Genomic DNA, 144,179 nt, shown 5'->3' with positions numbered 1-144,179 from the left:
TGATGTTGTCCACCAAGGTCAGCTCCCTGCAGAGGATAGGTTCTGCTGATATGGCAGATTACATGATCTGAATCTAGCTCTCACCAGGTTTCCAGTTCGTCTGGCCTATGGGAACATCTGTCCGTTTCACTGAACTGAACCCAAAGTCTCAGTAAGGCCTTATTAAGAGGAGTACTGTATGGGTCTCTCTTTTGGTCAGGCTCATCACTTAGGAAGATGGATGTGAAACTAAAATCTTCTATAATTTTAAGTGCAAAATAAAACCTACACTTTTAGACTAGGGCATTAAATAGCAAACTGTAGACTGAGCCCATAGGTTCCTTCACTGGTTGCATTAAATCTGTTCCCATTGTTAATCTTTTTTTCTTCCAACATTCCAGCCTGCAGTGCACCATTTGTCCTGTCAGCCTCTTTATTCACAACCCACAGATTTTTCAGGCTTTAACAACCTAAAGCCACGGTGACTGGAGGATAAAGGACTGGCACGGCCCCTGCAAAGTCCTCTTAACACACTCATACCTGATGCTGCACACAAACAAAGAGCAGTGGATTCTTCAGGCCCCCAGCCAGGAAGACTGTGAGCGCACAGTGAGGACATCCTTTGTAGGGATTTGGACAACATTAATCAGAAAAGACACATTTTAGTGACATGTTGTTTTTTCCCCCCATTTTACAATTGTTTTGTGTGGTTTAAAAACCACCCAGGGTCTCCTATTTAAGTTAATGAATAATCCAGTCTTATAAAACTGAGCCGGTGACTCTGTAATAGACAGTTTACATTAATAATAATAAAGTTACTAATCAAAATATTTGTGCACAGAATTAAGTTCCTTTACATTTACATAACATCAGGAGAAAAATCTGTGAATGAACTAATGAACAGATCATCAAACCAACTTGTAACTTTTTTTTTTTTTTTTTTTGAATGAAGTTGTCATATCTTTGAATGGGGTATAATCCACAACAGGTTGACTCTACATCAAAGTTAAAAATGAAATCATTTTTATGGCTGTTAAAAATAACCCTACAGCCAGATATACACTGTTAATTACAGTGGCTAACCTGTTCCACCTTGTTTTTACAGTAAATATAAAACTTAAGGATTGATATTTTGTATTTGTAATGACAAGACAGCAGTGGTACAAGACTTAATAGGCAATTAAAAAAAAACAAAAACTGAAAAATGACTAAACCACACCGACATTTAAAGACTAACAATTTCAGAGCCTCTTAGAGCCCCTGCATTACTATTCACCTCACATTCCAAGTATACTCCCTTGTTCAAAGAATTACACTCCCTACATCAACTTTTCATTAAATATACACAAATCCAACATGGTTTAATAAAGTGGACTACAGTGAATCTGCCTTAAAATGCAGACTGATAAATACTCAATCTATATGTAAATACGGGAAGCATTGGAAAAAAAAATCAAATTGCAGGAAAAATGCATTAGCCTCTCTATTTGATCAGAGCCTCAGGAGCTGAAGTTTTGATTTTTAATGGAATCTGAGGAGGGGAGAGTATCAGAGCTGAAGCAGGAAGGTGAGAGTATGAAAGCGTTCACTGGGGAGCTGGCTATCTGAGAGTACACCGGATAACAGAATGGACCTGAAAGATTATTCTCAAGGAGTGGAAATGGAGTTATGGCATTTGGAGGTCTCAGCAGCTTTTCTGCACTCTCACAATCAGGGAAAAGAAGAGAAAGTCACGGTTTACATCAAATAAAAAATAACTTTCTTGTTCGCCACTTGAACGACAGTTCTCAGTTGTGGCTGTCTGCCATCGAAACTAAAGAAATGCAAACTGAAGACCCCAGTGTTCTGAGTTGAAAAACAAGATTTAGTTAGGAAGGCAAGACATTTAACTCAAAAAGAAAAAATAAAAAAAAATATTGAAAATTAGAGGCTCATTTTAAGATTCATAATCTGGGGACCGTGAATGTCTGCACAAATTTTCTGGGAGACACATCCAATGATTTTTTTTTGTTTGTTTTTTTTGAGGTGGTGGACCAACCAACAGACCATCAATGACATGCCACTGGTAAATAATGACCAGTTGACCTTTGAAGCAAGCTGTCAAAAGAAATATATTTATTTTCACATCAAAATATTAAAAAATAAATGGTCAAACGATTGCTGAATTGAAAATCACATAGGTCACAGGTTAGTCACTGAAGCAGCTAAATATCAAAAACTGTTAAGCGTAACACAGCTACACTGAGGAACGTGTGTTTGTAAGTCAGCATCTGTCTTTTACACTGTGTGGAGTAGTAAACCATGTGTGATATGTGCCATGCACCTCTGTATGAATCATGTGACATTCCACACCAGGGATTTGTGCCAAATTATGGTCCACACAGGGACATGAACGTTTGCAGAGGGATGTTGATGCCAGGACTCCAAATCTCTCATCCCCAAACTATGGCTGAACAACTTTGGAGCAACGTATGTACGTCTTATAAAACAGAGACTTTAAGTTCCTGGGACAAATTTCCCCACAGTATAGTTCAGCTAATAACAATGATGCTCTGAAAATGAAATGAAATCAACTCTGTCAGATGAACAAAGAACAACCTACTGGCAAACAGTGTGAATTAAAAGACTGCCTGGGCCAATTTGAAATCATGTTTTAAATATGAATGACTGTTTATAGGATGGTCCAATAAAGGAGGAGGGAGTTCTTTCACAGACTTACTCAACCTGTCAACCATTTGACTTTAGCCTGATTTATTTTGTTATTTGTATGGTACACACATATTCAACACAACACAGCAGAAAACACACTGTAGAAAGAGTAAGTTTCAACTGAGGCTTCGCTAAGCCAAGTTGAATCAGGTTTATTACCCTTTTCTGAAGTTAAGATTTAATATCCTGCTGTTTAAAACTCATACTAATATAAGTGCTGTAAGTCAGACACAAATAGACCTTCACCCTTAGAGCCACATGTCTGCAGCTCAGGGATTTAGTGGGATGCTCCGTGGGTGCACTAACTAAACATTATGACCTCAAAGTCTAAATGCTTGAAGTGAAATTGGCCAAAATATTATTACAGGCCTGTCTGGAAGATAGGAAAACAGTTTATAATGACACAGGGAATTAGACGGGCGGAAACAGGGATGCTTCAGCCTTGATAGGACAGTTGCTTATGCTTCTAATGTGCAATCCCAAATGCACACACCCACACATGCATGACAGACCATTTTGTCAGCAGAAAGAAAAAAAACTCCAGACAATGTCACAAAAAGTCTTCTGTGACTCCTGTGATGCTGCCATCAATGTGGCCTTCCATTTTTAGATACTTGCACGCTGTGTAAATGAGTGCACATAAACTAGGTGTGATGTGTTCACTGTCAGACAACTGAGTGAAAGTAAAGCAAGCGCTTCCTACACAGAGTGTTGAGCGAGACTGTCCAGGCCTGCTTGCTGCTAAGATAGAAATGAACCAGTGTGTTTAGGTGACAGCAGTTTCAATCTGGAACCGCTTTTGTGCATTAGAAATTTTTACAGAGGCTGAAGAGATGCTTACTGTTGCTATTATTCATTGAGTGTAAATGCAGGGTTGGACATAATTTGTATCACAAAGAATTATAATACAACAGACTATGCACAGAGCTATATATTGTTAGATGTGACTTTGACTATATCATTATGTGCAACCTTGTTGAAAGTTGAGTACATCATTTTAAAAATCCATCATCAAGAGAAATTATTTAACTTAGGATTGCAGCAGTGAGGACAGTTAATGCCTTGAAGTAATAAGTCAATTTATAGCAGCGCTTTTTGATCATTCTGGTGATGAATGGTCATTCACATGATTGACTAACAAATTTGGGCACTTAAATCCCAATAGTCCACTTGTGACAGGTGGTAGGTGCAAAACGTTTTGTATTACATAATGAGTTCCTTGGTAATGCAGTGTAACAACTATTATAGCGTGTGACGCCTTCAGGTCGTCTCTGTGACCTGCTCCCTACATAAATCCATGAGGCAGGTTTGTAACCACCACTTAATCTCCTTGTGATCCGCAGAGCTGTAAACCACACATACTCAAGGACCCACACACATATACATTTACTGTAGCTCCCATGCAGACACGGGCACACATGCAGACGGAGACGCAGACGCAGACACACACATTACATTCTCCACCAACCCATGGAACTCATCGGATAACACCTGGATCTGTCCACACATTCTAACTGCTGCCCTGGTGTACAACAAATGGCAGCAGCTGTTCATTAAACACTACGTTTAAGAAATGAGATTAATTAAGGTGGTCCTGCTTTAACAGCACAGGTCTGCTCTCTGACAGCCCTCTGCAGCTCCAGCTGTACATGGATTGCTTTATTGCACCCTAGTTTGTGACATATTTCCTGTGGCTGTTTTAACGTTCTGTTTAGCAGTGTTGTATACTGGCCCTTTTTTGCCAAGAAACACTAGAAGAGGTGTTAATCATCTACTATGGGATCCTTAAATAACAATACCAGAACCATATTACCCACAAAGGTAGAAATGAGTTAAGTCTGTATGGGTCAAGTTCTGAGAACCAAGTGCATTATGGGATCAAGTAAGCCGTCTGTGCGAACCCTCAGTGTGAGAAAGGCATAAAAAGAACCTGAGCCAGAACTAATTGTCATATATATTGCATGCAACTCAAAAGCTCAAGATTGGATTCTACAGACCTGCACAGAGTCCATAACATGTACTTATAAACAAAATGTAGGGCACTGTTATGACGCACAAGCAAAAACCACTTCAGGCAGGTTCAGAGTCTGTAAAGACTTTAAGGCTTTTCTGTTATCCCACCAAAGTCCTCTGCTTCCACCTAGTGGTGAAAATGACACTGACAACTTTCCAAGTACTTTTGATGCCAGACCTGAAATCCTTAAAAATAAAAACAAATTTATTAGCAATCACAGGGAAAGAATGCATGACATCTATAGGAGCATTTGTTGGAATAAAAATGCTAACTTCTTATTTACAAAGTCTGCAATTGAATGTGAATAAGTTTAGCACATGCACATACAAATTGCAAATCAGCTATATTATTACACAGGTAACAAAGCTTTCCCCAAATTACCCACACAGTCACCCAAATTATACAGCCCCTCACTGCTGCTGTGGTCCCAACAATCAGCATCTAGGATTACAACATTCACCAAGAGACACAGAACACGTGTATAACAAAGTGTGTGCTATGGATGTGTAGTCAACATTACAGTGAAATGCAGAAACCAGGTACCGCAGGCCTACATATAGTATTGTAGCAGGAACAACTCAGTGTGATTCAGGGGCAGTCATGCACACAAAGATTTAATAAAAAAAAAACAAAACAAAACAAAACAAAAATACAAAAACATGATGGATCAAGATGCAGTGAGAAAGCAGGGGCAGATGAATATTCAGCATTGAAAGATGAGAAATCATTGTCTTTTCACTGAGAGGACACATCAATCAATATGTCGTGTTTAGAAGAGATAATGTCGCCATCGGACTGCTAAGGCTCTTTTATGTAAAGACATCATGATACAGACGGGTGTGGCGAGGTACGGATGTCATCAAGCATCCAGCGCTTTGAATTAATGCACTGTCTGTTCTCCATAAGCACAGTCATCATGACTAACACTGGTTTTCTGTTGACCAACCCAAACAGATACTTAGGCGCACCCATACTGCGTTTAGACAACCTGAGAAATGCATGCCAACATTAACCCACATTTCAAGCTCCGTAAGTGTCACAAGCTGAAAGTGAAACAGCATTCCCATTAATAACCAACCAAACAAAATATAACATTTTCTCATTCACCTCTCTTTCCTGTCATTCATTCCCCACTTTTCTTCATCAGTACAGTACTGTCTTTTCACAGACATCATTACCAGGCGCTTACATGATAATAACACATAAAACAAGATTGTCAAGAGGTGGTATTAAGTGTAATCAAGGGGTTTATGCTGCATCAGTGCCAAGTGTTCATTGGCATTACTTATAATAGAGGATTAGAAGTTGCATTGGGAAATAACTGTCTGATTAACTTCACTTATCCAAAGGCACTTAAAACACAGCTGACCTATCTTAGGATATTTGCCTCAGACACAACCACTCAGTTTCTACTCATGTTTACGTAAGTTGCTTATTAAAATAGATACCTTCCGTACGCCAGGAAAATAAAACGCAGGCTTCATTGCTCAGAGTTGATCAAGAAGTGAAGGCATTAGCATAAGCAACCATCATCGTTTGGCAAACAACTATTAAAAGCTGCAATCACACGATGTCACATAAATACCAAATGATGACAAGATGGAACACAATGGATGTTTGATTGTGGGATTAGAGGAGCTCCTTCCTAGAGTAGCTGGAGAACAGTACACTGCAATATCATTAGATTTCTGTGTTGAAGGAACCAGAAAACATAAATTAAAAAAAAAAAAAAAAAAAAAAAAAAAAAAAAGACTCCATGATGTATACAGACACAGAGCATGCCCATAGTGACAGGCAATAAGGCATGATAGGCATGGACAATCCACCTTCTACACACACAACTTTTCAAGACTCCAGATAGTTTGGGTGGCGGTAGTGCTGTACAGGGTCTACACAGCTATGGTAGTGTACTGGGTGGTGCAGCCGGTGACAGTAGTGAGCAGAGAGAGCTGGATTACTTCACAGAGGCAGTGAAAGGGATGACTGTCGAGGACCCATGACCATTAGGGGGCTGAGGCCAGAGTTGCGACTGGGTAGGGCGTCACTTTCAACTTCTCCGTGACTTTGAATGCTGAATGAGCCACTGCAGTGTGATATCTGCAGGGACACAAGAGATTTTCACCTCAGGTGGTCCATTCAAGACGTTGGATATAAAATCATTCAAACTTTGTTTGAAAGAAGTGTTTTATTCTGCCCTGCTGGGTCTTTCTTAGCTTATTTGCTCTGCTGTTGTTTTGACTCTGCAAGTTCAAGTCCCATCTGATTGTGAATTTCACTTGTATCATAAGTGTTTTATGGCCATTACTTATTTTATTGTAATGCTGATTTGTGTTTAGTGATGATTTGCTCCTGTGTTAATCTCTTTTATTTTTTTTTATCATTTAGATTACCAATGTGCTTTAGTCTCAGAGTTTCATTGTCATTCGTACTGTTTAACTGTCAGCTTGTCAGTTACCTGTATAGCACTTTGACTTGCACTACTCTGTTCAAAAGGAAACAGTCTGCGCTTCATGTATTGTCACAGATTTCTTGGTATCTGTTTATTTATGAGATTATTTTAGTTTCCTATTGCTTCTGGTGCATAAAGCATATACACTGACTAGAATATAGTGCAATCTCTTTATATTGGCATATATTGTGAATGAATCTGATACTTCTGGAAAACAATTTTCAAATGTCCCACAAAACTCACTCATTTTCATACTGTAGCAAATTCAAAAACTCTGGTTAAGCCTGAGATGAAGCTTGAACACAAGCCAGGCTGGTCTAGTGACTTACCCCCCACAGATACTTACCTATATTGTCCTTCTCTTTGCAGGAGACAGAGTAGCAGCAGATCTCTCGGTCCTGAATGGCAGACAGGTTCCTACAAAAACAAAATAGGAAGCAGTGTCACCACAATAACAAAATTCTAACTTTGATACCAATATCTGACTAAGTATCTCGGTACTGAAATGATACCATGGAAAAAAACTAAACCATCAGGTAAAAGTAATGAAACTACAGAAAACAGAAGAACTTAAACACGAAGAAAATAATGTTTTGTCAGTGGCTGTGAAGAAAAAAAAAAAGTCATAAAACAGGATTGATTGTTATCTGTGACACTGATAAGTTAACAGCTAAAAAAAGATAAATTAGACAGTTGCCCTTAATTTCCTTATCAAATTCTGATGGTGAAAAGGTGCAGTTGCCACAGAATAAATTAAAACTCCTTTGACTTAGCAAATGTTATTTATCACATCTCCAACCTGTCGCGCTTTACGTTATTTAAAGGTCTGTTGGCGAGGTGTTTTGCCAAGTTGGATGTGTTGGCTCAGTTGTTTTGTGTAGGTTTGAAGCATCTTTTGCAGCTGGGCTTTGCAGTGGCCATACGTTTGCTCTGACTGTCGACCTCATAAGCAAAACAATGCCATATTTCACTTTGTGCGCCTACTTTGTTTACAAGCCATAGAGAGCCAGCAACAGAATTTGTAGTTGCTGCCATTCCCCATTTTTTTACGATGAAGGCTGCCTGCAGCTTAGACAAGGAAGCAGGAGAGAAAAAAAAAAACAAAAAAAAAAAACAGTTAACTTGCCCACTGTGTCAGGAGTGAGTGGAAGCAGAGCATGGCACACTGTTTCACAGCTTTGGATATATGGCTCTTATTAAAACTGCTCTTCAAATACTGACACTTTTAAAACAAGGCATAGTACTGTTTTTAAAGGCAGAGTACCTTGGTGTATGGTGCATTTTTATTAATACAAAACTCATGAGATTGTCGAACAGTTCATGCCAAGACCATGGGTCATTTAATGATAGACTAGCTATACCTATACATATCTATAATCAAAGAACTGAATGTTAATTAAAATGTTTTGCATACAGTGGCTTATTGCCACCACCACCACAGGAGTGTTAATGTTTTGTTTCTCAACAATATTCTGAGTGTCTTACATTTTTTCAATGAGCTGCTTCTCATCGAGTGCGTTGGGTAGATCTCGTTTGTTGCCCAGTACTAGTACCTAAATACAACAAGAGAGAAAGAGCTGATCAATATCCAGCACAACAGTGTTATCAGCATCATGGCAGTGTGCTCAGACAATCTAAAGGATTTCTATCAGCCACTTGTGTCACCCATCCCAGACTTCTTGCTTATTAGAGGACAAAATTAACTGGCTGTGTGTGCTTTCAAGTCACAGCGGGCGGAAGCCTGATGATTTCCTGCGTCAAACACCGTCAAGTCGATCACCCTGTCAGCTTAGTTAGAAAATTCATTAAATATCCTGGCTCGGGTTCAAATGACGGTATAATGTAATCACACCTGCGTCACTGTGTAGCAGTGATTGCTAATTTTGAGTTTAATAACAGTCACTAGACCAAGAAGTTCCTGTCAATGAAGTCAATGAATCAAGGTGAGGTTGAAGCATGGGTTTTCGGTCTAAAGACTACAAGCAGCCTCTTACAGGTATCCCCTGTAGCTGTGGTTTGTCTAAAAGGTTGTGCAATTCATTTCTGGAAGCTTCTATCTTCTCTCTGTCTGCTGCATCCACCATGTAACTGCAAAAGAAATACAATACTAATGAAAATCTGGTAGCAGAATAGAATTTGTGTTTAATTTCAGTTTTTTTCAGATTTCCAGTCACAAGGGGAATATGCTGTACTCTAGAGTATGCACAAAACTTACACAATCGCATTGACTCCTCTACAGTAACGCTCCCACATGCTTCTGAAGCGGGGTTGTCCACCTATGTCCCATATCTGCAGTGAGAAAAGACTAAATCAACAATCCGGATAAGCAAAAAAAAAAAAAAAGTGCCTCAAACATTTCATAGACAAATTATTGCACCATTACTGCTCTCCAGTAGAGAATATACTGCTCTGGGCAGGCACTTGTGCAAGTATAAAATTGATTTCAGTTGAAAACAACAGTGAAGGCATCCAGCCGGACACTTTTAGCCTACCTTTATTGTCACGTTGCCTTTAGTGACCTTTCGCATGTTGAAACCAACCGTGGGAATCATGTCTTCACTGAAGTGGCCTGACTGTATGAGACAAATGCAATGACAAAAGGAAGATATTAGCAGATGTCACTGCATGTTATATTGTTAGAAGACACACCAAGTAAGCAAGAAAAAGAATCACAAATATTGACATGTAGCTAATCTCTCTCTTTTCTACCTTGAACTGTAAGCAGGGTCCTTTTTAATTCTGAACATCTGTGCACTAATCAATCTGCACATTTTCTTGCTCAATATTTAAATTATTGTCTGAAAATAGTGAAATATACCTGCCACGATTTTCCAAAAGCCGAAGACCTCACATTAAAAAGTCTTGTTTTGTATGAATAACAGTCCACCAATCCCACCAGTGACTTTACAAAGACATAAAAGCACAAAGTCTGAAAACCCTCACAACTGAGTAGTTGAAACCAAAAAATATCTGGGATTTTTGTTAGAAAGTAAAACCTAAATGATGAATGGATGATCTGTATCAGTATAACAAAATAAAAACCTGTCTACGTGTTTAATTGTCAGCATGTTTCACCAGAAAGAAGTCACATGAAAAGCCTAGAGGATGTGAATCAATGCTGTGCAGGGGGTCAAAATCAATTAGGAAATGATTTAATAACAAGGGTCATTTTTAGCTGCTCTTTCACTCCGTGAATCATTTTAGATGATGCCATCTATGCATCAGCACACATTAGCTTCTGATCAAGCTTTCAACAAAGAGCCACACATCTGTTATCAAACAGAAGCCTGAATACAATACAGGTCACCTTCTTTTTTAGAAATGTAGACTGCTCTGATGGGCAGTGCCACCCTTTAAGAGACTATTAGGCATAATAAAATATTAAAAAAGCTACCAAACATGTCATATCATGAAGTGAGCTGAAAACACTTTGGCCTATAACTTGACTTCTTCCCCAGAGGACAGTGCAGCTTATCACCTAGAAACTCGGATATAAACAAAGCTGGACTAATATAACCCTAACCCCCGACCACCATAAATCCAGACCGAGGGCACTAGCCTTAAACATGTTGCTGATGGTGTTGACACACCGGCAGCTCCTACAAAGCGTTGTCAGGCCCGTTCACATGACTGAGCGCACAGTCACACCAACAACTTCGTCATTCTAGTTAGCCAAAAAACAGCTGGGCCAAATCCTTACCGGTGTCGGCTCCGCGGAGATTTGGGCTGTTTTATTTAAGGCACCACAACTACCCAGTCATACAGACGCGTCCTTAGGTTTCTGGGACAATAAACCCATAAATGCTGCGGCGATGCGCAAAGAAACCTTCGCCCACCACCTCTCCCAGGTAGTAGCCTGGGCCCACACTGATACTTGTTTACTAACGTTAGCTACTTACTGCAATCACGTTGACAAACGTTGTTTTTCCGGAGTACTGAAGTCCCACTAACGTGAGCTCCATCTCCTCCTTCCAGAAAAGGGACCTGAACCAGTCCAGAAGCCTGTTTATGAGCGCCAGCATCTTGGTGGACACAGTAATCGCTGTAGCTGCGGCCGTCTGGGTGTGAATTGGCTAGTAATCTGCACAGGAAGTGGCTAGCTGCTGTGTCATATCATGTGATCAAGTGTTGCTGGCTCCGCTCGCGTCAGCGTCACGAGAGCGCGCACGAGGAAATTGTCTCTGGGTAGCCTCCAACATTTTCTACATTGCGAAATCCCACATTTCAATTTGCAAAAACGGATTCGCACCATCTTGTAGAGGCGACGTGTTATCGATTATAGATTCTTCCCTTCTGTCTCAGTTTTACCCAGTGACCATCAGATTCTCAGGTTAAAATAAGTTTCAGTTACCCTGCTTGTCTTTAGTGTTTTTAGTGTTTAATAAGCACCGCACATTTCAGACAATGAAGACTTACTTGTCACATGTTGAAATATCTAGCAGGCCCAAGTCTTGATAATGCTCTCCCTGTGGATCACTTTACCGTTGAAGTATTTTTAATTTAATTTTATTATTTTTCTTAGTGTATTCTGAAGACTGTGTAAAAAAGTAGAAAGTCATTTAAGAAAGCAAAGCATCATTTATGATGTACACAGATATGCCCATATTATTATTACTGTTATTCTCATTACATTGTGTACAATTACATATAATAATTATAAATAAAATCATTATTATTATTATCTGTAACAGTAATAGTACTAAGCATTAGTAGTAGGTGGTAGATTTACAAAGGTGACAGCCACCTTATTCTCTCCTCACACCTGAAAATGTGTGTCTGTCAGAATTTCTCAGGGCCTTTTGGTTAATACCTCAATATCCTAAATTCTTATGTCACAGGTTGATGAAATCATATAGTTACTGAATCTAAAGATAATCTTTTAGGAAGAAACACTGATTTAAACATTTCTGCAGGATTATTTAGACTAGAGGAAGACAGGAGCATCTGCTTCAACAGACAGGAGGAAGAGAAAAGTCAAAATCACATGCAAGGTGTTCAGCTTCAGCAGTTCATTTCATGAAATGTGTTTTCAGATCATACTGCATGTTTTTTAAATGGCATGATATATAATCACACGTGTTCTCGTGCCTAAAGTAGTCAATAGGGTTGGCATCCTGGGCTTCTGGCTTCTGGACAGGTGTGATGCAAGTGGATCACATTGTCAGTCAGCCATAACACGGGAAATGACAGTCATCTCAAATACAAGAGTTTTGTCTCTAAAATTTTAAAAAATGCTATCAAGGTTCTAAAGTGGTGCCAAATGCAAAATTTTTAGGGTTGGTGCATTCTATAATCTGATGTCACAGGTTGGTGACATCACACACTTTGAGAGCAATCTAAGAGCAGAAGATGAAGGAACAGTTGGAATGGGCAGGCCGTGCTTTTCTTACAGTAAAAAACACTGATTCAAACATTTCTGCAGGATTATTTACAAGGAAGAGAAGAAAATCTGCTGTATAAACAGACAGGAGGGAACGAGAGAAAACCAGACAATTTCATGGTATGTGTTTTAATTGAAACTGTGTGTTTCTTTTAATACCATTAAATATAAACCACATGTAGCCTACTCATGTCTAAGGTTTTAAGTGCATATTTGGTAATTATTTAATTATTATGAATCGTTATCATTAATCATTAATCATCATTAATCGTTATCACACCCAGGTGTACTACCTAGACTAGGTGTATGTTTAATTTATTGCATCCACTACAAGGACTAAACCAGCATTCAACCATGGTATCCACCTTAGGAAGAACAGCTGTCAAACATCCATGGTGCCTGACAAGGATTAGTCAGGACATAGATGCCCATTGAGGCAGAATAACCCTCGGCATCTATGTGGGTGACTGGTAGTCTACCCAGGAACCCTAGACTAGGTGTATGTTTAATTTATTGCAAATAAAAAAGCAAATCAAAGGTTCCCTTCCACTATGAGGACTAAACCAGCCTTCAACCATGGTATCTACATCATGAGAAACAGCTGTAAAACATCCCAGCCTTCAACCATGGTATCCACCTTAAGAGGAACAGCTGTCAAGCACCCATGGTGCCTGACAAGGATTAGTCAGGACATAGATGGCAATTGAGGCAGAATAACCCTCGGCATCTATGTGGGTGACTGGTAGTCCACCCAGGAACCCTAGACTAGGTGTATGTTTAATTTATTGCAAATAACAAAGCAAATCAAAGGTTCCCTTCCACTATGAAGACTAAACCAGCCTTCAACCATGGCATCTACATCATGAGGAACAGCTGTAAAACATCCCAGCCTTCAACCATGGAATCCACCTTAAGAAGAACAGCTGTCAAACATCCATGGTGCCTGACAAGGATTAGTCAGGACATAGATGCCCATTGAGGCAGAATAACCCTCGGCATCTATGTGGGTGACTGGTAGTCCACCCAGGAACCCTAGACTAGGTGTATGTTTAATATTTTGCAAATAATAAAGCAAATCAAAGGTTCCCTTCCACTATGAGGAGTAAATCAGCCTTCAACCACTTTATCTACATCATGAGGAACAGCTGTAAAACATCCCAGCTTTCAACCATGGAATCCACCTTAGGAAGAACAGCTGTCAAGCACCCATGGTGCCTGACAAGGAGTAGTCAGGACATAGATGGCCATTGAGGCAGAATAACCCTCAGCATCTATGTGGGTAACTGGTAGTCCACCCAGGAACCCTAGACTAGGTTTATGTTTAATTTTTTGCAAATAATAAAGCAAATCAAAGGTTCCCTTCCACTATGAGGACTAAACCAGCCTTCAACCATGGTATCTACATCATGAGGAACAGCTGTAAAACATCCCAGCCTTCAACCATGGTATCCACCTTAGGAAGAACAGCTGTCGCTGCCCAGCGACAGTGAAACCTGGAGGGGCGTGATCGGGAGGAACGGCCTCCCCGATACGAACCCGAGTGGTGTTCTGTTGTTGGACTTCTGTGCTAGTCACAGTTTGTCCATAACGAACACCATGTTCAAGCATAAGGGTGTCCATCAGTGCACATGGCACCAGGACACCCTAGGCCGGAGGTCAGTGATCGACTTTGTAGTCGTGTCATCTGACATTCGGCAGTATGTCTTGGACACTCGGGTGAAAAGAGGGGCAGAGCTGTCAACTGATCACCACCTGGTGGTGAGTTGGATTCGCTGACGGAGGAGGAAGCGGGACAGACTTGGCAGGCCCAAACGTACTGTGAGGGTCTGTTGGGAATGTTTGGCCGAACCCACTGTCAGAGGGGTCTTTAACTCACACCTCTGAGAGAGCTTCTACCAGATCCCGGGGGAGGCTGGGGACATTGAGTCCGAATGGACCATGTTTTCCACCTCCATTGTCAACGCGGCGGCTAGGAGCTGTGGCCGTAAGGTTTCGGGTGCCTGTCGTGGCGGCAATCCCCGAACCCGGTGGTGGACACCGGAGGTAAGGGATGCCGTCAAGCTGAAGAAGGAGTCCTACCGAGCTTGGTTGGCTTGTGGGACTTCCGAAGCAGCTGACAGGTACCGCAGGGCCAAGCGTGCTGCAGCCCAGGCGGTGATGGAGGCAAAAACTCGGGTATGGGAGGAGTTCGGTGAGGCCATGGAGAAGGACTACCTGTCGGCCCCGAAGAAATTCTGGCAAACCGTCCGGCGCCTCAGGAGGGGGAAGCAGTGCTCTACCAACGCTGTTTACAGTGGAAGTGGTGAGCTGCTGACCTCGACTGGAGATATTGTCGGACGGTGGAAGGAATACTTCGAGGATCTCCTCAATCCTGTCAACACGTCTTCCATAAGGGAAGCAGGGGCTGGGGATTCGGAGGCTGATCCATCCATCACCCAAGCCGAAGTCACTGAGGTAGTTCGGCAGCTCCTCGGTGGCAAAGCACCGGGGGTGGATGAGATCCGTCCCGAGTACCTCAAGTCTCTGGATGTTGTTGGGCTGTCATGGCTGACACGCCTGTGCAACATCGCGTGGCGTTCGGGGACAGTACCCCTGGATTGGCAGACCGGGGTGGTGGTTCCTCTTTTTAAGAAGGGGGACCGGAGGGTGTGTTCCAACTACAGAGGGATCACACTCCTCAGCCTCCCGGGGAAGGTCTATGCCAGGGTGCTGGAGAGGAGGATCCGGCCGGTGGTCGAACCTCGGATTCAGGAGGAACAATGCGGTTTCCGTCCTGGGCGTGGAACACTGGACCAGCTCTACACACTCTCGAGGGTGCTCGAGGGTTCATGGGAGTTTGCCCAACCAGTCCACATGTGTTTTGTGGACTTGGAGAAGGCATTCGACCGGGTCCCTCGTGACATCCTGTGGGAGGTGCTCCAGGAGTATGGGGTCCGGGGCTCTTTGCTGGGGGCTATCCGGTCTCTGTACAAATGGAGCAGGAGCTTGGTTCGCATTGCCGGCAGTAAGTCAGACCTGTTCCCAGTACACGTTGGACTCCGGCAGGGCTGCCCTTTGTCACCGGTTCTGTTCATTACTTTTATGGACAGAATTTCTAGGCGCAGCCAGAGGGAGTGCCCATTGAGGCAAAATAACCCTCGGCATCTATGTGGGTGACTGGTAGTCCACCCAGGAACCCTAGACTAGGTGTATGTTTAATATTTTGCAAATAATAAAGCAAATCAAAGGTTCCCTTCCACTATGAGGACTAAACCAGCCTTCAACCATGGTATCTACATCATGAGGAACAGCTGTAAAACATCCCAGCCTTCAACCATGGTATCCACCTTAGGAAGAACAGCTGTCAAACATCCATGGTGCCTGACAAGGATTAGTCAGGACATAGATGGCAATTGAGGCAGAATAACCCTCGGCATCTATGTGGGTGACTGGTAGTCCACCCAGGAACCCTAGACTAGATGTATGTTTAATTTTTTGCAAATAACAAAGCAAATCGAAGGTTCCCTTCCACTATGAGGACTAAACCAGCCTTCAACCATGGTATCTACATCATGAGGAACAGCTGTAAAACATCCCAGCCTTCAACCATGGTATCTACCTTAAGAAGAACAACTGTCAAGCACCCATGGTGCCTGACAAGGATTAGTCAGGACATAGATGCCCATTGAGGCAGAATAACCCTCGGCATCTATGTGGGTGACTGGTAGTCCACCCAGGAACCCTAGACTAGGTGTATGTTTAATTTATTGCAAATAACAAAGCAAATCAAAGGTTCCCTTCCACTATGAAGACTAAACCAGCCTTCAACCATGGCATCTACATCATGAGGAACAGCTGTAAAACATCCCAGCCTTCAACCATGGAATCCACCTTAAGAAGAACAGCTGTCAAACATCCATGGTGCCTGACAAGGATTAGTCAGGACATAGATGGCAATTGAGGCAGAATAACCCTCGGCATCTATGTGGGTGACTGGTAGTCCACCCAGGAACCCTAGACTAGGTTTATGTTTAATTTATTGCAAATAACAAAGCAAATCGAAGGTTCCCTTCCACTATGAGGAGTAAACCAGCCTTCAACCATGGTATCTACATCATGAGGAACAGCTGTAAAACATCCCAGCCTTCAACCATGGTATCTACCTTAAGAAGAACAGCTGTCAAGCACCCATGGTGCCTGACAAGGATTAGTCAGGACATAGATGCCCATTGAGGCAAAATAACCCTCGGCATCTATGTGGGTGACTGGTAGTCCACCCAGGAACCCTAGACTAGGTGTATGTTTAATATTTTGCAAATAATAAAGCAAATCAAAGGTTCCCTTCCACTATGAGGACTAAACCAGCCTTCAACCATGGTATCTACATCATGAGGAACAGCTGTAAAACATCCCAGCCTTCAACCATGGAATCCACCTTAAGAAGAACAGCTGTCAAACATCCATGGTGCCTGACAAGGATTAGTCAGGACATAGATGCCCATTGAGGCAGAATAACCCTTGGCATCTATGTGGGTGACTGGTAGTCCACCCAGGAACCCTAGACTAGGTGTATGTTTAATATTTTGCAAATAACAAAGCAAATCAAACGTTCCCTTCCACTATGAGGAATAAATCAGCCTTCAACCACTTTATCTACATCATGAGGAACAGCTGTAAAACATCCCAGCCTTCAACCATGGTATCCACCTTAGGAAGAACAGCTGTCAAACATCCATGGTGCCTGACAAGGATTAGTCAGGACATAGATGGCAATTGAGGCAGAATAACCCTCGGCATCTATGTGGGTGACTGGTAGTCCACCCAGGAACCCTAGATAGGTTTATGTTTAATTTATTGCAAATAACAAAGCAAATCGAATGTTCCCTTCCACTATGAGGACTAAACCAGCCTTCAACCATGGTATCTACATCATGAGGAACAGCTGTAAAACATCCCAGCCTTCAACCATGGTATCTACCTTAAGAAGAACAGCTGTCAAGCACCCATGGTGCCTGACAAGGATTAGTCAGGACATAGATGCCCTTTGAGGCAGAATAACCCTCGGCATCTATGTGGGTGACTGGTAGTCCACCCAGGAACCCTAGACTAGGTGTATGTTTAATTTATTGCAAATAACAAAGCAAATCAAAGGTTCCCTTCCACTATGAAGACTAAACCAGCCTTCAACCATGGCATCTACATCATGAGGAACAGCTGTAAAACATCCCAGCCTTCAAACATGGAATCCACCTTTAGAAGAACAGCTGTCAAACATCCATGGTGCCTGACAAGGATTAGTCAGGACATAGATGGCAATTGAGGCAGAATAACCCTCGGCATCTATGTGGGTGACTGGTGGTCCACCCAGGAACCCTAGACTAGGTTTATGTTTAATTTATTGCAAATAACAAAGCAAATCGAAGGTTCCCTTCCACTATGAGGAGTAAACCAGCCTTCAACCATGGTATCTACATCATGAGGAACAGCTGTAAAACATCCCAGCCTTCAACCATGGTATCCACCTTAGGAAGAACAGCTGTCAAGCACCCATGGTGCCTGACAAGGATTAGTCAGGACATAGATGCCCATTGAGGCAGAATAACCCTCGGCATCTATGTGGGTGACTGGTAGTCCACCCAGGAACCCTAGACTAGGTTTATGTTTAATTTTTTGCAAATAACAAAGCAAATCAAAGGTTCCGTTCCACTATGAGGAGTAAACCAGCCTTCAACCGTGGTATCTACATCATGAGGAACAGCTGTAAAACATCCCAGCCTTCAACCATGGTATCCACCTTAGGAAGAACAGCTGTCAAGCACCCATGGTGCCTGACAAGGATTAGTCAGGACATAGATGGCAATTGAGGCAGAATAACCCTCGGCATCTATGTGGGTGACTGGTAGTCCACCCAGGAACCCTAGACTAGATGTATGTTTAATTTTTTGCAAATAATAAAGCAAATCAAATGTTCGCTTGCACTATGAGGAGTAAACCAGCCTTCAACCACTTTATCTACATCATGAGGAACAGCTGTAAAACATCCCAGCCTTCAACCATGGTATCCACCTTAGGAAGAACAGCTGTCAAGCACCCATGGTGCCTGACAAGGATTAGTCAGGACATAGATGGCCATTGAGGCAGAATAACCCTCGGCATCTATGTGGGTGACTGGTAGTCCACCCAGGAACCCTAGACTAGGTTTATGTTTAATTTATTGCAAATAACAAAGCAAATCGAAGGTTCCCTTCCACTATGAGGACTAAACCAGCCTTCAACCATGGTATCTACATCATGAGGAACAGCTGTAAAACATCCCAGCCTTCAACCATGGTATCTACCTTAAGAAGAACAGCTGTCAAGCACCCATGGTGCCTGACAAGGATTAGTCAGGACATAGATGCCCATTGAGGCAGAATAACCCTCGGCATCTATGTGGGTGACTGGTAGTCCACCCAGGAACCCTAGACTAGGTGTATGTTTAATTTTTTGCAAATAACAAAGCAAATCAAAGGTTCCCTTCCACTATGAGGACTAAACCAGCCTTCAACCATGGTATCTACATCATGAGGAACAGCTGTAAAACATCCCAGCCTTCAACCATGGTATCCACCTTAAGAAAAACAGCTGTCAAACACCCATGGTGCCTGACAAGGATTAGTCAGGACATAGATGCCCATTGAGGCAGAATAACCCTCGGCATCTATGTGGGTGACTGGTAGTCCACCAAGGAACCCTAGACTAGGTTTATGTTTAATTTATTGCAAATAACAAAGCAAATCGAAGGTTCCCTTCCACTATGAGGAGTAAACCAGCCTTCAACCATGGTATCTACATCATGAGGAACAGCTGTAAAACATCCCAGCCTTCAACCATAGTATCTACCTTAAGAAGAACAGCTGTCAAGCACCCATGGTGCCTGACAAGGTTTAGTCAGGACATAGATGGCCATTGAGGCAGAATAACCCTCGGCATCTATGTGGGTGACTGGTAGTCCACCCAGGAACCCTAGACTAGGTTTATGTTTAATTTAATGCAAATAACATCGCAAATCAAAGGTTCCCTTCCACTATGAGGAGTAAACCAGCCTTCAACCATGGTATCTACATCATGAGGAACAGCTGTAAAACATCCCAGCCTTCAATCATGGTATCTACCTTAAGAAGAACAGCTGTCAAGCACCCATGGTGCCTGACAAGGATTAGTCAGGACATAGATGCCCATTGAGGCAGAATAACCCTCGGCATCTATGTGGGTGACTGGTAGTCCACCCAGGAACCCTAGACTAGGTTTATGTTTAATTTATTGCAAATAACAAAGAAAATCAAAGGTTCCCTTCCACTATGAGGAGTAAACCAGCCTTCAACCATGGTATCTACATCATGAGGAACAGCTGTAAAACATCCCAGCCTTCAACCATAGTATCTACCTTAAGAAGAACAGCTGTCAAGCACCCATGGTGCCTGACAAGGTTTAGTCAGGACATAGATGGCCATTGAGGCAGAATAACCCTCGGCATCTATGTGGGTGACTGGTAGTCCACCCAGGAACCCTAGGCTAGGTTTATGTTTAATTTATTACAAATAACAAAGCAAATCAAAGGTTCCCTTCCACTATGAGGACTAAACCAGCCTTCAACCATGGTATCTACATCATGAGGAACAGCTGTAAAACATCCCAGCCTTCAACCATGGTATCTACCTTAAGAAGAACAGCTGTCAAGCACCCATGGTGCCTGACAAGGATTAGTCAGGACATAGATGCCCATTGAGGCAGAATAACCCTCGGCATCTATGTGGGTGACTGGTAGTCCACCCAGGAACCCTAGACTAGGTGTATGTTTAATTTTTTGCAAATAACAAAGCAAATCAAAGGTTCCCTTCCACTATGAGGACTAAACCAGCCTTCAACCATGGTATCTACATCATGAGGAACAGCTGTAAAACATCCCAGCCTTCAACCATGGTATCCACCTTAAGAAGAACAGCTGTCAAACACCCATGGTGCCTGACAAGGATTAGTCAGGACATAGATGGCCATTGAGGCAGAATAACCCTCGGCATCTATGTGGATGACTGGTAGTCCACCCAGGAACCCTAGAATAGGTGTATGTTTAATTTTTTGCAAATAACAAAGCAAATCAAAGGTTCCCTTCCACTATGAGGACTAAACCAGCCTTCAACCATGGTATCTACATCATGAGGAACAGCTGTAAAACATCCCAGCCTTCAACCATGGTATCCACCTTAAGAAGAACAGCTGTCAAGCACCCATGGTGCCTGACAAGGTTTAGTCAGGACATAGATGGCCACTGAGGCAGAATAACCCTCGGCATCTATGTGGGTGACTGGTAGTCCACCCAGGAACCCTAGACTAGGTTTATGTTTAATTTATTGCAAATAACAACGCAAATCAAAGGTTCCCTTCCACTATGAGGAGTAAACCAGCCTTCAACCATGGTATCTACATCATGAGGAACAGCTGTAAAACATCCCAGCCTTCAATCATGGTATCTACCTTAAGAAGAACAGCTGTCAAGCACCCATGGTGCCTGACAAGGATTAGTCAGGACATAGATGCCCATTGAGGCAGAATAACCCTCGGCATCTATGTGGGTGACTGGTAGTCCACCCAGGAACCCTAGACTAGGTGTATGTTTAATTTATTGCAAATAACAAAGCAAATCGAAGGTTCCCTTCCACTATGAGGACTAAACCAGCCTTCAACCATGGTATCTACATCATGAGGAACAGCTGTAAAACATCCCAGCCTTCAACCATGGTATCTACCTTAAGAAGAACAGCTGTCAAGCACCCATGGTGGCTGACAAGGTTTAGTCAGGACATAGATGGCCATTGAGGCAGAATAACCCTCGGCATCTATGTGGGTGACTGGTAGTCCACCCAGGAACCCTAGACTAGGTTTATGTTTAATTTATTGCAAATAACAAAGCAAATCAAAGGTTCCCTTCCACTATGAGGAGTAAACCAGCCTTCAACCATGGTATCTACATCATGAGGAACAGCTGTAAAACATCCCAGCCTTCAACCATAGTATCTACCTTAAGAAGAACAGCTGTCAAGCACCCATGGTGCCTGACAAGGTTTAGTCAGGACATAGATGGCCATTGAGGCAGAATAACCCTCGGCATCTATGTGGGTGACTGGTAGTCCACCCAGGAACCCTAGACTAGGTTTATGTTTAATTTATTGCAAATAACAAAGCAAATCGCAGGTTCCCTTCCACTATGAGGACTAAACCAGCCTTCAACCATGGTATCTACATCATGAGGAACAGCTGTAAAACATCCCAGCCTTCAACCATGGTATCTACCTTAAGAAGAACAGCTGTCAAGCACCCATGGTGCCTGACAAGGTTTAGTCAGGACATAGATGGCCATTGAGGCAGAATAACCCTCGGCATCTATGTGGGTGACTGGTAGTCCACCCAGGAACCCTAGACTAGGTTTATGTTTAATTTATTGCAAATAACAAAGCAAATCGAAGGTTCCCTTCCACTATGAGGACTAAACCAGCCTTCAACCATGGTATCTACATCATGAGGAACAGCTGTAAAACATCCCAGCCTTCAACCATGGTATCTACCTTAAGAAGAACAGCTGTCAAGCACCCATGGTGCCTGACAAGGATTAGTCAGGACATAGATGCCCATTGAGGCAGAATAACCCTCGGCATCTATGTGGGTGACTGGTAGTCCACCCAGGAACCCTAGAATAGGTGTATGTTTAATTTTTTGCAAATAACAAAGCAAATCAAAGGTTCCCTTCCACTATGAGGAGTAAACCAGCCTTCAACCATGGTATCTACATCATGAGGAACAGCTGTAAAACATCCCAGCCTTCAACCATGGTATCCACCTTAAGAAGAACAGCTGTCAAACACCCATGGTGCCTGACAAGGATTAGTCAGGACATAGATGGCCATTGAGGCAGAATAACCCTCGGCATCTATGTGGGTGACTGGTAGTCCACCCAGGAACCCTAGACTAGGTTTATGTTTAATTTATTGCAAATAACAACGCAAATCAAAGGTTCCCTTCCACTATGAGGAGTAAACCAGCCTTCAACCATGGTATCTACATCATGAGGAACAGCTGTAAAACATCCCAGCCTTCAATCATGGTATCTACCTTAAGAAGAACAGCTGTCAAGCACCCATGGTGCCTGACAAGGATTAGTCAGGACATAGATGCCCATTGAGGCAGAATAACCCTCAACATCTATGTGGGTGACTGGTAGTCCACCCAGGAACCCTAGACTAGGTTTATGTTTAATTTATTGCAAATAACAAAGCAAATCGAAGGTTCCCTTCCACTATGAGGAGTAAACCAGCCTTCAACCATGGTATCTACATCATGAGGAACAGCTGTAAAACATCCCAGCCTTCAACCATAGTATCTACCTTAAGAAGAACAGCTGTCAAGCACCCATGGTGCCTGACAAGGTTTAGTCAGGACATAGATGGCCATTGAGGCAGAATAACCCTCGGCATCTATGTGGGTGACTGGTAGTCCACCCAGGAACCCTAGACTAGGTGTATGTTTAATTTATTGCAAATAACAAAGCAAATCGAAGGTTCCCTTCCACTATGAGGACTAAACCAGCCTTCAACCATGGTATCTACATCATGAGGAACAGCTGTAAAACATCCCAGCCTTCAACCATGGTATCTACCTTAAGAAGAACAGCTGTCAAGCACCCATGGTGCCTGACAAGGATTAGTCAGGACATAGATGCCCATTGAGGCAGAATAACCCTCGGCATCTATGTGGGTGACTGGTAGTCCACCCAGGAACCCTAGAATAGGTGTATGTTTAATTTTTTGCAAATAACAAAGCAAATCGAAGGTTCCCTTCCACTATGAGGACTAAACCAGCCTTCAACCATGGTATCTACATCATGAGGAACAGCTGTAAAACATCCCAGCCTTCAACCATGGTATCCACCTTAAGAAGAACAGCTGTCAAACACCCATGGTGCCTGACAAGGATTAGTCAGGACATAGATGCCCATTGAGGCAGAATAACCCTCGGCATCTATGTGGGTGACTGGTAGTCCACCCAGGAACCCTAGACTAGGTTTATGTTTAATTTATTGCAAATAACAACGCAAATCAAAGGTTCCCTTCCACTATGAGGAGTAAACCAGCCTTCAACCATGGTACCTACATCATGAGGAATAGCTGTAAAACATCCCAGCCTTCAACCATAGTATCTACCTTAAGAAGAACAGCTGTCAAGCACCCATGGTGCCTGACAAGGTTTAGTCAGGACATAGATGGCCATTGAGGCAGAATAACCCTCGGCATCTATGTGGGTGACTGGTAGTCCACCCAGGAACCCTAGACTAGGTGTATGTTTAATTTATTGCAAATAACAAAGCAAATCGAAGGTTCCCTTCCACTATGAGGAGTAAACCAGCCTTCAACCATGGTATCTACATCATGAGGAACAGCTGTAAAACATCCCAGCCTTCAACCATGGTATCCACCTTAAGAAGAACAGCTGTCAAACATCCATGGTGCCTGACAAGGATTAGTCAGGACATAGATGGCAATTGAGGCAGAATAACCCTCGGCATCTATGTGGGTGACTGGTAGTCCACCCAGGAACCCTAGATTAGGTGTATGTTTAATTTTTTGCAAATAATAAAGCAAATCAAAGGTTCGCTTGCACTATGAGGAGTAAACCAGCCTTCAACCACTTTATCTACATCATGAGGAACAGCTGTAAAACATCCCAGCCTTCAACCATGGTATCCACCTTAGGAAGAACAGCTGTCAAGCACCCATGGTGCCTGACAAGGATTAGTCAGGACATAGATGCCCATTGAGGCAGAATAACCCTCGGCATCTATGTGGGTGACTGGTAGTCCACCCAGGAACCCTAGACTAGGTTTATGTTTAATTTATATCAAATAACAAAGCAAATCGAAGGTTCCCTTCCACTATGAGGACTAAACCAGCCTTCAACCATGGTATCTACATCATGAGGAACAGCTGTAAAACATCCCAGCCTTCAACCATGGTATCTACCTTAAGAAGAACAGCTGTCAAGCACCCATGGTGCCTGACAAGGATTAGTCAGGACATAGATGCCCATTGAGGCAGAATAACCCTCGGCATCTATGTGGGTGACTGGTAGTCCACCCAGGAACCCTAGACTAGGTGTATGTTTAATTTTTTGCAAATAACAAAGCAAATCAAAGGTTCCCTTCCACTATGAGGAGTAAACCAGCCTTCAACCGTGGTATCTACATCATGAGGAACAGCTGTAAAACATCCCAGCCTTCAACTATGGTATCCACCTTAAGAAGAACAGCTGTCAAGCACCCATGGTGCCTGACAAGGTTTAGTCAGGACATAGATGGCAATTGAGGCAGACTAACCCTCGGCATCTATGTGGGTGACTGGTAGTCCACCCAGGAACCCTAGACCTTGCTTTTGTGTTCAACTAGGTTTATGTTAAAGAAAAAACAAAGCAATTGAGAAGCTCCGTCCCACTGTGAAGATTAACCCTTCTTTACACCTTAATAGAAATGGCTGTTAAGAGACTAAACTGTTTCGGGACCTCGTTCGATGCAGCACAGTACATTTATTCACACTTCTCAAATGTATGTTATTGGCTTTGTGACCTCTCTGTCTGTCTCTGGAGATATCCCTGGTCCCAGAGCTGTGTATTTCTGATCATTTACTGAAATCACCAGTCTGCAGTGTTTCTGTCTTGTTTGTTTTTTGCTGTTACTTTCTCGCTCTGCTATCCACTCATTCCAATCAGTCAAATCAGATGGCCGTCCAACCTGAGCCTGTTTTTTTCATAGTTTTATTCTGTAAAACGAAGTTTTTCATTGTCACTAAGTGGCTTCTGGTTTGTACTTTGGACATTACGCTTTCTTATATTTAGGTAAACCTACTCAAATTAAAGCTGATACCTCGCACTTGAGTGTAGTGTTTTTTTTTTATTTCAAAATGCAAATATTTTGATGATGTTATAGACTATAAATATAAAACACAGCACAAATCACCTAAAGTAGGTAAGAACAGACCAACCCCCCCCCCCCCACACACACATACTTGATATAAAAAAATGGGTAAAATCTACTCTTATTGCTAACATGAGCACTCAAATAATACCTAACATGACTTTAAAATGACTTGCATTTGACAGAAAAACTACCTCTTGTCCATGTGACATTTTCTTGCTCTATACTCAGTGTGCTTTTGTCAAACTCTTGGATGGTAGATTTGATCATTCATATTTAAAAATGAAGGGATGTATAAATTGGTCAGAGTAGTGTCATTTCAATACTCCAGTGATGTTCTCATAATGATACAAGCACCCATAAATTTTATTAAGCATGAAGTACAGTATATATTACAGATACATAAATTGATTTATTTTGTTAGAGAAAATCAGAAAATCACTTTTATCCTAAAATGTGCTCAGTTAAATTCTCTCAGTTTTCATTAATTATAAAATCTAGTTCAGACAGTCGAGGACACTGCATCAGAAACCTGTATTTTTCACTGCTGGATGCCAGTCAGTGGTATGGCAGCCCTTGAAAAAGATTAGAAAAGATATGTGAGTAAGTGTCTGTGACAAAAGTAGTACAAACAAATAGTACAAACACATTTAGGATGTAATTTTATTACCTGTGGTCTGACAGCTGTATTGTACTTTGCAGGAGCTGCTGCACTCATCATTGTTGTGTAAACAGTGATTCTGTGAGATTACCAAGACAATGGATTATATAAAATATAATATAAAAACTTTATTTTTAACAAGCATAAAATATTCTATTAAAATATTGATTAAGTCTGTAGAACTGCATTTATAACATAATTTTAACACCTTGGCTAAATCTTAGCTGTTGCTGTCCTATATGTTACTTTCCATGCGCTGAAGTATGAAGCCAAACAATGGCCTACTGACATTATTGCTGAGGTGGGGCAAAAGGAACTGAAACTGGTATGCACACATCTCAGCAAAATGAACAGTCATGTGATTCCTTAAGCCAAAGATTTGTACATAATGAACAGATAACTTCTTTCTTACCCGTTACACACTGGATACAGCGATAAAACCTGAAAGTCAACACTCTAAGTTACACATCCATACAGTGTCTCTGACTTTCTAAATGTGCAGTGTAGAAATTCTGTTATCACGTATATATTTTGGTCTATACTTGCCTGAAAAAGTGTATCCATGTTTATGTGCTCTTGGCCAGTAGCATTTAGTGCCTTGTTGGCTGCTTCTCTAAGAAATGATCACATAACAGTGTAATAATAGTCAGAACAATAACACTGTGGGTGCATTCATGTAAAATGACTGACCTTCGATGATCCCAGGCTGGGGGGGGGGAGCCAGTGGTCAAAGTTTGTCTCCACTCTGTACCATCTGAAACAGCAACACACCAGTGTTTTGATTCAATTCTGTAATCACGCTTACCAAATTCTGTTCAGATCCTTTATTTTGCCTGCCCTCCATTCACGGGATCCAGTGGCCAGATATCAGCAGGGCCTGTTCGGTCTCTGGTGATGACGGCACCTTCCCCTGCTCGCACCCCACCCACAACGTAATACACTCCAGTGATGATGGGGATTTTGGAGAGACTCATCACTGCATCCTTAAAGTCCTGCGCCTCCTCCAGTGTCTGCATAGGTTACATATCATTAGCTTCATTCACTTATACGGTAAGTTCACATATCTTTATTTCCCCAAAATACTCACCTTCCTTACCAGCCAGCTGACAGGGGATCTCTTAAAGAGGAAGGCAGAAACCACATTCTTCCACCAGTTCCACCAGTGTTCACTGCCTGATGACCACAAACAAAAAATATTGTAAACAAGAGAATCTGACTACAAACATTACTGCTGATCAGAAGTCTATCTTACCTCTCTGGTCACCAGAGACTGTAAATTTATTAGGACTCTGCCCTGTCCACAAGCCAACATAGCCAGCAAAAGAAGTTCCGCGGTATGCCACCTGAAGGATGGTGTCACCAGAAAACAATCATATTGTATCCTCAATGAGCTACCATCATGCAAGAACTTTAACAACGTGACTGATTTGCTTTATGTATTTTTATCTATTTTTCTGTGTATTGTTTTTAAATGATCTGAATACATACTGTACCTCTCCGTTCTTGAGAAAAACTACATTCACAGTCAGATTCCTCAGAACAGGATGTGGATAATCAAGATTCCTGCCATGGTACACGTGCCCATTTTTGTCCTGAGCTATGATGCTAGTGCAAAATCTGGGAATATATAAAGTTTGTTTGCATGCATGAGAGGGTTTTGACCTTAATCCTGCAGGTTTGTGAGACATTATGTGCCTCCACATAGTGCATGTGTTAATATTATGAGTAGATCATACATACGCTGATATTTCATAGGCAAAGTTGAGAATGATGACATCTGACAGGCTTCCTCCAAAGTGTGAGGCCATGCCACGGAGCTCCCCTGCATAGGGTGGAGGAATATACTTTTCCAAAGCCATCACGATAGGTTCCACTGCATGATGCACCCATTTGGGAACTGTAGCACTGACAAAAAAAAAGAAAAAAAAGTGCACAATAACACATCTGTTTAACCCAGAAGGCTGCTATACCGTGCTAACACTCAGGAGCTAACATTATGTCGGCTTCATAATAGAATTATCCATTAGCTATATGTGGTTATGCCCCCCTAACTTAACGTTAGCCTGTGTATTAGCTACTGACTAGTCATAACTAAGCTAATTCACAATTAGGCAGTCGGACTTGTAACCCGAAAGTGACGGGTTCGAGACTCAGGACCGGCTGGAGGCGGGGCACAGTGAATAGCCAGCTCTGGTCTCTGTCCACCTTCAATGCCACAAGTGCGGTGGGAACTGGGAACACCCCACCGAACCCCCCAGCTGCTCCCTGCTTCACTTATGAATTGAAAGTAAACCTGTAACCTAATATTACATAGTAACTGAGCACTTTCTAGAGTTAATGATTAATCAGAATCTATAATTGACTTCACTGTGAACATACTCAATGATCTCTGCTCCAGATTTCTTCAAGTATTCTACGTCAAAGACTTGGAGCAGCGGCGCCCATCGCACTTCGGGGTCTTCATCCAGGCTGATATTCACTGTGGGTGGAGCGAGTCCTGCCCTGCACGACACGACGAGTCCGAGAAGCAGCACCGCAGCCCTCACCATCCTTACCGGTCCGGTTCGAGACAGCCTCTGCCTGACACCCCGCGCATAACAAACAGGAAGCGAGATTCCGGGATTTTCAGAGTAAAGGCTGCTCAAGATGTAAAAGTGTGGCTTCCGGTAACAAAATACTGTTATGGGCGTATCTTCGCAAGTCATAATACGATTTTTTTTTTAAAAAAAGAGGAATTAACAGGTTAAAAAAAGATGTTATATTATTATTGTAAAGTATTAATCATTTTATCATTTAGCCATATCAGTCTATAAATATTATATAAATATTTTAAGAGTAAAACTACAGTGCTATAAGTAACAAAAGGTGAATTTAGCTTTAAATTTAATTTCAATTTATCTTCAGCATTGCATCATTATATAACGTTTTATATGTAGACTGTAAATGTGAAAAGTAACTAGTAAATGTAGCTTTAAAATATGTAAGATGCCTCTTACTACCACTGAATAACTACTAGTCTACAGCCTCTACTACTACTACCACTATAATAATACTAATACTAATAATAATGGTAATTATAATAATAATAAATAGTAGTAGTAGTAGCAGCAGCACACTGTATTTTCCTTGCTGCACACTTCACTTGAACTTATCTCTAAGATGATCTGAGAGTATTGGGTTGCATATTGGTCAGACCAAAGATGAACAGAAACAGTTGTCTTACAATAGGACAGGAACTTAGTGGAATCAGAGGATCTAAGTTGAAAGAGGAACTCTTGTTTGGTGTGAACTTGATATCACGTATCAATAGGTGACAAGGTCCTACCTTTTCCTGCACAGATGGGCTGTGAATATTATTTGAAGAAGTAATAAATATTGTGCCTTTCCTAGTCTAACAGCTGTACAGTGGGGCCGTTCCTCAAATATATAGAGTTGTTTAGTTTTTCATTATCTGATTGTTTTTAACAGGTTTTTAAAATTTCCTCTCAACTGGCTTATTTTGAAAAATAAAGACTGGAAATCAAATTATTGCCAATGGTATGCTTTAATATCAAATCACTGCAATGTTTTCTAACAGATTTTTACTTTTTATTTAATACACTTTAATAAGTGAGGTTTGCAGACCCATGAAATAAAAGACAAAATGTTGAAAAGAAATCTACCACACAAATTTACAAACATACAGTTGTATCAGCATGTGAAGGGTTTTTTCTTTTTTAATTTAATGACATTAGAGCTGTAAAACATGACATAGCTCATTGTACTACTGCATTGATAGGCGCATCTGCTGATTCAGATTCTTCTGAATGCTAGATAGGTCTCCATGTGTCTGTACAATCAATTTTTTTTTTAACTTCCTTGATGCCATCCTTTTCTTTGATACACGCTCAGTGAGTGTTTAGCCTTATGTGAACTCAACCTCTCAACCGTGACAGTTCTGCTCGCTGCCACATGCACAGTGAAAAAAATGTTCTCAGCTATATCCACACATATAAGTTCCACAATCATCCCAGCCCTTATGTCTTTTGTAACAGCGGTTTTCAAAGTTAGACGTTCATCAGCATTCATGCCAATAACAAGGACGTCCTTTTGATGCTGTCACATTTCTGTGGTTTGAGTCTTCCTGGAAGCCAGACTTTATCCCATGACAATGTTTTTCTCAGCCTCTTTACACTGGTATTAGTGTTTTCTGCAAGAACCATTAGGTTTGCCACCTCATGCAATAAGCAACTGCAAAGTCACATCCCACCAGTTAACAGATGATACATTCAGATAAAACTGTAAACTGAGTGAATATCTCAAAAAATAAAAAACAAAGAAACTCTGCAACAGAATTGTATGTTAATTCTGCTTCGGTTTGCAACTACTAGGCTCTTTTTTCAAATTCACATTATATTAAGTAAATTGAGCCAACATTGATATAAAAATTTAGATTCAAGCACCAAGTTTTCTGTCCTCGTCAAACCAAAATAGCACTCTATACACTCTATTAGATACTTATCTCACGTTTGTGAAATTGGTCGCTAATACAGTTCAGTTCCACAAGGTGGTGGTAGTGCTGTATTTTTAAACTGAATTTTCTCAGCAGGCCAGTGAAAAACAAATCTCAAGATACCATCTGATCTAGATACTAAAACTACAAAATACTGTTTGTGATTACAAGAAAAGAAAAACTGCTGTTTCCACATATCTTGGGAAGGTGGGCGGTGAGCAGTGCATGACATTGGTTTTTTTTGTTTTTTTTTTTATTCTCACTATTAACACAACTACAGCAGTGTTGCCACTCAGGAAACAGCAGTCAAACAAGCAAGAGATAGTTGGAGACTGGTCTTCCATATCATTAAATATGAAAGTAAATCAAAGACTTGCCCCCACAACCTCAAATACCATTTCTATCCACTGTGGTGTTCTCATGTTGCCAGATGTGTTTTTTTTTTTTTTTTTGCTTCCACCCAACACACTTTCAGTCTTGTTAAGTTAAGGTGTCTGCCATACTGTATGCACGCCCCGTAAACTGTATGGGAGAGAAATGACTAAACTACAAAAGCAAATTTCAGTGGATGTATTTTATGCCTACATTTGTAGAGAAAACTAAAGCTATTATCTCTAGTTTCTAAACTAATATTGTGGGTTGCAGAATTACTTTCAGTGTATAACACTGATGACGGTACTTAGTAAACAAAACCGGATCCAAGATTATACCAACTGTGCTCAAAGTTCCACTGTTGTAGTGGAACAGATTTATACAGGTGAGCTTTTGCCAAAGGTCCCTACACATAATGCCTAAGATATCCGCTGGAATTACAGCCCTTCATAGCCCGTAATCTAAGACACACTATTGATTTACAGAGGCTCTGCTGCTTTATGGGTTATGTAAGTGTTATGCAAGCATGTGCTGTTATGAGGAGCTGTCAGGTTGGCTAGCTACAACATGTTTAATCAGGCAGCGAAACACAAATTCCACAGGGAGGAAAGCTTTATTAATATTTTAATATATATTTATATATATCAATAATACTTTATATACAAAATATGTACAAGAAAAAACCTTGTGTTACATTTCAAAATAAAAATTCCAAGTACCTCTTTCTATACAAAACTATTATTTTTGTTTGAACTTCTTTACATTCACTCTCTTTGCCACAGACACAACATTATAAAGCAAATACATTTAAACACCTGCTGTCGTTGTGTCTGCGTTAAACGAGTAAAGGCAACAGCATGAGCTAAGATCAGGCCTTAACTTGACCAGGAATTTGTAAGCGAGATACAAATCTGGTTGAATATGATAATATATACTGTACACCTTCTATTGGCATACAGCAAAACAACCTTTCTCTGGTAGCGATACAAATACACTCAGCGGGTCGCGTATCAAAAATAGAGATGTACGAGTAGTATGAATAAAAATAATTAAAAGATATTACTTCACAGGAACGCCATCTAGATGCACAAATATTCATATGTCACAAATTAAATCGTAAAAGCACGTATGGCCACATCAACCTTCAAAAGACATTAGTGACACACCTCAGACAGCGACAACGCCCTGAATTCTGTGAACATTGTGAACATTGTGTTCATTTAGCTCCAAGATAATTGAAGGTTGCAAGATGCAAGGTCTTTGTGATGTCACTGGTCAGCTTTTACCATTTGTTTTTCTGGGGGCAGGGTGGTTTGAGGGGGCTTACATTCTAGTCAATGGTTTGTCGCTGATACAGGAAGGACAAACGTTGAACGTAGATCCTCCTTTCACAAATCTACAGCAGATAATAATAATTCAAGCAGCATCTCCAAGGGGCTTATGTTCAATCTTTACATTCATTACAGACTGTGTGCAAAAATACGTCCATATTATTTTTGGTGGGCCTTTTTTGTACATTTTTTACATTCTGCGTTTCCTCTGACATTCAATACTAACCCTGGAGAAGGTGAAAAAAAAAAGCCTCTGGTGATCTTTTACATACTCATTGTTTTTAAACTGACCATCCTCACAGTGTTTCAGAGTAATGCACCAGCCTTCACTTGGGCACTTCGGGTTGCCCCCAAGAGTCCAGTTTCAGTGTGTGAGGAGCTGACAATAGACAGTGGTGACCATTTGGGATTCTTTGCTGGGGTGCTTGTTTACCCTATTTTCAGCGGGTCAACCATTTTACCCCCATTCAACATTCAGAGGGCAAGATTCCTATAGAAATGAATCTGATTAGTCTTTGGTTTCCAAGTTCAAAGGGGGAACCTGCTTTAAAGCTTTGTGAAGAGCAATGGAGTCCATGTGGGTCTGTTGGGGCACTGGTGACCCTGCCCTCGGGGACATCACCAGGGATGAGGGAAAGGTCTCTGGGTGTAAGCTCACTGCAGAGCTGCTCATGCCTGGGTACATGACCGGCATGCCACTAGGGTACCAGCATTTCTCCAGCATGGGCAGATACGCCGCCGCTGCGGCAGCTGCGGGGGGGATGAGGTAGAAGGGGAGGCAAAACGGGGGCTGGTTAGGAGAGAAACCGATGTAGCTGCCAGGGCCTCCTGCTGCGTTGCCAGACAGAATCTCATCCTCTGAGGAATCGGACCTTAACCTTTTGGCCTGAGGCTCATCGTCCTCCTGCTTGATGGCTCCGGGCGTACGGTCGGACACAGTGTGCTTGAGGTGCCCCTCCTTTAAGTGGTTTTCTGACCACTGAGCTTTGGGGTCACGCTTATCATGTTCTCCGCCATACCCACTGTCAGTGTCTGTGTCACTGCCACTCTGCTCCCCTGTCCCGTGGGTGTAAGTCCTTTGAATAACCGGAACACAGTTCTTGGCAGGGCCCTCAGAGGTCCTCACAGGCTGCCCAGTGGGTTTCTTCAGTTTTTCTGAAGCCTGAGGGATGGACTCATCTGGATATAGGCTGCTTCGATGCTGGAGGACTTCAGCTGCTACGTTTTGGATGTGGCTGATTACATGGGAAGGTGTCAGATCTCTGCTGCTTTCTTGGCTGGCCAGATAATGGAGGACCTCTTTCGCACACAAGTGAAAGCCAGAGCGGAACATCTCCTCGCTGTTCTCTGCGCTCTCAGCTCCATGATCACCTGGTCGATTAAAAACGCAACGTTAAAAAAACAGTTTTACTGCACACTTTTCCTGCAATGGATTCTGATAACTGCAGCAAATAGGGGAGAGCCCTGTCTGTTGATACCTAAGGTAAAAAAAAAAAAAAAAAAAAAGAATAAAAATGCTCGTGGCATCAAACTTACTAATTTGCAGGTCCTTCTGTAGCGCAATAATTTTCTGCTGTTGTTGCTCCAGGAGGGCACTCAGGGCTTTCACATGTTTGAGAGTGAGCTCCAGCACCACGGCTTTCTCCAAATGACCCAGAGTCTAAAACAGGAAGACCTTCCATAAGCATGTTGATCTTTCTTATGTAACACATTCTGCAGCTGAACAGAGGACAAGCCTCAAACACCCGGGAAGTCATGCAGTCCACGTAGTCACACGAAATTCTCAATAAAAAATAAAATCGAAGCATCATATCTAATTGGACAATATAATTAAAAACAGAGTATTGAAAAAAAAATCCAATAATTCTTTATATCTACTTTGCTCTAAAAATACAAAATATATTTAGAGTTCCCAAAACTGAATCCAAAATCTGGAGAAAACAGCAGAAGCATGTGGCGACTCAGATTGCTTGGCTGTTAGCAGACATGCCATATGGAGAAGATAATACTCACTGTAAGCTTCAGATGTTCTGGCAACAAATCCTTCAGCTGGGCAATGCATTCGTTGATTCTGTCACGTCTTTTCTTTTCAATTAGTCGATGTGGCAACTTGTATGTCTCCTGGAGAGGGTTAAAATGTTGTCAGTTGTAATCCAGGCTTCCCAATTTAAACTGTTGACTACAGGAATATTATGCATTTTAATTTTTATTTACCTTGCTGTCATCCCGCTTCATGTTCCTTCTGGGTTTGCACATATAAAAATCCATTCTTTGGAAAGAAAATAAAATTAGTCTTTAATTTGCTCACGGTTCAGAATAACAGAAAGTAATTTCTATTGTAGAACAGGATAGAAGAGACTAGAACATTTTCCTTTTACCTTGACATGTCAGCTATATCCAGTGATGGGTGTTTTGGCACACAGGGAGGTGGTTGCGCACTGGTAATCCTCTCCATGTCGCTTTACTGTAAAACCCAAATAAATGACTACAAAAACGCTCCAAACGGATCTTCGCAGTCGCACTTTAAAACGGGGGTGAAAAACCGCACACGCGCACACACAAAAATAACAACCCCAAAATAAAAAGCAATAAGAAAAAAGAAGTATCTCCTGATATCCAGCTGGAGTGTTTTCACGCTGTGAGCTGGAGATGGACACGACGCAGTGTTGTCACCTCGGGTCCGGACTCGGCACTATGTCTAGGGAGGATCCACGCCCGCCTGAATGTGTGAGAGCTGGGTGGGTTTTGACTACGTGTTCAATAAACCCTGTGACTGCGGGCACGTCTCTCGGCTAGAGACAGACTCGACTCCGTCACATGAGCCTCACGTGTTGGACGGCGCTTTCAACTCCTCACCCTCCCCGCGCGCGCTCGCGCTCACACTCACTCACACTCGCTCGCACACACGCACACGCACACACACACACACCGTTCGAGTACAACCCATTTGTGTAGTAGTCCTCCACCGGGGCCGAGTCCCGTGTACCACCATGCTCCGGCTCTGAGCCTGTTTGCTCAGCCCGCCGTGTTTACACAGAGAAAGTAGCGCGGCAGCAGTTCCCTCGTAAATTGTGAAACACTCAACCGAGTTTGTTAAACGGCAGTTTTTACATTACACATTAGCAATATTAACTAGCCGGATATCAACGGAAACTGATATGTTTTTTAGCTTTAGCTGTTAGCTTAATATGCCTGTTAACACCAATGTGGTGATATGACTCTAAAACAATGACAGGAGAGTCCCTAATAAAGCACATCGTAAAAAAACGGAATAACTATAAACAACAACAATAATAAATATTATTATTGTCACTTTCTGTGTTCTCTAAAACCCGAGAACTTAAAAACAACTTTTATTAATATAATTTGTAATAATATATGTAGGTTATATTCTTATATTCATTATAAAGCTATCATAGCAAACCATTCTAAAAGGGATGAGGTATGGTGCCATCTTACCAACTCTGTTTTATTGGGTCAATTATTTACACTTCCCACATACTTTCCTGCAGCCTGCCATATGTCTCGCGCTTCCAAAGGACACCGTGTAATTTCACACTGTACCCGTTTTCCGTGCGGCACGTGCACCTGCTGCGGGTTGACACCTTGTCTGTAGCAGCGTTTTTTTTTTGTTTTTTTTGATTTGAATACCGAGGCCCGAGCTGATACTATTAAACTTGCTTGTACCCCCCCCCCCGGGGGGTGTCACGTTGAGCTCCTCATGGCCGAGGAAAGCAGATCCCTGCCGCTGACGTCACAGACAACCGAGAGTGCCCGACTGGTCGCTCGGTTCCACCCGCCGACGTCCCGAAGCAGCCAGAGACTATAGATAGAAACAGCTGGTAAACAACGGAGCAGGGAACGGGGGGGAGCAGAAAGCGGCATCTGTCAACACATGTTCTGAAATCCGATATGTCTCTGAAGAAAATAAAACTGACCAATTCTCTGCTTTTGTTGTTCTGTGGAAAGAAATCCCACGTTTTTATTATTTCAGACCTGTGATTACAATTAGCTAACTTTTTTTTTCAAAAATAGATAATGACATGTTGCTCACATTATAATGGTGCTTCAGGCTCCTTGGTTTTTCTAAATGTTTTTCCATGTCGCTGGTCTGAAAGGATTTTTATTTCTTTCTTTTTTTACCAATATTCAGTGGTCGAGGTAAAAATGAAAACACCCCAACAGAAGTAAAAAGCTGCCATTCAAGATTTCTTCAAATATTTAGTAAAAGTGTGAAACGGCCCCTAGTTGTTATAAATTATAGTTATTGATGTATCCAATAGGCTACATAAGCTGCACGGAATCCTCATATTCTAGTTTCATCTGTAAGAATATAGTTTACTTTAAAGTAATATATGTAAAATATTCATCTGAAAATAAACAATACATCTATCTGTGTAAAAAGTACATTTTCCATCTAAATTGTGGTGGGGTAATATAAAATACAAATACTCAAGTACACTACATATACTCAACTGCAATTAAATAACTACTTTCCACTACTGTGGCGTGACTCAAACTGGCACATAAATAAATCTGGAGCAAATAAATGAAGACAATAATAAAAAAAAAAAAAGAGTGTCTTGACTGTGTATAAATTTAAAAAGGGACAGGCATTTACACACTTTTTTGCAGGTTAAATAGTTTAGAACTGAAAGGCAGATCAGCAACAGCACATCTGAAGAGAATAGTTTACTGAAAACCCGTTTAGTGAGGATATATTGAATTTTAAATCCACACAATTACACCCACACCACTCACACTGCAGACATTTGCTGGTTTCAGACATGTACGTTTCCAGTTGAGAGGGATAATTTCTCGGAAAGATAAAAGATTAATTCAGTACACGGCCTAGTTTTATTTATGAACTGGAAAACATGAAATGTGTGTATTTGACTCATATGGAATACCGTGTTTACTGAAAACCCTGAAATTTACCGTTGTAACTAAAATGTCACACACAATATAGATGTCTTCCTTCAGTTTTCCTACTATTAAGTGAACTGGTATATGTATTTATAAACTATATACCAGTGATATTTACATGATGTTTAGGTTTGCTTAGGTACTGAAGAAAAAAAAAAAAGGCCAGTACAATGCCATAATTAACAGATATGCGTCATCTGTGATGCACTGATCGCTGACTGATTGAAAATCAAGTGAACTGATTATTACACAACAAATAAAAAAAAACAGCTCACTTTATATCGATCATTTCTTATAACTTATTAGCAATAATCAAACAAAGCACATGAAGTAAAGGACAATTACATGAATTTAATAAATAATTCTACTTTAATATACAAATTGATGGTGCTTAAATTTTAAATGAATGAACAAACTAATACACTTTAGTGAACATGAACGTAAAGGTTAGTAAATCCTGCAAGCAGCAAACATGTATTAAAGTTTAAATGGGGCAAAACAGGCACAAATAGAACAAGTTTGCTGCAAAACAGGACAGAATACACTACTTATTAAGTAAAAAGTATATAAGTCCTGAGCAAATAGTAACAGCATGAATGACAACCAAGAAATTATTAGTATATCTGACAGACGAGTCAATAATTCTAAATATCCTTTGAATATTAGAATCAATAAAGCAAATTTATCATAAAATAAGTTAGCAGAGATATGACACCATTAGATTTATCACAGATGAAAGAAAATTATCAGTATATATTGCTCTCACATGACACACTACTCTCTACAGAGTGTAGTTGACACTCAGGAAGTATGCTCATTTTCAAGAAATCAAAAGTAAAATTGAGGAGGCCAGCTTATTAAATATTATCTCTATACTTGCTTAAGTAAAGACAACCACAGACTCCCTATTTTATCCAGCGACAAAGTACAAACAAAAATATTGGCCCACACTTTTAAATTAAATAGGATTTATGAAACTTAAATCTACACACCAATGAGGTTGCATATTTAAGTTAATATATTGCACAACATACAAAAATAAGACATTTAATACTGCTCATTATGCAAGAAATATAAATTGAGAACATTACAAGAAAAACATATGGGACTATTCCCTACTATTAGCTTCATCATGTTTCAAGTTCAACTAGTAAAGGCCATGTGTTGAGAAATCCAATTTATTTCTACATAGAAAACATTTGGCACCAATTTCAACTAGACTGAACAGAACGAGGTGGGCGAGTGTTACTGTTTGTAGTAGTAACGTGCGTGGGGTAGAGCTACACATCATCTTATGAATACCTATGTTACAACGTTTCCCTACCGTTATTAGTTACACTCACACTCAGTGCAGTATACATTATGTGCAGTGGCCGCCTGAGGATTGCACGCTCCGCTGAGACACACAGGCGATGCTGAGCAGCTTCGAGGCCCTATCAGGTGACACTATGCAGGCTGCTGGGGGTTGACATTCATGTGCTGAGGATGTCCCAACAGCCCAATGCGCTGCTTCTGCTTCCTCTGTTCCGTCATCTGAAGATCACAGAGAAGACAGATCAAAAAACCTTAGCCACCTGTACCACTGTTGGCATGCACGTCCTCTTCTGCTGCTGACAGCTTTTCTGGTTTACAGCCTTTATTCTTTCATATAACTTTACAGAAACTAACAGCCAGCTGCACACTCGGCTGAGCTGAAATGGGTTCCTCTGAAATCCTGGCGGCCTTGTCATCCACATTGCTGTGTATACTGACGAAAGCAGCAGAATACCAAATACCAATATGAAACTCAGTCAAAAGAAATTTCAGAGATCAAGCAAAGACCATGAGTCATAACACAGGTGTTAGCCTTTATATAAGGATAGGTTTTCTGCTAAAAATTAACATTAATTAACATAAAGTAATGATGTGCATCCTAACACTGAAACACAACAATATTAAAAGTGAGAAGTTAAAGTGGTCTTGTAATGAGTGTTCCAGGAGAAATAATTTTGCACTGAGGGATCTGTTCAAGAGAAATATCATTAAAACATAAGTAGACAGAAACAGAATTCTGACATTTTTTATTCCTTTAAAACCAATGTAGAGAAGACCTGTTGCACCATTTTCCTGTTTGTGCTTTATTGTCAAGGATCATTCTTTCTGAGAAAATAGAAAATTTCCATTACAGTAATTACCGTACTTTTTGAATTCTTTCTGAATAAAATTAAATCGGGCCATACAAAGGCTAAATCTGGAGGGAAATGTGACTGATGCTAGTGTGCCCTTCACAGCTTTCAGCAACACAATGATCATTTCCCCCCTGTCTGGGTCAAAATGTCTCGATAACATTCACTTCCTCACAGATAGTTCTCATTTCGCGGGTAAAGGCATTTTTACAATTCTGTTTACTAGAAGCAGCAGATTGCAGCAATTCCATCGCTGTTATATGCAATATCAGCAGAATGTATTCTTACACAGCTTAATACCACCTAGAATTTATTCACATCAGTGACTTAGTATAACCACATCAGAATTTAATGACTGGAAATCACACAAACAGACAGTCTTAATTCTTGACAAACAAGAAAAAAAACAACTCACTAGCCAGTCTACTCAAAAGTGATTATTTTGAAAGAACTGTTCTCTTCTAATTACTGAGAAAATCATCTTCTTGTGAATAAATAAATAAATCAATAAGTAGACAGCAAATAAATATTTCAATCTTTGGAAAGAGGTCAACAATAAATAGAGAAATTCACTAACAATGGACTTTTGGTCATCGATGATAATCAAACTGGATTATGAGTTGTGCCGTGAACTATGACTCATCACCTTTTGAAATTAGTAAATTCTACATCTAAAGGGCGATGAGCGTCAAACAAACCTTGAGCAACGTCTACTGCTGTAGACATCTACAGAAAAGCTAGTGCTCTCACTCTTTATGTTTCCCCGTGATGAAGTCAGAGACATCAAAGTCTTTGTCAGTGTTTCACTCTAGTTTTGCCAACCTGTTCTTTGAGCTCAGTCAGCTGGCCTGAGAGGTTGGACACCAGTTTCATTGTGGACTCCAGTTTCTCCTGTAGGTTTCTGATCTCATTCTGCTCCCCATCTGCATCACTGCTGACCAGGGACATGGCGCGCATCCGCGGGAACCAATCCAAGTTGTGTTCCTGGTAAACAGAAACCCGGATGATTAGAGTCAGTACATAAAAGTCTGGTTAATAAGATTCTGTATGGCACTCTGTGATTCTTCTGGCTTTATTTTCTATCTTTTTGCTGTTATTGAAAATTCAACTGCTAAGCCCTATTTGATGTGTGTTTTTCACCACAGATCCTGTTTTGTCTCTTTGGCTGTGTGCAGTGATTTGAAGCCTACTCATAGTCAAACTAATCATGAGGGACTTTCCGCATTAGAATCACATGGGATATCAGGGCTCGTAACAGACAAGCCACTTGTCACTGACATGTTTCCGTCACATCTAATCTTACCATGTACACACACACAAACACACACATAAAATGGCAAACTTACAAATATCTGTAAACTGAGACACAGAAGCAAGTTCCTCATTTTATTATATTTAAAACACAGCTCTCACATGCTCCTGTAAAAAGAACAGGGTTCTGGATTCAAGATAGACACAGTGTGTTTGTCACAGAAGTCAGTGGCAATTGTTTAGCATTAATGCTTCGACAAAACAAGAGTGGCCATCAGTTTAGAGGGAGTAGTGCAACAGGAATAGCGGTTTGTGGCATCAGATCAAATCTTGGTGTTTATTCGTAGTATTAAACTCAACTTGCTGTCACCATCAGTAACCATAGGAGTGAACCAGATCAACTGAGGGCTGTACTAGGGGCTTACAGATTTAGCATTAATAAAAACTACCAGGAAAACAGTACTTCTGTAATAGAACTGACATCAAGCAGTGCTAAGGGTGCATATTATGCTATGGAACAGAATATTTTTGTGACTTCATTGCACTGTATGTACGTATGCAAAAGCAACAGTGAAAATTCACCCAGCAACTGCCTCACGGTTTACTGGGTTCAAATATGCCTGAGGGCAACTTGGCTGCATTCTTTCACACTTTTGCCTCCTCCGCCACTTGACCATCACATGCCATTATTCATTGCCTGAACCTACCCTCAAATAAGCTGGGGTCATGTGAACGCATCTATGTTTAATTCTCTAAAAACATAAACGCGCATTCCACACACCCATGGTACTGTCATGTGCCCTCAATCAGCAGAGCTATCAGCCATCATGCAGCATGAATGACTGCTGTGCAGCTGCTGAGGTCACTGGCCAGGAACAGTGCAATGCTGAAGAACTGGGCTGAAAAAGTCCCTAGGTTTCAGAGGTTGATTTAAAGACGTAGGGGCAAGTGAGGTGGCCTTCCTAAACCACAAACCAGTCCTGGGTCAGACAGCCGCCCAAGGGGAATCACATAACACTAAAATAATGAGCAGCACATAGTCATTCTGAAAGGAGGAGAAGATGGCTGTGAACAAGTTCCACTTCCTGAATGCAAACAGACAAGAGACTATGTTTACCTAGTTCACCTGCCCCTCCCCCAACACACATACACATACTGTATCTGAACACAGCTTCAAGCTCTAATCAGTATATTTCTTTTCATATATGTGCTGGTGATTTCCATGTGTATAGACTAAGAATGTGTCATTTCTATTAATATAGTGATGTAATTGGATAGTCTAATATTAGAAATACCTACAGATAAAACATTGTTCCTATGCTTTTAAAAAAAAAAAAAAAAAAAAAAAAAAGAAAGAACTAAACATGACAGCGGTCATTTCCCCATTATGGGTTCTGCCTGTCAGCCAAAGGCACACGTGTGTTTGTTTGACGGCGTTTTCAGCAGCAGCCCAGCCCTCTTTCCATCCCGAGTGTTTACAAATGAAAGCACTTCCAGTAAACTGAGAAGTGCACGCACAACTTAAGACTCTAGATCATGCTGGTTCATTGGAAATGACGGAAGTACATATTTCATTATTAAAACCGCACGGGGCATGACAGAGAAACAGGATGCTGTGTGGTTAAAACAGCAACAGAAAACGTCACAGCCATGCCACAAGCCACCTGATGAGCTGACAGCTCAATCAGTCTACAAATATGCAAATAAATGCCAAAAAAAATTAAAAAAAAAAAAAAAAAAAAAACCACACATCCAAATAGACACAGGCAGATAGGGGATTTTCCCCTAAAGTCCAGTAAAAATTCTTGAACGTTTATTAGCCATTGTTAGTGGCTGCAGACGTTTCAAATCAACTTATTTTGGAAGCGGTACAAATGAGAGTAACTAGTGTGAGCCACACATCATCTTTTTAGACGTGACACTTCACCCAGAGCCCTCCACCATTGACGTCAGTCCCAGTCATTGTCAGAGTAGTCTGACTTCTACACCCCCTTCTGTCCTATTGCTTATTCCACATTATTGCAGCATCAAGTAATTTGAAACAGAGTGGGAGAGAGGCAGTGCAGATTGAAAAAAAAAAGGACAAACAAATCAAGTTTTCTGTTGCAAATCAATAGCAAATACTGTGGGATAAATCTGTAATGAACATTGTAATGAAGCATACTGAACTTTGTTTGAATGCAATGCTGCCTACTAATCTGCAATTAATAGTTTTATTAACCATTTTGCCGATTGAGTTTGTTTGATTTCTGCATTTATTATGCTTTGTAAATGTTTGGTTTTATATAAAAAGTCTCAGTAAAATAACATACTGTAAATATATATAAGTTGAATAAGTAAAATACAACAAAAATTAATTATATAAACAGAATTTAACACAGTACATTCAAACTAACACAGGTCTATCATAATCATATACTGTGTAGTATATGATTATGATAATTCTTCTTTTAACAGTAATATTGTACATTCATGTATTATAAATACCCAGTTATTCCTAATTAGGGTCACAAGGATCTGCTGGAGCCAATTAAGAATCATCAATCAACCTGACATACATGTTTTTGGACTGTGGGAGGAAACTGGAGAAAACCCACGCAAGCACAGGGAGAACATGCAAACTCCACACAGAAAAAGCCCTGCTGGGTGACAAACCTGGAACCTTCTTGCTGTGAGGCAACAATGCTAACCACTAACCACCTGCAGTCCTATAACTGTACATTTTAAGTATAAATAAATAACTTGGAAAATGATTCCTAAGTTATAGTTATTTGCTAAAACTTAGTAAATGTAAGTATTTATCTGCTACATATCATCTTCCTGCCCTTATCGCTACTGTGCAGACAAAATAACATGACTTAAATTTAGGATTAAAAAAAAAATCTCTGCAATTAATATAATTGTTGTTGTTACACAAGAAAAGCAGTGAACACTGCAATTAATCGTCATTATAGACAACTCAGACAACAAAACAGGGAGGATCAAACGGCTGAATTTGAAGATGAGAGGTAATGCTAGGGATGACAGAGTCACCTAATGGCACACTGGGTTCTTTTGCACCATGTGCGCTCAACCTGCCACTAAAACCTCTTGGTCAGAATACGCCTCTGACAAAATCATTTGGGGTGCAAGGTTAATAGGAGAGGGGATCGGGGTTAATCTCACATCAGGTGGTTCCTCACAAGACTGACTGTAGCAGATCAAGGCAGTGAAGTGGGCTAAATGGCATCTAATGAGAAATTGTCAGAAACTGACAGCCATACAAGTACGTCAGGAAAGTAACCACTTCAGAAGAAGGGGCTTTCCTTTGGCAGTTAAAATGCTTTCTAACTGCTCACAGGCTTTGAGAATGATGCAACAATCAAAACAATTTTAAATGGCAAATGGCAGATGTCATCTGAGATGTATGGTAAAATGCGTCAGTTGTGATACATGCTAAAAAAATGAAGTGCACACGTGTATATGTATTTGATGTGTTGATTTTGCAAACGTTACCTGTCTAGTCAACATTTTTAATGATAAAATAGCTTTTGATGTTGCATTTTTTTTAAAATCAGTTTCTATTCACTGTCCTTTTTGTAAATCATCACTTAAATGAATAAATAATAAAATACTCAGAGAAAACCTCTCTGAATATGATACATTTATGTTACGTGGCTTAATTACCTCCTATTGCCAGAGCAGAACAGTTGCAATAATCAATTCTGTGCAAACCAATATAACACTGAGTCTTCAGTGCTGTTTAGGAGTGATGGTTAACCTCAGTAAAGACCACAACAGTAGATGATACGGTTTTGCAGTTTTTCTGCATGTATCTGAGATACGCACATTTTTACCTATAGTAGCAAACAATGTGGGGCAGAGCTGCATGTCTAAATCAAAAGGTTTTTTTTTTTTTTTTATATTCCAAAGACAACCCTCCTTCAGTTTACCTACAATAAGTCCTGTAGTGTGGATTTGAAGATTTTGCTTGTAGGTAGGGCTTTTGAAGAGTTTGAAAGCAAGAAGCATTTGCATGACAACATCCTTACCCTGATCATTTCAGCCACATAGCTCTCTGGGCCTGTGTACTCTGTTGAATCCTTCACCTTCACCAAGACAATGAAGAACAGATAGTGCCACATGTTGTGCTCAACTTTGATGTGTTCTTCAAAGGTGACTGTCTTATTGTCGAACTTATCTCTCTCCAAACCTAAAAATGAAAGGATCCACGCGCACGCACACACATACGCACACACACATGCAAAAATAGTGCTCATTACTTTGGAAAAGTGGAGAAATACACTTAGTGTCGCAACATGATATAATAGTTCATGTGACATAAATGATGAAAAGAGGAAATGGGGTCATGAGAAAATGAGCAGACAAAATATCAGAAGTGAGATTAACTGAAAATGTTGAGACACAGTTTGTAACACCAAACCTATAAACAATACACATTCTTCCATTGCATTTGCAACACAGGAATAACACTTAATGGTGTTGCACAACACAAACCAGTAAGACCAAATCTAACCAATGATTGCTCAGATGTGATGCCAATAAGTAACTACTTAGTGACGGAAAAGGCCAGTGCTTGAGTGAGTGTACAGTCTAACATGGTCAAGACCAATATGGCAACAGGAAGACACACTCCTCCTCCACAGCAGCACCTGCCATGACTAACCCTTCATTCTGGGAAGAGGAGGCGTTTTGGTGTTTATACTACCCAGAAAAACAGCCCCCATTTTGCACAGAGCCATGTTGTGAAGCTGCATCTCAGCAGTCGTACACTCATTCAAGAGGAGGCACAGTAGCAGACCACTCGTTTGATTTCTCTTGATTCCGTCATCATTTGCAAGCCTTTGCATTCACACCTGCAGATTGTACTGCACAGCTAAACTGCACACTGTCAAGCATCAGCTTTGACTCAGATGGAACAGCAAGAAATTTCCGCTTTATTAATTTCTAAGAAGGGAGCACGACTACCAGCTATGATGGGAAAAACACTGGAAAAAATGTGTTGAAGGTCATGAGTCACATTCCCATGATGTTGATGAACTGTTGTCATTAACTGCTGAGATGACTTGATGCCTTTAATTGTTGAAAATGTATATTCATTTAATATCTTACCACAGATAAAACATGTCGTCTTTAGGATTTCCTCTTTCTTCTGCTTCTCACTCCTCAGGTCAGCAAATGTATCAATGATGACACCAAAGATGAGGTTGAGAACGATAATAATAACCATGAAGAAGAAGAGCAGGTCATAGATCACTCTGGCTGCAAAAAGGGGCTCCTGTTGGAATCAAAGGAAGAAACCTGTAAGAACTCTCAATATGAGCTAATGACTCTGAGCTAATGATCTCATATCACACACACACAACACACGCACAGTTTGAATCTCTACTCTACTAAATTATTCCTCAGTAACAGTAATTCACAGAAGAATTAAGTGTTACGTATTTACTGTTCTAATGGTCACAAATGTTTCTTTTGGCTAAGAGCCACTTTACTGTAAGCTGTTTCAGTATTGAAATATGCTCTACCACGATTTCAAAGTTTACGTAAAACAAAAAATAGTTTAAGGGACAAAGGTTGAGTTTATGTAAACCTGAATTCCATTTAAAGGTCATTTTATTGCTGTTACTGAGATAACACATTGTAGTGAGCCATGGTGCCCTCTTTGCATTTATGGTATATCCAGTTGCATAGACGTTATTCTGGTATGTCAAACAAATCCTGACCCAAAACAACACAATTCACACAAATGTGACCCTGAGGTTTATTTAAGTCTATATGAGTCATTCAGGTGTGCTGTGGGTCAAGGTAACACATTTTGTAGTAGAGTACAATCTTGTCTTATTCTTGGATAAGTACCATTAATGCTTTTTTGGCATGTGTGAAGTTATGAATGCCCTCCATCCCTTACAGAAAGCCCCTGTTGTTATACTGTAGCCTTCACTGCACACCTTATAAGGCCTGTCATCTACTGTATAAGGTATTGGCTGATAATTAACACACATTAGGATGAACCTCTCGCTGCCTTAAAATACAGGTTTTCCTCCAACCATTTCAATTGCATTCATCTTAATTTGATTGTGCGCATGGTAGGGGACTTGTGCAAGCATGTTTTTTTTTAACACACAATAAAAGTTCAACTTGTGATTTTTTCCTGATTTGTTACATTCCTGTTGGTTGTACCTCCTTGGATGGTTTCCGCAGAACATCTCCAACACCTCCTCCACTCCTGAGGCCGTGACTCAATACCGTGACAATGCACATGAGCAGGGAGTCACACGTTCGCTCCTTGTCCTCAATCACCACTGCTGACGGCTGGATGGCCAGGGATGCTATGGAGACAAACAATTTCTGTCAGAGCCATTCCTTGTATAGGCTGAATGCGAAGCTTTGTCTGATCAGTCAGTTCCATGGCTGTGACTCATTTGTGAAGCTTATAAATTTAAAACATAGAATCTAGGGCACTGAGAAGACAGATAAACTAAAAATTGAAAAAAATATTTATTACCAACACTACAGGCATTTTAACTCCCAATTCATTCTCTTTTAACTACTCTATTATCAGTTTATTGAATCAGGTCATAATGAAAGTGCCCTTTTTTCTCCAACCAGCCACACAAACAACAAGCTACCAGGCCACCAGAATTTTGTATCCTCGTGATGATGGATTGTGATGTCTAGACAAGGTCAGGTCCCAGGCAGTTTGAGGATTTGACACAGTTTTTAAGGTGGTACATAAGATGGATTGTGATGTCTAGACAAGGTCAGGTCCTAGGCAGTTTGAGGATTTGACATGGTTGGCTGATCAATTTTAAGGTGGCACATATATCCATCTTTGATTGGAGACTTTTCCCATGAAGGTCAGTTTGCTGGAGGTAACTATTTCTTGTGAGAAACCCTCCGTGCCATCGCTGAGCCATCACCCATTGACATTGACCTGCTTGTACCTGATGACAATAATCCTTGACCTTTCAACCCTGGGCCCCTACATTAGGCTTGGCCCCATAATACACAGGAGTCTTAACCCCGCAGTGTTACACCTAGCTTCCTGAAAGTCCCCAGCTGCCCCAGCTATGTTTAATCCCATGACCACCCAGCCGCCCAGATTTGCAGCTCAGCAGAATGAACCTCATCTGGCTGAGTCAGTCGTCTGAGAGGACATAAAGACCTTTACATACTCACACACACCGAAACATGCACAGACACAGCCAGAGAAAAGCACACAGTCTGTAACTCACACGTACACACATCCTTGTTTTTGACGCTTAAGGGGTTTTTACATTGACTTATTTATTTCCTGAAGACTTGCCCTTCCTGCAGACTTACCCCAACCATAACCACTACTTGCCTAACCCTAACTTTAAACCAAGTTTAAACCAAGTTTAAAGTTAGACCCATCACACACACAGACAAGTTAATCTCTGGATCATATTCCTTAAAATTTAAGAGAACCTTCCAATCCTCTACCCCAGTCAAACATGCACACTCATAAACAGTTATCTTTCACTTTTGTCTACCCACCATCCATCACAGCCTCTGTTGAACAGTTTTCTCCATTTTCTTTCTGACAAACTCCACCAGAGAAGAACTCTCCCACCATACTGGCTCCATGCTCTATTCAATAGGAAACACAAAGAGTTATGCAACTGCACAATTTATACATTTGTTTTTTTTCCCCTGGATATACACCTTTTGTTTTCCTCAGATTTACAACATTTATTTTTTACAGACATCCAAGCGTGTGTGTCACCATGAGGAGAAAGGAAACACACTTGTATTTCAACGTACCAAGTGTTTTGTTGGGTATCCTATCGACGGCCAATATGAAATCATCTTTGAAGAAGATATAACCCACAATGGAAAAGAGGTAGACAAGGATGAGAGCCAGCACAGCTGTAAGAACAATGGAGCGGCCATTGCGGGTCACACTCTTTATTACGTTCAGCAAGGTCTCTTCTCGGTAAACCAGATCAAAGAGCTGGAAAGAGGAAGGATTCAGAGATGTGTGTGGAAAACATGCATGCAAAAGAGACATGGGTGCATGTAAATGTCAACATGTGGGCAAATAAAAGCCACAATGGACAAAGAACCCATTTGTTGTTTGGGTCATTGACTTTCCTTACAAACATTAGCATCTCATGTTAAATGATTTTGGTAGAGAATATCTATACATTTTTAAACAATCAAATGGTCTGTAAATCTTGTTTTTAATCTCATGTTCTATTGGATTATAGGACAAATTAGCAATGAAAGTATACACTGCGCCATCTTCATTTCTATAAGTTGGACATTGGCTTTAGTATACCACTAGCTTGGGTGTCTCTGGCCAAAGGTGTAAATGTATATAAAAGGTTAAAATTATATGTTTTGTGTGTGTGCTCACATACTAGTAAACTGTAAAAGAAGACATGGACGAAGACCCCAAGGGTGCAGATAATCAGGTAGAGCAAGTGATACAGGAACTCCACATCCATGATCATGGCTTTGTAGCCACGTGTGAAAGTTCCTCGGTTCCCAACGAAGCTCATCAGGAAGATGACCTTATTACATAACTAGAGAACAACAAAACATGTTGATAACATGCAGCATTTCAAATTACCACAATTTAGATCAACACCTAATAGCTATGAGGGGGCATTTCTATTAGCAGCTATAATGCTCAACAGTTAAACCAGTGGGTTGACATGCATGTTGCACTGCAATACTGGTAGTTCCCATATTCCCCTGCTGTGTGCCATGATGTTTAGTTATTGTTTGGCATGTATCAAGGCAAACTCCAGATAGCCATCTAACTGCTGGTAAAGAGCCTTTGCATGGGTTCTGTTCGAATTTGTATCACCTTTAGTGAGGCATGCTTACATTAAAACCTCCCAGGAGGAGCAAAGTGGGCTCCAGGCCTACAGAGAAGATCAGTCGCAGGATAGTGGAAGCAATGAGGGCCCGGATGCCATGAGGCTGAGGTAAAATGATTACAATAGCCAAGGACACCAGCATGGCCATCCACAGCAGGGCAGAGAGATGGGGCTCCAGGGTACCTGAGGATGAAAGACGTCACATTAGAGAGGAGTTCCAATCATCAACCACTATTTGAAGAAGAATGAGCATATTGTTCTCTTTGTACCATGTTTACAAGAGGCTAATTCAGTCACTCAGGGGTGAGACGTCATACTCTACAAATGTACACAAATGCTTCACTATGACTTAAGATGATTGTTTTTAAGAAAGAAAATTTTGAAGCTTGCATTTGGGAATTGTATTTTATTGATTGGCACCATGTGTCACTGGAAGAAAAAGCCTCCTGTTGTTACATTCATGAAGCAAGCAGTTTGCCATCCCCTTAAGAAGTAGTTCTGTGTGTGTGTGTGTTTTTTTTTTCCAGTTAGTTGGAAAATAAATCAGTCAGGCCTTTCATTTCTCTAAGGCACTAAGAAGACTGCTCTGAATGTCTCCCTTCTGAGGCCTCCTTCTTCTCTTCTCTCTGTGTACAGATCACATGACGGGTACTTGTTACATAACCCCCGGTTGGCTAAAAATACACTTGGCTCCAGCTAAATTCATCAGGGATGGTCCTGCGTATTGCATTGTAACAGTCCGCTCCGGTGCTTGGACTTGACAATCAACCCAGACATGGCAGCTAAGACGTCACACACCATGAACGCCATTCATCTCTCTTACTTGCTTACTGTTCTGATATATGAGGACAGAGAGGCCCATAGGTGTGAATGTGAGCGAGTGTCTGTGTCAGCCCTGTAATAGACTGGTGATCTGTACAGAGTGTACCCCACCTCTCACTCAGTGTCAGTTGGGTTTGAGTCCACAGAGACTGTGGAGTGTTTTGCCCCGACAGAGAGCAAACATCCACAGACAGACATGAGTGAGTTGTGCAGCTACTACAGTAATATTGAAGGGGACTTAATGACTTTTAATGACATTCTATTCAATCCACCAAGGAAGCATGCCTTTAAAGTCAGAAATGTGACTCAATGTCAAACTTGCAGTAAATGCATGTCATGCTGAAATGAAGTAGCTTGGTTTATTCAAAGTTGAGAAGACTTTAGCATGAATATTAACAGGAAGCATCTGAGCTCAAATGAATCCTGGACACAACGTAAGTATGTGAGTCTGTGCATCCATATAGACATTAAATGTTCACCATAAAGCAACTTAACAGTGACTGTCACCTGATGACTGGCTTCAGTTTAACCCATCATGTGCTGATTTGTGTGCCCTAGAGTGAACTCTCTAGTGACCTTTGACAGTGGAAACCACATGGGGCTAAGCTAACCACCTCTTTTTTTTGTCTCTTCTATACTGCTGTGAGGAAGTTCAAACAAAAGGGACCTCGCCGTTTGACCCCAGACTGAACAATTGAAAGTTTATGTGAATCACAATGTGTGTCTTCTCTCTGCTACTCTGGACTGGAACAATGGAGGCCTTAATGGCTGTGGCTTTTCACATCCCCACAAATACTGCCCTTAAGGAGAACTGAAAAATAAGAAAAGAATAGGAGACAGCAAAACAAGCAGAAAACTGAATCTCCACGTAAAAAACACACTCAGTTCTGTCACTTTTCATTAGTTTGTAAAACAAAAAACCTTCAGCCATGGAGGGATTAGCAATGCCTAGACATCTCCCTCTGAATGGAGTGAGTAATCTATTACACCTTGTGACCCAACACCAGCAGTTTTTACTAACCTAAATCTGTAAACGTAGACCACATCACAGAAACTGTCTGACCCCAGGTTAATATGGTGTGGGAAAGCTCAAATATGTAGAGCCTATAAAGAAGCTGAGTTATTTGTGTTTTTTGGTCAATGTAAATCTTGGTAAAGTGGTTTATTTTATATAAATAGTTTTGTTGATTTTCAGTTGACAACACAGAGTTATTTGCCTGTTCACAAAACTATATCTGAAATGCACTGACTTCTAAAATGCTTTGGGGTGGGCCAATTGATGTTTTTTCTTATAAACAAACAAATAAAGCACTGATTTCTCAGAAATATCAAAGTTAAAAACAAATGACATCATCATTTTCAGTAATGAACTCAACTGAGCAGAGTTTTTATAATCCGACTGAAGTTGGATTCAGACATGGTTTTTATTGTTCCTAAAATTGCCATCTGACAGCAAAAGGCTGTTTAGTAAATATGGTTTTGTTTTTCAATTTTCATAGTGAGATTCATATGGAGAAGACAACTAACGAAAACTGGTGTCAGAAAACTTGACAGGGACTGGAAATATGATAACATGTTATGTGCAAATTATGTGCTAGCGCTAAAGGCACGGTATCACTAATCAGGTCATGACCTAATAACGAACAAATATGTCTTGGTCTTTTGTGATGGCACAGTAATGCAAGATCCAGCTCTTCAGCTAGGATTACATTTTCATGACTCCTCCACTTGTGGTGAAACTCACTTTGGTTAGGAAGGTGTGAGGCTACACCCAAACCACAGGCACAGGAGCACACAGTGCTCTATATAGTCATGTACAGTAATAATGCATCTTACTGTTTCTAATCTCATGACAGCCACTACAAATACTTGTATGCAAAAGTGCAGGCCCATTTCAATGCACTGTCATTTATGGATATAGACAGAAGAGAAAGTGAATATACTTGAACTCTGCCCATTTTCACATGTGGAAATTCTTGTGGCAAGTGTTAAAAAGCTTAAAGATAAATGGTGTTTACTGACTGACCTCCACGGACAGCCTCCAGAGGATAGAAGAAAGCCACAAGCAGGTTCATGAGCACAGCCAAGTTGAAAGAGATGCTGCTCCAGAATGACATGTTCCTGGAGCACCAGTATAAAATGGGCTGGGCTGGAGGGAAGGATGTTGAGGTGAAAACACAGGTCATTGTACTGTGGTAAGAACACTGCCACATCCTAACATCATGACATCACATTAGCTGTGCTACACAGAACAATTTGTCAAATAATTTCATAAAGCACTAGTTTACAGTAAAAGTAAAAACACCCAATTTTGAAGGAAAACATTGATCATACAAAGATTAGAATGGGTCTGTGTGGCTTTAGGTACCATTATAAGCACAAAGACTCAGTGTGAAAGGTAAAATCAGGCAAGTCCAGGACACAAAACAACTGGCATGTACGTTTCACACACTAAATCATTTTCCACTTTTAGGTTAGTTTATACATGGTAACTTGCATGCAATCACTTAGGCAGGCACACAGACTACACAGATCTCATTAAAGAGATCAGTATCTTGGCCAACAATATTTTGAGCCCAGTGGTTCATTAGGAAAAGAAGAACTGCGGGTGGGGACTTTTAGCAAAAGCAGTCACTGTATTCATGACAAGTAGTTAGCACCAGGGGAACAATATGGTCCCCAGCTGTGCTGATTCATTCAAATACAAGGGAGGTGGTTGTCGTCATCTGTTTTCACATTATATAAAAACATCTTCCTTCAAGCAAAACGCAAAACTAAAAAATGGCAGCCACTTCACTGTAATAGATGACAAAGGTTCAGCCACAAGGTCAATGAGGACTTGCTGTGCTGAAAGAGACCTAAAGATTATTTTATGGTTTGTGCAACTAATGTATTTAAAATTGTTAGAAGTTATAAGTAAAGGATGTCTGACTGAGCATCAACCCAAACTGGCAGGCAGACGAAGCACATTGAGCCATTAATACTGTCAAAATGGAAAAGACATGGAGCGTCTTGCTAACTTGGTTGAAGATGCAACATATAACCACAAACCACATCCTGGATCCAACCATGAATCTACCTCATGTCAAATACATCTGTCCACCAACATGCCTGCTCATGGTCATTGTTTACTAGAGATTTCTTTACGTATAATAAAGCAGAGTTAAAAAAAAAAAAAAAAAAAAAAAAGAGAACTACAGCAAAGAAGAGGCTTCACCCTGAGTCCATAGCTTTTTCCCCAGACAACATTCTAGTCATGTGATCTCTCAGACACCAGCTGATCTATCATTGATACTGACAAGTTTTAGCTCTAAACTCATTACTCACAATAGCATGAGACAAAAAAGAACAGATGGTGCAAGGATGTTATTCTATGACCACATGAATCCCACATTCTTATATTAAATCATTCTGCTGTTTCCAGAAGGACAAAATACAGGAACCCAACCCAGTCATGTTTTTACAAAATATATGGATAAACGGAACACAACAAAAATTTCACAGTAAAGTATTTTTTGGTGACATTTTGAAAAACTATTTGCATTATTGACCACAAGGACTATACACTACATCATGCTTTCAGAACCGCACCACTCTCTACTGGCTGAAGGATATCACTTTAAAATCTTGTAGAACATGCATTGTTATCCCATCTTAGCAAATTAAATAAGTTGATAACTTATCAAGATTTACATGCTTTCTCCATTTCCTTCCCTCCAGTGTTCAGAACAGTGAGCACAGTGTGGCCTGGATCCTCCAACATCGCTGTCTTTAATCATTATGACAAGTAAGTGTGTTTTGATTACAATTTACAGAAAACAATGGTATAAAAAATGTTTAGAAAAAAAGTGTTTACAGGCAGACAGGGCGTTTTTTTTTTTTTAATCTGCCGAGAAAAACAGCACTACTGATAGCACTAAAGAGGAGTGTTCTTACAAGGGCTGGTTAAAATATGGATTTTAGAAGTGATTTTCAAAGTGCATACTTGAAAAAATATAGTGACAAAGAAAAAATACCATTTTTATGACAAAGTGTTTTTGAAGTAAGCCTGTTTTATGCAGTGTGACAACATCCAAACAGTCTTTAAATATTGTTCTGTTCTCCTGCTGCTGAAGCTAATACCTGAAAATTATGTGGTTAGACCAGTTTACAATTATTTGTATTTCATTTCAAAGGCAAACTCTCTTTTGTACTCATGCATGCTATAGCTTTTGATCACACAGAGGTGTGGAGGGAAGAGTTTCAGTTCATTTGGGGAATTGCCAGATTCACCTACAGGGAAATATAGTCTCCAATTCCTGCTCACACATGACACAAATGTATGTAATTAGCCGGATATTAATGGAGTGTGGGTGAAAGGGCCATTAGTATGTGAATTTCTTAAGGGGTGTTCTTGATTGCCTGAAGGGATACATGAGGAAAGCATGTAAACTAAGCACTAGAATATAAAGAGTTAAGAGGAAAGACGCACAGGGAACAGTGTTTGTGTTACCAGTAGCCTCTTGAGTACCTCGCAGCTTCTTCTGCCAGTTCATCTCATTGAAGAGATCCTCAGAGCGCAGGAAAAAGTCATTTATTTTGCTGCCCTGCTCATCCCGCTCTGTGGTGTAATAGACACGGAGCTTGGACTCTTGGGTGAGGAACTCGCAGATGTTGGGCACTGGAAAAACTATCTGCTCCATGGTGCGATCTAATCGTACAATCTGTACACAACCCACGGATCACACACACACACACACACACACACACACACACACGCACGCACACACACACGCACACACACACACGCACACACACGCGCACACACACGCGCGCGCACACACACACACACACACACACACACACACACACACACACACACACACACACAGAGTTACTGTGGAAAATAAACCTTCACACTGTAGAGTCTTTTTAAAGACTAGTGTCATATGAAAAAAGGCAGCTTCACTGATTCAAATAATCTTGGATATTGGTACAAACTAGGCTGTGAAATACATATAAAATACGTGTGTTCTTAAGAAGGTGGCTGAAAAACTGAACCAACAACTTTGGCTCAGCGGACTCAACAATCAGCATTCCTTCTGTTCAGTGCAACGTAAAAACATGCCAAAGGTGCTTGTCATTCTATTAAAGTACATGATGAGATTCAAAAGCAGGCCAAGGAAAATTCTTTCACATGCTTCAAGTCAACTGTTCTGCCAAAACATGTCGCAATCCTTTCAAGTTCACACAGACATCTTATAAAGGATGCTTGGTTAAAATTGTGAAAATGTGTGAATATTTCACAGTAAAACCCCAAACCACAAGTAAAAATATAATATAGAAATGACAGCAGCAAGTCCAAAATGTTCCAGGGTCATTCAGACATACACCTCACAACTGACCTCAATCTGAGCTGTGTGTTTGGCATAAAACTCCAGGGCCTCATCACCCTCTCCATATGTTCCCCCTGGTTTTAACATGGCCTGTAGCTCCTTGTTGTGACGGGCTAACTGAAACAACAACAAACACCATCAAATTACAGTACATTCTATTCTTTCTTTGAATGCAAAATGTTCTGTCCATTTAACTACAGGGCTACAGGGTGTGGACTGGTTGTGTGTGTTGCATAAGTATAATTGTTGCTGTTAACACAAATGATAGTTTGTACAAACACTGCTACTGAGCTGCACACAGCCTGAGGGCCAAAAAAGAGAAGATCAGTGTCGAATGGAAGCTGTAAAGACCATGTATGTGCTACAGCATTTGCCCATGGGTTTTAGTTTCCACAGCTTTTGGACAGTTGGTGGCTTACCTGATGTGCCAAGATGTAGATATTATGACCAACATTGCGTGGAGATGCAGAATGCTCCTCCTCTCCATCTTCACCCTCCTGTGGTTCCTCCACCTCTATCTCACCCTGCATGTAGGCCTTTTTGATCACTTCCACCTGAATGGATGTATAAACTGTGAGATAACACTCACTTACTAGAGTGTGATCTGATATGATGCCATACCCACCAGCTCTTTAGGCCTCATGTTGTACAGTATCCTCTCTGCATTCTCACTGTCATGGCGACTCTCCATAATAGCAAGAAGAAGCTTGGAGGCATTATTCTAAGAAAATATGAGAAAATACAGGCAACAGAATCACCTTGGGTTCACCTGCTTCACCTCAGAACTCCAGATTAAACAAAGGCAGTATATCAAATCCTAATAAAGATGAGATTCAATTCTAAATGTTCTTGTTTTGCCATCTGTGCCACAGTGTTTCAAGATCTTCTTCAGTCAGTCATGTATTGACCTGATGATCTCTAGAGAATGGTGTATCAATTTTTCAGTCATCACATTTCTGGCTATTATGATTTGCGGAGCCCCTCTTAGTGATGTTATTGGTACAGTGAGTTTGCAAATTCCGCACAGTTTGTATGGATTTGAATATCTCACAAACTTTAAATAATCTAAATCTCTTGTGTTTTTAACAGAAACATCCCAGAGTTTCTCAGAAACTAAAATGATATACTGTCAAGTGAAATGTCAAAGATTAACAAAAGCTCTTATGTAACAAAGGTTTTTCTGTCTTCACTGAATGAACCAAGAATAACTCACTTTGAGTTCTAGCACCAGATCCATCCTCTTTTTGCCAAGGGGGTTGATATCATTGAGGATGAGAGCAATGATTATGTCAATACCGTTGCATTCATGAGTGGCGATGCAGTTCTGAGGAATAAATGAAAAGTAAGTGAAATTATAGAGGGGATCAGGAAAGTCATTTTAGTAAGCAACAACATTATTAATAAACGGAAAATCCTGCAAGGATTTTTATGTAAAAAGACTGACACTAAATAGCAATTAAATCCAAAATCTAATGTTATTTTTATTCTGCTTAAGTTTTATTGATATTCTCTGTACACACAATAGTATAGTAGTCCAGTATGTTCAGTTATTAAAAAAAAAAAAAAAAAAAAAAAAAGAATTAATCCAAAACTTAAGACACTTGAAATTTACATTTTACTTCCTCATTTTTGTACTGATGCAAATTTAATAATATGGGTTTTACTAATTTTAAATTACTTGTAGATTCCTGCACAAATCAGCAAAATTTAGAGCTGTTTGGCCATATTTGTCATCAAAGTCAAAAATGCTGCATGCATGGTCTTAGGAAGGTGTGATTCTCATTATGAAATATCAAAAAATTGTTTAAAAGAGTATCGCAAACAATATGAATAAAAAAAACAGACACTGCTACTGAGCTGTACACAGCCTGAGGGCCAAAAAAGAGAAGATTAGTGTCAAATGGCAGGTCTCGCATGTCATTAGCAGCCACAAGAACTAACACAGACAAACAGTAACAGTAAAGACCATATATGTGCTTGTATTTGCCCCCTTTTTGCCAAGGGGGCAGAAGGATGGAGCAAGTGTCTTGAAACCTTTTAATGTTTTTTAGAGCCACAGAGACAAAAAATAATTCCAGCACTTGTATGTCCCTTTTCCCTAAGACATGAACAAAGTGCTTTGTTTAGTTGGGCCTCTTCTATCATGATTTAAAGGACTGGAAAACAGCTCAAACACTGACTGCATTTAGCTACTTGCTTGTTAAGTCATGTTAGTTTCACACTTGCCATAGAATGACCCCACAACAGCAGGAATAGAGGACGCCAACATCATGTGAGAAGACCGAGCAGTGTTAAACAAAGCCAAAGAACAAACACAGGCACGCTGCCCAGAGTAGGCTGGTGTTACAGTGCTGAAGAAAGACGAGTGAAGGCATAACTTCAGAATGACAGCTGTCTACGAAAGGGGAAATACTCAGGACTACAGTAGCACATAACAAAACCACAAGTATGATTACTAAAATGACATGTCACTCAGCTGGAAATCAAGGCTAAGTTGATAAAAACTTAGAATAAAACCACATTGGATAGTCCAAAAAAAAAAAAAAAATGTGAATAAATGTATCACCTGGTTCTCATGACAGGGGCCCTGGCAGTACTCGGTCAGGCTCTCTACAGTCTGATTGATGAGTCCAACATTCTTCTCATTGATATACAATCCCAGCAGCCCCAGACCTCCAGTGGTGCTGCCACAAATACAGTCCAGGAACTGCAGGGTCTCACACACCAGGTTATAGTTGTTCTTGTTATTCTGGTTGCGCAGAAAGTTCTGGAGATGGATAGAGATAAAATAAACACTGATCAGGCATATCCTTCTTTGTTGGGCATCATGCTCTTACAATGGATGTGTGTGAGTGATATGTCTTTGTGAAGGAGAAGATAATTTGAGGTGAGATATCCAGCACTAAAGGTCAGAGACAGTTCATATCAGAAACACTCCGTTAAACATAAGGAGTCTAAATCACACTTTTCCAACATTTTCTTTGTTTCACTGAAATAAAAATAAAATATTAAAAATATAAATGGTGTCTCTTTCTTCTTTTTAAACATGCAAATAGACAGCAGCGACATCTTTGCAAGAAACCCAAAGATCTCATCTCTTACACCCGCACTGAGTCAGGATAGAGACAGAATGATTCAGCTCAGAGCCAGTTGTTATTGTATGAAGGCCTCCCCCAGTTTGGGGTGTAAATAGAATCAGTGCAAAAAGGAAGTCTTCTGTCTGGGTTGCTGGAGCTAGCCATTACTAAACACCAACACACTCCTCATAGTGAAACCAGAACAAGACATATCAGATATGGAAAAAGCTGCATCAGGAAGTTCTGCAAATGGTGCCTATTTTCAACGTGGTTTCGTTTCTGTATAACCAAGTGCAGTGAAAGAAATTCAGAAAACAGGTCAGGAAATGTCACCATGTCATGGGCCATGAAGAGGGGTGGAGGGATTTAGGCAAAACAAAAGCTCTACAGTGACAACAAATCGGTGTAGTGGCTGACCTGCAGATCTCTGTTGTGGTTCTCACAGAGAAGCTGCATGAGGCGCAAAATGGGCTGCATGATGGTGATGATAACGCTCATCTCGCCTTCTTCCTGACTCTTATCAGCCGTCGGGACTGGGGAGCCGTCAGCAGCTGCTTGGTGCTCCTCAGCTTCGGCCTCGCGGCGGTAGGTTGTGAAGGCCTTTTTGGTGACAGCGGAGGCCTCCACAAGCTGCTCCTTCACTTCCTCGGTCACCACTGCCACCAGTGGCACATCTTCAACTGACCGCAGGTGTAGGAGGAAATTACAGACAATTAGATTTGAGACACAGTGTTAGCAAGAATGTTTATATTAAAAGCCATGCATTGATGTAGTGACAGGTATCAGAAAATTAATGAGGAAATTTTTAGGGAATCAAGTCTTTAAGAAAACTTAATTCTCTAATAAATGACAAGAAAAATATATTACTTATAAATTGCACATTGCAAGTGCAATTTATAAGTGGTTTATTGAAGGCAAGGTTTAGTCTTCTAGCCAGGCAGGGTTGGCCAACTCCAGGCCTCAAGGACCACTGTCCTGCTTGTTTTTTAACTATCCCTGCTCTTCTAGCTTCTGATTGGCTGAACACACCTGGTCCAGGAAATCAGCAGTGGGTAGGGTAAGGACAGTTGTTAAACAAGCAGGGCAGTGGCTCTTGAGGACTGGAGTTGGCCAGCCCTGTTCTAGTGTAATGGAGTCAGGTGTGATTCCTTGAAAATGATTTAGCTGTGTCACGTTGGGGACTTAAACTCCTGATCCCTAACCTTTCTTGCGTGCTGGTGCATCTTTGTCCGGTGGCTCCTCATCCTTCTTCTTGCTACCAAGGTCACTAGTATTGACTGTCACAGTCGCTTTGATTTCCTGCTGGGCCAGCTTCATGCGCTCATAAAATACCTTGAAGAATTTCTCAGACTTGTTGTCCCCCGTTAAACGATGAAAGAATGACCGCTGCAGAAAAACAGAGAGAGCAGTTTGGTTTCAGCATTATTCCAGTTAATCTTACACTTACAGGTAAAGGTGTTTATACACCATTATGGGAGTTAAGTTTTTTAACAAAAGTTCATCCAAAATGCAGATGTAAGGTTTTGTTTTAAAATTGATTTTGATCAGAAAACCAAGTGCTCAAAGTCAGAAGACATTTGTTAACAAATGTCTTTCAGCCAGGTCTCAACATTGTCTTGTTGTCTATCTTACAATTTTACCCAGTGCTGACAGCCACAGGTTGGGTTAGAAACGGTTATATAAGGCTTCTCTCACAATAGCAGGAAAACATGCTGTAAGGCATCACCTGATTTGACATTATCTGCTCTCTGCCCCCTGGGCATAACACACATCTGGCACCCTGAGGACTAAGTGTTAACATTTAAAAACAGATAAGCAATAGCAAAAATAAAAACAAGATGGGGGACTTACATGCTGCCAGATTTGAATTCACACCGAGACACAACCAGTCACACACCCTACTCTACATGCAACTGTACTAGCGTGCATGTGCAAAACACAAAGGCATACCAGTACAACACATTAACACCTGCAGGTAAACCCGCATGACTGCACAGTTCATAGTTGGGCTCACTTGCACTGCAAATTAACTACATATGCGTGACTACAACAAGCCACACATTTCTGCTTTTATGAACTTTGCATGTCTGCAACAGTAATAGTTAGCCCAAGCATGAGTAAGAGGTTTGTGAAGTCAAGGTGAGGAAGAAAATCTGTATAGGAACAACACAAAGGCAGGTCTTGTTAGAAAGTCTTGTGTGCATGGAGCTGTTGTTTTTCCTACATCAGGCTCATATGTTATGTCCCATTTTGCTCTCAACAATCCTTCCTTACATAAGACCTGTAATCAGCTGAGTGGTTACAGTGAGGGCACACAGTGCCTCAGCTCTAACCCTGTTACATCAGCCCACAGAGGGTGAGTAGTGCAGAGAGGGAGAAAGGAAAACCCTGTCCTACTTTTCAGTGCCAGAGCAGCACACAGAAGTGTGAGAAGCAGGAGGGAGGGTCTGATAGTGGTAGGTGAGGTGAGGTGGGGTGCATTGATGCAGGCAGTTATCACACACAGATTCTGGGGCAGTTTTGAAAGCCTGTTACATAACTCTTTCCAGGATTAGCTCAATTTAGTTAAGTTTCTGAGAGAAGAGAAAGACATGCAAACAGTGAAAAACATGCAGACATACTGCATACCACAGATGTTAAATCTGCATAGAAAATCATTTAAAATATGAAACAATCAAATCTATTTAGTGAGAACCTCTGCAGAGTCACTTGTCCCAGGCCTTGAGGGGTGCAGAAAACTTCATGCATTAAGCAAATCTGAGTCGTCTTTCTCTCTTTTATGCAACAGTTTCTTCTTGGTTGTTTTTCAAGCTGTTAACATCATGTTGTTGACAAGATAGGGTCATTCATTGACAGTGATCTGATTAAGAGTTAGACTTATGCAAGCAGGTCGACTTCTCCAGACAGAAACAACAGCTCCAGGATTTCAGCTTTACAAGATTACCAAATTAAACAGATCTCATGACTTTGGCCATAAAAACTCAATTTTTTCACTGATGCAAAGGAAATACATTTATCAACACTTGGTTCAGATATGTGGAAGGCAAAATGAACAGCATGCAACAATTGCTGCACTGTTCTTTATCTACACTCTGACTTGTTGACTAAGGCTGGGTATTAAACTTCAGGACTTACTGATACCAGTCAAAATGTGTGTATTCTACAGAGTATCAAAAACTAGCAAATAGTATAAACCAGCATGAAATGCTTGTTCAAATCAGTACTCTGCTTAGTTTTTTGATCATGAGTTTCATACAGGTCTAAATGACAATTTTGTTAATTTCAGACAATCGTTTATCGATTGCATTTAGAAAACACTGCACTTTTTATATATGTAGACTTTATTGTTTAATGAAAAAAAAAGCTTTATAGGGGAATATGTTTTCATTTTAATAAGTATTAAATTTAAATACTGATAGTCGGCTTTCTGCTTAACATAAAAATACATGTACTTATAGAATGCAAGAACATAGTTTAAAGGTAATTTCACTCAGCATGTTTGGATCTCAGGCCTGAATAAAATAAATTAATAAGCCAGCCAATGAGTCACTGATTTATCCCACCCTGAGGTGGCTCGGCCTTTACAACCTAGACTCTTGGGAGCTTTGCTAATCCTACTGCTGCAAGTCATGTTCAGCACAGTAGGTTTAGATAGACTCATAATTCATTCTGTTACTCTACAGAATCAACAGGGTGGTGCGGCAGAGCCTGATTATTCTGTGCTTTTACTTTTCTCCCCCTTCAGCCGCTACCCGGCTCGTGGCATCAACACTGGCCAGTTATGTAAGGCCTGTTTATACCACTAGCACTCTCTTTCTTTTTTATCCGTCTCTCGCCTTTCTGGCCCAACACCTTGGTGGGTAAGTGACAAAGCCATCTCTGTGCTTATTGGAGGGCTAAGGTGGCATACTCTGCCACAGCCCAACTGGGAACCACAGAGATCTGCTCTTTGATCTGCTTTAACCAGTCTGTCAGACAGGTTGTCAAAATGAAAGTGAAATGTTTATACAAGTGTGTTCTTAAGATTCTTTAGATTAAAGTCTAAGTTGTATCTTGTGACTTCAACAACACCAACATAATTTGGATGATGTGGATGATGACTAAAATGCTGCACAGACTGAAATAATTCAACTTCTTTCAACCAAAAACTGGGATTTAAAAGAACGATCCAATGTTCACGCTGTAGTTACAGGAGCGCTGGTATGTTGATGACACTAATGCCCGGAAACTCATTTTGCAAAATCTTTTTAAAGCTTTCCAAGAGTTAGCTGTATGTGTGTGGGAGTTACAGTGCTTGAAAGGGGCTCAGTGTTGGGGCATGCCACAACAAGACCAGAGTGGTGGCACCTGTTTGCCCCTGTGACAGTCAAGGATCTGAGGTCATTAAGATACTGTTGAATAGATGGATCGGGAGCTGGGAGGAGCAGAGCGTCTACACTTCTACTCTTACATAACACACACACACACACACACACACACTCTCTATCGCTCTAAGTGCTGTTTCTGGAACAAGCCTTCTAGCTTCTAAGTATATCCTGTGTGCATGTGATCATGGTATGCTCAGATGAGTATGCAGGAGAGTAGATTTATGCAATGATAAACTATGTGTGCTACGTGTCTGCTTAAGTTACACTAGCGTTCTGTTTATCACTGAACAACAACTTGGATGATGTGGGCATTACGTGTCTCAAAACATGTATCTATCCATCATGAGCTACGCTGGCGCAGCATCTTTAATGCACATTACTGAATATAGACTAATAACTAATGTTTGATGTACAGTATGTGCATGCTATTGTATAAGCAGTGTGGCATTAACTGTTTTCTAACAGGTTTCTTTTTTAACTGTTGAGTTTTCTTCTTCATTGCCAGAATGTCAGTACATTGTCTGTTGTTAAAACACAACAGACAATGACAGACTATTTAAGTTTGTGCTGTTATGTGTTCCAAGAGAAAACATTTAATTAATATTAATATTAGTCATAAGTGCACTGTGGTTAGAAGGTTTGGCTGGCACTGGTAATAGCTGTACCTTTTCAAACAGGCCTGCATTTGAGTTATGATGCATTAAGCAGACCACGACATTCATACTGTTGTTGTGCAGGCTGCTAGTATAGCCAAATGGAAGTCTCTGAACAACATGTGTGTGGCTGAAAAGAACATGAACAGATAATGAAATTCAGTTATTAGCATGGAGTAAACAGATAAACAAGAAAGGGATGAATACTGCAACTCAGGTTATAAGCTTTGATTTTCTTCACCTGATGTTCCTGCATGTGTTCATTGTGTTACTCTTACACAAACCTTACAAAAGCAAGGAAATGCTAGATTCAGACCCATTTCTTTTTGTGTTCACTAAGAATCTTACCCTATCATATCAAGTCCGGTCCCGAGTCTTGGATGAATTATTCTGGAGCCAACTAACAGCTCTCCATCTCCCTCCCTTACACTTGTTTTTTTTTTTCCCAGAAATGCTGTTGGCTAGACTGTGACCCTAGATTACCTCAAAAACAAACAGACTGCTAGGAGAAATCTGTAGGCATGTTTTTGTCCTGCTTTTCATTTAGAAAACAAGAACCCTTCTGTCCTAGAAAGGGGGCAGGCAACCTATCATTATGTAAGACAGGCAAATGTGATGCCTCCGCTGATATCCTGTAAATTCACTCTGGACCATTCATGATCCCTACTTGTCCACTCACTCACTTGTTCATTGTGCCAAATGAGGAGAAAAACACCCAAGTAAAATTCTGAATAAAGAAGCATTTTTAGTATAGGGACTAATTATTTTATAAGCCAGCAAACTGCACTGGTTTGTTTTGAAGGGTTTTTTTTTCTAGCAAATATAAAGCAGAAAAATGGTCTTTCTTCAGAAGGAGCCAGATGACCTTTGACATTTGTTGTAGATTCCCTGTAATTATCTTTGGTGACTTTTCCCTACATGGTACAATATATATGACTAATGGCTACTTCACAAACTATGCATCATTTTATATTTCAGTGTATATAAATAAATACATACAAATAAAATACAACATCTACACTCTGGTGTGGTGGAAAATGCATCCACAGGCTACCCCTCACCAGTGGAGGCTGATTTTCTTCACTGTGCCTCGACTTCAAAAAGGTTATTCAGCAAATGAAATGACAGATAGATCAACAAGTCAGACAGGGAGATTTGTCCTGAGAGAGGCTTTAGGGAGTCATGTTGCCTCAGGTAACACCACAGCACCCCTCAGATTTGTTGAGTCTCTCCTCTCGTGTGTGCTGTTTATTGCCCTCTTTTCTCTAGCAAAGAATGACTCAATTAAAAGTCCGGTTGGAATACTAAAAGGCCCAGCTCTCAGGACGTCATACACCCAGGCTGGGAAGCAGGCAGCAGCTTATGTAACAGGAGTCATGTGAGTGCCTTTGTGTACACTCCGGGGAGGCAGGCCTTGTCAGGTAGCGACACTATTCAAATAAGAGTCTATTATGCAACAGTCCTGTTTATGCAAGACAACACACAAGCACACACATTTGCAGACCACAAAACCAGAATAGACTCAGACATCTTACAAGCAGACACAGAGACATGCATACCCCATATATCCCAGTATAACACAGGCAAATAGGTGTGCATGTGTGTGCACACAACTCCATGCAAAGCTGAAATAACGCAGTTGTAAACACAGCAGCTTTCTCCCTTCTCTACCTGCTTGCCCTGTGGTTTGCTAAGAGTTAGCATTGCCATAGCAACCCCATGCTGGCTGTGAGAAGGCAATGGCATGTCTGGCTGCACAGTTTGGGCCTCTCCTAGCAGACTACTGCTCTTCTTCCTCTCACTTTCCTTTCTCCTCCAAAGCTATTGCCTAAACTTTCCTTTTATCACACCACAAAGTGTCAATAAGTTCAAACACGGCAGGATGCTTTCTGCCCCCGACTGTGAAGTGTAGCTTTCAAAATGTGTCCAGGTTGCTACGCTAACAACCGAGTAGCTTTCATTTTCCCAAGTGGTTCTCAGACACTTAAATTTTTTTCCTCTTGACAGCATTGGAGCTCCAGGGCCATAGCTAAAATTCTTGACAGCACAGACTGAACACCTGTGACGCCATTGACTTGTTGAGATTCTGCTCATGAAAGGAATGCTTTCAGTAGTTAAATTTAATTGCTGGTTAAATGTGTGATCTCATTAACACCTAACAACACCCACCCTCCTCTGCACTGTTCGTGTTATAACCCGTACATACCTGGATGACTGTGTTTCCTCCCTCCAGCAGTGCGATAGCCAACAGTATGCTCTCCTGGAAGATCCGGTCACTAGTAGCATTCATAATAAGGTCAATTACCAAATCAGAAGCCCCTTCTTTATCCAGGTGGCACTGGACCTCTGCCAAACTCAGCTCCCCTCGACCTCCAACCCCAGAGCTGACAACTTTAGGCAGAAAAGTGCAATAGTTACCATCTACTATACTATACTATACTATACTATACTTATGGTGATACATGTCAACCAGGTTATATAATTGATCATGGGTTTATTATTCTAAGTACGAGAGTAGGATACTTACTGCCGTCAGCTAATAGCATTAGTTTTTATTATTCAGAATACAGAAGCTAGAGAAAAAACATAGCAGGACTGGCAGTCTGTTTTCAATCACCGCTGACACTTCAGATTTGTTTCTTACTCATTTTGGTCTGAATGGGGACATCATATTCATACATAACTAACACTGGCTTGCTACATTCAGGCAAAACAGTGACAGAAAAAATGGCAACAAGTGTGGATGACATAGATGCAGCTGTACATACAAAAATCAACATATTTTTTGGTCATGTGTCAATTTCATTAACAAATAAAAATAAAAACAAAAAAATAACCTCTGACATAGTTTAGATTTTGGAGAGTATAAGGAAGTCAAATGAGCAGTGTAGTCATAAAAATGATAACCTATAATGGCTTAAGGAAGAGTCCAGAGGATATTTAAAGTCTTGCTTGTGAAGTATGCGAACGTGTCTGCTCTGCCCATTCAGCATGAGTACATAAATAACAGTTTAACATTAGATGTGTCTGTAATCCATGGAGGGACTTTTAACTCCTATTGCTACTGGCTACCGTTGCCGGCCATGGAAGGGGCAGTGAGGCTAAAAAGAGTACAAGGCCAGTGGTTGTGAATAAGAGCTCATTTCTTTTTCTCCACTCTAAATTATTAGAGATGAACAATAAGTCATCTCTGTGAGGAGAACCGAGTGGCTAACTGGAATGAATAAATGTCACTCATGAACAATCTATTAAGTTTGTGAATGTCAGTCTCAATTGAGATGGCTGGAAAGGCTGCTTCAGTTTCAGTCTGACTTTCTGTGCTGTCAACCCAATGTACATATGCACAAAAAATCTACTGCTGCAAATGAAAAATATGATTCAGATGGGCTACGTTGACAGACTTGAAAGCTATCTCGTGTTTACCACTGCCCTGGGGAAATTGTCTGTGGCATGTGTCATTCTGAGTATTCTTTGTAATCTGTGTAAATTAAATATAAACATTTACAACATGAGAAGATCCTCCATACAATTTGAGAACACTTTCTCTCTCTTTATCCATGGGAAAGATGTTTGAACTTTGGTTATGACGTTAAGACATTTGGTTAAACATTTCTGGAACTCTCTTTCTTTATAAGCAAGGTTTTCTTTCACATAGAGAGGGATTATGAAAAATTTTGCTCCTATGAAATTTAATTGGGTGAAATGTTTCAGTTATTTTATCATGGGTATCATATTGCTGCTGTCAGCATTATTGTAACCTTTGCAATATTTCCTCATTTTAATATTGACCCAGTTTCCCCAAAGTAAATCATTTCAAAATCATCTTATCTTTATGAGCACAAACACAGTGACAATGCACCAATACACACACCTGTAGGTGATTTTCCCTGAGCTCCAGGAGTGAGTGGACCATTGCTGAAGGTTGTGAGGCTGTCTCTCCTCTGGCCAGGTTTGACATTGCCATAGTATCGATTGACTAGCATCTGTCGCAGAGCTTCTCCCTATTGGTCAGAACGGATGTTAGGAGATGAAGGGACACTACAAAAAAATGAGCTGGAACCCAATGTCAGTGTAACTGATCTAATGTGGGAGTATAGGGCTACAAAAATACACTTAATCGTTTTGAAGCTCACATCAGAAAGTAAAAATATAAGGTTATAAATGCTTAGAGTTACATGTAACAAAAAAAAAAAAGAGCCTTGACCTTTTAGAGTACCTCAGTGCAAAATCAAACCAAATGTATAGAAACTGTGTGTGCATAAAAGCAAAATACAATAATTACAAAAAAACAAAATAAAACAAATGCACAAAAAAGAAGAGTAACAAAGCCTTTTAGTCTAAACCTAATAAGATGTCCTTTGTAGAAGTCAAAATGCACACCATCTTCTTATTTGACCTTTGGCCTCTTTGCCCTGTGTAAGTGATGTTGACAGGACACACTATGCCAACATTCAGTGTTGTCCCATCTTGATTAGGTTTAAATCAGACCACCACAGTCACCCACAGGTCCAAACATGACACATGCCATCAGTGTTATCATCCATCTGTTGATCTGCCTCATGTGTTACATTTCATGTAACTGAGGGAAGTTGGTGATTGCCATGCTGGGGGACAAGTGCAACTGTCAGGGCATCACAACAGTCAGACAGCTGTGAGCCTGGACCAGACCACAGAAAACCAAACTCAGTACCTACCCTCCTTTGATCCTCCAGTTGCTTCTGTGGTTGGTTGGGATCAAGCTCCTTAAAGGTGAGATGAATTAGCAGAAAGCAATAAAATAAGAGGAAAATTGAAAAACATTCCCAGAAAAGGTAATATGGAAAAGAAAACAAAATAGGGAGTTAATAAAGTGCAAATGATTTACTTTACTAGCATATGAGAAATTGGGTTCAAGTTAGATCATGCAGTTAAGAGGAAGTGGTTGTGTCAATAAAAATGTGAGGTTTAACCAAAATCATGCAAGGCTTCATGCAGGGGAGGACCGGTATTCATTTAACATCAAGATCATTTACCTGCATACAGTAAAGTAATAAGAATATTTAAAACATCTAAAATTTCCTATAACCATCAGAACCTCAGATGTATAAAGACACAGATATCCAATCTTCATATTGCAATGTGTGAAATTTCCTACCCTTTAGCATGTTATTGTACAATTAAGTGGCAAAAGCACTAACTCATTTGCATAAGAGAATGACAATTTGCCAGAGTGGGAGAAACACAAGCCATGACAAAGAGGGGGAAAAAGCTCTGTCCAGATTATGTAATGATGGAGCCATGAGCTACTGACAAACTGTAAGCACCAATCTGGCATGGAAAAACACCTCACTCATGACAATAACCCAGCCCACTGAAAGAAGGTCAGGAAATTGGACTTTGCTCAAAAAGCAGAAGGGGAAATGTAAGATGAATGAAGGCAGGAGAGAGAGGACAGGATGGATGAGTGGAAAAGTGAGAAGTGGTACAGATACAAAGACTGATATGTAGCATAACTTGAAAAGAACTGGCACATGGAGAATGTGACTCACATCTATTTAGATAAGTAGATGCCTGACTGAGGACAAATGGATGGAGTTAGTATATAAATACGACAGATGATCTCTGAACAGCACTGTGACCCATATTAGTCAGCAGCAGACTAATATGGGTCTTAAACACACCTCAGCAGGGACTTCAGGCTCAGTTGAAGGTGCCAGCTGATTGGAAATAAAAGGATGATGTTAGTCAAAGTTAGAAGATGTAAAAATTAGTCACGTTTCTGCTTCCATAAGCAGCACACTCCCTAAAACCTTTTCTGTCTAACAAACTTCTTGGCTGTTACATACTATCTCTCTCTGCCTTTCTACAGCTCACTAAGATTAATGGTCACAACTGCACATTATAACTGTGCATGACTTAAGGGGCGAGTGAACATGTTGCTCTCTGAGATGTTGGTGATAATGGATAGTTCACAGCATGTAGAAAAGTATTTATATCAGTGTGTGCTATGTGGAGACAACTTAATGGTGCAACAAATGATAAGCTGCAAAAAAGCTGAAGCTCTGTGCACATACATACACAAAAAATGGTGTGAAGTTCACCACAGTATAGACCACTGGCTGCAGTACTATCCTGTGGTGTTTAGTATTCTGTGGTTTCTTTTAAACCTCCTGCTGCAAAGTGTTGCTACTAATCTTTTAAATGACAAAGCATTTATTTTAAAGAGCAAGAAAAATAAAATTTAATTTAATAAAAGCAAAAAAAAAAAAACAAAAAGCAACCTCATCTGACTGCTAATATGCACATCAATAGTGGGTGACTATGCAATGTGGTTTCAGCCATTTAGAATTTGTTTTTTTGTAATCCAGCTTGTTTTACCACACGAGAATATAGTTCAGTTTACCTATTGACAATGTCTTAGATTGTCAATCTGAATCTGAAATCTGAATGATAGAGAGATGGAAAAACAAAACCCTGATCAGCAACTTTACTTGTAATAGTAAATGTTAATTTAGACAGAGATGCATTGAGTTATAAAAAACAATTAATGTGTCAAATTAATACATCAGAAATGCACTTCATTGCAGAATAACACACAGGGACTGAAGAAACTATTGTAACCTTGGCATATGTCTCCCGCTGTAACCTAGTCATGCTGGTTTATGCTGATTAATTGTGCAACTGGAAAGGAATTTCCCGGTATTAGGCCTCCTTTTATGTCAAGACATTGATTTCCACAGAAAAATGGTGATGCGTCACGCATCACTGGTGCTATATTCAGCATCCATTTCCAAACTCTTTCAATTCTTTTTGGAATTTAACCGCTCTTTAGGGTGGTGGAACATAATTGCCACATGCATAATGTGACCCAATTTGTTTCAAAAATCTCATTTTTAATTTTCTTGTTTATGAAAAGGCATATCACTTGAACAGCATGACTCCATAGCATCAGTTCCTTCTCTTTTTCTGTTCAGAATGTGTCATAAAACCTCTACAGAGACAATGTCGGACAAACACAATGATATTCAAGGCATTTATAAATAATAATAAACAGTGGTGGTCATATAATCTCACTGATCAAAAAAAAAAAAAAAAAATCTCGATGCCGCATCTTTCTCGAGTATGTCTGTAGAGATTCTCTTTCTTGAGGCGCTGCAAAGCCATCCCTTTGTTTAGAATAACATTACAGAGTGACTTCACCCATATGCCAAAACAAACAAACACAGCGAACACTGCGTTACTTCATCTCACTGTTAAGTCATGGAGGAAATTGACCATTATAATGAAAGAAAACAAATCAAAAGGAAGGTTTTGTACAACATTCTGCTGACAATATAAAACTGCTGCTCTGCCCTGTAACAGAGGCAGATACACACAAACAGGTCTTACACTAGCTGCAGTGCACACTCACTGCCCAAGGTAAAACCTTAACTTCCCCATGCCTCGTCTACCTAGCGACCCCCTCCTAGAAGACATCTGTGCTACACTTTTATTGCCAATTACCACTTAAGGTCACACATCAGTGGAGAGTTTAAAATTCCAGGAAAGGAGGACAAAAAAAGGAAAGGGGAAAAGAAAAGAAAAGGAAAGATTGTTGGCTGTTATGTAACTGCTGCATGAGAGCTGGCTAAAGCCCAAGAATCGTGCAACATTAAGTTAAGGAAACTGGGACAGGGCTGTGTGTTGCCGAGGAACGTCTGCAGCTCCCCCAGTTGACAGAGATGAGAACAGCAGGTCAGAGTCTCCTGGCTTCACCTACAGCAGCAGGCAGGAGGATATACAAGGACAAGTGGAGTCTATCTGAGGGAACTTGCCAGATGTGGGGAGTGGGGGGAATAACAGCTGGACACTTTGCTAGTAAAGTTACAGAAAACCAGAAGACTGAGAAGATGCATAGCTGAGAAAGTCAAATGGAAAAACAACATTTGTAAACAGAGTGATGTGGTCAAAAAATGCATAGGAAAAAAAAGAAATCTCAAATCTAGCTAAACAAACTATATTTGATCAAGATAATGAGGAGATTGTGATGGGCTGAAACAACAAAAATGACAGAGAGCCTGAAAGGCATGTTTATACACCCTCACTGAAATACAGATCACCATATTCTCCCTGCATAGAAACAATCTCTTATATAACCCACACTTCATGTACTGTGTCGGTTACGTATTCAGCCCCATCCTCAGCAAACTGGATTACATCACAGAATAAGACAGAGACCTCATCTCCATCTGAGCCCTTTAACCTCTCTCAGTCTCACAAACAAAGATGTTCATATACACATGAAGGAACCACAAACACGTACACTGATGAATGATATGATCAGGCACAATGAGAGTGGCAGGCTGGTTGTGTCTTGTTTTCCTCTGGCTTGTATTTTATCACATTTCTATTTCTGGAAGAATGAGATAATCCCTAATGGGTGAACTGTCACTCCATTTTATCCCACTCTCTCATCAGACTCCCAAAGCCAAATCCAACCCACAGACCTGGTATGCAATAACTAGAGGTATGTCTGTCACACAGTAATTAAACCAACAGCTACTGTACACTCATCCCAGGAGACCTTTGATTGGGAGTTGGGAGGGGGAATTGTAGTAGGTCAGAGAGTGTGGTTAAAATGGGGTTACAAAACAGCTATCATGGCAGCATGTCTTGCTGTCTTGTTGAGGGAAATCTGGCGTTACTGCCTGCCTGTCTTCTGAATGATATCCACACATATCCTGCTAGATGTCTATGAGGGCACTGCATGCTGTCCTTGATGAGTCTGTGCATAAAGGAGTGTTATGCAACATATGCTAGGGGTTAAGGAACATGTGTATTCTTTGTAGGTAGGCACGGGTCTCTGAATAGAACAGCCCTTTTTTAATGGAAGCTGGGGATTTCCATTGCTACAGTAACAAGCAACACGTATATAGGGAGGATGGAGGGAAAATAAGAAGAGACGTAAGAGAGAAAATGAGGGCATGTTGCTTCCTGGAAACTCTGGAAAGACCCTTTCTGACAATTTCTTCATTTCACCAACTACCATCATTGTTCACTTCCCTTGCACTCGCCACTCTGTTAAGTGACTAATCTACCGTCGTCTAGTTTTTCCACACTTCATTAGTATTTTCCTGCTGGCACTGATTCTCTTGCTCTGACAAATGTGTACTTTCAATTTTGACTAATTTACTGATTTCAAGAGTAGATTGAAAATATCAAGATGCATGGTGCCAAACAACCAAGGTCCACTTACTAGCCTTATTCCAGAGCTTTCAACCAGTTCTCATCAGCGAATGGAGTCTGCTCAGTGGTCACTGAGGTGAATGTGTTAACATGTGAGTGCAGTTTTGGACTTGCTATCTAAAAAACCTAGTAGCCATGAATTTAAACTGTTTTATTAAACGTCAGCGCTCAAGACATAACGTAAAGCTATTAAAGACAAGAAGTCCTAAAAGTGATGAAATGATATGGAAACATCTATAGTGCTCAAATCTCAACTTCATCTGCTGATGAAAATTTTGCTTTGGTTGAAAGTTGCAGGACAGAAACTTGAGCTGCACTTACATGAAAATCCATAGAAATGTGAAATACTCCAAAGATAAATAAAAGCAAATGCAAAAAGCATAAAGAGGCAAGGGCACTTGACTCACTTAAAGACTTCAGATATATTAAAAATGAGATTTAGTTTTGGCTACATTGATTTACTCAGATCAGGTTCTAAGGCTTAGGAACAGTCTGTAAGAGTTCAGTTGTTGTTAACCAGATGATTACATCCAGAGGCCCTGAATGAATCTCAGTCTACCCTATGACACATAAGGAACCTAACTTGTCTAACATGTACCAGAGAGCCTGGTTATGCAGTGCCTTTAAAGGTATCCTTAAAGTCTTACAATTGATTCTAAAACTCACAGACAGCCAGTGTAGACAGACATAAATGAGGATAAAATGTTCTCATCTCAGCAGGAAGTAATTTTTAAACATATTTTTTTACTTCTGTATCATCAATATTATAAATTAGAGAGTGAAAAACATAACATGAGTCAGCCAACAGTAATGCTATTGAACCTGTTTTAAAAGAACAACAGCTCTGCTAAATTTGATTTAGAACACATAAAGTACAATTATGCAATACTATCATTTTTAATCATTTGGCAAGGCTTGGAGAGCCAAATGTGCCACACAGTGCAACCTTCTCAAAATGTCACCAGCAGGTCACAAAAAAAAAAACACATAGCCTGGATTCTGTGGAGGCCTCTTGGGTATTAAAGGGATAAAAAGAAAACCTATAAACAGAAGTATGTCAGATAGGACTCATCCTGGGATATTAATCAGCAGCGATATGTGAGATATGGTTCCTCTGTAGTCACACCCATATTTGTAATCCCTGTGACACTCCATTAACTGTCACAAACACAAATGATGAACCATTTTTATCCACTTCCTTAAGGCCGCAGGTCATGACCACACACATATTTTTGCAATGCACATGCATGACATACACACCATCACACACAGCTTGGCCCCGTGTTATCATCTGTTAGATGGAGTATCCCTGGCTAATTATACACTCGCACCTGCTCTTCTAACGGCAGCAAAAGGCTTAGAAGAAGAATATGCTCTCTCACCACCATCCATCATAAGGAGGGTGTGTGACATGTAGACTTAGAGACCAGAAAAACAGAAACTGCTCTATCAAGTCAACTTAAATTTACCTCAAGGGACTTTAAAATCAGGTGGATCACATTGAAAAATTAGCATCTACAAGGAAGCCAAACCTAGCTGATGTTGGGCTAGAGGTGGAGTACATCCTGAACTAATCACCAGTCTATCACAGATTATTCTATAATAATACCATTGATCTATATTCAGACATATTCTGTAGAGTAGAAAGGGTATTAAAATCTCCTAAAAGAAGTTTGAACTTCAAGGTTTTTCAGGACATTTAGAAATAATAATAAACAGTGGTGGTCATATAATCTCACTGATCAAAAAAAAAAAAAACATCTCTATATGCCTATATAGTTAAAATTTTTTTAGATAAAAAAAAATACTACTCTGTCCCACCACAGAAATTCCAGGAATGATATTCCCAAACAATTTGTGATGAACCGTTTCAGCTGTTGTAAAGCACTTTTTTAGACAAGGAGTAGTAAGAGCTTGTTGGTTGGATAAACTTGAAGAAATTTGTATGGGTCTGGCCAGTAAATTAGCATTCGTCTAAAAACTACACTCCAACGTAATAAGTACATGATCATATACAGGCACAACAAACAAGCATTTTGCAAAATGTGTTGACATGTTAGCACTACACTACATATTAACATGGTGATCTCTTTGCAGGCACACGACAGGGAGGGATGGACTAAGCTGCCGACGGTTGTCACAGATGAGAATGTGATGCTAGAAAGTCTACTTGCAGCAAAAGCACATCTATGTTGTTAGTGGGAGACAAACCAAAGCTACATCACAATAGTAAGTAAAGTGATCAACCTCAGCCACATCCATTTCATCATCAAAGGCAATCAGCTGCAAGAGAAAAAGTATAGGGGGCAGAGAGTTAGTGGAGCTCAATTAGCGAGTAAAAGCTCAGCAACAATTGTGCAAGTGTAAAGCTTGTCACAAGCACACACGCAGCATGTCAAGTTAGCGAAAACAGTGAAAAGCCAACATGTTACAACCGAAAACCAGAACAAATAACATTAGAAACTCTCTCCTACCTTCATGTTTTATTCTTGTAAAATATTGAAATCATAGATGATATTAATCTTGTCTGACAGTGACCAACAGAAAGATGTTGTTAAAATAACTTACTGGATATTTTTAGCCTAACTGAAAGAACACTTAAGTATATATATCTTGACAGACATTTCTTCACTTTTGACATTTGGGAATCTTACTCCTACTGATCAGGTTAAACAAACCCTAATTCAACTATTTGTGGCACAACATTGTTAAATGATACAACATGAAATAGTCCTTTTGGGTGAAAACCTTTACAGTTATTACACATAAAGTTGTAAACTTAGTGAAATCTGTCTTCTACCTCCACCATTTACTAGAGAGAACTATATGGACCCGGTTTGTTGACATCATAAGGTCATAAGGTTTCTTTTAAGAGTGGGCTAAGTTTATAGTAACAGGCCAATTAATCAGATTCCAAAAGCAGTGGGGCTGTCAGTTACAGATTCAACTCTTAGTCTAATAATATGTGTTCCAATATGTGCTTTTTCTTAGATATGCTAATGTGATTTAGTGCTATTCCTGTCTTCATATTGTCTTTAATGTGTGGCACAGAGGTATTATTTGTGAACTGGATTACAAGATGCAGTATTAGCCCTTAATATGTCTTTTGAATTCTCTCTGCATGTGTCTTTATTGTTTCCTTCTTAATATAAAGACGTGCATGCTGTATTTCAAGCATGCTGCTGTGGTTTATGATTATACATTTAACACATGCTTGGTGATGGTATATGAGTTGAAAAATTACAGTACAGACTATTATTCTTTTTATTAAAGGCATCCAATGGAGAATTTTGTAATTTATGTGCCTCCCACTAAATGCTGTATGCGTGTTCATCAGGTCGGTCTGATTAAATTAATTTCTGTTCTTATTGTAAAGGTGATTTATAAAAAGCAATAATATTATCATGTTCTCTGATAGCAGTCTTCCTCTCTGCCTTTTGGTGCTGCTCTCCAATGTTTCCTGGTGCATTGCCCACAGAAATTTATGGCAGTTGAAATAAAGTCATCCCAAAATTAGTTGGAAGGTTGACTGTTTCAACCTGTGAAGCGGTAGTGCTGTTGATGATTTAGCTTTATGGAAAACAAGCTGACAGAGCTGAGAGGATCACTTAACGATTAGTATAACAAGTTATTAGCAGCCAATGAATGTATGTTTAAGTTAGAGAGTGGGAGCATGCACTGTTGGTAAAAATATTACTATTGTTGATATTCATTACTCATCATTTGGACTTACTCTTTGCTGAAGTACATTTAGGGAGAAGCCAATGGAGGGATATATGTTGAGTTTGTACCAAAGTTTGCCAAACATGAAACCTGTTTAGGCAGCAAGTATTCCCAAAGACTGTAGAATGTATTTCTTCTCATGTGTTCTGAAGTTTGTGCATAACTATAGGAAGATTATTAGAAATAAGTACACAGAAGGTACTGTACACACCTTCTCCCCATAGCCACGATCTTTTGTCATCATTTCCCTCAGTGTCTGCAATACTTTGATGCATAGACGCTCCTCATTCTCTTCCAGCAACTGCTTGGTATGTTTGATCAGTCTGGTCAGGAGAAGAAAAAGAAAATGGAGTGTATAAAAAAGGATTGATGAAATGTGTAGTTCTACAAACAACTAAATCCACCAGTGAACACACCTTAGGCCCTATGATAATTGCACCAAATTGTTTAGACTGATTTCAATTATACAGTGATTTTTTTTTTGAGCTACAAAGCAAAATCACCAGTCTTAAATCAACTCTGAACGTATTAGTATGCATCAACACTAAAAACTGTTTCCATAAAAATACTTTTTAGTGTTGATTTAACGTGGGACATCTGTATTGTACACTATGTGATTTTGTGCTTATTTTCTGTCTTACATTCTATTTTTCGTGTTTGTCCTTTGGCTGTGTGAAATAAAAGTAAAGTACTTTCCCACCTGGTAAATTATAGTGAATTCTCCAAAACAAACTATTCAACGGAGAGGTAAAGTGTGGGGGTGGTTGCCATGGGGATGGTTTTCCACCACAAAAAGTGTGAATACCTTCTGACGACTGTATTTAAATCTCAATGAAAACCTCCAGCCTTGTTTTGTTTCAGTCGGGGACTGCACCATACTACTAACAGTTAAAAACTAGATCCCTACACAGCAAAATTATCAATGTTAAATAAACAAACAACTCCAGAGTTAATTTAACACATACAAAGTGCAACAGTCAATATGTTGATAACATTCCAGTAAAATGTCAAAATCCAGCCAACATATTTTTTTCTGCCAAAATATCTGATCCTCTAACATAATAAGCAGTTTTCTGACTATAGCTAAAATTTTATCTACTTAAAGATGTATGTTGTGCAGAGTCTCACAGCGAAAATTAAAGGTATTTCCCATCTTTATCTCAGAGCTCAGCTTAAAGTGGGAGCAAACCCACATCTCCTGCATGAAACCGCAGCCCTGTTCACCTCTGCCAACCTCCCCCATAGTATCTATGGTTACTGTATCTGTAGGACAAGGTAGAACATCATTCTTTCAGTTTCGGAACGTTTTAGGAAAGAAGGTTGGCGGATTGTCCTCATGAAGTCATTACATTTTTCAAAATATGAAGGCAAAGTAACACACTTTCTTAGTATGTATTCATTATAGTATGGGCTACAGCATGGTCTGTGCATGCACAGGGTGCTGCGGATAATAGTGTAAGCTGAATGCCACCCACAGACATTGTATGCCGTGCTGTGGTACAAATGACCAACAGTCATAGTGAAAGTGGAAACTTACAGTGGCAGAGAGTGACACTTTGAAACGTTACCACCGTAAATTACCGGCTGAAAAACGTCCCTTAAAACAGGTCTGACCTTGGTGGTTGTAGATTTAGACCTACTTTGATATGAATCCTCCACTTTCACATTTCTTGCGAGCTTCTGTGTTTTCGGGGAAGAGGAGTTCTGGACGATGGAGGACGTCCACCAACACTGAGAGCTCAGCTTGAACCAATGGCCTCAGACGGTCCTCTAGTGCTGACACTATGTCCTTCAGAGACATACAATCACAGGTAAGATAACTCCTGAAACTACTGGAGTTTTACATCACAAACATCATCTCTACATTTATACTCCTAATGAAACCACAACCTTGAGTATTTATTACACCTAAAGTTTTCATTCAAAATGAAATCAATTTATTTTCACATCTCCAAATGCATATAGTCTGAGCATATATATACATTTTCATACATTTAAGAGATACTGATTACTATATAAATTAAGTGTATGCAGTATGCTATAATAGCTAATAATCTTAAGAGTACAGATACTGTAAATGTTCAGGAAGTTAGATTAAATAGACTTTAAGTTTTTGTTTTTACGTAATAAGGCCCATAAGGTCCATTTCAATATATCTGTATGATGGCATTATAAGTTCATATAACAAAAAGTCAGAAGGTCACATACCAGGTACACTACATACTGTAAACAAATGAAACCACACTTATGGAACACCAACACATGCCATTTCACTGTGCACTTCCTGTCACGTCTGGTGATGACTTGTACGAAAATATGCAAATAAATGAACCTGCATCATGACAAGGTAGTGAGTATAGTACTGTATGTGGGTATAGTGTGTAGGAAAACAAAAGGGCAAAGAACATGATCATGAAAAAAAACACCACAGGCAATGAATAATTTTACACTCTACACCCTATTAATTAAAGGCAAAAAAAAAAAAAACAGGCAGGAAAATCTTTTGGAAACCACATAACTTCCTGTTTGGGAACGGGTTGATGAATAACCTAAAAGAACAGGAGACTATGACAAAACGATGACTATGTTTGTCCTGTAGTTGGACTTGTACTTATAATTGTAATTTTTTGTATTATAACAGTATTACCATTTTAGGCAAACCCTCAGGTCTGATGTGTAAATAGAGATAACTGATTATTTCAGTAGCGAACTGAAATAAAGAGGTCAGTTTTTCAGACTTCCAGTGAATGTTTAGTCATGGGTTACAGGAAAATAGGGTGTAACAGCCTAAACAGTTAAAAATACTTTCCAGGATGAGATTTGAAACCACTTCTCCAGTATTTTGTCTGCCACGCAGTTACCAGAAGCATTACATCACTTTTATTATATTACTAACAATTAATGACATTGGTGGGAAGTCTTGATTGGCCAATGGTCTTACTATACTAGTTTATACCTAGGATATCACATTCGTAACGTCAGGTAACAACTACTCAAATCACTGTTAATGATTTCTGCCACAGTATATGAATCAAACTGGTACTTATTGGTCCAACCTTCTTTATTCCAACTGTAGCTCATGTCTGCAAAACAGACGATGGCACAAATGACCATTCATCAATTTCAACAAGATACACAAGTCGCTTTTCCACCAATTACATCATCTTAAGGGTTTTATTAAACCTGTCTGTGAGCCGTATGTTTCCTTTACCTACCAATTGCTTTGTATTAATTTTGTAATGTGCTGATTTTTGCCATTTCATTACCCTCCTGTTTGAAGGATCACTATTAGATGAGATGTCTTAAATCAGTCCAAGTAAAACGACATTTATTAAAAACACTAAAGTTATAAAAACAAAATAAGCTCTTCAACCAACCTGTAGCCTCTCAATGATGTTTCTGTAGTCTTTAGAGGTAGTAAGGCCAGAGTCTCGTCTGGACGTGTTCTTTGCCGATAGTCTCCAGTTGAGGATACTCTTTTGCACAACATTATTGGACTTGACAAACAAGTTGTTCACCTGACTGTCCAAATCCACTGGAATAGCAATTGCTCTGCTTTTAGCTGGATCAGGGTAAGAAATGTAGATATTTAATGCCACAAAGCCCTTTCCAATACAACTAAAGAGTTTGGTGGTGGATGTCTGCTGCTTACCCACGTCTGAAAGTACTTTTATACAAGCCTCCACTGAGGCCTTCTGAACAGGGTTTAGCCAGTTACAGTGGTATACCCTGAACACTCCCTGAAGCAGTTGTACAAATACTGGCTGACGAGTCTGTAAGACAGAGAAAAGCAAGTAAAAAAAAAAAAAAGAAAAAAGGAAAACGCACAAATGTTGCAGGAGGGGCAGAATAAGAATTTAAGAAAACAAAACAAGGAGGCTATTACATGCGTATTCCCTCACTAGGCAGAACCCCATTTATGCTAAACACATCAGTGTGAGGATACTATAGCACCTATGGTGGAAGGGTCTACAGCTTCAGGTCCTTGAGGCCAGTTGGTTATAATCATGTGCACTCTGAGTTTAACAATCCAATCCAGTGAAATACAACTTAGTTCTACCACCACAATAAAAGAGCATTCTAACAGCTGGCCACAGTACAATAAATACCTCAGTTATCTTTCCAAGAATGGCAGCCTGTATGCAAGAGAAAAAGGGTCCTGATGTCACCCTGTGTTGGTACAATCTTAGCAAGCAGAATTTGAGGAATATAATAAAAGAAAAGCAACAATTTAAAACTCCCTATAAGAGAAAGCACTGTGTAGAGTGGGAAACTGTAAACTACACCACAAAGTTGCTGCACAAGGGATTTGGCAGTCTATGTGAGGCAGTGGTCATGAATTATTAGAAAAGTTGTGGACAACAGGACACCGCTACACCAAGGTCTAAGAAACAGAGTGACCACTTTGAGTCAGTATATCATCTGCACCGCGTCCTAGCAAAACCTTGTGCAACACACCCACAGATGTGGGAACAACAAACTCTCTGTGCTGACTAAGCTGTGAAAATGTGAAAACCCACACAGTGAGAATATCTGTTAAAATTTAGACCCTGTTGAGAAGTAACACACCCAAAAGATTGGGAAACAAAATGTGAGGGAGAAACTCTGTTACTTACATACATATAGTAAAAGATCTATACAAAGGGAAGAATATGATATTGTATAGGGCACTGTATATAAGCACAAAGCTGATTTAAAGAGTAAAAATGACAATTTCAAGACTGCTTGTAATGTGTAATTCAACTGCTACACTACACAATCCAGATTACCTGCAGGCTTGTGCTCTGATCAGAGAAAGGAGAGCTGAAGAAACATGTGACAATGCTCATGACTGTTTCAGTTACATAACGCTCCAGCATGGTATCCGCATGCTTCCTGTCGCTGGTGTTGTTGCACACCTAGATAAGCACAGAGAAGATATTAGCTAGACACGCAGCCACTGGATCACACTTCCTGCATGTGGGCAACAGGTATCATATGTTCACCACAGGCAATGTTGACATAATCACCCAAACTCATTGCGTGATAAAAAGCAAAACAGGATTCTCCATCTGTTAAACACACTGTCAAATATATTGTGGCTTACCCTACAAATGTCCACCAGGAAGTTCTCAAACAGCTTCCACATATGGTTGGATGTATAAATCTCCTTCATCTCCACCTCTGTGTCAACATAACAGTGGTTAAGGAAGTTGATATAGGCAATCTTCACCTGTTAAGAGGCAAACAAACAATCAGACCCATTTACTGTACCTGCGTGGAATGGTCATCCTTTGACAGAAGCTATCACTTAAACACTGTAAACATACATGCCTGGCATACAGTATGTATGCTTTCTGTTAGATAAAACCAATAGCAATTATTGTCTTAAATTCAATGATTTTTTAAAAAATTATTTTTATTGTATTATTTTTGGAGAGAGAGGGGTGTAGGGGAATTAAATTATCTGACTTGAGGTTCTACGTAGAGAGGATTTTACATGCTTTACAGACTGTAAAGACCCCACAGGCAAATTCCTTATTTCTGATATATCAACTGAATTTTTCCTTCACTTGACACATATGCAAGAAACTCAACAACCTCTAGCCTGAGAAACTAATACAAATAAAGTGTGACAACAATTTATCCTTGTCCATAAGATGTGTCTACATAACACTACAACACTACACAGCAGATGATGGAAAACTGTCAGGTCGACACAAGAAAGCCAGCTCTAGTCCTAAATAACCAAACCATAACACTATGTGCATATTAATATACATCAAACCCATTGCAGTTAAATACTCCAGCACTAGGCCAAATTCTTCTTTAGGCTCCTCAGACATTTGGATTGCTGCAGTTTAGTAACATTTTGATTTAGTCTTCACTTAAATGCTAGTCTCAGTGCTCATCTTGCATTTGAGCTCATCTATGTGCTACTGTGTCTTATGAATGCACCAAAGTCATTTTAGTGAATGACATACTTTAGATATTCTAGTAACATACACTGTGTAAATGTGACTGCTAACAAGATCTCAGTTTTTATATAGTATGTATCAACTAGCATACACAAAGCTGAACTTCAGTGCAGGAGATTTAACAGCTTCTTCACAGAAGTTCAGAATACAAAATTTGACATATTTCAGTTCAAAAGAATAAATCTCTTTATTCATACCTCAGGAATGCAGTCTTCATGGGTGACAACCCGCACAATATCGTCCAGTGGCAGCAGGGAATTGCATTTAATCTCAGTGTAGACATTCTTGCCCTCAGTGCAGACCGCCAGCAGCTCAACCAGGTGGATGTGGTACATTAGGGGGCTGTTTTCATCCATGCGGTCCCGCTCTGAACGCATCATCTGGACTAGGGTCTGGAAGGAGGCACGGTCATTATAGAAGACCAGGACGTCCTCACCTGAGTTCACCAGCTGAACAGGGGAAAGTCAGAATGCAAAAACAGCTGGTTAGTATTACAGTAAATACTTATCACCATTAGCTTTGTTTTGTCTTTTCATCAATGGCCACATCTCTCTCGTTCTATCCGGTTTGAATAATTATTTCTTCTGCCGCTGGTATTAGCATTATTAACTTATTTTCTGATGTCATACACCTCATACAACAGACCTCAGCCATGACAATGTCCTGACACTTCTTGATGAATTTGTTCTCAGCCTTCACAATGGTCTGCAGGAACTTGAGATACTGGACATGTCGACCATGAGTCTCAGTGCAGTGGACAAAGTGTTGAACAACACGTTCATTGATCTCACTGCACAGCTGGAAGTTATTCATGAAGATGTGCTGCATTGTCACTGCCTCTAGGATCTGAGAGAGTGGATAACAAAGGGAGAGAATCAGTACAATTTTAGATTTGTTTTGCCAAAACAATGGAACTCACACCCTTAGATACTCACCCCAGGATTAAGAAACAAGTTAATATGTTTGTGAAGAAGTGCCTGGTTCTGCTGGTTCCCTGCACAGAAATTCTGCAGGAACTCGTGAGCCAGTTTCATAATCTCCTGCATTCGGATATCTTCACCCTAGTGCAGTAACACGTAGACATCTTTTTATTTACGTGACATTAATGGGAAAGCGCAAATGTACAAAGAGTAAAATATGCTTTAGAACTTTTTTGAAATTGCACAGTGTGTAACACAATACTAAATCCAAGTATTGCACCTTCTCATAGGGAATCTGTAGGAGCTCCAGCACTACACTGTGAGCTCCCATGTTCCTGAGCAGCCTCTGCTGCTGTTTTTTGCTCTTCTTTCCCGAGCTTCCCTCCTGGACACACAGTTTACTGAGCCGCAGCAGGATCTGAACACAAAAAGCAAGTTACAAATTGCTAATTACAGACAACTCACGAAACATGAAAATACTGAAATACCAATGAAAAACCATTAAAATACTAATGATCCATACTTCTTTTACAACTCTGTAGTTGTAACTGCTGGTGCTTTCTGTCTTCTTTTTGTCTGAACCAAGTGAATCCCCCTGTAAAACAAGAGCCACTACAATGGTAAAAAGCTCATTGTGTTTTATATAGCGTGGCTCTAATATAATTTACAGTGCCTTTGTTTAGCATCATCAAAGGTTCTTTTCAAATGTACCTTTATTTTGTGGTCAGACTCTGAAGGACCATCCCCATCCATACCATCTTCTCCTTGCCTCTTATAAACCCACAATTCAGATTTCTCTACAATAGAACGCAGCTGGTCCAGATCTGACTTGATCTGCTTGTAGTTATCAACATCCTGACTTGTCACCAGTAACTGCACCTAAATTAAAGTGATAAGAGAAATGCATAAAACTGAACTTAAATCACATAAATCCTTGAATGTCCAGGTTTCTCCTGCTTCCTTAAAATCTAAACTTATGAGCCCAGATATGTGCATGGTCAGATGTTAAAATGGAGTGAAAAAGAATGACAGGGCTTACTTGTTTGAAGGCCATGAGAACCTCCTGTCTCTGGCTGAAATGTCTGAAGAGTAGATGTAGCGCTCCAGACACAAGAGGAGGGTAGTCATGCATGGTCAGGTGTAGCAGGACCCTTAGAAATGTACGCCCACCGTGGTCATCCAGGTCTAGCGGAGTGTTTTCCTCACTAAAAGAACAGTTGAATATACGTTTTATGTTTATTTTCCTTACTTAACAGCAACATGTTTCAGGTTTTCATTAAAAAGCTTTGATGCTATGGATTACCTTCCTCCAAAGATCCCCTCTGCTTGTTCTTCAATATTCTCAAAATCAAGATTACCTAGAGTTAGTTACAAAATAAATAAAAATCACATAAATAAATACATCAAAGAACTCTACCTTGATATTTATATCAAACAAAACAATCATAACTTTTAAGTTGTTACTCTTAGGTTTCATACCTGGCATTTGACCTGGGACATTATTGGTTCCATTCTGACTGGAGGTGTTGTCTCCTTGTGGGTTGTTTTCATCAAACTCACGTTTGAAGATACAGAGCAAACAGGATATTCTGTAGTCTAGTCGTACATTCAAAATAAACTGAAGAGAAAGAAAAGTTAGAACATAAAGACTGACGTTTTGGTTTCGAAGAAGAATCGGTTTTCTGTCCCACCTGCAGAATCTCAATGATCTTGAGTTTTGTGTCCATGACCATGATGTCTTCTCTCTCTGGCTCAGTCTGTGTTTTGACCACATCACCCTCTGGCTGATGAGTTGGTGTTGTGGGTAACAAGCCACCTCCTCGTAGCACTACCTGGGTCATCAGCTCACCAACTCCATGAATGGACTTCATCACATTACTGCCAGCTGTAGTACATACAGAAAGATAACACTGAAATTTAAATTAAATGGTAACACTCAAATAGACAGAGATGAAGAATTTTTGTTTTTAATTTGAAATTGTTAAAAAGTCACTTTGAATTAAAAAAAAACTTTTTACAGATGCAACTCATTTAAAATCAGTGGTATGTCTGTCAAATTCTGTTTCTGATCATTATGCTCTTTAATACACATCAATATGATTATGCTTTCTCTTAAGTGGCAGATACCCTATTTAGCCAATATAATGTAAATCTGTACTTAAATAATTTGTTTCTGTAAAAAAAGTCTGAGACTAAGAAAAAGACACAGATAGTTAAATTTATTTATGGCAGTCATGAATGTCTTTGTGGGCCGATACGATATCCAAGCCAGAAAAGATTACAGATTCTAGTACAGTAAAGGGAGTTAAGAAGGTGGATGTTTACCTTTGTTCTCCTCTCCCTTCTCCATCTTGTTGATGGGGTAAATGGTACTGACATGTACACAGTCTAAAATGTTCAGTAAGATCTTTGTCAGTCGAAGCAGGTCACTAAAGTTGTAGAAACCGAAGTAGATGAGGTTCCTTGCCAGATTTACTACCTATAGGCAGGAAAAAACACCATGATTTATAATTTATTTAAACCAGTGTGACATCCTATCTGTCCAAACCACCCACAAGCAAGCTTACCTCAAAGGTAAGCTTGTTTTTCTCTTTGTCAGAGAAGGGAATATTCTGTGACACCACCTCTCTCAGGTAGTTCTCCACAAAATCCATTGTGAGGCAGAACCGCTCTTTGATCTCATCTCTGGTGGTTCCATCATTGTCATAGCTGGGTAATCAGAGGAGAAACACATCTAAGAGACAAACTCACATCTTAGGAAAGGAAAAAAAAGTTAATTAAAAGTATTCATGACATGAACTCACTCATCAATAGCAATCTTAGAAGGAATCTCAGACCAAAGACGAGCATATTTGACAGGTGTGACCTGCTCCTGGGGGTCACGGTCCACATGCATGTGGAGCATCAGACGGCAGAAAGATGCCCGCAGGTCAAAGGGCAGGTCCTCATCTGACATACAGCGCAGGATCAAATCCACATCCAGCTGACCAGAGATTTTGTTGATGGCCAGATACTGACGATCCAAGCACATTCGAGCAAAGAGGTTCAGCTGACATCTAGGAGAAAATATTATAGATCATATAATTTTGAATCAGAATATAGTCCTAGTCACATTTATTATCCTTCAATAAGCATCTTTTGTATGTAGATTGGGCATTTTTTTTTCATATGCAATGTTTTAGAAATAAACAAACTTAAAATTAAAAGAATCCAAGTCAATGACTGGCTATTTGACTCATTCATGGCTGTTCTGAAATCTGCAGTAATATTTTACCTTTACTAAAGACTCTTTTTAGATAAATTTTATATTAAGTCTAACATGATGTTTCAACAGTGTATGTCTTGATATGTCTATAATCTAACATATCTTACCTGTAGTAACTGACCACCTCCTGGTCCTCCTTCTGGCCCTCTTTTGCATCCTGGGCCAACTCCCTGATGCTCTTACTTCGGATCTCTTTACAATTGTCTTTCCAGAAGAGCCACACCTCCTCTTCATCCTCTGCCTCCACTGGATTCTCTCCATTTGTTGTTGTCTCAATTTCAAACCTCGACAAGACCAATCTGGTGAACAACACAAACATTTCTAAATGCTCATTTCAATTTTGCCAAAAAACCTAAAGTGTAAAACTTAAGATGAATGAGAAGCTAACTTAGTTTCAATGAGGATATCAGCATTCGTAGGGTCAAGCACTGCATTGCAGATGAGCTCCTGTGTCACAGGGATGGACTTGTTCATGGAAACACAGAGATCGGAGAGGTAGTCCAGAAACCTAGGTACACATACATGAAATTGTTTTTCACAGTCACTGGGTGTTGAATAGGGTTAAGAGATATACATGGCCAGTCTCAGATTATATCACAGTCCTCTGTACAGAAAGTTGAAATGCTAATGCCTTCTTCAGCTCCCCTTCCTCAGTATTATACGGTTCAGACTGTTAGAGCAATCAATATTCAAACTCCTGGATCAGCCTGATTCATGCATCATTAACATTTGACAAGACTTACCTGTAACACAAGCACACACAAACCATCAGAAATTACCTGCAGTGCCAAGGTCATGGACAAGCAGTTCCTCTCATACTCCTCAGCACACAGTTGAATACATTTGCATAGATTTACATTCCTTAGGAGCTGCTATACAAACAAATCTCCCCCAAATTGGCCACAGCCCTTGCTTCTATGCCAGTTCAGGACACAGGCCAGAGGCTGTCCTTGCCTGTGAGTCTCACCTCGGCTCCCTGTTCTTCCTCACTAGAGTGACAAATGTGTCAATCTCAGCAGCAGTGATATGTTTCTCCAGAAGCTTCCGGTTGTTGTGGAGCAGAGCTGTTATTGTGTCTTCTGCAAGCACATCATATCCTATCTGCTTCTGCATGAAGCGGAATTGTTTGGCTATGTATTCCTGTAAAGAGAAGAAAAGAGAGGATGATTATTACAAAGACAAGGTGATGGTGAAGGTGGTATCAGGTATCACAGTAGAAGTGATGTGTCCACACACCTGGTTTTTCCTGTAATCCTGCTGGGAATGGCGAAGCACTCTGTAGCACAGTCTACAAATATGTCTAAAAGGAGCGTGGCGCTGGTCTCCAAGCTCCTCCAGTCGCAACATGGGACCATCACCACTGTCTGTGAAAGGGGCTTGGAGAAGTTTGAAAATCTGCAATGGAATTGTGAATTTTAAAAAACCCCAAAAGTTGTTAAACCTGTAGTGCTGTTACAACTTCTGAGTTTAAAGACCAAACCTGCTTAAGGATGTTCTGCTCTCTCATGAGTTTCTGTCTTTCTCTGTTGGGTTTGTTAACCATGATCTCCAGAACATCCTGCCCACTGTTTGGGATGTCCACCACAAAGAAAACTAGATCTTCTAGAAGCTTGGTCACAAACCTGCAAAGTTAACATATGAAGTGGACAATTCAAACAAGTAAAATATTATACTGTTGAAAAACAGAATTTCTTTCTTATATATAGCAGTTATTTTATTGATATTTTTTCCTGTTATTAGATTTTTAAAAATAAACACATAGTAACTCCACATGCTTAAAAATAATTATGTAATATTTACAGTAACCACCTACTAAAGTATCATAGTCAGTTGATTTTTTTTGCAAGATACCTTCTTTCATTTTGTGTAATGGTACCCTTTTCCAGTTTGCCAGCAATGGATGCTAACACTTTACTTGCATCATTGGCAAAATCTAAATCACGCACTTCTGCTGGTGGCACTGGTACAATGGCAAAAGCTTCTTTGTCTTCTTTTACTGCTGATGTTCCAATCTGAAAAAATCAACTGTTATTAGCACATCTGTTCAGAAACCCTCAGCCATGCTATACATCTTGACATAGTCAGGAGCCACTTACTCGTAACATAACAGGTTTCTCTTCCTCTTTGTCAATGGGGTTATTGGTACTGTGAACCCACGTGTTTGTGCACAGGTGCCTTAGCCTCACATAGGAGCTCCTAGAAGCAACAGAAGAAACATGGGATGATGAAAAAAAATTAAGCTGCCAGGCACAGGGCAGGGTGTCCTAGTGCTTAGAAAATATAGCTAGTTAAGTGTTAACATGCTTTAGGTTTAACGATCTCATTAAAAAGGCTATCTCCACTGAACATGTGATATTAGATTTTCTAGAGGGCATGGTACATAAGACACTCCAGAGATTTAGACTACACTTAATGCTCCAGATGAACTCTTTTCAGTTTGGATAATCAATGAGCAATCTTCAGGTCAAAATATCCACTTTAGCACATATTGTATTTCACAATCTGATAGGCCAGTTGCCAAAAAATGTGAAATTTCATGCTCTGAAGAGAATAAAAACTTTGGATTTTAATGATCACACAGCAACCTTAACAATAGCATGTGCTTTGAACCCTAACATTTGTGGGTACGTGTGACTGAACTGTGAATCAAAGACAAAATTTTAACACCATAACTTTCTGTAAAACATCAAATTAATATATTACAACAATACTGCTTTGTTAAAATCTCTGTTGATGCAACATTGCTAGTTTAGAGGCCACATCAATTAAACCAGCTGCTGGCACATGTCAATGCTACAGATGTCTATATCTGTGCTCACATGAACAAGTGTTTGAAAGGTCAGCAGCTAGTCACACAAGAGCACACAATAACATATACTAAGAGTTGACAGAAACAAAATTTGCTCTCTATTTGTTTCCACCTAGTGATTTAGTCAGACTTCCTGGTAACCAGTTTATTAACCTTTACTTGATTTGTCTACGCAAACATTAACTAGACCATGGATGTGGGTGGCAGAGTATTGTAAAACTACCCAGTTTTTTTATCAGTTTCTATCCTTGCTACTTAAATGTAGGGAAGAGACTGCTTACAATAGCTTTGCTGAGCTAAGTGTGTGACATGATTACACATTAGCCACTAGAGACTTGTACAGTATCATCTCTCCTCCATTAAGCCCTAAACCTTTACACATAATAAAGTCTGAGCCAAATACGTCCTTCATTCTCAATGCACACAGCCTGCATGAGTGTATAAGTAGATGGGAGTGTGCAGCTTGTAAGGCCTTCAGCTTAGACAGCAGACAGTAATCATATTCTTGGCAGGCATTACATAACCAATGGCTAACAGGCTTACCTTTGTGCACTGGCTCTTCCTGGTATTAATTAGCTCCCTGGCTAAAGTTTGGGGCATAGGGTTATTTGAGGTAAGGAATGAGAGGTCCTTGAAGTAGCACCCTGCATCGTGCAGGCACACACCTGAAGGTGTTAAAACAAAAGGGGCTTTGACATAAGGTGGAGAAGCTTCATTCTCTGTGCGGTGCCCGGGACCAATATACTAGTGTAATTTTAGGACTATAAAATCTTTCTGACATAGTATTGTCAAAAAAAAAGGTGGTGGTTACAGATGTGCAGAAGAACCTGCTTTTATATGCAAGTACATGAAGTATAATTTTTATATTGAAATAGTATACAGAAGGGCAAGTTTTTATTGAAAAACATCTTCCTGCATCAAATCAATATAACTCAGCATGACTTATTTTCAACCAACTCAGGAGTAAAAAAAAGATTTTTGCTAAAACATTTATCTGCCACATGATATGTTTGTGTGTGAAGGCATACGTAGTGCTTACACAATATGCGGATTATAATTTTATCTTAGACCTATACCAAGAATCTTAGATGATATTTTGAAATGCAGTTGTTTCCCTCTACTGCCCACTAGGTATGATTAATCTCAGTCTGATTACAATGGTTCCTCATTTCATGCCATGCAGGGACTCTCCTTGGCTAGTGACTATATAGTCTAAAGGTGGTGGGTCACACAGTCACACAAACACACACATATAGGTGTTAGTAAGGTACAGGACAACTGAGTTTTTCAGATACTTCCCATTTCTGTGGCATGATCTTTTAGTAAAAATGAAATGCCCTGGGTAAAGTCCACAAAAAATAAAAAGAAGAATAAATAAATTACCCCATAGATATGACCACACCCTTTCTCTTGCTATTTGTAATTTAACTGGGCAACAATCTCTCATTTGAATGTCCAGTCAATAAGTGACCAGAATAAATATCTGTTAGCTAATACATAACAGACCGTACATAAGGTGTTATTGTGCATGGTTGCAAAACAAACTCTCATCACTTCAGAAAATCCTGATCTACTGATGTTCCAAATTCCCCTTCAGCTCTACACACCAGTCAAATGTTTATTATTGCTGCTGTTTGTTTCTGTCTTTGACATCACTGTGGTCTTTCTGATTAGACAATGTGGTGTCTAGATATTTGTCACTCAACTTGCTTTCCCCACATAGTTTACAAAGTCTTTTTCCATTAAAGAGCAGAAACCTTTCTCCATTAAGGGGTCTCTGTGACATCCGTTTTGCTGCTTATTTTTTATTAATCGCCTCCATACTATCTTGGGCATGTCTGTACATTTATGAAAAATTTTGAAATACACGAACCAAAATTTATTTTACTCTGTAGTTGTAGGTGTAGGAGTGAAGATTATCCTCCACTCTTCCAGAATAATGTATATGCAGTATGTGGTCGATTTCACATATATTATACCTGGGCACCATGGAGTCCCCGCCTCTCAGGGTCGTGGGGTCCAGCTCAAAGATGGAGGAAATATCCATGCCGTCAGGAACTGGCACCAGAGTGTACATGATTTTCTCTTGTGGAGCACGCAGACGACCTCGTAATGCTTCATTATCTGCATCGAGCTAGTGCACAAAAATGAGTACTGTGTGTTTTTAATGAGTACACAATACACCATAGATCAAACATGATAGCACAAAGTAATATGCAGATTTTCATTTGAACCTACTACCTGAAATTGAACCTGATGTCTCTTTTTAGTTCCCACTCCTGACTTAAAGGATCACCTTTATTTATCACATTGAGACTTTTTGTCATAGGGTTGGAAACTACAGGTGCACACAACAGCCCTGATAAGGTCTGCAGTGGTTTTAACAATACTGCCATCTAAAGGTGATTTAAAGTAAGGCAATGAGTCTGCTGAGATGATAGTATGGCGCCACCTTGTGGAAGGCGCAACCAACTTAAATAAAAGGAGGTTCTGATGCTAAAAAGTATTAAAGGAGACACTGAACAAGAAAGAAAAAGGACAGAAGATCCTTATGCAGAGGTGACAACAAAAGATTTTTATGTTGGGGTGCTACAGCCAAGTAAAGATTGTAAGAGATTACCTGGAAATTAAAGGGTGTAAAATCCACCACCTTGAGCAGAAAAAGCAAAGATCCAACACAAAATTGAAAAGATTAAATCAATATCAGTACAGCAACCAGCATGATGTCGCTAAGTACTCAAATGGAAGGTGATCAGGCTGACTTACTGAGGACCGCTGCTCTGCACTCTCTTCCTCAAAGTCTGGATTTACCTGGGAAACATACCCACAGCTTAAATATTCCCCTCAGTCACTTTAGTTCACTGGTGGTTTGCTTACTTTGAATTTAAGGTCCCTGTGTCATGCACTTAAATGCTTTGTTGATTTAAACTAAAATGTAAGCTTCCATGTCAGATACACAGTATGCATGAGTAGAGGGTTATAACAGCATGCTATTAGAAGGTCAAGAAGTTGACACATACCTCACCCATCTCAGCAGCCAAATAACACCCTGTGGCTAAGTGTTTAAACCTGAACAGGCTGTTCCAATAGCCTGCACCTCCCCTGCATGGGTCATGGTGGACCACCTGGTAATGGCAAAAGACGTGGAGATTAAGGAATAAGTAAATTGTTCTGTAAGTGACGTCAGTGTATTTTTTGTGTTACCCTAGTATGATCACATCTTTTGTACAAATAATATGAACACTAAAAATTGAATCAGCTTTTAAGTGCTGTGCATATTGTGCTAACCTCTACTTCCCACAATGCTTTGCTGCTGGTGGCAGATGTAGCAGACTGGCGGCCGGTGGTTCTAAGAAAAACATACTGCTTCTTTCTGTGGTCATCACAGGTAAGAAACTTCTCCTGCTCTGCATGGAACAACCGCACTACATCGCCCTGTAATTACATACACACACATACAAAGACATATACATGCGCTTGTGTAACTATGAGAGTCAAAATTTTCCCATGCTTTTTACGCTTCCTCCCGTTAACTAAGGTAAATAAATGTGAAAGATGCTTAGTGTAAGTTGAAGTCAAACAAAGAATATGAGGGTACCTACCCCTTTGAGTATTGTTTCCTTGTTGTCACTCCATTTCATGAACAGAACAACCTTCCAGCTTGTGTTGCAGTTGACAGAATTAACCTTAAGCAAAAGAGAAAAATGTGTGAAAAAACAGACACAATTTGAAGTTAGACGTGTAATCAAATCTATATTGTTAACCCAACCCTATCTTCTGGCCAATTTACTGTTCAACCTTATAATGCAACAAGTATTCATGTACCTCATTGCATCCTGGGTTGTCTACTAGCTGGTGGCTACTGGCATGTAAAGGCTGTCCAGCATTCACAGGATTAAGGACCACTTTATCTCCAATCACCACCTGCAGGTGCAACGTAAACACATGAATATTTGGTTTAGAAATAAAGGATAAAAAGGAATCCTTTACTAGCATATATCCACTTTTTTTAACACTTATTTTTAAATACAGATTCATCCAAGACAATAGAAAATCTTCCTCAAGTATGTAACTTCCCAAGATATAATCCTTCAGCTTCAACGTTAATATTCTTTTTTCTCACAAAGTGAACATGACAGTTACAGTTACAGTAAGCAAGGCTCATGCTAGCCTTCACATAAACACTAGGGGGAGCTGTATACTGTACTGTGTGTGAAAGGACTGGATTAAATAGAGAATCATCTAGCTGAGAAACACTTTGGAGGTCAGTTTCAGGATCAGGCCTCATCTTCATTTTTTGCTGCTTTCAGTCAATACATCATTGATATTAATGTATATGTGAAGTGGTAAAAAAAGTGCTATTGTGTAAAGTTCTTTCAGCTAAGAAGCAGTGGACATTTGAAGCTTAGAAGAAAATCCTTATCGGAGAGTCAGATACTGTATTGTCAGTTTTACTACAGTCTCCTTCCCAAAACCTGGTACCTAGTCTGGCAAGAAAAAGTTTGGAAACACCTACACATTTGTGTATTTTTATTATCTTATCATAAAACACAAGAAATTTCATTTTAATCATATTTGAGCACAGAATAATGGCCAAATCAAATTTGTATATTAAACTTCACTTTCATCAGTACTTTTCATCAAAAAATCATCCTTTGCCGTATAACCTCCTGAAAAATTTGTGGCATTCTTCTGGTCAGGTGTGATTTCCCCCCCATGCCTTCTGCAGCACTTCCCAGAGGTCTGCTGTGCTGTGTGGGCTGTTTTCCCAAACTCTTTGGCCAACATTCCCCACACCAGCCCTATGGGGTTCAAATCTGGTGATTGGGCTGGATCAAGGAGTGTTTTCCAGCAGCTACTTTCTTCTCCAGACAATTCTTGCACAACTGGGAAGAATGCCTGGGGTCATTGTCCTTGCATTAATTGCTAAATTAAGTTATCCCCAGTCAGTCATTGCCCAGAGGGCATGGCATACCATTTTTAGGATGGAGTGGTATCCATGCTGATAGAGGATGCCTTGCACACAATGCAGATCACCCACTCTCCCATTGATCATCACGTTTCCACCTCCATGCTTCACAGCTACCATTTTTTCTTGAGCACTGTGTTGACATACATCTCTGCTTGTATCCAAAAACCTCAAACTTGGAAAAATCAGTCCAAACGACTTGGTTCTTGGCCCACTGCAACCTTTTCTTCCAATTTGCTGCCCTTAGTAGGATTTTTTTCTTGGCAACTCTGCCCATGAGGCCAGTAGACCTGGGTCTTCCATGCACTGTGTCGGTGCACACTGCCTTTGCTCTTGTTTTATTCAACAATGCAGCCAATTCCAGAGCAGTGAGACATCTGTTTCTCAAGGAGAACACTCGTTAAGTACTTGTCTTCTTGGGCAGATGTGTACTTGTCTTCTGTCCTGTTTGGATCCAGTTCTAGCATAACTCTGGAGACTATAGTGTACATCTTTTAATGAAATCTTTAGCGTCTTGGCTATATCTTGTAGAGAAAAACCTTACTTTCTTCAGACAAGTAGAGACTGATGCTGTTTTTGTTTGTCCATTTTTAGTTGTAATTTAAACTGAAATGACAGGTCACTCTCACCATGGAGGTCATGAATGATCAATTTAAGAAGATTGACACTTCAGTTTCTGAAAAACAGAGAGATGCAAAGTCTCCAAGTTTAACACTGGTTACATTTCAATGATAGTTGTTTTGTAAAAGGCCATCTTTGAGGTTTTAGATGGTTTATCTAATGATTAAATCGTTACAGATAAACATATTTTTTGTGTCTTGGTATTAACTTTTATACATTTCAGTGTCGCATGGGTCATGATGGGTCAATGTCATGGTGTTTCCAAACTTTTTCTTGCTAGTGTACATTACCCACAATGTAACTACTACTGACAGGTGTGCTAGTACCAGCTTATGTTCAGTTCCAAGCAAACAAGGCAAGTTTTGCTTGACAATGAAAATATACTGTACCTTCTCTACATAGCAAACCATAGTCATTCTGTATTATACAAAGAACCTAGATGCCAGCCCATGTGACTTGTTTTCAAACCCTGTGAAACGTCTAAAGATAGATCCTTAATTTCTCCTGCTGAGCATAATCAGCTTGAATCCTACACCCTGCTCTACCCACACTGTCTCCCAGGGATCGCAGTTTGTAGAAAGGCTGGATGTAGAACCAGGATCCCTCATTTCCTGCTGAGTCTAGAGTTACTCTCATGGCATTCTTCTCCAACAGCGCAGGTAGGCGCTTGTTCACAGTCAGGTATTTATTGCTTTTCAAGTGCAGCAACTGTTGGCAAACAAGAAACAGTTTCATGGTTATAAAGCCACATGGTGAGTGACATAATCCAAACAGTAGCAAGAATAACAGAGGTCAGAACAAAGATGGAAATATGTCACAGATGGAACAACTGGAAACCCATGTGGGCACTTGACAGAAAACATGCAATTCCACAAAGCTTGGTGTCTTTAAGTCTTCTTTAAATCACTAAACCTCACTAACCTCTGCTGCTGCGTTTGTTCCTATATATTTTCATGCAGAGTAGAGAAAACACCAGCCATGAAGGACATTTTCTTAAATATAACACAATTTCCTATGGTAAACAATTTATTGCTTACTTTTATTTTTATTTTTTTGTTGCTTTTTCCTACAATGATAGTTCATTCAAAGTAGAACACTTTACACTGTCTTCTTCGTGCACATCATACACAAGAAATGCATTCTTATTCCTGTGCAATGAGCAAACCAAGATACGACAGTCCAAAAGACAACATTACAGCATATCTTTGTGCTGTAGCAAAGCTCCTCTCTCATTAACAGAATTACAGGCAATATTATCAAGCACATGGTGTCATATATGGTGCTGAATACTGCAACAGGTCTGTTAAACAAAGCACCTTATCTCATGGGGTTCTTAACGCACCTGGATGACATTTCCATATTGGATGACTGTTCCCAGCAGCTTGCGGTTTTCAGACTCGTTCTGCTTCTTCTCCAGATCAGCAGCATGCTAACAGAGCAGGGGCAAAGATAGTCAAAACACATCCTAGTCCCAGTATAAGCTTTGCAAACAGACCTTCTACAAAATGCTACAACATTTAATATAGGTATTTTTAGAATGAACAATGTTAGTCTTACATGGAGTTTGTTGAGGAGGACTGTGTCAGTAGTGCTGTTGCCTCCAGGTTTTGCCGCCTTCCAGAACTGTTTCTGTGCCGAGTATCTGTTCATTGGACACAGTTTGAAAAGGCAGTCTGGGGAAAGGCAGGAAGGAAAGAGAAATGGAAAGCCAAACTTCTGTATTACTTTAGACATTTGACTGTTGACTTCATCTGCATAAATTAAAATGGATCCAAGGCATTATACAATATCACATTAATGTCAGAGGAAGAAATTATAACGTGGTCCAGTTGGTCTGATGTAGATATTTTTGTTTTGTTTGCTCCCATTAGGGGTTGTCACAGTGAATAAATTGTTTCGCATAATTGATTTGGCACAGGTTTTATTCCTGATGCAACCCTCTCATTTCACTCAGACTTGGGACTGACTCTAGGACCGTATTGGCTTGTACAACGTCAGCGCCTGAGTCTACTAGCCCCTGGTCTTCCAAGACAGTCTCCCATCCAAGTAATAATCAGGCCTGGCTCTGCTTAGCTTCCGTGATCGGACGGGATTGGGCACTCGCAGGATGGTATGGTTGCCCCATTGTAGGTACTTATGTTATTCAGAGCATATTCTTCATTTCCACAAGGAGCTGATTTTCTAAAAAGCACATTTATGTCCCAAGCCCCCCTTGGAAGTTAATTTCAGTTTTGGGGGCACTGGACAATAGTCTCAACTTATTTCTGCTCCTACTAACTAACTACATGTAGTCAGTTTATACATTATGCTTGCAAATTGATTAGCATTGTTTCCTAGTCAATGATTTAATGCATTATTACAAATGACAAAACAACTGAAGAGATAATAGAATATTAATGATGGCAACATAATTGATGAAGCTTGGCCTCTCAACAATGCCAGCAAATCTTTGTGGGTTAAATGACAGCAACTGGGTCAGCTAGTTTACACTGTTACAGCTTTCAAACATACTGCCCACAGTCAGTTTAACCCTCCTGCCGAAACTTCACACCATATCCCATGGCAACACATTTAAGAGCCAGTTAGTCAATAAAAAGAAAAGGAGGCCAAGGACCAATGGAAAAAATGGGGCACTGGGAGAATACATGCTTGATGATAAGCAAATGAGGTTAGGAAGAGAAAAGAGACAGCAGGTGCATTGTTTTGTACAAGGAACACTACCAACCTCTTGCCCTTCCAGCAGGCACAACCTCTGTCCTGTGTCAGTTGCCAGCTGAAGTTTAGATAATTTTGCAGAAAACTGGCATAACACTCAGACAATACCATCTTCAATGCTCACACTACATATAATACACAAACAATGTATCACACACAGCACCACCACACATAAATGAAAATGTGGAAGCTAGGCTAACATGATATCATTTAATTTGCATACAACTATTTCTGTATACAATGTTTGTGGCATTACTTCAGGTTGGGCCAGGTTGATTGGTGACTCTAAATTGCCCATAGGAGTGAGTCTGAGTGTGTGAGGTTGTTTGTCTTTGTATATCTATATGTGGCCCTGTGATGGACTGGTGACCTGTCCAGGGTGTACCCCTGTCTTTCACCCAAAGAGAGCTAGGATAGGCTCCAGCAGATCCCTGTGACCCTAAATAGGAATGAGCAGGTATAGATAATAGATGGACGGTTGGCTGGATGTTTGTGGCACATGAAGCCAGAGTTATATTATGGCCAAAATTGTGATCTCTCAAAAAGTTGTTTACATAGATAAATACAGGAAACAAATTTCTAATCAGGCAATCAGGATGCAATCAACCACACGCACACACACACACACTTCATATCATGTATCAGATCAGAGAGGAAGAGCAAAGGTGTTATACCTTGTATTCACATATATACACAATATATATATATATATATATATATATATATATATATATATATACATACACACACATACATATATATACACACATACACACAAAATTACTTATATATATATATATATATATATATATAATTTTGTTATGTTGCAGACTGATCCTATAATTGTTTAAAATCTTTTCTTTCTCATTAATGTACATGCCACAGAAAACTGAATTTTAGTACAGCTTTGTGCAAGAAGGAACATAAGGACCACTGGCAGAGCCCTACAAAATAATCAGGATGAAATCTTCAGGTTGATTGTCAGACCCTAAACTGGTGAAGTGGGCCCTGGGTTCCTCCTGGTGCAGGACAATGCCCAGCCTCATGTGGCCAGAGAGCATTCCTGGATGACAAAGGCATTGATGCCAGTGACCGGCCCTCACTTTCTCATGACCTAAATCCAACTGAGCACCCATAGGACATCATGTCTTGGTGCATCTGACACCACCAAGAACCACAGAGACCCCCACACTTTATACTCACTCATCAGGAGCAGCCCAGACTTTGTTAGTGTATACAGGCTCAGCAGTGCTGTATACACTTTTGAGTCCCATTAGAAGCTGCTGTGATTGACCAAACTCGGAAGAGCCTGTAATTTCACTTTGATTTCATTGTGGTTTTGAATTGACATTGGTCGATGGCTGAGCATATTAAGCTGATTAACAGGGAGGTGCATATGCAGGCAGCCCAATGTCGTTGTTGTAATACACCACACACTTAAAAGCAATGTAGCAGAAGTAGGTAGCAGTGGATTTTAAGGTGAAGATTAAAAGTAGAATTTGTAAGTCAGCCTTAGCAAATACAGTTGCTGACTGTTCTGACCATTAACATTGGGTTGGACTAATCATTATCGGCTCATTTCATTGCACACTTGCTAGGTAATGAGCTAACTAATGCACTTTTATTGATTTAAGTAGAGATGAAATAGCACTACCATGGATAAAGCACTGCAATTATACTTCATTAACAAATAAAGAAAAAGCTACTTTCATGTTTACAATAAACTTAAGGGTAACTGCACTCCACACAGCTAATTTGCATACTTCAACATAAGCACTTGGCTGACTAGCAATCCACTCTACATTGTACACTGTTTTCATGATGAGTTATACATATTCACTATGCAGTATATTTACTGTACAGTAAATTGAAGCACCAGGCAAGCCCTCAATAATTTAAAAAAATCAATTATCTCAGATGGATATACATTTTTGTTCTTTGTTGTTTTTTTTTTTTTTTTTTTTTTTTTAAAGAAAACAACCAGGTCCTGTTGAGAAAATAAGGTCAAAATGATATTACCTTACCCATAACAACACAATATTCAATTAGAATAATGTTATAAATATATATGGATCTTAAAGATTATAGACTCTGTGAGTGCATGTTAAGTTTTCTATTTGGTTGACAGCACAAAGAGAGAAAGAATATAAAGGAAAAGAAGGGAAGAGAGCAGGATGCAGTTGACAGAAAGCACTGGGCATAAGGCCCTGTAAAAATGTCACACTCTGCTTAGGGTCTGAGCAGCCCTAAAACTAAATATTAGAATCACCCCCAAACAGCATCGTAAATCGGCCACTCTCTGCCCTGATTTCTAAAAATGGCATCAGCAACCGCCATAGATAAACACACATCTGTCGACCTCTAGCCCATGCAGCTGTTTCAAAACTAAGAAATGTCTGACAGGACCGTGCACAACAAAGAGGAGGTGTTGGCAAAAAAAAAATGAACTGGTGCAACTTTCATTATGTGGACAGGTTTCGAGTTTAAATAGTCACACAAAGACCAGAATAAGATTATCTGGAATTTATGTCAGATAACAGTGGTTGCAAAAGTCTGTTGTACAAACAATCTTTTCTATCACCTCAGAGCAAATCACATTGGAATATAAGGACAGCAAAAGAATGCATCCACCGAAAGAAACAGGTGAATTAGCATTAATATAAATGTTATGTTATTCTGCTGACTGCCCACTGTTTTCTCATTTTGTTCTGAACAAATTATAAAATATATATAAATATTTTTAAAAAAAATCATAATAAGTCATCATTCTTTGCCTCCACTGGAACGGTACTATAGTGCCTTGCTTAAATCCAAAATACACTGTTACGTATCTGCTGTTCATTCAATCCATGAAGTACTTCCTGGTACAAGGGAGTGGCACATAGGCCTTTGAATGCACAGGACCAGCACATCTATAGGAGCAGATAATGCAGTAGAATGTAGAACAAAAAATACATGGTGTGCTTGCACTGAGGAGCAATATTCGGGTGCCTTATTTTTTGAATGATTCTATTGCATTCGGTCACATGCAGACAGGGAATTTTGCATAAGCTCTTTCTTAGATCAGTCAATTCAGTTCAAGTTATATAACACCAAATTACAATAAAAATAATCTCAAGGCATTTCATAATCACAAATGGATAACAGAGAAAGGGCTGGTGAGACCAGTACTCATTAATATAGAGGGCACGACATACATACCTTTTTAAAATTATAATGTAAAATTCATAAAAATTCAGATTTACAATTTTTATCCATTAAGTGATGAATTTGTCTTAAAATTGTTTATATTTGTGTTAATTATGTCCTCAATGTGCTCTTGTTTCAGTTTATTTTAAGTTGTTGCATCTGCGAGACATAGTATTACTTTGCCTGGGCAAAAGAAATTCCTCTTAAATTAGAGGACATCTTCATTTGTTAAAAATAATGCCCACATTGCCTAAACAGCATGCAACAAGCATTGTTCACTCAAACCATGAGACCTAAGATTTGACTTGGACAAATACTTTGACTTGGGCAAATACTTTTTCACAGCACTGTACAGCTAGAAAACTTGCCTGCCCTCAAACTGCCCCAGGCTATAAAATAAACATATTCATCTTTATAAAAACCTGTTTTACTGTAAATACAGTTACAAAGTAGAGGTTCTGTCATCGTTTACATTGCATTACAAATCTGTAATGATAATACTGAGATCTTGTATGTTCCTTTGTTGTTACAGACATAAGAGGACAAAGTATTTTTTCAGTTCAAAGTAAAGATAATCAGACCCCTTTACTTTTTGCACTCTGTGTTACAGATGTATCAGCCTATATTTATCAACAAATTTCAGCAATTTCCCTGCAATTTTCTTCCCATTTAGATTGTAAACTACAACTTATTCACTTACTGTACAGTATGAGTATAGACACCAGCTATAGTAAATTTATACAAATGCTTTTAAAATTCCAAAATAAAACCAACATCTTTCTGACATAGACCTTACAAATCTGCTTCTCAGGAGCCTAATCAGAATTGAGGGAATGATGAATGCAGCCAAATACAGAGACAACAAAACCTGCTCCAGAAGGCACTTGACCTAATACTAGGGCGACCACTCATCTTTCTGCATGACAATAACCCAAAGCAAACAGCCAAGACAAAACTGGAATGGCTTCAGGACTACTCTCTCACTGTCTCACTGAATGGCGAATATTAAATTGAGTGAATTGCATTTAAAAAAAAACAAAACATGTTTTCACTTTGTCATTGTGGCAGTATAACGTTTTACAACTAAATCTACAATACAAGTTCATATGAATATAGTCAGGTGGAGTGTTGATACATATTTTACTGATATAAACCAACTACATGAGAAAACAAGCCATCAATGCTGACTTCTCTTTTATGTCGACTTAAGCCAAATAGCCACTACCTTTTGCTGGTACCCACTGCATTTTCAGTCGTGGATGGTTTTATATTACAGAATTCTGATTCAGATAGTCTATTCAGTCTGTAACCAAAATGACTGAATATAACATCACATTAAACAGTGTGGATATTTATGTATAAATCTGTGTAGTACTAAAAGTATTCTACAGTCAGCCAGTCTGTGTGTATTGTCCTCTTCCTAGTCATTCTCACCCAAGGAAGACAATAAAGAGCATTAATTTTGATAAAGACAGATAAGTCAAATAAGGTTCTCCCAAGCTTCTGGTGTATAAAAGGTTTACTGGATTTAATCAGTTTAAAAGTGGATGGAATTGATAATGAGAACTGCATCAGTAAACTCTTAATTAAATTATTACAGACCTCCCATATACATCAACTGCACTTGCTGCCAACCCTTTGTCAGATGAGAGTCCATTTCTCGTTAATGATAGGGTCATAAGTGGCCATAAAAACTGCACACATTTATGAATATATAAAATGGTTTATCATGTTTTTTTTTGCCCAACCAGAGTGTGTGACTGCAACAACATTCAGTTAGTGTAACAAAATGCCAGTATAAACATCTCAACATGCTTTTTATTTGAATACTCTGGCCTGGGCAGCCACAATACTTTAAAGCAGCAAAGCACATTTTGAAGGAACAAGATGTATTGTTTATAATCTGCAAGCAATACTGCACCAAGTGTTTCTAAGTAGCATGAAGAACAATAACTACAGAGCATTATCAACCACTTAAAGAAAGAAAAGCTTCAAAGGATTCAAGCTTTTCTGAAGACATGCCTCTTAGCCAGCACAGCCACTTACTCAACATGTTTACTTTTTACTAGACATAACAGCATGAGTACCAGTGCGACAAGAGAATTATGAATTTGCATACACATAAACTATGCCCCAAAACAAAATCATTCAAACAAAAAGTAATACAATATTTCAAGCCAAATAGAAAAAAAGTCAACATAAAGAACACAGAACTATCTACTTGTGTAGTCTTGGTTTTGAGGATTTAGGGCTGATATGCTATAGGCTTGTATTAGGTTTCCATACAAAAAAATAATGTCACAGATTTAAGTCTATTATCGCAAACTTGTAAGTTTATTTAGTTTGTAAGTTTGTTTAGTTTGAGAATGTCTATTTCTTTAACATTTATTCAAGCAAAAAAAGTGAAATTAAACATAAAAAAAGCTTTTTCAAAACATCTAAGCAGCAACAGCCAGCAATGTGACAGTGACACTTTCCATTTTTCAGCTTTTCTCATTCCTTGTCATCATCCAGTTTTTCCCCTCACATGCTCCAGTGTAAGGCATCTGATACATTATAAAATAATTTCTAAAATATCACACTCAGTAGCAACATGTGCTTTAATGCATCAAGATATCAAATGATTTTGAGGCATTACCTCTGAATTTCTTGGGTGGGTTGTTGAGGTCACCGGCATCAGGTTGTACTACACAGCGGTCATCCACAAGCCTGGGGACACAACCATCATTTTGATGAGTCAATCACTCAAGACAAATGCAGCTCAAATAGACTTTAAACCTTAGTATACTTTCTAAACACTGTCCTAAATCCTTGGCCTGAGTTACTGGTACAATAAAACTAAACAAACCTATCATTACCAGTATTAGTAACACTAGTTTCAGCTGTGTTATCAAGTCTAAATGTCTTTGAAAGTGGTTAATAGGAAATAGAAACTGATTTAAAGCAGAAGTTTCAGCGCTAATCCATAACACAAATGATGTAAAGCTTGATCGTACTCATTTAGCCCACTGAGGGAGTATGATCACCCAAAGCAGAAAACTTTCTAAAGCTTAAAATAATTCAAGCTAAGATAATACGTTTCTCCTGCATTCCAGCAGTTAATATGTCTCAGAGTAGTGTGAAAGAAAACGTCTTGTGTAGTAGAAGGTGTCACCCAGACATATTAACCCAGGGTAAAGATTCAGGCACAAGTTAAAAGATCACACCACTGTACCAGTACACAAGAGGGGAACCATCATTACCGTCATCATCATCATTCCATACTCTGACATGATTACAGATGCATGCAAAAATATGTTGATATAAACAGAAATTCTGAGAAAAGCAATCGGGAATACGATAATCAGCCCAAATACAACACTTCAGTAGGATGCTCTGGCCGGTCCAGCCAGTTGCACCTTTTTATAGCTCATGCAGCATACACTGCACTGCAGGAGCACTGTCATGATGAAGGAAGAAAGCATATGGTGTGAAAATCTCTAAAATAATAAAAATGAAGAGTCATAGACTTGAAGGGCAAATGTCTAAAAGAAAACTGCTGTTGCATTGTGGGATACAGCTTCACAGCTACATTACAATCCAACAGTATACAAGACATTGTGTGTACCATCCTCTCTGTGAGCCAGCAGTGGTCCAGGTGGTTGCAGCTGTGTCTCAGGGGGTCACATTCAGTATGCCGCCAGCCAATACAATAATGCTATTAATAGTTACATCCTCTAAGCTCTTCTCTTTAACAGAGAGCTCTCAGCAGCAAATAGGGGAAATGACTGCAAGGCACAACAACACAAGATGGGGAAATTTGACAAATGAGCTCTGTCATGATGGCAGTCTTCAAAGCTGTGAACACATTTGTTGCCATGGTTGGTGACGCAAAGCACTAAACTGTGAAAAAAAGCATGGTTTCTGAGAGCTGGCAAGAAAGGAAGTTTCAGCGTGGCCTTTGGTGAGAGGAAAACAGAATAGTGACATGGCAGTATTTCCTTATATGCACTAACAGTCTGCACTACTCTGATGTTTCACACAATTTCTTATTCACAACAAAAAATATAACCACTGCAAATTGTCCTGTCCACAGTTCACTTGAGAGAAGTGACAGAGTGTCAAGGTAGACCTACCCAACTCTCAGGACAGAAAGGCTTGTACTGTACTATAGCCAATTCTTTTCAACTGCAAAGACAGTAGAAATATAAAAGTACCAGAATCTATTTAAACAAAAGATAACCGCTGCCCTGTGTCACAGGAGCCTGGGGTCATGTTTGCAGAAGGTTCACACAATTTGTTCAGTGGTAACTCTGTGAGTTATTGTATTGGATTGTACATTTGACCTATTAATGCACTGTCATTCCAATAAGATTGTGTAAACAAATCATGATTTACCAGTAAAATGGGACAAAATCATGCCCTTTCTTTTTTGAGTCTCACACTGTTTTGATATTGATGATGATAATGGCAGATGTTTCTGTTCTGGCTTTGGAAAAATGTGGTCCAAAACCTGCCTTATCCTCACCCCAAATAGTACTTAAGACAATATGTGTCATCTGGCCAAATTTGTGATCTGTGCCTAGATTACATAAAAAGTGCATGTAAAAAAAAAAAAAAACAAAAAACAAAATTCACTTCATTCTGCAAAGACATGAAGGGTGACCTGGAGGTGAACACTTATTCTACACCTTAAAAATGGGTTTCCATGGGGAGGGGCGGCTGCCCTTACAAAAATGTCACTTAAATTACTTCCAAGATGGCAGTGGGACAGCAAATGCTTTTTATGTATATATTAAAAGCATCTGTTTTAATACTTTTTACGTTTTAAATAAAATTTTAATTCATTCTGTGTTTACAATTAACTAAAATTACTTCTAGCAAATTTTAAGCTGATCCTAAATATGTGGTATTAGTCACTGCTGAAAGCAATCCCAGGGATGCTATGCTCATTTTGACCTTGGAACAAGAAAAACAAATACCATGGGGTAAAAAACAGAAAGGAAAACAAGAGACAGCCCTGTCAGAAAAGTCTGGAGTATACAAGCTTATATACTGTACTATAATGAAGGTGAATGGTGACCAAGGAAATTCACATCAATGAACACTCTTTTATATCACTCTTTTTTTAGCCTTCTGTTATTTATGTAAATGTCGATTGTATATCAACATTTGCACAATTTGCACATAATGAGATGAACTTTTAAGTCGTTACCTACAATTACAGAGGAGGGAAGACGTCAAGTGTTTAAATAAATGGTGCTCAGCATGTACCAGGAAGAGATGGGGTAATTAGAGGCCAGAGAACCAGCAGAGCACAAATATCAAGGAAAAAGAAAAAAGGAGTGATAATGACTAAGGATCCACCACTTCTTTACATTTATAATGCAACAGTTACTGTTAGTCAAAGTGACTGAGCATGCTGCTCTGCATTTATTGAACAAAACCATCAGATTATGGAGATTATTGACTGCAATAAATCTTTCCCTTGATTAACTGACCATAAGTGCAAGAGGTAGATACATGTATATCAGAGAGTCATCGTTTTAAATACGAACAAACAAGCCTCACCTAGCTGTTTTGTATAAGCTTTTATTTCAAGGGGTCTGTAAGGCTACGGATTGAGCTTTAGAGATGAAACTGCATTAAATATACTTTTCTTACTATGAAATACATTGAAGTACAAGTAAATGTTAAGTCAGTTTGGATGAGTTTTAATTATACAGCCCAAATTCAAAAATAACCCCAAATTTTCTCTAAATTATCTATTTTACATTCTGTACAACATAAAACTAATAAAAACATATTTTTTTATGAAACCCAGGTAAAGAGGGTAAATCTTTTACTGACATATTACCAACTACCACAGACCAAACAGATCATTAAACCCATTCATTAAATATACCACCCTACATGCACAACCATCTCTTTGACTCAAAACAACAACCATGTAAATCATTACATGAGTTACTGTGTTTATTTTGTAGCCTGTACTGTGTTACAGCTGTATTTTGCACCGTGGAATAATATTTTCTGAGGTGTATATCCAGCAACCTCATCTGGAGAGGTACTACAGGTGAAAGGTTCATGAAAAAAAACTTGTATAATCGCGCAGACTTACCCTAAAGTGCTGATAAATCCACTAGTAGAGCCCTCTGCATACAGGGAACAAATGTCCCCGATATGGAGGAAACTGGACATTTTGTCCGACATGGCTCTTCAGGCTCTACCACACCTGTAAAAAAAAAACAAAAAAAAACATTTACCACAGTCACTACATAGAGCAGAGCTCAACCAAATGAAAAAAAATGAACCATTATGAACTCTCTTACTCAACTTACCCTGAAGAAAGAAGTTAATTATTTATTTCTTAAAAAAAGTTAAAATGCTAATTACAAATTAATCAACTAAATAAGTGACAATTCTAAAAATATACTAGTTTGCTGTGGCTTCATGTTCCTGCACAAATTGCACATCCTGTGGGTTCTTTCTTTTCCCCATTTAGAGTATAAGTTTAAAGGGCATTACAAATGAAGTTGATAAACCTCTTAACTTTACAGCTTATTCAAATCAAACATAAAAAAGAAAAATCAGAAATTAAATTGAAAAATACTTCCAGAGAAACGAAATAAAGTTTCTGTATGCACTCTGATAGCTGTTTTAAACTAATACTTTGAATTTAGGTCACCAATCCTCAGGCTGTTTCCAGGTTAGAGTAGAAGCAAAAGAAAACTTTTATAGTGGTTAAGAGGTCTATGTGGTCTAGCTCTTTGTCTGTTTACAAGCATGTTGTTCTCGATGAAACCACCCAAACTCAAAATAAACACATTAAATACTAACATTTCATTAAAAATATACGCATGGGCTATATCTGCTCTCTGATATTTAAGGTGCCTATGAGGCTGAAGGTCACAGTTATCCAAATTCAAATCCCCACCTCCGTACACCTGTGATATATTCAAAGTTTGAATTTTGCTCTTTATCGAACAGTGCCACAACATGTAGCCTAGTTCACATTGTGAGACGCTATTTTTGAAAATGCTAAATGGTGCTAAATGGTGTTTCTGCTAGCTAAATTAACTAAATGTCTTTTCTTTTTTTTTTTTTCTTTTTTTTTTTTTTCAACGCACGAGCTATAGCTAAACAGCAACAAATGAGCGCGTGGGCTACTTCCTTGACAAAGGATGCTTTCAGCTCAGTGACAACATGAACAATGCCCTGGCTGCAAAACTGCACACAGACAAGCGCATTACCTGGCCCAAATGAGAGAAGGCGTCAAAGACAGAGAGCGAAGGAAACGCGTGAAGAAGTGGGTCAGCACAGGATCATTTCCACGGCGCTGTCCCCGGTTAAGTCCATGGCAGTGAAACTCCAGGTAAGAGCAGGCTGAGCGGCGTTATCTCTGACAGCTGAATGCGTCCTCGGCAACAATCCGCTTCTTACCTCCTCCACATGTCACAGTGGGAACGCCCCTTTCGTTACTATTTATACTGCAGCAGAGCTCTATGGGTAATGTAGTAATGGCCATTTAAATTGCTGTCAAATTAGATTGAAAGAAGCCTTGTTGTCATGACAGGAATAAGACTATTTCAAGCAGGTAGCTTTTAAAATGATGAAATAATAGTTTACAGTTTTAATTGAACCCTCAAGAGTTGACACTTCGATGATAAAATGGGATCTGTCTCATTATAATAGAATCTAATAGAAACCCCTAGCTTGTTAGATCATGTGTCTACTCGTCTCAAATGTGTCACACATTGTGGACTCTAGGGAACATGTCTCTGAATGGTCAGATCCATGTGACCAGAGGTTTTCTGTCAATGTCTACATGATTTCACGTATGGAATGTCACAAACAGCAGCACACATATTGCCTTACAAAAAGGGGGCCATGCTGTGCATGTCAAAGTGTGAAAGGATGTGAAATAAAGACGTCTGTTGTGTGTGCAGTCTCCTGTCAGAAACAGTGATTTGAGCACTAGCAATCAGATTCCTGGGTTTGTGAGAAAGACACATCTTTGAAGTCTGTTTAGTTGGGTCCATGTTGTTCCGGTAAACTTTGAAAACATCAGTCCCACAACTTTGAGAGATCTGGTTTATTTTCAGCAAGACATAAGGGAAATAAGAATAAAATGTGGGCTGACCATCCTTACGGTGGTACACTTCTAAGCTTTTTGAACTTCTTCATACAGTGGACTACATAATAAAATTTGAATAAGTCTAAAATCTTGATTATTGATATTAAATCCTACCTGAGATATGAATGAAAGACAGTGAAAAGAAACCACTTTCATCCCTAAAATGGGCCAAGCAGCATTAACCAAACCCACTTATTAGATGTTAATTTGGTTTCTTAGCTACAAGTTCTTGAGGGATATTAAGAGCTGAGTAAATTGGGGTATAACAAGTGTTAAGACTGCCTATTACCATAAAGTGTTTCTTTTATATTTCTACATTCCACATCTGCTTTTCACTGGGCATAGTGAGGTCTGGGTGCACAGATTGTGAGATTCATCATTGTGCATGTGTTAGAGTTAGTATTCTCATGTGCAGATTCAGGCCTTCCCTTAGCAGCATTGTGTGGGCACAATGGTTGGTAGTTTTCTTGTCTGAGGCTGCGATAGTCCTCTGTGTGGGCCTTGCCTGCAAACTAATCCTCACATTCATCAGAAATGTCAGAGTAGAGCTAAATATATTAGAAACAAAGAGTCACTTGTATTTTTCATTATTTCTATATGGAAGGAATATTCAATCCTGATGTCATGTCAGAGATTAAGCTCCAAAGTCCAGGTCAAGTCTAGTCTTGCTCAAGTAGAGATTGAGGGCTCTTTCTCTGTATAGCTCTATAAACAATGCATTGGCCTATAAAGGCTGTTCTGGATCTGGGACAGTGAACCACTGAAGACATGATGCCACTGGGATTAAGAACCATAGATAATGACTTATTAGTGATTTCAAGCTAAACGTAGACTACTTCAGCAAGCTCCTATTCACAGTCTTATTTCATGTACATATTCTGATTGCCAATTTAGCCTCTGTGATTGTAGCTTTCATAAATGTAATGAATTAAGGCTTTCGTTAGTTTATTACAACATTAACAGAGCTACTTAGTGTGAACAAATGTGGTGGAAAAACTCACTCTGACATTACTAACTGTGCAGTAACCTTCCAACATGGTGTGAAAAAGTCATACAAACAGCACTGTTTGCCAGCGCTTTTCAGCGGTGATGTATGCTGACTAAATGACATCATGTCCCTGTTGAGCAGAGTCATTTGCCGAGTCAAAGCTTAAATGGTTTAACATTCCTCAGTTTGGAGATCAGATCACACACGAAGACAGCCCTCAGACATGGACAAACACACGCCACATCTGCCCCTCCCAGAAAACCCTCTGTGAAATCCAGTTGTTAAAAGCTTCATCTTCTATTGTCACACACCACCATGCAGAAGATAAAAATTTAGTGAAAACATTTTGTCGTTGTTATATTTTGAAAATTATGTTTTTAGCCTTTTAGTTTATATTTTTACTGATATTAGAGAGAGGTCTTGCCTCTAACAGGTATTAGTATGGTACCCTACTATAAATTGGTGATCTACCTCACTAAAAATAAAAGACAATTATGTTGGTATAATGACCTACATATCCCCAATGGAAATAGTCTGATTAGACCAGCTGCAGAGATATTCTAATTAGGCCTTGTGATTTTGTGTTATAATTTGCTACCAATATAAGAAAAATAACTTTCTTATTCTGTGTCGCATCCTTGATTCAATTGGACCAATTCTGCCAAAAAGGACACTGGGGGCGATGGCAATAATGATAAAATTTCATGTGCACATAGTGATGATTTTTGTATCTTCATTTTCTGTAAGGTTCTCACAATAGGCTGTTTACTGAAAACAGAACTGATTAAATATCCAGTGACATTCACCTGGTCCCCTCTCAAAAACACTGTGCACATAGTAGAGGATCACTTCAGAATATCCCCTTGGTTACGGCATAATCGACATGCCAGATCATTCAGATTTGCCAGTGGAAATTTTCTGCCAGGTGTTTCATTTGTAGAGACAGACAGAAGTAGTTATACATACTGTTACTCTACAAACACTTTTCTGTTAGAGCTAATCTCGTTGCAGGAGAACAATACCCAAGGAGGCATTGGTCTGAAGTCATCTATTTAACCTGCAGAAGATGTTCTCTAAGCTGCTTTAACTCCAGATAATCCATCAGGATAGTATGGGAGGATTTTTTAACCTGTCTGGTTACCAAAATCAGCCTGTGTACAAGCACTGAAGTGGCCATAGCATTTAAAATGTAAATACTTTCAGATTAAAATATGTTTTGCATTAGAATCAACATTACATTACAATTGGTAAACTTTTTTTCATTCACAAATCTAATATAATGAAATGGTGCAGCTTTGTTAACAGGAATTTAATAATAAAGTATATATTTATTTACATCAATTTTGGGGACATCTTAGGGGGTTAAGGTTATGTTGAAACCCATCGTCTTTAGAAAATAAAACTATTTCTAAAAGGGTTTCACTTTTATTTGCAGTTTAAAAAAAATATTGCTTCTTCCATTCAGCCACCAGCTTCTTGAAGATTTTAGTACTCTCCATGAATGCCTAATTAACAATTAGTGGACTGTCAATGTCTTGAAAGTGTAGCTAAGCTCTGAATGTGTGTATAAGTCTGATCAGTGATGAGAGCAGCTGTGGAGGCGTGTGCTTTCTGGGCTCCAAAACTTCCTGCTGAACCCACTGCAGGTGTTCTGGGCCAAATTTAACTTAACATCTGTGATGGGAGGAGCCAGTGTGAATACCCCATTGACATCCCCTTCCTTTAACAGTGAAGTGAAGCTGCAAAATACAACTTGCTTCATCCATCCCTCCATCCATCCTCTAGGGGTCTAATTCAGCACCATGTTTGTTCATACATTAACACAAAAATGATCTATTTAAAAGGTTAATTTACGGGATTGTCTGACTGCAACATGTACTGGCAGCCACCAATATCACAAATTGAAGAAAATGTTTCAACTTGGACTTTGAAAAGCTTTTTCCAACTGAGGCCTAGCAGATAGTTGCTGTTTTTCTTTTTTTCTTGCTTTGGCTGCAGGATTCAAGGCAAGGACATCTGCTCTCTCATCAGAGGGGTGCTCCACTTTTAAAATAGTATGTTACTACTTTATCAATGTGAAGCATGGCTCTCATAAGTTTAATATGTCTCTGTACTTTTTGTCCTTTCAAGCACCCATGACAACATATTTAAATTAAAGTCTTTTTGGCCTAAATCAAAGTGGGGCTGCAACAGAGAGGGCACCTGTAAATCTGTTCTTAAAGCAGGACTACAGTAACCTTTGTGTAACCTTTAAGTGGTAATAACAGGTTAACATAACATAGTTTTTTTTTCCTTCAGTCTTGACTAATTTTCAAAAGAATAGTCTTTTTATTTGTTTTTTTCACCAGAGCTTGATACGAAGACAGATACCATAGCTGTTGTCATAGCTGTATAGAATTTGTAGCTCAAGCTAATAGCCAGGTAACCCACACCCACGTTGTCTAAGCAAGAAAATTCACTTAAAGAATGTGTTACCTCATTGATTTAATTGATTTTTTTTTTCTCAGTGGGACCTGCAACCTTATAATCACCTCTGGCAAACTGTTTCTGGCTAAGAAATAGCCGTCATACTGTAAGTCATATTTATTTATTTTTTTAAAATATATTAGGAGATAACTAATGAGCTGGCAGACAGATTTTGACACCTTTGGACTGAGCCTGGATTGATGTTTCACTCTGTTGTCAATCTTTATGCTAAACTATGCAAACTACTAAACTGCTTATTATTTTTATATTTTATGCAAAAAGGCAAAATTTAAACACATTATTAGGCAACCTGGCTGGAGCAATTTAAAAAGGAGCTGATTAAATATATTTACACATCGATTTACTTTTGTAATAACACACCTGAAATGCTTATGTGTGCCATGCTAAATCACACACAGTACAGATTAGTCATAAAGTCTTGGAACTGATTAAATCATTTCAGTTATGCCCCAAAAACTATTGAGAGATTCCTAACTTTAGCTTGATGAAGCAACCATAAGTTAAGTATACAGTAATTCAAAAAGCTAGGTGAAGTGTTTCATAATAACTGAACACGTTTCATTATACAGTGTTGCTCATCGGCTATGACCACTTTGGTGTGAGATATCACATTGCACTGTTAGTTATAGCTCCCACTATGCAAAATTAACAAGTGCAATACAATCAATGATACAATGATAACAAATAAACATCTACTGTACTTTAGAAATGTATTCACATGCAGTCTGATACTATTCTAAATCTCATAATGATAGTCCTAACTAATAGTCCCATTCATCACAAGGCATCTTTGGCGTGTTTTTCTGTGGACGGGGTTTGGTGGGGAAATTCACTTCATGTAATTAAATGGTGGTTGCTAAGTGACCGTCTGCAGCCTAGCTCTTCAACAGTGAGGATAAGAGAACAGCCTCCATGCACCTCCAAACCAACCACATCACCTCCTGTACACATACCCAGTTACCATAGTGATGCCAGTGAGATCTGACTCAAAAATGACATGAGTCATGTATTTGAAGAGACTGTTTTTCTTATATACTTGTAGTAGATTTATTGGAAGGACAGTGGAATCTGTTTTATCACAAAGGCACAACAAAGAGGGCCAATGATTGAAATGATTAACAGCTTTATCTTCAACTTGAAAGGCAGCAAATAGTAAAATACCAAACTGCTGCACATTTGATTTAGGTGAGGGTGGATTGACCCCGATTTTTCTATACATTTCTATCGTTTGGTTTTGAGAAGTGCCTTGAGAAGTGCCTTGCTATTTTTTCTCTGCATACTGTATTCTCTGTCCTAGTTTTCTTCAGGGCAATGAACACAGAAAAAATCAATCCACTTTCCAAAACATATCTATACAGGATTTCTAGCAGTAAATTGTACCTTACTATATATTGTAAAAGCTCTGTTTTTTTTCTTTTTGCTTCTTTGGATAGTGTATCTGTTAGACTGAAGGCATCATGCACCTCACAGATGTCACTATTTTTTCACACTCAACAGCGACTGCAGGAATTTAAAGAAGTTTAAAGTTCAGCATTTTAAGGAAAGTTTGGTGTTTTGTCAGAAGGCTAATACCATTCACCACTTTTTCCTGTCTTTATGAGAAGCTAAATGGCTACTGGCTACAGCTCACATTTAACATGTATGTACAGATATGAAGTTGGTATCAATCTTGTGCTTTAGCAAAAAAAAAGTGAACAACCGTATTTCCCAAAATATCAAAACATTCCTTTAACTTTGTGAAAGATTTTAGCTCCTCTGTGTAGATCACATCAGGTGCAGAGAAGTGCCCACAAAAAGAATCCCAGGTAGCCCTGACAGAGGAGAAAATATAGGTCAGTACAACATCTGGTGCGATTCACCTCGCCACTGGGTAACACAAAAACTAATCAACTTGACAGCAGCATCTGATGAACACAGGACTTCAAGACCCCCCCCCCCCAAACTTCCTCAACATTTTGTCTCTCGTTTTCTTTCTGAGCCTCTCCGGCTGAAGTTCTGGTCCCATTTCTTGATGAAACACGGTCTCCATCCTAATTAACCCAGATGTGGATATTAATAAGATGAAAGCAGGTCTAGACTAGAAATGGGGCAGATTGAGAGGAGAAGGTCCTGATTTCAGAATGGTCACACTAAAGTGGGACTGCTTTGCCCCTCCTTTGACAGGGGAATAAAGCTGGTTTCTATATAAAAAGTACCCCATGGCCCTTTTTAATTGGTCCCACCTCTCTTGTGATTTGCGAGTGATGAGAAACTGAGAATATCTGCAAAGGGAGGCTACACCGTATGAACACAAAATTTCAGGTTGATGGACACACATGACAATTACTACTTTATATATGAGTTTTGATTTTTGTAATGACAATGTCTTCTCTAGCAAAAGCTTTGGCATCAATAAGAGTGCAAAGACATGTAGCCTACACAGCTATTAAAAGAAAACTGATTAAACAACATTCATTCCCTGTCTGCCAATGCAACTGATTCTGCCACTCCTTCAAGATTCAATTGCTGTGTGAGAAAAAGGACTTACGTGTTCCAGGACAAGATGACAGCTGTGAGACTGTAAACCCAGTGGGACACTTCCTATAAAGAACATGCACCCCTTGACCAACAAAATGGATTGTGTAGGAAGTGTAGGAACACACAGGAATGTTATTAGGTTTACTCTTAGAAAAATAAAAGTTCCTTTTCGTTGCCTGGAGATGTAGCTCTCATTGCATCATTTTATAATGAGTGGGAGAAAACATTAAGACACTGGGGGGACTAAACAGGAAACAATGACAGGTATAGTCATGACTCATACAGCTGATTGTGTTGATCAAGCCACCAACATGTGATATTGTCTTGTTCTAATGAGTGGATGAATTAACCAAATTTTAAGAAACTGAAAATAGAGCATGATGTAGTTTCACAGATGTTATTTTAAAATAAATTCAGGAGTCAAAGGTAACAACTTTCCCCTAACATTAAGTAACTCTTATTTGATATTCAGAAAAAAAACATTATTATTTCAGTTGAGAATAGATAAATCCAGTGGAAGAAACTGCCTGCAGTTTTTAGTACCACAGTGGCACGCTTTCCTCTGGAGTCCATCTGTCCTACTGGCCTGTATGGCGGCATCACTTCGTGTGGACAGCAGCTCTACAGAAGGTTGATTACTGTATCCTCCTGAGTAGTCAAACGTCAGTTCTTCTAATACATCAATGTCCCGTCCAGCAAACAGTGCCAGTCTTGGAACCACAGAGTGCACTCGGACTGGCAGCATGAATAGGTTGGGCAGGCAGGAGTGGTTGAGAAAGCGGCCTACATTTCCCACTACAGCTGGGTCCACAAATGTCTCAGTGACAGAGTCTGTACCTGCATGCTCCCTTACAGCAATGATGTAATTATTTTGCCCTGTCATCTGAGCAAGCTGTCTGCGTCTGGCTTCCTCAAAGCCAATCACTTCCCCTGCATATTCACACACAAACTTCCCACATTTGATCGGCTCTAGTGTCCTTACTCCCCAGCCCCTGTTCCAGGTGCTGAAAACCTCCAGTCTGAGTCTTAGCCCTCTTTGGACAACACGATTAGAGCAAGTGTCACCACAGCTGCAAAGGGCATTACACTCAAACACAGGTGAGCAGTAACCAGTGTTTGTTTTGTGGAGGTCCAGCAGTATGCGGGTGTTGTTATATGCCCGTCCATGAGCCTGCAGGCAGGAGCAGCTCTCAGTGAAACAGGATTGGGTAATGCAGGAGCATCCAGGAACAGTGATTTCACTTGGGTCAACAGTGCATCCTGGTCCCTGAACATTATCTGGAGAGTACTGAAAAATGACAACAAAAAGGCATCACGGACCATGAAAAAATAAACCAAACAACAAAACCAATACACAGTAATTAAGCTAATTAGACCAAAATATCCAGAATTCTTGAAAATATTCAAACAAAAGCTTAGAACTTGTTAATCCACTAGCTGAAGTTGATGCCTTATGATGAATAAAATGTTTCAGTAATTTTTCCAGCAATATACAAAACATTCATTGATAAAACACAAAATTAACACATTTAAAGAAAACAACTATATAGCTTTAACACATTTAGCGATTCTGCATTATTACCTACATGTCAATAAGAAAAAAAAACAGGTTGCATTATAATGTAGTTAAAAAGTCCTTCTATAGCATCAGGAGCAAGAAGTGTAAAGTAGGACAGCTCCTCTGGTTTAACAGATGCAGTTATTTTTGGATTTCCTGTGCTGGAATGAGATGATGTGGCCATAGCCATAATGATTTACTGCCATCTGCTGGTAAAACTATGTGTTTCATTTGATAGCTGATATTAACCACCAGTTTTTATAGATTTTTGGGGGTTTTCCAATCACATGTCAACTAAGACTTATTGCAGTGCCATCCCTAAACATACTGCATAAGAGTACAGTATGTGGTGTGGTGCTGTGCAATTAAAATCATTTTGGGAAGCACAAACTTAATATTGACTCTTGAACAGGTTTTTTTTTTTTTTTTCACTGTTCGAGTAAATTTTAATATTTTTTTTTATTTCTACAAAAATGTGATAAACCAGCCCAGTCGATTTATCAGCAGATATGAGCTTACTGCACATAGAGAACAATATTGTGCGATTCCACTTTTTACATATATTTTTTTTCCCATTTTTAATATATTTTTATTGTAAATACCTTGTTTTAAATTTTTTCTATTGTGCCCTTATTTTTTCCTTGGGCCTTAATTGCTGCTGTGACAACGTGAATTTCCCTGCTGTGGGACAAATACAGGTTCTTCTTTATAATTCTTATCTTATCTATTGGTATCAGTGTAGATGTCAGCTGATAGATACCAAGAAATTGGATCTGAGCTATAAATACTGCTGCTTTTACATATCTTGTCCACTGAAGAGCTCTGACAAATTTATTTACAGCAAATAATAAACTGTTACAAATCTCCCTCCAGTTGCTACACATGTGGTCACAACTCATTAAAATAATGATATTGATATTTGTCTGAAATGATCCAGTATCAGTCAACTTTTAGCATCTATCTTCATTAACATGTCAAGATCAATGGCAGGCACAGTGCAGTGAGGCTCTGGACATATGTGCCCATCCATTCCCAAAGCACATTAATGTCAACTCTAGATGGTTGACTCTCAGCTGGTAATCAATGCTTACAGCACTCATTATGTCTGTGGCAACAGAGACCCATAGGAGAGAGAAAAGTTGAATTGTTGCATTAGTAATTTAACAGATATCTGTGTTTATGTCATTCAGCAGCTTCACTCTTATCAGTTAACATCTTTTATGTATGTGTTATATCTAACATGACGTCACAGTGTCGACACTTCAATAACAACTAACCTAAACTTCGACTGTAAACACCAGCTTTAAGTACCAAAACGTCAGTGCTTGGCTAAAACTAACAACATTTATGAGTCGGCTGTGAAGTGCAGGGAGAAATGCAACCAGACGCTACCTGAAATTCAGGACATGTTGGCTCATCTGGGCTCCTCTCTATTAAAACAGGAATATTCTCCAGGCCATTAGACAAATCCACCCCGCGCCTTCCACCGACAGCCACAGTCATGTTTCTTTCCTACAGAGGAGCAGACGGGATGTATACAAACTCGCGGCTGCATCTTCCGGTAGTGTAATAAGAGGCTAGCTCCCTCTAGCGACCTGTTAGTGTTATCACAATACTGTGTTAAACATTGATGGTGGTTTGGCTGTCTGGCCATAGTCAGGACAGAACACAGCACAGCATGGGGTAATTGTTTGTTGCATCACTATGAAGGCAAAACCGGAGCAAATAGAAACAATAAATGGAGTCTCAGTCTCAAATCCTTTTATATTGTGTTTGTGTAAGGTAGTCACATTTGTTTAAAAATGTCTTTTCTTTTTTTTTTCCTTTCTTTTTTTGCTCAGTAATTATCCATCATTATCATCCCTGAGCAGCACAGGTAGTACAGTATCCTGTGGTGTAGATTCAGACAGATCTGTAGTAATGTTATATCGCCTGCAGATGGCAAGCTTCGCTAACACAAACGCTAGAGCTTCTCTTTTCAGTCTACAGTGAGCAAGACGCATGAAGAAAAACAGGTTCTCAAGGGCTAAGATGGAACATCATGCCAAACGGTGGTAAACTGCATTAAAAATAATTAAATATGTCAGATGATTTAAGTGACATGGTGGGTTGCCATCAAAACAACAGTAGCTGTACCAGCTTTGTTTTCAGACTGTAATGAATACACAACTAAACAGGATAAGGATTAGTAATTACAAACTTCTGTAGAGTTTTCATCTCTAACCTTTGACTGGTGTCATGTTGTTGTCTTGTGTAATTGATATGCAGTGGTTTATTCTCTGGTGACTGTTTGTGACAGATGGCAGAGGTCACACTGTCAACTGGCATTTCCACGCTACACACAAGTGACTGTGGATTTTCCTTTGAGAATCAGCCTTCATCTTTGTCCTTGGGCAAAATTAGCATTGTCAGTTGCTGGTCCTGCATCTAGATTTCAGATTGCAATCACAAGTTGAAATGTTGGAAGTGAACTGCTACAAGTATTTGACAACAAACTGATTGACAGTTTGACTGATATGACAACAAGGGAGGTTAATGCTGAAAAGAAAACATGCTTGATGACTCAGCTGCTGTGTTGTGCTCAACAATCAGCTTTTCAGAGATGAAAGCATTCAGACATACATGACAGGTCTTCAAACATGGCTTCACTTGTTATGAAGAATGTTAATACATTCTGTATTAACTGTAAGTCCGCCTTTATAAAAGTGATTGTTAATTTGTATAAACAGGCAAATTGTGTTTAGTTCATCACCTGTGAATTGTATCATGTGTGAGGGTTTAAATAAATGACATTATTTAACATAAAGCCAGGGAATCACCAAAGTCATTTGAATCCATCCTCTGGGGATAATGATAATCTGCGTATAATGCCGTAGCAACCAATCCAACAGGTGTTGCAGTATTTTAGTCTGCAAATATGGCAGACAGGCCAACTGTAGGCAGACAGATGAACATTGCCATCCCTGGAGCCATGCTGCTAGCATGGCTAAAAATAACACCATTTTCAAATGTGGGCGCCTGTCAAGAAGGAACTAAAAAGACAGTAAACTCCACAACATATACCCACAGGCTCCTAATGGAGAATTCCTGATAAAAACCAAAAAGATATATCTATGATAATTATACACCAAATTTACAAAAAATCAGGTGGTAAGTTATTTTTATATGTTAATAAATTAACATTTAATAAAGTGCCAAGCAACTTTCTAGAATTCCTCCCACATATCGTTGTGTTAACTGAAGGCTCTAATTAATCCAACAATACTAATTCCGATGACTCCATATTTGAAATTTGTTCTCTTGTAGCCTTTAAAGGAGCCTTTTTACCTAAAATGACTCTGACATTGTGGTTTTCATTGGGTTGGCGGACACAGCTTCCCTTGGTGTAGCTGAGATAGGCTGTTGGGTGTCTTTAAGGGGCACCTTTGTCACGGATCCTTTGACTTTAATGAGAACACACACACATCAACACTGAGCTGAACTGTGAGGCCTGGGCTACAATTGGGTGGAGAGTTAATGAAGCAGAGCCGTGATGGAGCACGTTCTCTGGGGAGATTATCAACAACAGCCCAGGACTCCCTCTGCAACTGTGTTGATTGACTTGGCCTCAAATTGGCTGTGATGCTTCTCTCAGCTTGTGAGGAAAGCTGCACCATGGCCTAGTGGATACACTCTTCTCTGGTCTGACAGTGAAGAACAAAGGATATTTCAAAGGTTTTCCTCATCTGGCTTTGTCAGCTTGAGTAGTCATGATTATGATGAGTTGACCCCAGAGGTTTCATGGGGCTTTTTCTGACTGGTCTGAGTTCATCAAAGGAAGCAGACATGTTTGAATTAGTCACAAGGAGAACTGTATTTTAAAATCAATGTGATTAGAAATAAAAAAAAACAAAAACAAATGAAATAATGAAACGTCTGTACAGTTTAGCAAACACACAAACTTTTGCTGCATTCAAACTTTTTGGGTGATAACACAATTGACAGCAGGATGACTTCAGCCTGCATTTGTGCACCCTGCAGCAGTCATCCCACGAGACTCTGGGTGCCTTCTTCTGCTGCCAGGCAACTGCAGCGAAAGTGTGATTCACTCACATGACAAGATTTTGCTAAGCAATTAAGCGAGGAGTCAAGGGGGTTCATTGGCCTCCCGGGGCAAGCGATATATTTAGCTCTTCTCTCTGACTTTGAAAAATGAATGAGTTTTGATAGAAAAGAGACAAGTTAGTCTGTGCACAGATAAACAAAACTCCGAATGTATCTGCAGTCTGTGTTTGGTCCCGAGCAACTAATGTACTTGATTAACAGATATTAGCTGTAGCTGGTATGTTACTAAATATACCATATACACTTAATTGCCACAATGGGGGGCATCTCACTTGCTGCCATGTTTCCTAGGGTAATCTGCCCGTTCTGCTCAGTTCAAAAAGTATTAAGCACCAGTCCTTTGTGTTGCTTTTAGATGCTCTAATCAAAGAAGTTACAAAATCAAGCAACATGTGACATTTATTAAAGAAAATATTAATCTACAATTTCTTACTGTTACAAACACTTTGAATTTGATATTTTATTAAATTAAGTACATTAATCATTATGTTAACGCAAAACTAAGTTAAACTCAGTATCAGGTGAATTAAAATTATTTGTATGTTTTTGTAAAGGTAGACATTTTCAGTAATAATAATACTTTATATTGTATAATCTGTCAGCTTCGTGGCTGTAGGAGTCATTGTATTAAATTGTCTTCAAGTGTGTAAAAGTGTTCATGGCTCTAACAGGGATATTGTATGTGTCAAAGGGAATTCATATTTCCCATGTCAGCAGTCACCCATTTAAACTTTCCTCTAGATGCTCACTAAAGAACTACACCTGTTTCAGCCTTATCCAACAGTCCACAACAAACAACAGTGAACAAACAGGATTTTAGTCAAAATGTGAATGAATCCAGCTGCTCTGCAATGACACTGGGTCTCAACACATGTTGCAGTGGTAACTGTACCCAACAAAGATGGATTAAAATGCTAATATATTAAAAATGCAGGGAAAAATTAGACTAAAATGTCACCAACAAGAACTAGGCTAAAATATCTTCACTTTTTTTCATTTGAAAAATGAATTAAAATCAAATCAAATCAAACTAAATTTGAAATGAAATCAAAATTAAGGGGTGACAGATTTATTAATTATCAATGTGTGGCCACAAGATACTACATTGACCATGCATGGGAACAAGATAGGACCTCATGGCCACGCATTAATGAGGTGTGGGAACAAGCACAAGCATGTTCAGTTATGTTTTCCAACAAATGGCCAATATTTCTCAAATTTAGCCAGGGGTATGTCAATTTATGAGCACAGCTGTAGACCCAGCATTTCTTGATGCGTTTGCACACAGCTGTAAGGTTGATTTATCAGAATGTGTCACATTATTACTAAGTGTAACCTAATCTTAAATATTTTAGAAATACTAGTGTTACAATCTAAAAATGATGAAGTGTGGAATAAAAATCCACATTTTTAATGTAACCAAGTATTCGTATTTTTATGCTGTAGACATACATTCACACTAGGTGTGAATACATTTATTAGTGAACATATCATATCATTCTAGTTTTGTATAGTTGCAAACCAGGTCACATTACTTAAATTAATAAATTAATAATAGGAAGCAGACATGCAGACATCTGATTTGTTTCATCACCTCTTAACTTAATGACAAAAAGATATTATTTATTTTATGGTTTTGAGACTAATTATATTTCATGAAAATCTAAATCAAACTCCAATTCACTTCAATTTACTGAAATACCCAGAAAAAAACAGCTTGCTTGTTGTAATAGGAACATTTCATTAAACAATGTAATAGCTAAATAAATGAGTAAATCAAGTTGATATACAGAACAGCCCTGTGATAGACTGGTGACCTGTCCAGGGTGTACCACTGCCTTTCACCCAAAGAGAGCTGGGATAGGCTCCAGCAGATCCCTGTTCCCCTAAATAGGAAGAAGAGGGTATAGATGATGGATGGATTTACAGAACTATGCGAAATTACGAATGCTGTAGTGAGTGTTTATTAAGTATATCGATGACAAATTTACACATACAACCACAATGTTTAATCAATGTGGTTTGTTTAAACAGTATCATTATTTGGATTAAATGAAATTCAAATCTTAGTTAAGAAATTTTCAGGCTCCATTCAGGACTTCACGTACATTACATCAAGCTCTGTGGCTAAGTTTCATTTTACTCTCATAAGAATAACACACAGTAAGTAGCACAAGTCGTACTGTGTTTAAAGAATAAAGGGGAATAACAGCAGTGCATAACCTCCAGCAATCAATTCACAGCTTTCACAAATCAAGTCAACCAGGCGTGTTCCCTGTAAAGATGTTGAATCACTCGAGAGGCCCCATTCTTTCAATCCAATCAATACCCTTTGTCTGTTTCCACTTAGCTGGCCATGGGTCAGTGTCTGCGTTTTAAATGGGCTATAATAACCAGTGGACACTTTCTCTTGTGCTGCGGCGAGACAAAAGAGACTCTCACCTCAATTTGTGTGCATTTGGATTTGTTTAAATTACATGTTCACTGTGCCTTGTCAAACCCACGTTAATTCAGTGTTAAACAGCATTTTCATTTCAGTCTTGCTGGTCAATTCAAGGCCAGTGTTGCAATAGAACAACCTGTCGATCTTAGTTTAGGAACAACACAAGATGCAATCAACTAAATCATTAGCACACCCCTGGATATAAGAGGGACAAATGCACGGGTATCATCACATCGCTTATTATGTACATTACCTAGTTCCTCAGTGCCTGTCTGCAGTGGTAACAGGGGACAGTGTGCATACCTGCTGTTCGCTGTCCATTTTTTCATCAGTAATAATCATGCAAACAATCTGGCTCCATATTTGTCAGAGTTGTCTCTACAGTCTGCCTTCAGCATGCACGCATTAATGCATGAAATGGGCTGTCTATGAGAAGCCAATTTGCAGCAATCACACTGAAGACGGTTGGAAACACACAACATTGAGCACTTTTTCAAAATTGTGTCATCATCATGGAAGGTAGAAAAGGTTTTTAAACCATGGAAGGCAACTAGAGTTTGTCTCCCCAGACAGAATATAAGATAATGTCGTCCTTTGAGCAAGAATAATATTTACCCTGTTACCTATCTTAGCATGTTAGGGTGCCAGTTTGGCAGTAAACACAAAGCACCTCTGAAGGTTAATTCAGGCATTAGTAATTTGGCCAAAAAAGCATGAGATGTCAACAGCTGAACTTCCTAATGGCACTAGGAAAAAGTCAGGGATCGCCAAAGTCATGAGGACTCATCCTCTGGGAACATTTGATATCTGTCTCGCTGTGAGGCAACAGTGCTAACCACTCAGCCACCATGCTGCCCTTATGCGCAAATCCATTTATCAGCTATTGATAATTTATTCGATAAGTGAAAACTTTGACCTGCTGCTAGAAGAAAAGCTGGCAGATCACCAAAGTCACAAGGATCTATTTTTTTCTGGGCACCATGAATGTCATCCCAGTAGTTACTCATATTCCAAACCAGCCAGAGGAATGAGATTCTGACACTGCCACCCATTAGGCCTCGCTGATACTGTTAGAATAAATGAATCATTATAAGTGTTACATTCATCTTCTTAATAAACTAACAAAGCAACAAGAATGTTTGCACATGTACCATCTCTCATGTTATAATGTAAATTAGGACCTTAATAAAGGCTAGGCCCATATGGATTTTGAATTTCAACAGATGGTTGACCTTTTCTGACCTGCTTTCTAATGTCACCACTTTGTGGGCTGAAAAGTCAGAAGCAGCATAAGGTCAGGCCACTTCTATAATCTGCTTGCCACTTGGCCATTTACTGTAATGTATGCACATGTGCATGCATACACTTGCCCCACCCCTCTCCCCAGCACACCCACACCCACTCACACACACACACACACACACACACACACACACACACACACACACACGCACCCTCATACACACACACACACACACACACACACACAAACGCACGCGCGCACACACACACACCATCAATATAACAGAACATTTTGTACCGTTTTGATGAGTATGCTATCTATAGAGTAATGGAGTGCTGGTACCTCTGATTGAACTCTCCCAGTATTGTTTCACCTTAGTGTGTTCTGCAAAAGTGTGTTTCCTATTGTAACAGGAATGTGTGTGCTTATTTAAATTGTCTTTTGTTTATTCTGTACACTTGTAGATTATTATTCTCGTGCATACTGACATAACTGCGGACCACTTTACATTCCTGTTTGAATAAAGACACAACCGTAACAGTAGGCGCTACATCTAAGAAGATGGAAATGAGCTTCAAGCCTGTGTGTCAGCACTAAGAGACTTGACACACATTCACACTTATGGTATTCTACAGGCAAAAAGCAGAGCTCTTTAATTGGGCCCTGGGAGAAAACACCAGAACAATCCGTCCAACAATTCATTATGCATTTAACAGATGATTAACGTTACTGAAAATGCATTATGGTTCCACACTTCTGTTGATGTGCTTTGTCACTCAGCACACCTTCTATAATTTAGCTACCATAGAAGAAATGATCCTGTCACATCTACAAGTAAACGACATAGACAACAAGTGAAACTAACCTCCTCTCCTCATGACTGTATTCATCCTATCCAAATTGAATTTCTGTGTTTAGTGAAGTCTATAATAATAACAATGGGTTCCATCAAACATGCTTCAAATCTGACTCATATTCTACAGGCTGTAGGATTGTTTGAGAGATTTTTTTGTTGCCCAGTAACTGTTTATTCACCTCTCTGCACCAATACTGAAAACACAGTTTGACAAGATTAGGATTCTGTGCCCAACTTTGATGGCAGGTAATTCTTACAGTATTTATTTTAATTGGAATGAAAGTGTTGAACAGACCAACACTGACATTACCATGTTGTTATAGTGGCTAAAAATAAAAGCAGCAAAGCCATATGAGGCCAAGAAATGGTTGGGTCTAGTAAATAAGAAATTGCTTCTTTTTTTTTTGTTATCTCAAGTCCAAATTTTTCAAAGCTGTTGCATCTGTTTCCTTTACAAATTACATCCTTACCATAAGAATTTGATGGAGGTCATGCAAACCTAACAGCTTCATTCTCATCACCATCACAGCTTTATTCATCAAAAGCTTGCTGAGTGGAAAGCACTTTGCGAGTAGTTAAATTTATCTTTGTACTTGCGAGAATGTGGGAATAATAAGAGAACAGGCCCATAGGTGTTATCTCTGCAGGGCAGCCAGTTACTCTCAGGAAGAGGTGTGAAGTCCCCCCCCCTACACTTTCACCACAACAATGAATATAACGTGATCAATGCATTCAATAAGGACAATTAACTCTGGTTATGAATGCCTCCTCATTTGCATGGATAAACACAACATGCAAGATGACCTTGAATTGAACTCAGTTGATAATCATCATTTCTGTTAAAGTGGAGCTCATCATCATCATCATCATCATCATCATCATCATCATCATCCAAATGCAGGCAGCGTAGCGCCAGGGCATGCTCAACCATCAAAATTCAGTGAAATGCATTTTGCTTTTACTCACTGGACTTTCGTGTACGTAACTGACTATGATCACACTCAGCTTTGGAGGAGGCACTTGTATTTTTTAATAATCACACTTTAAACTTGAACTCTTGTTATCTGAACAGTGAAATTACTGATAAGTGTGACCCTCAGCAGCAGAAGAAATGGTTAAAATAATTAGCTTTGAAAAAACATACAAGCTGTAAGGACAGTTTCATTTTAGTTGTAAAAACAGAAAAGAAAATAAGTGTTCATCCCTTCGCCCTCCATCCCACTATCCATACAAGGGTGAAAAAACAACTCAATTAAGAAAAAAAAATGTCCAATAGAATTTTTTTTTTCTGGCAACTATGTATAGCGTGAACATGGTGATGGATGTCAGTGTAATTAGAGGAACATGTTGGAAACTTAACACACAATTTTTCTTCTCTGCTGAGTCATGTCAAAAGGTTTATTTCTGTTTTGCAGTGGCTTGTCCCTTTGTGGAAAACTGATGTGCAATAGTGGACACACGAGCAAAAAACGAAACATAAAACACAAAAACACAACATAAAAGCAGCCCAACACAAAGAAACAATATTGTGTGTATGTGTTCAAGCAGGACGCAACACAAGTTGAACAAAATATGCTGTGGATCAGTACAGTCAGGACTTATTAAGTGCATTCATTGAACAAAAGAAAATCTGTATTACATCTCTATTGCATTTTCCCTTAGGGGGCTGGTAAAAGACTATATCCATAGCTAAATCAACCAGGCCTGCTTTTCTTTATCTCTGTCTGAAAGGATCTATTGTTTCAAAAGTTACAAAACAACTTTAGTGGTAAAACTGATCCAGTTTTTAATTCTTACCTGCATAGGTGTTACATGTTCAACACTAAGGGGGTGTGGCTGAGCAAATGGTCAATAAAGAAAGTTTCCAGTGTAACAGTGTGAGAAGTGTATGCAGGTTAACGCTATGCTGGAGCTCAACTCCTCATTTGCTCTTCATTTGATTTATTCTGCTGTTCCATAAGGGATCTAAGTGGCTGGAGAATGTCTGTCTTAGATTTCTGCTTTCTCAGTGGACAAAGATTAAATATGGATTCACTTTTCTCTGTGACTACATGGGGTGTATCAGAAAGAAGCTGAAAAGAGAGGCAAAAAGGATCTTTGTCAAATATCACCTGAAAAAAATATGACAGAAGAAAAAGAAGCATGAAATTCAGCAGAAGAGCCCTCTGTGCCATTCTACTTCACCTTCAGTGCAAAGATGGGGTTTTTCTTGCTCCACACCTTTGAAAGCGTATATGATGTTTTAGTGGTTTCCCACCTGCAGGTTGCTGACCTTGTCAGTGGTATTTCGGGCTGTGGGGACTTCTCTCACTTGGCTGCTAGCACCCGCAGGTGGATGGAGGGAGGGGTTGTCATGGAAACAGGCCACTGGGATGGGACATGATGCAGGCTGCAGCACAGGCTTTGAAAAGCTTTCATTGATAACTGTCCCAATGAGCTGATTTCCAGTCCGTTACTAGGCTACCCACTGCACTGGTATAAAGGCCTGTCCATTCTATAGAGATAAAAAGACAGCAGTGGATTTTTCAAAGAAACAGTTTAAATGTGCAGGTTTAACAAATGCAATATTGCTGCTGCTTTTCCCTCCTCTATCTATCATGTTCACATTTTCAATATAGGACACAGGTTTCCCTAAAGAGCTACTGACATTCACTGACATTTTTCTTGCAACACCTGACATCACTGTCCATGAAGGAATGCAACAGTGTAGCAACACTTTATTTTAACCACTCTATTTATCATTTGTAAGTAATGAGGAAATATATATTTAGCTTATGATGCAGCTTTAAGTAGATATTAAGACAGATGAATATATATATATATATATATATATATATATATATATATATATATATATATATATATATATATATATATATATATATATTAATATTAGCATATTTGACAACTATTACAGCTTATATCTTGGATCTGTAGCTACTGTCTAAACAGCTGGAGAATGCTGGGTAAACAATATAACATTATAACATCTGTAATGATATATAATGATATTTAACTACACACATTCTGTATATTACATGTTATAAATAATTTATTTAGGTTTTACACATGTACTAATCATTCACACACAGGTTTAAAATAAATTGTTTAAAAGTTAAATTTGGGCAGCACAGTGGATGAGTGGTTAGCACTTAGTTGCCTCACAGGAAGGCAGTTCCTGGTTCGAAACCCAACAGGGGCCTTTCTGTGTGGAGTTTGCATGTTCTCCCCGTGCTTGCATGGGTTCTCTCTGGGTACTCCGGTTTCCTCCCACAGTCCAAACACATGTGTGTCAGGTTGATTGGTGATTCTAAATTGTCCATAGGAGTGAGTCTGAGTGTGTGAGGTTGTTTGTCTCTATGTGGCCCTGTGATGGACTGGTGACGTGTCCAGGGTGTACCCCTGCCTTTCACCCAAAGAGAGCTGGGACAGGCTCCAGCGGATCCCGTGACCCAGAATGGAAATAAGAGGGTATATATAATGGATGAAACACTGAATGAATAACTTAAATTCATGTGGGTTTAGCAGGTTTAGCTTGAAGGACCATTCTTGACCTCAGAAATAATATATGGCAAAACAAAAAACAAACAGGTTCCCGTGGCCTTCATCAGTGGATGCGTTCTGTTAAGCTGTCATGTGAGAAAATGGATTTATATATAAGTAAAACTGACAAAATTGACCCTAACGCTAATATATTAGATGTTCCTGGAAGTAGAATTGTTGCAAATATAATGATATTGTAATACCATTATATCTGCAACAATTCTAATGTATTATAAAATTGTATTTGTACTGCTAATAAATATAGAGGTTATATCCATTTTTTTGTAACACTTTACATTAATTACAAATTTCTATGCAAGTTATTAAAAAACTCATCAAGGATGTATTTCTTTTCTGCACAGATAAAAAACCTATATAAAGCCAAGTATACTAAAGTTATTATATTATAATATTCTCTGTTTTATTAATATCTACAAAAGTACAAACTCAATGCTAACAGTCTGTGACACTATGAAAACAGCAACTATACACAAAAATATTAAAATGTTTGATGAACTCTCCATTGTTTCTCTCAAATGGATGAGTATTTGTCTCCATTCCAGCAATAATTGAGAAAAAAGGGGCAGGAGAACGAGCAGGTTGTCAAGGGAGACTAGACGGAGATCATTTGATTGCACCGCAAAGCCCAAAGCTGTCAGTCAACATCAGAAACAAACAGAGCTTCTGTGCTCCCACTGGAGAGCCACTTTTCTACAGTGTGTTTCTCATATTGGGATTTGCATTGCGGTAGAGTTATGGACCTTGCAAAGGCATAGGCAGTAACTCAACATATTGATCTCACTAGTTTTTGCAGATAGAGCAGATGGATTTTTGAAGTCATTTTACTGACAGATGAAAAGAGATACCTATAATGAAAATAAAAATCCAACATAGCAGAATGATGAATTATTGGCAGTGCATTGTGCAGTAAATTTAGTGAAACATATTTTACAAAGTGGAGAGAATATGAAATATTTGGATGATAATACCAGGGTTGGTTAGTGCCATATACTGCTGCAGTGTCTGTTCTTGCTGTGACTGTCCATTATGCATAATCACCATCTCCTTGGAGCTTTTCTCTTCTGTTATGCTGGATATGCAGAGGTATGCCTTGTATAATGAAACAGACAGTGAACCAAAAATACAGACACTATAACCACTGCCTTGGTTCTGAGTGACTAATTTCATTGTTTTTGAACTTACTCTATGTACTCCGAGGCATTTTGTGCAGTAATTATATTCTACTGGGACTGAGAATTGAAATTATTCTCTGATAATTACTTTGCAGAGGCAAACACGTGGAAAGTCTGCGTCTCCCATTCTTGCTTTATCAACACATAGGCTCTAGCCTGTAGCCTGACACCTACAGCTAGGCTCCTCACACAAAAAAATAATAATAAAATTGTATTTTAAGATATTAATATGAGATGATGATTTTTCCCTGCAACAACTGAAGCTTTCAACCCTCTGGAACCTGGAAACATCTGCTTCTCCAAACAACACGTATTTTTGTTTATAAAAATAACACTTGGTGTTGAAATCATGGTTTAAAAAATATGAGTAAAGAAGATTTTATTTAAATTGCTTCTCAATAAACAACATATTAGTGTGTGTAAACCACAACAAAACCAGTGATTGTAGACATATTCTAGCAAAATAAGGAAAGAAATATTTCAGAAATTTAAAAAGCCTTACATCTATTTACCTAGTTTATAACATTCATATTTCTATTGCTGGTTTACAGTAGTGGCTCTGCAAATGTAAAATCTAAATCAATGTACTGTTATTTAATGTACAAAAAGTAAATTAAATCATAGCTGATACAACATTACAGAAGAATTGCTAACATTACTCAATAGACAGTATATCAAGTCTAAATGTACTTTGTCAGCTTATATTTGAGTTGATAGACAAATTGGTATATATATATATATATATATTTCAGTGCACAACAGTCAACAGTGAAACTGTTTTACAGGAGAGAGAAAGATTGCAGTCTCTAACAGTTCTGCCAGAGAAAACATATCAAAAACAGGTCAGATTTCAGATTTTCCTTCACTCATACATAACGAATCCATGACAATATTCATGCTGTGTGCATCAAAACAAGTACTAAAAATAAAGCACAGTGACTACTAAGTTCAGGAAGCTAAACAAAGCTGCCATATTGTGTGTCAAAATGGGCGAGAGGTAAAATGGTAATATGCTAAACTAAAGATATAAAAATTTGCTTTAGAGAGCAAATCAGAGAAAATCGAGGAAAACAAAACAGAGACATGAAGGAATGATGAAAGATGACTCATTTCACTTTTACACAAAGAAGCAAGTAGGTATATTTGTGCTCCTCAAAGAAACGTGTCTCTTTATGTCTCAGTGGATAGTAACTAACTTTCACCACATGTAATAGCTGCGACTGGTGTCCACCTGGCTGGGTTTGGTCTCAGATGAACCCTCCTTCTCCTTGTCACTGTCTGCCTCCCACAGGTTGATAAGAGGAGGGTATAACTCATTTAGTGGTATTGACGAGGTTTTCTGCATGTACTTCTTCAGAGAATGATGGTAGTTTTTCCTCTTCCACCTCTTAGTAATGTACACACCCAGAGAAGCCAGGCTGATGATTGCAAACAATGTTCCCATGACTGCTGCGAGAGCGGTGTTGGTCCCTTGGTCAGATATTTCCACAGTGAAGGTTGCTTGCTTTGTCGTCACATTCACACATGACTTCTGCGTTTGTTGATAGATGTTGGAGACGGTGAGGCACACCTCATACTCAGTATCTGGTTGTAAGTGCGTAAGGTTGTACTCATGGACATCCACAGGTACCTTGGCAGTGTAAGTAATATGTGGGTTGTCAATTTTCATGGTGGCAGATGACCACTTGAGGTTAGAGATCATTACGTTTGAGTTTACTTTCCAGGAGACCAGGATTGAATGAGATTCTGTCTGTTTGACATAGATCTTCATAAGATGGGAGCTGTCTAACAGAGTGCCATTCACCCGTATGGCTATCACTCTTGTGTCAGCCCCTTCTGAATTTTGAGCTACACAAGTGTATCTGCCAGAATCCTCTACTTGAACATGAGAAATTCTCAGTGTTCCTTCATTGCTGAGGGTATACTTGTCTGATGGGGTGTCCACCATAACCTTGTTTCCCATTGGCGTTACCCAGTAGATTTCAGGCTCTGGCTGGGACATCGCTCTGCAGTCCAAGTCCACGGTCATGCCAATGTCCAAATTGAGGTGGCTGGGGAAGGTATCATGAGAAATCATGGGCAGGCACTGGGTTGCTAAGTTCTTCTGGAGCACCTCCTGCACATGCATACCCCTGACTTCTGCTGGCATGGCACAAAACATGGACAGAGGTTCCATAAAGCGGACAGTGGTTTTGTTAGAACTCATCCACTGGATGACACAGTCACAGCGAAGAGGGTTGCTGTGAATACTGATCTCATGTAAGTTGGGGAGGGAGTCCACTGTGGAGTAATAGAGAGCATTCAGAGCATTGTTGTTCAGCATTAGACTCTCCAAGGCTGGGACATCACGAAAGGCTTGGTGGTTGATGTAGGAGAATTTGGGATTATTTGTAGCTTCCATCTTAGTGAGTTCAGGAAGGTTGTCAAAGGCGTAATGGTCAATAGAAACCAGCTCTGCCATGTTGTTTATACCCAACTCCTTCAATCTCAACATGTTCTTGAAATCTCCTTCCTGAATCTTGTGCACTGGGTTTTTGTTCAAATCCAAGAACTTGAGGTTAGGTAGTTTCTGGAGAGCTTTCTGAGGAACTCGCATGAGCTTATTGTCATAAAAAGATAGACTCTCAAGATTGTCAAGTCCCACAAAAGCATTTCCGGGGATGTCTGTCAAATCCATCCCAGCCAAAACAAGGCTTCTCAGGTTGCCCAGTGGCTTGAAGTTAAAGTCCATTATTCCAACCACAGGGTTCTCCCCAATCATGAGGATTTCCAGATTGGGTGTAGATTCAAACCACTGGCTGTTGATGGTCTTGAGCTTGTTGGAGTTCAGGTGAAGTCTGAGCAAGTTGTGAAGCCCAGAGAAGGCATTGGCAGATATGCTGTTGATCTGATTGTGGTTGATGTAGAGCTCTTGCAAGTTGCTGAGGTCCTGTAGACAGTAATCAGGCATTTCTGTGATCTGGTTCTCTTCCAGATGAAGTGTAGTGAGCTGGGACATATTGGTAAGGCCAACATCTCGAATGCTACTGAAATTGTTCTGGGACAAGTCCAGTTCAGTCAGGTTGAAGAGCTGCTCCAGCTCCTCACTGGTCCTGGCAATGTAGTTACTCTGTAGGAGGAGAACCTGAGTGTCACTGGAGAGGTTCCCTGGAATGCGTGTTAAGCGAAGGTCATTGCAGTCCACAGTGATGGCTTCTCTGTAGGTTGACTGCGGGGTAAACCAGGGCCGGATCTCGCATACACACAGCTGGGGACACTCATTGCTCTGAACATAGGATAGTTCGATTGATACCAAGATTAAGCCAATAAACACCTGGCCCAAATAAAAGCACTCTAATCTCCACCTAGCCATGCTGGGAAGGGACAGGAGGAGGGCCCAATGACTTTGGGAGACAGTGCTTTACAGTCATTAACCAGCCTTTCTGCTGATTAGATCTTTCAGTCCAGTGAAACTGAGTTGAAGTTAAGCATAGAATACAGCACGATCTTGGAAACTGTGGGACAATCTGGAAAAGTAAGACAAAAAAATACATGTCATTATACAGAAAACCCTTAGGTTTTAGGATAAATTCTAATGATTTTGGTAATCTGCTAGATTTAGATTTAGTGCCATCATGAATTTGTTGGTTTTGGCATTCAGTAAAATACATATACAGGACAGCTTAGCATGAAATTTGATACAGGTGTTCCTGTTGTGCAGAAGATGAATGCTGAGGACTTTGGTGAATCCCTGACCTTTAATCTGTTGCAACCAGAATGTCAAAGCCACATATTGACTTTCCTGTGAAATACCTTAACATGTACTAGGTAGATTCCCCAAAATTGTGTAGACATTTCTGGTTATGAGAGGAGAAATCCTTATGATTTGACTTTCTCTAGAGCAACAATGTAGTTATTTCTTGTTTTTAGTAAAATATTTCAACAACTATTGGACAGATAGTGATGAGATTTGGCACCACCATCAGGTAAAAATCTGAATTTGTTCCATACTTACCAAAGAGCCACCAAATTATTGACATTCCCTTTAGCTTTTTCCCCTTTTTATTTGGTGTCAATTTGCAACAAAGTCTACAGCCAAGATTATGTGAATTCTAACATAACCTTTCATGTTTCTAATAAATATAGTGATTACTTAAGAAAACAGACTGAATAAGAACAACTGCCTCTCTGCTATTCTTTTGAGACTGCAGCTTATGTGCAGCATAAACAGTTTTGAGAAAATGCTAGTTCAGCTCATTACAACACATGCACAAAACATGGCTCCAAAACTACTTGGAAACAGATCAAATTCCACTGAGGGCTTTCATCTATCCAACAGGCTCATAAGGACTCGATCATTAGTTTCTCCGAACATCATTAAGCACTACAAGATATTAGTATGTGCCATGTCTCAAAGAAAGCAAAAAAGGAGCACATCTTAATTTTTAATGCAACATCTCTGGCATTTTGAATTTAGGGCAAACTTGAAAAAAAAAAAAGTTTTCAGCAGACTTAGGATTACTTTCAGAATGATGTAAACGAGAAGGAAGGGAAAAAACTTTGAGCAGTTGTATTTTACTCATTCATTCATCCATTATCCATTCCCACTTATTCCTATTTAGGGTTACAGGGACCTCTCCAGGGTGTACCAGTCCATCACAGGGCCACATATAGACAGAAAACCACACACACTCACTCTCACTCCTATGGGCAATTTAGAATCACCAATCAACCTGACATACATGCTTTGAGGAATCTGGAGTATCCAGAGAAAACCCACACAAAAACAGGGAGAACATGCAAACTTCACACAGAAAAGCCCCTGCTGGGTTTTGAACCAAGGACCGTCTTGTTGTGAGGCAACAGTGCTAAACACTCAACCACCATGCTGCTCTCTAAGAACAATTATCACTACAAATAGGGATTTCCAGAGTGGCTCATGAGAGGATGAGAGACCCCGATATAGCCCATGCAGTCACTTGGTTCAGCAAATGTGAAATTCTCAGAGGTGCAATAGACATCTGCCAGTGCATATGGCAGTAACACTTACTGCAAGAAAGTGGGAGATAAAGCATTATTTCTGGCAAAATAAGCAACTTTTTTCAACGCCAGTGCCAAATTTTAAACCCCCCACTGTGCAATAATGTATGGGCCGAACAATCATTTTTAGAATGGTAATAAAATTCTATTAGTTGTGATGATCACTTCACTACTTTGGTCCAAGTATGGTTTCTAATGCACTTTTTGTTCAATCCATACAAAAAAACAGTGGCCAATAACTTCCTACAGGCTCCACTGGCTACAACAAATCCTGGCCAAAAAAGAAGTTCAGCAAAAACCTCCTTTATTCAGATTATCCTCTTCACCATAGAGCCTACTGGGCTATTGGTACATATATGGATATAGTGACTGACCTGACCAAACTCTGACTGAGCCTGAATGATTGTCAGTTTTAAATACATTTGTGGTTTGCATATCAATATTTCACAGACATTCATTGCCCCCAGAGAAGAAAGGCTACTGATTTTTCCTTTGGCACCCCAATAAGGTTGACATTTTTGTTTTCAAGCAAAAAACCTACAAAATCTTCAGATTGACTGTCTTGAAATTTGGTTCAGATGTTAATTTTCTCTCATATTGACTTATAAAACCTTTGCTGAGCTCTGACTATTGATAAAAGGCATACAAGAGTAATTACAATCCCATGAGTTTTAACTTCAGGGTGGGATAAACACTTCTTTTTAATATTCCTTTTTGTTTCCTTTACTGTTTCTGACATATGCCTCACTCAGTAACCCTGTAAATTCTGTATATCAACACACTATAGCTATGCAACAGACTGATCCCTCACTGTTGTTGGTTGAAAAGATTAGGTCACCAGACCTTCTTTACAAACACATGTACTTCCACTTTCCTACAGCAATGCTTAAGAGATCCCATTACTCAATTAGGTTTGTTTACTAAAGGAGGCACCCCACCATCCAATAGAGCCACCCAGCAGCTCTACCATACCATGGCCATCCCTACCACACTGCTTCTTGAGCACCACCAGCTTTAGAAGGTGACTCTTAAGAGGATTTCAAACAACAGAGCTGACTAATTGATCTAAATGCAAACTGCCTGGCAACAGCACTGTGGAGACAGAAACGTGGCTCTGCTCCTCCTATACTGGGAATTCCCTGTGACAGGGTTAGGGTGGAGCATGGGTGAAACAGTGGTAGTAAAGTATCCTGTCTTTAAGGTACAGGACTGTGTATATTGTGGCGATTGCTCTGCCTGTCAGGATTAGTGGATGGAGATACAGAAGAGATTAGCTGGGGGTAGTGTTCTACTGGAATCAAACCCAGAGGAGAGGACCTGGTCACTTAGCACTTTAATTAAAAGCAACATCAGTGGAATCTAAGACACATACTGTGCCTATGTAAGTGTTAAAGCATTGGTAATCTCATTATGAAAAAACAATCTTAAGTGCCTGTTTGGAATGTTTTTAATGACAAAATATTCTATCAGTAATACTTAAAGTCATTTGCCTAGCATTGACAAAAATGTGAAGCTCACATTTCAACAGTATTAAGCTCTATCCATACTCATAAGACACAGTTTTAAATCCATTCTATTTACCTGACATTACTGTCTTATAAATGGATAGGTATTTGTTTTTGTTTTTTTTCTCATAAGGCTGGACTAGTAAATTTACATTTTCTAAGCTGCTAAAGTCAAACAATCCATCCAAAACATCCAGATCACAAGCCAGCTACTGTATATTAACACATAATTGTTTGCTCTTACAATGTCCATTCTCTGTATAGCACAAATGAGGTTAATCTTCGATTCTCCCTATTCTGTGAACGCTGACAGCTTTTTCTGCCCTCCTCTTTTTGCAATGTAAGATTAACATGTTTCTAATACTATTTAGTACTGGACATTCAAAACATGACGCAGCAGACAAAGCAAAATTGGGTTAGCTGATTTTTGTTTAAAGTTCTGATGTTGTAAGAATAGGCACTTAAAACAAAATGTGTGTCAACATCCTGTTGGTTGATTTTCAACAACTAAAAGCTATCTGGGACATCCTGACACAGGATTCACAGATCTATTGTAATCCCAAAGCCACAGGAAAGTTTACAACACACAGCAGGTGGAAGAATGCTCAACAACACCAAAGGCAGGAAGCGGAAAAACCCAGAGGTTTTAACTATGAACCAACTTTGAACCTGTGAATAGGATGCTTGAAATACGTACCGTTTAAGAAACAGTTCCATACGGTTTAAGACATGGTCTCTTGCGTTAAACAGCAAATATCAACACCTGCTGTAGGATGTGAGATTACTATATGTTAATTTGTTTTATACAGTGTTTAGTAAGGGTGACTCCAGGGGAAGTTTTACTTATTAAAAGACACAGATTACTTGTCCATATCTGTGAGTTCTGAGTATGTTGATTTACCATCTGTCAGACATTTTCTGTTTTTTTTATTAGATTGCATACCTTTCAGTGATTTAACCTCCCAGTTGTCATTCCTGCACCCCTGCTGAGATTCATTCCTACAGCCGCTACCAACAGTACCCTGACCTAATATTCATAGACATTATCGGTCCATATCTGTCTTATCTGAAATTTCTGTTGTAAAATGATTCTGAAAACATTGTTTGAAAAAAAAAAAACTGCAATAATTAATTTTCTGTTACGTTCTGTGGGTAACAGTACAATATCAATGTAGAAAAAACATGGATTACCAATGGATGTATTAAGATATGATTCATTTCCTGTGGTTTCGTGGTTCTGTTTATGGTGTCAAGAGGAATGAACAGAATTAGCATTTTATTTTAATGGGTGTGCCATAGTCAACTCATGTCATGAAATCCAAAGTACAGAAGACTATTTATTCATGCAGTGCTCTGGTGATTTCTATTACATTTGTACAATGACATAACATTATGAAAGATGAAATTTGAGTACCTAACCTTTGTGTGGTCTCCCACACCTGCAGGGTCATACTCCTCATAATACACAATTGAGTGAACAGGCTTTTCTTACTGAACAAATCTCTGTATAGAATTGATGGCTTGCCTGTATGATCATTAGGCAGATTCACATTGGATAAAAAACTCACATATACATAACGTACAGTCGCTAAGGCACACACAGAGTTCCCTTCCTCAGACTTTGTAAAAATTTCAACAATTACTCTCAATAATCAACAGACCTCACTGTGAAAATTTGCAATTGTATACAATAAACCAATTCATCAATAAAAACACTTCAGAATATACAGAAGACTGAAAAACAAACATTGTTTGGTGTGACAAAATACATCGTTTCTGCTGTCCTATTCTGTTAATCACCTAAAACAGCTCTCAACTTGTGTTTGTGGAACCCTTAAGGGATATGGGGATGTTGATGTTACAGCTAGGGATGACTATCCAAGCTATATAGACGGATGGATGGAGAGATTGTGCCATAGGCCTGGGACACATTAGTCAACTAACAGCAGCATTGGACTGGAGGCTACCTTTTATGTGTTTAGTCACAACCAAGCATCCTTAGTTCAGGCTGTAGCAAAACATGATGGGAGGGGCACAGAGCAGTAAGGAGTGGTTTATGTTGGAAGATTAGGGAGTCCTATTAGAGTCTAGCATCTGAAAAGAACCACTGCTATTTCCATTTAAGAAACTATCACTTATGGTGTAATACTAAAATCCATCTTGTTAACTGCCATCATGCCATATAGCATTTACATCAAGTTTAAAGAAGTGGTTTCTGGAAGACACCATCTAAAAATATCCTTTCTTGTGGTACAGTACGACTAGCATTCTCCTTAACTGGCAGCTCTATAGTAGTTGAGTAACATTGTATGGATACATCTATGTTTAAAGACTGCAACTAAACCAACCAAGGGCTCAGAATAAGATTTTTTTAGCTGAAGGGGGATTAAACATTTTGAAGGCGACCTGTTAAAAACATGTCTGTGATGAGTACTTCCACAGTATGTATCATAGTTCACTTTCCTAATCCTGTGAGTCATCTGAATAATCATGGTTGATGTGAAGAAATATGTGAAAGTCTTTGTGTACCGTATATCTAAAAACTAGATAAACACTCTAAGTCCAAGGCTCAGTTTTCAAATTCCTGTCTGAGTCTGTCTGAGGAAATCCTTCCTTGAACGTGATAAGAACTGAAAGTGACGTGAGAAAATGAAAATGTGATTTAAACTGGATAACAAGAGTCTTGCATTAGGGCTCTCTTGGGAGTCACACATATGTACACATACCACAGCTGGCCCACGTTTACCTTTGAGCTTTAGTCTATTTGGCTCCATGTCTAAAAATAGATAAAGTAAGAAATAAGGAAAACAAATTACAGGTGGAGCAGGTGATAAATAAAACCTGAGGGGAGTCTATAATAAACATATCCTGTCACATACTGAACTGAGTTGAAGGGATAAAACCCCTCCTGAGTTAAGATGATAAAACCTGAGTGACAAGGAAGAATATGTTATGAAGACACGAGAAAAAGAGTGAATGAAGAGAAGAATGTATATACAACAAAGTTAAGTTGAAAAGTGAGCCCATAATTTTTAAACAATACATGTAGCAGGTTTAATTGTTCTTGTAGAAATAGTGGCCAGTTCAGGGAACATTAGAGAGGAAATAACACCATGTTTGTGTAATACAAGTCAGTTATATTATACTTGAAGAAGTGCACTTACACACACACTCACACTGCTGAATTTCTGCTGGTATACTCTGTTTGAGAAAGTGTAAGTAAAGTAGTGAGTGTGCTTGCTGGTTTCACATTGGACCACTCAGAATAAACCTCCCCCACCTGGGCCATTTTGTCATCACGCTATTGATTTTACAGCAGCTTGATTGCCCTCTGACTCGTTCACCTTCAGGATGGGAAAATTCTCAATGGACACTTGGACGGAAATCCTCAGGTGCTCTAGAAGCCGACTGACTTGACTGATTGATTGATTGATTTTTCATAGAACCACTGCTCGGAGGCGTTATGGCAAAAAAGATCAAACTGTAATCGAGATGTAAACAAAAGTGTCGCTTCACCATCAAAAAAAAAGGCTGACAGGTCTTTTAAAATGCTAAACAGCAAAATCCATATTATTACTACTACAGCTGCAATAATTAATAGATCAAATAATCAAACAACAAAGCGTTAACCAGTACTATTTTGATAACTGATTAGTTATTAAACATAAATGTCTAATAGTTTTCTATTATCTTATACTCAAAATATTGATGATTAATTTAAATAATAAAGAAAATAACTTGCACATTATTTAATGAAAGTAGTTCTTTTATGCAGTACTAATACTGCAACTGCTGTCTACATCAGTAACCTTTGTGAGTAAAGCAATTACAATAGGTGAGAAATACAAAAATTACTTTTCTATTCAATTCTACATATGATTTATTTATATAACGATTGGGCCACTTTTTTCAAGTGATTGTTTCTCATGCTGATGTTTTATATGTTTCTGTGTGACTGACAGCCTTATCTCTGTCTAGAGGAGTAAATAAGATTAAAATTATATTTGAAATAAAGTTCTGTGGACTGATAGTACATTACATCCTAATGAAAAACTTTCATTTGAAACAACTTATAGGTTTCCTGTGTGGTTCAGTGTCTTGCTCATGGACATTAAACAGCGTAACACTACTAACTACTTCGGCCGCTTACTGCCTACAAACAGCTACAGTTAATGGGTGACTTTATTAGTCAGGTCTGACTAAAGATGTAGAACCTCCTCAGCTAAACTGTAACTATGTCTGATGTCTTTAAGACCTGGGGCCCATGGAGGACAAAGGGTTAATGATGCCTCACCAATAAAGGCTTAAGCTCAATAACCCAACTCCACCCTCCTCACCCTGCCTTATACCCTTGGGACCTAAATGTTGGTGTTGGTGCTGGATCCCTTTATCCCCTGTCACTAGCCCTGCTGTCTCATAACCCCCCCCCCCCCATACACACATCTACAGTACAACACACAACACACTCCCTATTGTCCCAATCCATTCTCCAAGTTAAAATAAATAGACATCTTGACAGTGTGTTTGTGTGCTGGGTCCATGTCAGGCAGGATGCCCCTTTGGGAAGAAAAAAAAATCAATCAGGTGATCCTGTCCTGTCCTGTCCTGTTGATTGGATTTTTAAAAAATGATTCAGCCTTCTGCTCACCTCAAAACCTGCTGCTCTGTGAAAAAAAGGCATCACACAGCAAGGAAGACAAAGTTTGCAAAAACTGAACACCTTTTGTTCAGTTTGACAGCAGCTGCCAGTCTTCATAGACATGATGTTTATTTAACCCACATGGCTTGACTTGTTTGTATTTGTGTTATTATACTCCAATTTTTATTTGACCCACAGCTCCACTAGTGAAAATAAGACTCTGAGCACTTTGTTTTCCAGAGGCTATAAAGAGTCCACATGGGCAGAAACTGACATACCAAGGAACAAACTCACATTACAACCTTAAAATAACTGATTTTCTCATCCTACACTTATACAGCGTGTCCGTCTGCAAGTCAGCAGTCTCCATCACAAAAGCGCAACAGCTGCAGTGGCAGAAGCAGCGTTTGTGAGCCACAATAGACCCCCTGCCAATGCAAGCCCATTCTCCCCGCAGCATCTCTTACACAGAGCCTCGTCTTTATCCCTGAAGAAGACTCCCCCACTTTTTTTCCCTTAGAACGGAGGAATCGAGACATCTGCCGACACACTTTAACATTAATATGCAAATCACATTTCCACAAGGCTGCGCACGCCGCACGGCAGCTACTGCTGCCGCGGCAAGTACCGCAACGAGATCAAAGTTTGTTTTCTGTTGGAATATCATTTGACGCATCGGACGGGGTCGATGCGTCGGATCAAATACACCGTGAGGTGAACTTGATCTAATATCCATTCAGATCAGATGAAAGGCTAGAGCGATGCGCACAACCACAGAGAATTCAGAAAAACACCTAGAATTGATTTTGCCCTTGAGTGTGTCTGCATCCTAAATGTATCTGAACTCGTTGCATCGTCCTTGCAGGAAAACATGTTATGAATGGAGAGACAAAGTGTGCGTGATTTTACGCATAAATCAACACTAATCCACTATCCAAACGTTTAATTTAGGTTTGGGGTCGTATGGCAGCCGATCGTATTATTAAAGCATGTTTTCTTTCTAACTGGAAACACATCTGAAAAACAGGATACTAACAGGCGACAGCAGTGGAAACCCTGTCTTTCCTTTCCCGAGGGGTCTCACCTTGTTGGCATTCCAGTCCGGTGTTCCCACAGGTCCTTTATCCAGATATACGCATCAGTACACAAGGATAACTAAGACAAATGTTATTGTGCCAAGTGGTCGGTCTCGTCAAATAGCGTTAACGGCACATATTCCTGTATCCTAGTGGGTTCGGCTGGCGGCTGTTTACAGCGATTTGTCGCTTGTGCAGTCCCAGGGTGCCTCGGAGAGAGGCATGGTGCTGTGTCTGCAGAGACAATCTACCAACCGAGCGGCTCGCTCGTCGTCCCGATATTCCTCCGCTCTGCCACCACAACCTGCTCCTCCTACGGATGGAGAAGAAAAATGATAAAAACACCTGGCGCTGTCCAGACCAGTCAGCTGATTCCCCAGCAGGCTATTGGCTGAGAGTGCCTGTCTGTCACCGTGGGCCAAGCAAAGCAGAGCACCATCTGCTCCGGGCTTGTTGTGATGAGAACAAAGGCAGGAGAGGGCGGCGGGACGGCGGGGCACGGGGCGAAAGGGGAGGGAGAGGGGTCGGGGGTGGAATGGGGAGAAGGGGGTGGGGTACATGGCATTACTGCTAAGAAAACACACACATACACACACACACACACATACCCATTTTTAATACATGGTGGGGCCCCATGACTGGGACAGTCCTCGTGGGATCCACCCTTTCTGAATGGTTGAGATGTGATTTTAACTGTTAAATTCATGTATATTTTTTTCCATGATGAAAATGACTTAAAAAATGGAAACACTCATCATCAATTTTTGACCTGACTTCTGCTGCCCCATGGGTACCATACCTGACTTTTGGCCTCTGCAGGGGACCAGACATGTTATGTATGTATGTATGTATTCTGGACCACATTTCTCATGACAAGCATCTACATAACCTATGTTGGATTGAAAGGTTAATGCATTCTATTAGCACTGAGTCACACGATCAAAACTACCAGTGTTAATCTTTATTCCAAAATATGATTGGTTATAGTATAGCATTACAATAATGTTGGGCAAACAAAATTAAATAGGTAATAAAAATAATGGATGACTTCTCTGGTCTCTTTGCTGGGTAAGATTCTTAGTTGAGACATGTTTAACATCAACAATAGGAATTTCCAAAATACAATTTTTTAGAAAAAAAAAAGCACCTGATAAAGTAAAGACCTTTAATTATTTGGACATGGACTTGGAAATGTTTCTGATATGTAAAATGAAAAAACTGGCAACCACTCCAACTTTTGCCACGTTTCTGACTAATGGCAGAAGTATAAACATTTCTATGCAATTATTTGAAAAAAAAATTGCACTGAAAAAAAATGCCAAATGCCATTAACATTTTAACGATAAGGTTTCAAACGAATGAAAAGTGCAAAGTACAATATTCCTTAACATAACTGTGTGTTCATTTCCTTCTTGCACTTTCACAGAGAACAGTAATGATGCGATTTTTAATATAGAACTTAATGGCTTGCCAAGTTCTGTTTCTCAGTGCCCTTCGAGAAGCCTTGATACAGCAAACACAGTGTGACTTTCCTGGTACTTTGCCAGACTCTTTAAAGACAGCCAGAGTCTTTTCCACAGCCTGAACTTCTTCATTGGACCAGCTCCTCCTCTTTGAGGTTTCTAAGAAAACACAGGGTACTCCAGGTATTCTGGTTTCCTCCCACAGT

General features: G+C 39.5%; 6 protein-coding genes and 1 long non-coding RNA gene across 15 annotated transcripts; 1 reads left to right on the top strand and 6 right to left on the bottom strand.

Annotated features, from left to right (window-relative positions):
- Window positions 1-4,885: 4,885 nt before the first annotated feature.
- Window positions 4,886-11,244, bottom strand: arl8bb (ADP-ribosylation factor-like 8Bb). The gene is made up of 7 exons (XM_026307663.1): window positions 11,051-11,244; window positions 9,644-9,724; window positions 9,367-9,440; window positions 9,146-9,239; window positions 8,637-8,704; window positions 7,498-7,568; window positions 4,886-6,799 (listed from the first exon to the last, which is right to left on the bottom strand). The coding sequence occupies exons 1-7, from the start codon at window positions 11,171-11,173 to the stop codon at window positions 6,750-6,752; spliced, it is 561 nt and encodes a 186-aa protein (XP_026163448.1). The 5' UTR covers window positions 11,174-11,244; the 3' UTR covers window positions 4,886-6,749.
- Window positions 11,245-25,849: 14,605 nt separating this feature from the next.
- On the bottom strand, window positions 25,850-28,786 carry LOC113130505 (N-acylethanolamine-hydrolyzing acid amidase-like). The gene is given in 12 exon segments (XM_026307214.2): window positions 25,850-26,082; window positions 26,178-26,247; window positions 26,581-26,609; window positions 26,715-26,781; window positions 26,859-26,884; window positions 26,886-26,922; window positions 27,006-27,178; window positions 27,256-27,341; window positions 27,421-27,511; window positions 27,662-27,785; window positions 27,909-28,073; window positions 28,548-28,786. Coding segments are annotated over 12 exon segments (1,089 nt in total). The 5' UTR covers window positions 28,718-28,786; the 3' UTR covers window positions 25,850-26,031.
- Window positions 28,787-31,638: 2,852 nt separating this feature from the next.
- bhlhe40 (basic helix-loop-helix family, member e40) lies at window positions 31,639-35,190 on the bottom strand. The gene is made up of 5 exons (XM_026307813.2): window positions 34,742-35,190; window positions 34,578-34,632; window positions 34,377-34,484; window positions 33,900-34,023; window positions 31,639-33,734 (listed from the first exon to the last, which is right to left on the bottom strand). The coding sequence occupies exons 1-5, from the start codon at window positions 34,816-34,818 to the stop codon at window positions 32,872-32,874; spliced, it is 1,227 nt and encodes a 408-aa protein (XP_026163598.1). The 5' UTR covers window positions 34,819-35,190; the 3' UTR covers window positions 31,639-32,871.
- Window positions 35,191-37,620: 2,430 nt separating this feature from the next.
- Window positions 37,621-108,610, bottom strand: itpr1b (inositol 1,4,5-trisphosphate receptor, type 1b). Of its 9 annotated transcripts, XM_026307812.1 has the most exons (61): window positions 108,456-108,610; window positions 107,324-107,437; window positions 103,862-103,932; window positions 96,877-96,992; window positions 96,662-96,748; window positions 95,869-96,027; window positions 93,555-93,653; window positions 93,332-93,415; window positions 93,018-93,164; window positions 92,750-92,854; window positions 92,496-92,540; window positions 91,709-91,863; window positions 89,017-89,116; window positions 88,772-88,932; window positions 88,401-88,542; window positions 88,157-88,315; window positions 87,888-88,060; window positions 87,309-87,428; window positions 87,028-87,219; window positions 86,460-86,711; window positions 86,223-86,364; window positions 85,981-86,134; window positions 85,347-85,540; window positions 85,135-85,273; window positions 84,959-85,013; window positions 84,695-84,860; window positions 84,367-84,534; window positions 84,179-84,250; window positions 83,936-84,073; window positions 83,671-83,796; window positions 83,381-83,581; window positions 82,933-83,184; window positions 81,865-81,990; window positions 81,548-81,676; window positions 80,431-80,551; window positions 80,156-80,340; window positions 78,419-78,567; window positions 76,990-77,101; window positions 75,303-75,338; window positions 69,512-69,547; window positions 68,546-68,593; window positions 67,723-67,852; window positions 66,058-66,242; window positions 60,034-60,217; window positions 59,249-59,511; window positions 58,321-58,521; window positions 56,968-57,078; window positions 56,380-56,475; window positions 56,174-56,308; window positions 55,764-55,871; window positions 54,890-55,082; window positions 52,406-52,528; window positions 49,565-49,740; window positions 49,093-49,257; window positions 48,494-48,683; window positions 48,227-48,319; window positions 46,889-47,037; window positions 45,818-45,983; window positions 44,737-44,897; window positions 40,277-40,438; window positions 37,621-38,822 (listed from the first exon to the last, which is right to left on the bottom strand). In XM_026307812.1, exons 2-61 carry the CDS (start codon window positions 107,413-107,415, stop codon window positions 38,736-38,738), a joined length of 8,286 nt encoding a protein of 2,761 aa, XP_026163597.1. In that variant the 5' UTR covers window positions 107,416-107,437; window positions 108,456-108,610; the 3' UTR covers window positions 37,621-38,735. The 9 variants fall into 9 exon arrangements, with proteins under 9 accessions (XP_026163597.1, XP_026163588.1, XP_026163590.1 ...); XM_026307803.1 differs by lacking the exons at window positions 69,512-69,547; window positions 75,303-75,338 and adding an exon at window positions 92,350-92,379 and having other exon boundaries at window positions 54,851-55,082; XM_026307805.1 differs by lacking the exons at window positions 69,512-69,547; window positions 75,303-75,338 and adding an exon at window positions 92,350-92,379 and having other exon boundaries at window positions 54,872-55,082.
- LOC113130861 (uncharacterized) lies at window positions 44,991-48,560 on the top strand. The gene is made up of 3 exons (XR_003295736.1): window positions 44,991-45,713; window positions 45,876-46,008; window positions 48,435-48,560. It is a non-coding gene; the product is annotated as an uncharacterized LOC113130861 (long non-coding RNA).
- Window positions 108,611-113,198: 4,588 nt separating the features above from the next.
- On the bottom strand, window positions 113,199-118,413 carry setmar (SET domain and mariner transposase fusion gene). Its single transcript, XM_026305878.1, has 4 exons — window positions 118,282-118,413; window positions 115,875-116,619; window positions 115,342-115,394; window positions 113,199-114,625 (listed from the first exon to the last, which is right to left on the bottom strand). Exons 1-4 carry the CDS (start codon window positions 118,390-118,392, stop codon window positions 114,584-114,586), a joined length of 951 nt encoding a protein of 316 aa, XP_026161663.1. The 5' UTR covers window positions 118,393-118,413; the 3' UTR covers window positions 113,199-114,583.
- Window positions 118,414-130,937: 12,524 nt separating this feature from the next.
- lrrn1 (leucine rich repeat neuronal 1) lies at window positions 130,938-142,952 on the bottom strand. Its single transcript, XM_026305883.1, has 2 exons — window positions 142,519-142,952; window positions 130,938-133,777 (listed from the first exon to the last, which is right to left on the bottom strand). Exon 2 carries the CDS (start codon window positions 133,621-133,623, stop codon window positions 131,470-131,472), a length of 2,154 nt encoding a protein of 717 aa, XP_026161668.1. The 5' UTR covers window positions 133,624-133,777; window positions 142,519-142,952; the 3' UTR covers window positions 130,938-131,469.
- Between the last annotated feature and the right edge of the window lie 1,227 nt (window positions 142,953-144,179).

Source organism: Mastacembelus armatus, chromosome 5, assembly GCF_900324485.2.
Source record: "Mastacembelus armatus chromosome 5, fMasArm1.2, whole genome shotgun sequence".
NCBI classification, from domain to species: domain Eukaryota; kingdom Metazoa; phylum Chordata; class Actinopteri; order Synbranchiformes; family Mastacembelidae; genus Mastacembelus; species Mastacembelus armatus.
This window is presented reverse-complemented; position numbering and strand designations above follow the sequence as displayed.

What these genes read in the sequence shown, in the direction of transcription:
- arl8bb (XM_026307663.1), bottom strand. Translation starts at nt 11,173, where the DNA reads ATGCTGGCGCTCATAAACAGGCTTCTGGACTGGTTCAGGTCCCTTTTC. An exon ending in CGTTTGTCAACGTGATTGCA is followed by an intron (nt 9,725 to 11,050) that starts GTAAGTAGCTAA and finishes TGTCTCATACAG; the next exon opens with TCAGGCCACTTCAGTGAAGA. An exon ending in CACAGCTACAGGGGATACCT is followed by an intron (nt 8,705 to 9,145) that starts GTAAGAGGCTGC and finishes TGTTGTATTTAG; the next exon opens with GTACTAGTACTGGGCAACAA.
- bhlhe40 (XM_026307813.2), bottom strand. Translation starts at nt 34,818, where the DNA reads ATGGAGAGGATTACCAGTGCGCAACCACCTCCCTGTGTGCCAAAACAC. An exon ending in GATATAGCTGACATGTCAAG is followed by an intron (nt 34,633 to 34,741) that starts GTAAAAGGAAAA and finishes TTCTTTCCAAAG; the next exon opens with AATGGATTTTTATATGTGCA. An exon ending in TGAAGCGGGATGACAGCAAG is followed by an intron (nt 34,485 to 34,577) that starts GTAAATAAAAAT and finishes AACCCTCTCCAG; the next exon opens with GAGACATACAAGTTGCCACA.
- itpr1b (XM_026307812.1), bottom strand. Translation starts at nt 107,415, where the DNA reads ATGTCGGACAAAATGTCCAGTTTCCTCCATATCGGGGACATTTGTTCC. An exon ending in AGGAAACAATACTCAAAGGG is followed by an intron (nt 93,165 to 93,331) that starts GTAGGTACCCTC and finishes ATGTAATTACAG; the next exon opens with GGCGATGTAGTGCGGTTGTT. An exon ending in ATCAGAGCACAAGCCTGCAG is followed by an intron (nt 80,552 to 81,547) that starts GTAATCTGGATT and finishes TCTGTCTTACAG; the next exon opens with ACTCGTCAGCCAGTATTTGT.
- setmar (XM_026305878.1), bottom strand. Translation starts at nt 118,392, where the DNA reads ATGACTGTGGCTGTCGGTGGAAGGCGCGGGGTGGATTTGTCTAATGGC. An exon ending in CAACATGTCCTGAATTTCAG is followed by an intron (nt 116,620 to 118,281) that starts GTAGCGTCTGGT and finishes GTCATTTTTCAG; the next exon opens with TACTCTCCAGATAATGTTCA. An exon ending in GTCATCTTGTCCTGGAACAC is followed by an intron (nt 114,626 to 115,341) that starts GTAAGTCCTTTT and finishes CTCCTCTGTCAG; the next exon opens with GGCTACCTGGGATTCTTTTT.
- lrrn1 (XM_026305883.1), bottom strand. Translation starts at nt 133,623, where the DNA reads ATGGCTAGGTGGAGATTAGAGTGCTTTTATTTGGGCCAGGTGTTTATT.